This window comes from Leucoraja erinacea, chromosome 19, assembly GCF_028641065.1.
Source record: "Leucoraja erinacea ecotype New England chromosome 19, Leri_hhj_1, whole genome shotgun sequence".
NCBI lineage: Eukaryota > Metazoa > Chordata > Chondrichthyes > Rajiformes > Rajidae > Leucoraja > Leucoraja erinaceus.
The window spans coordinates 10,209,464-10,322,573 of NC_073395.1; the positions used below are offsets into that span (position 1 = coordinate 10,209,464).

The window sequence follows — 113,110 nt, forward strand, 5'->3', positions numbered from 1 at the left end:
TCTCAGACCCAAGCTGCAGTTGGTGTTTAGTTGTTAGATCTCATCCGCTCCACATGGGACCTGCAGCAACATGGCACACAAGCACTGAGGACACAGTCGTGTTTAATTACATATCTTGATCTTAGGCTCTACTGAGTGCCCGCACCTTTAAATGTATGAATTACAAGGAACTGCAGATGCTGGTTTACTAAAAAAAAAAACAGATGCTGGAGTAACTCAGTGGGTCAGGCAGCATCTCTGGAGAACGTGGATCGGTGACATTTCAGGTCAAGACCCTTCTCCGGACTGATTGTGATCGGGGGTGGGGGAGGGGGTTGGTGGGGGGAGAAAGCTAAGAGGTGAGGGCAGGACAACGTTTCCACTGCCCCCACCCTGCTCCACAATCTATACTTCTACTGAGTGCTTAAGGATTTGCATGTAGGGCTGGGACAATCATCGTCAGACAAAAATATGTTTGTTCCAAGTTATGTCATTATTACATGGATAGGACAGGTTTAGAGGGGTGTGGGCCAAACGCTGGCAGGTGGGACCAGTGCAGATGGAACATGTTGGCCAGTGTGGGCAAGTTGGGCCGAAGAGCCTGTTTCCACACTGTATGTCTCTATGTTATCAGGCAACTGAGCCATCCTACTACAACCAGAGCGGTCGTCAACCTGTACTGGACTATCTTTGATTGGACTTTATTGGCTTTACATAGAAAATAGGTGCAGGAGTAGGCCATTCGGCCCTTCGAGCCTGCACCGCCATTCAATATGATCATGGCTGATCATCCAACTCAGTATCCTGTACCTGCCTTCTCTGCATACCCCCTGATCTCTTTAGCCACAAGGGCCACATCGAACTCCCTCTTAAATATAGCCAATGAACTGGCCTCAACTACCTTCTGTGGCAGAGAATTCCAGAGATTCACCACTCTCTGTGTGAAAAATGTTTTTCTCATCTCGGTCCTAAAAGATTTCCCCCTTATCCTTAAACTGTGACCCCTTGTTCTGGATTTCCCCAACATCGGGAACAATCTTCCTGCATCTAGCCTGTCCAACCCCTTAAGAATTTTGTAAGTTTCTATAAGATCCCCTTGCACTAAACGTTATTCCCTCATGTATCTGTACGCTGTGAATGGCTTGATTGTAATCATGTATTGCATTTCTGCTGGCTGGTTAGCACGCAACAAAAGCTTTTCACGTGATAATAAACTAAACTGAACTAAAGACTCTGTGTCCACTGGGAGACACAGTAATCTAAGAATGTAGGCCTTGGGAACCAGTGCCTCATGATACGATTTCCTTCTCAACCACTGAGAATAAACATGGAGATTCAATTTATTGCAAGTGAATGTCGAGTTTTGAAGTGCATTTTAATGTAAACATTTCGCGTCCGGTTCCTTGTCCAAGCTGTCTACGATGCCCTACCAATCCCAGCAAGCCTCCACGTCTGGGGCAAGAGCGAGACACCTTCCTGCCCACTTTAGATCCTACTCTGGAAGAGGATCATTACAACATCTCCTCAGCAGCTGACCTTGGTCCCTTGGGGAAGGTCGCTATCGGTGGCACCATGACCAGGTGCCCAAGGTGGTTGCTGAGAGCATAGCCACTGCCATCGGTAACTGCAAACACCACCACGCCCCAAAGAAATCAATCACTTTTGTCAAAGCTGGAGAGAAGCTTCGACCACAACCAAATACAAGGACGGGCCTCCTCTGCACAGCCACTGACTGGCAGCTGCACGTCGATCTGGGCAAACAGCTGAAATTTCCACAGCACCATCACCCCGGCCAGACATGATCATCACCTCCGAAGTTACAAAACAGCTGATCATTCTGGAGCTGACAGTGCCCTGGGAAGAGCGTATTGAAGAGGCTAACGAGAGGAAACGCGCAGAGTAACAGGAACTGGTGGAGATGTGCCTGGACTATGAGCCCGTAGAGGTGGGCTGTAGAGGCTTTGCAGGACGCTCACTCTGCAAAGTCCTCAATCAGTTGGACATTACGGGGCTGGCAAAGAAGAGGGCCATTGAATCCGCAAGCGAAGCCGCGGAGAAAGCCACTAGGTGGCGCTGGATTAAGAGGGCTGATCCGTGGGCGGTTGCTGCTGGGACGTAAGTTGGGGCTTGACCAACCCTGTGCACGGCTGCCCAGCCAGCAGCTGTCTGTCTTTTCATCTTTTTTTTTATTTTAGTTAGTTAAGTGTTTTGTTTGGAGGTCTAGACTTTTTTATGTGGGGGGTGGGGGGAAGGGGGAAACTACCTTTCAGGGTCCCTACCTGGTCGGAGAGGCAGCTTTTCTCCGGGCTGCAGCTTCGACCCGTCCTCGCGGCCTACCAGCGGGCCTGGAGCGGCGTTTCCTGTCGGGGACCGCCCGGAACCTCGGCTTCGGCGGCGGCACAGTGCTGGAGCGCTATCGCGGAGCGGGCGATGCCTTGCCCGGGTCGCCGCGCTGGAGCTCCGGTGAGCTGAAGATCGCTGAGGAAAACATCACGGAGCTGCGGGACTGTGGAGCGACCAGCTGCGGGCGGCGGCGCTGAACTTTACACCGGGAGCCTGGGATCTCTAGATGAGATCGCCAGTTGTGGAGCTCCAACCGGCGCGGCCTTGTTGGCTTCGAAGCCGCGGCCTCCAGTACGGAAGCGGCCATTCCAGGTGTCCCAAGCCGCTGAGAGGACTCTCCCGACGCCGGAGTAACATCACCCGGCGAGAACAGCCTGGAACATCGGGCCTCAGTAGAAGCAACTGTGGAGGCCTCAATGGGCCCGACTATGGGTGAACTGGGGTTGGGGACTGGACTTTGTGCCTTCCCTCATAATGGGAACCATTGTGGGGGGATGTTCTTTATGTTTAAAACTCTTATTAATGTTATGTCTGTATTCCTTCTTTATGTGCTGCAAAATGGCAACAAGCATTTCACTTCACCACACCTAGGTGTATGTGAATGTGACCTTTGATACCCTTGAACCCCGGCTGGGTCGCCTGGGCGAGTGTGTCTGATGCTGTGAGACCCAAAACACCCGATTACCCCAGGTCACATCACTGACAATGCATGCATCCCAGCGCATCTAGAAGATGTAACTTTCACACCCCCCAGATTAGACTTTAAAATCCCAAGCCTTTTAGAAAATCTGAAATCCCACTAAAGTAGCTGATTTTACAACAAACATGCAGATTCCATTAAATTCCAGTTTGAATGATTTTATTTATTGTTATAATGTGGTTACCAATGCAATACTCAATTGCTATTCACCGTTATCCAGAGATTCTCTCGGCAATTTTCTTCTTCTGAACTTTCGGAGTGAGCAGCTAAATTATGTTCACGGAGAATATGATTGTTCATGTATAAAATCAGAGATGTTAATGGGTTTTTCTGATTGAACCGATACGTGACTATTCTAATGACTGCAACCACGCAGTTTCTTTCAGCGTCTTAAGTTTATCTTTGTTCCTACATTTCACTCCGGAAACAAAAGTCGTGTCTACATTCAGTTTACCTAAAGCAGCAAGTAGCATCCAGAACAACAGACATTTTCCTTCTGTATATACACATATCAACTTGTACGGAAGAATGGTTTAGTATTTTCTAAAGGAAAAAAATACATCGAAAATTGCACACAATGAGATTAAATGTCTCACTTCAGACAGACAATTGAATACTCCCATAGTTTTTTTTATAAACTTAACTTCTTTAACCCTCACCTCAACACCACCCAATTCGATTCTGCTGTTAGACACAAAAAGCTGGAGTAACTCAGCGGGACAGGCAGCATTTCTGAAGAGAAGGAATGGCCAACGTTTCGGGTCGAGACCCAAATCATCGATTCTGCTGTTTCTCCTTTTCTGTAGGGTTGAGGATAAACACATCGAGGAAGTATCCTTCTAAAGAACAGTGCTGAGAAATGATAACCATGAACCATGAGCAGAGGTTAGCTGTTCCAATAATGCAAACAACTGCATTCATTGCAACTGTTTGCTTTATCTCCCAAAGCATTTAACGCAAGCTCTTGAATAAAATGGTGTCAATTGTGTCTTGAAGTAGACATGACAACGATTCTCTACCTTGGAAAAGGATAAAGCAAAAGTTAAAGTTTAAATTACTAATTTCTTCATTAAGTGGTATCTTTTAATCACATATATGTGCGAGTTATACTTTGGCACTCTAGATACTAGCTTACAATAGTAGGATTACTCATATGTATTGGCCGTGAGTTTTATTGGAATAGCAGCAGAAGTGGTCTTAGCTTGGAACAGTGGGGGCGTCACAGAAAGGGATGTATTGAATCTGTGGTTCTTTGGACAGAACAAAGTTTATATAAATGAATCACTTTTTCCTAACTTTTGGAAGAACATAGAAATATTGAACATATATTCTTCGTTCTTTGATTTTTCTTTTGTTATAATTTCTGTCCACATTTCCCACATTGATCTTCACAAGTGAAGCAATGTGCATTTCCTCATTCTTACCATTATTCACATGTTGTTGTTTGGAAATACAATGTAGAAACAGGCCACTCGGCCCACTGAGTCCATGTCAGCAATTGATCACCCATTCACACGAGTTCTACATTATTCCACTTTCTCATCCACTCCTTTCGACATACTAGGGGCGATTTTTGCGGAGACCAATTAACGTACAAAGTCGCACATCGTTAGGATGTGGGAGGAAAGTGGAGCAGCTGGAGGAAACCAACACGGTCACAGGGAGAGCATGCAAACTCCACACGGGCAGCACCCGAGGTCAGGATCGAACCCGGGTCTCTGGTGCTGCGATGAGCAGCTCTTACAGCTGCGCCACAGTGCGCTGACATGAAATAGCAACAAACTCAGAGTGCGTTGAACTCGCACTGCTGTTCTTATCCTCAACCAAGTGTTCACAGTTTCAAAGGCACCACCATTTCTTTTCCACTCCATAATGCAAAGTACTGTACTTTCTCAATAATAGGCCCCAATAATGGGGTCAGGTAATTGAGCACTAAACAGGACACAATCCCCTCTGTATCTCAGCCACACACCTCTATTAATCAGCCAAAAGAAGATTTGCCAGTGGCTAATGTAACTCAGCAAAGGTGAAAGTAAAACAAAAGAGATAATCCCACAGAAATAACGAATTCATGTTAAAATGGTGTGCGCTACAATTTTTGTCTTAGTAATGAAAATGAACTTAAATCATCTATAAATAATACTCTTAACATATCTAATTGTTTACATTATGCCACAGGTAACGTGGTGAATCTGTGGAACTAATTGCCACAGAAGGCTGTGGAGGCCAAGTCAATGGATATTTTTAAGGTGAGGATTGATAGGTTCTTGATTAGTAAAGGTGTCAAGGGTTATGGGGAGAAGGCAGGAGAATGGGGTTGTCAGGGAAAGATATATCGGCCATGATTGAGTGGCGGAGTACACTTGATGTGCCGAGTGGCCTAATTCTGCTCCTAGAACTTATGAGGTAACTTTTTAGGATTCATTCACAGGTTCTAGGTATTACTGCCAAGGCCAATGTTCATTACCCACTGCAAATGTACCCTGAACTGCATGGTTTGCAAAGCAACTCCAGAGAGCAGTGAAGAACTAATCATTCAATCCAGGGCAGAGTTGGTGGTCAGATACAGGCCTGGCCAGGGTAGCTGATCTCCTTCACCCATGAGCTCATTCCATCTTGCCAACATGTACATATCAATTGTGAGATGGTCATTTGATGGAATGCTTAAAATAATAGGTGGACAACAACTGATTGCCAAAATACATTGGAAAGTAGTTTATATTGTATTGCACAGCAGTCTAGAATGGAGATGAGGGGGAATTTCTTTAGTCGGTGGGTGGTGAATCTGTGGAATTGATAGCCACGGATGGCGATAGAGGTCAAAGCATTGGGTATTTTTTTTTTGGAGTGGCGCAGCAGTTGAGCAGCAGAACTGCCACAGCGCCAGAGGCCCAGGATCGATCCTGACTACGGGTGCTGGTCTGTACGGAGTTTGTATGTTCTCTCCGTGACCTGCATGGGTTTCCTCCCACAGTATAAACACATACAGGTTTGTAGGTGGATTGGCTCGGTATCATTGTAAATGGCCCCTAGTGTGCGTAGGATAGCGTTAGTGTGCGGGGATTGCTGGCCGGTACTGACCCGGTGGGCCGAAGGGCCTGTTTCTGCGCTGTATCTCTAAACTAAACTGGAGATTAATACGTGATTGATTAGTACGGGTGTCAAAGGTTATGGGGAGACGGTAGGAGAATAAGGTTGAGAGGGAAAAATAAATCATCCATTGATTGATAGGGGCAGAATTAGGACATTCTGCCAATGTCAAACGAACTTGGCGATGGCATTCTCCTGCTTTCTAACGGCAAAGGACAAACTTATTCCTTCATTCTAAGCAAATATCCTGTGACATGAATTAAGTTAATGCTTTCCTTGTGGTGACAAGCAACACAGGTACATGCAATTTGCTTTCCTTTGCTGAGAGCAGAATTAGTGCACATAGTTTTAATTTCAGATTGGCGAATGTCCCTGTTCTGGGAATTCTGCCGTCAGATCCAATGGTTATTTTTAAGCTGTGCAAATGCTTTTGTGCTTCACTTCAGAAAGTACCTGTGTCAGCATTGCCACAACCCAGTGTAACCATATCATGAGTATTCAATTACTAAACTCATTTTAAAAATAAAAATTCTAAGTCTTAATACAAAATTGTCAAACCTTGTCCTCAATATTGACTATGAAAAATATAATACAGCATTAGCAGTCATTGCAAAACATACTAGAATCAGAAAGAAATAGTCACAGACAACAAACAAGTCAACATAAAATTCACCTGCTCAATTTACAGATGCATATATTTGGTGTGTGGAACATCCTGCCCACTTTTGTATCCTGGGCTTATATTCCATATGGACATTGAGGCTGTACCTTTAATACGTTGAACATTATAGTTTCTATTCAATTAATACATAAACTCACATGTCATTTTTTTAAATCCAGGGCAAATTTCATTGGTCAAGATTAGCAAGTGATCTCAACACAGTCTGGTCCAAGTTAATGTATAGCTCTGAAGGACACAAAGTGCTGGAGTAACTCAGCAGGTTAGGCACAATCTCTGCAGAATATGGATATGTGACGTTATCGGGTCAAGTCAAGTCAGACTCAAGTCTGAAGAAAGGTCCCGACCCGAAACGTCACCTATCACTGTCCTCCAAAGACGCTGCCTGACTCACTGAGTTACTACAGCACTTTGTGTACATCAGCATCTGTTTCTATCCAATGTTGGCTCTCTATCACTGAATCTGTGAAACACAAATACATGATAGTGGTTCTGATAATATTTTTTTTAAATGTTTTTTTTTAAAAACGAAGCACCTGGAAACTTTACACCAGATTTCGTCTCTGCCCCAGCTCACAAAATCAATTTGACTGACTTCACAAGCAAACCACTCTGTGCAGCTACCTCGATGGGAAGGCAAAACTGCTTCACAGCACACCTGTGTAGCTGGCTTGTGAGCAGACACCTGGGGACGTTTCAACCCTTTTATTGCAAATGTCTGACTGAAGCCAAGAGCAGCGCTTCAATTTACTAAATAATACAAAATGCAATAAAAGGGTGCAAAGTGCTGAAGTAACTCAGCGGGTCAGGCAGCATCTCTGGGGAACATGGATAGGTGACGTTTCAGGTCGGGACTCTTTTTCAGAATTGAAAATGCAATGGTTATTTCCCTTGCAGCATTCCGTAGCCTTCCCATAACAACTCTTTTGTTGTTAGTTCTGACAGTAGTTTTTGCAGAGATTAATAAACTAAAGACTTCCAGAACTAAGACTTAAAGATATTTATACAAGCTTCCGTCACGCTCCACAAAGTTTGCTGTATGTAGTACATTAGCAGAACTCCTTTGATTCACAGAATCCAGGCAGTTGTCTTGTCAAATTGCATGGAAAGAATTGCTGACAACAAAAGCCTCTGTTCTCATCAGTCAAACTGATCATCCTAAACACAAAAAAAAATGCCAGAAAACAGAATGGACTAAATTCAGGAGAAACCATTTGCTTTGTCTTGCAAAAAAAAGTGTCAATTACTATATTACAGGCAAACCATGGCTTTCTTGGTCATTGGAGTCAGCATCCTTGGAACCAATAGGCAACTTGTCAGGAAAACAATTAACTGGCCATTATAGCTGATTGCAAACGATTTGCAGCGGTAAAAGTTAACAAGATTTCATATGTTCCATCGTAGCATATAGTGTTTGACAAGTCTGCCTAATTCCTTTCACAAATTAACATCCATTTACAGTTTACGAGGATTGACCCAAGTTAAATTTCACTTCGGCTGAGCACACTGAACATTTAAATGCAATTCATTTGGTTACCTAAACTGAGTCCTCAGCTTAAATTGTAGGCAGAATGATCCGGGGGTGTTTAAAAGAATCTCTCATTTCATTTTTGTTTGGTGCAAATGACCATCAAGATATCAAGGTTGCAAGACAAACAATGTGCAATGCACATGACCAACTTTTCAAGAACTTTTCAATGTTCGTTTCTAGTCTCGGCTAATAAACATGGAGCAGTTGTGCATCTCGATACACCCTTATTGATTTGCAAATGTTTTAGATGTGACTCTCGCATGCAAAAGTGATATCAGAGAGAAAAGAAAATGATTTTCCAGTGGCCACTCTGTCCTCTGAGTGGCTGCAAGATGGAGCAGTAGTAACCATTTGCACTCTTAAAAGGAGAAAGAAGGCCTGAAAACAGTATGCTTGTGCAGAATACAGTATGAACTGCCTGATGTGCTGTTCTTTCCCAATCAAAGTAACGTTCATCGGACTTTGTATCATTCACCAGCAGTTCCTATATAAGACTCAGCATTCTGGGAGTTGACTAATATGGCATTGTGAATTTTAATAACATTGAAATAATTTGCATATGGTTTCTGTAGACTTGTAATATGATTTGCATACTGGAGTGAACAGGACGTTTCTGCTCAAGGTGTGGAAAGATATTTGGTATTCACGGCCAGTATGGTACTACATATTTCCTTCGGCTTGGCCGCACATAGCATGGCATCTCGTGCCACTTGTAAAAATAAAAAGAGTCCCGGAAAGTTATATGCTGTTATCATCTCGTTATCAATTGTCATTTTACGTAGAAGTGCTCTGAATTTCAGGTGCACGATAGTTTGGCTTCCTCTCACACGCAGCCTGGTCAACAACTTGGATCTTCACACTGCTGGGATTCTACAAAGTTAAATCGTTGGCACATCATCTGGAACCATCTGCAGAGAAAGGGAAGTCACAAAGCATAATGTGATGCCTGTCGAAAAACTAAGCAGCACGTATTACTTGACATTGGCTTTTATTAATCCTTTAAGCATTCATACTGAGAATATAAACAGGAATCTAACGCTGAGGCTTTATCAGGCACTGGTCAGACCACATTTCATAAATTCTTAAGTGATAGGGACAAAATTAGGCCATTCGGCCCATCGAGTCTACTCCGTCATTCAATCGTGGTTGATCTATCTTTCCCTCTTAGCCCCATTCTCCTGCCTTCTCCCCATAACCCCTGACCCTGTACTAATCAAGAATGTATCTATCTCTGTCTTAAACATATGCATTGCCTTGGTCTCCACAACCTTCTGTGGCCATTTGGAGTATTGTGGGCAGTTTTGGGCCCCATCTCTGAGGAAGGAGAGGGTTCAGTGGAGGTTTATGAGGATGATCCCAGGAACGATTGGGTGAACATATGACGAATGTTTGACGCGCTCATCATAACTCAAGTTGGGTGGTTTGTTGCAATATAACCCACAGTATCATTTTATTTTTAACCTTTGATGTGATACTAATTTGATTCTATGTGCAAATACTGGCACTGGGTCTGAACTCACTGGAGGTTAGAAGGATGAGGGGACACCTCATCGAAATTTACCGAATAGGTAAAATTAAAATTCACCACCCTCTGACTTTTTTGATAGATTCGTACTGGTGTCAGGGATTATTGGGGAAAACGCAAGAGAATGGAGTTGAGCGGGAAAGATAGATCAGCCATGATTGAACAGCAGAGTGGACTTAATGGGCCGAAAGGCCTAATTCTGCTTTAGAACTTATGAACAATATTTTAGGCACCCACGAAACAAGTAATCTATTCAAATATTGCATTAAAACAATGCAATATTTGCCACTCCATCATGCTGGCTGCATTTAAAGCTGAAATATTAATTTTCTGTAGGCTGTTTTACAGCCTTTTTTTAAAATCTTGGGTACGATACGAGTGATATCACCTTTAAGTTGACTCTCTGAGTTGCTGGAGATAGAAGTTGCTTCCTGACACTCCAGCCCTGAATTCTGCTGCATCTCTTATCTTCAGAATCTATTAAATGTATGTGCATTTGCACTCTGTACTTTTGCTGAAATATATCTCAGTAAACCCTCTGATGCTGTAAAACAGCAACTCTACCGCTGATTACATTGACGTTGATGAACTGAACCTTCAAACTGGTGGCAGAAATATAAGATAAACTCTCATTATAACTAAATCAGCGTCAGATCAGTAGAGTAACCATATGTTCTCGGACTCCTGCTTTTTAATCAAATGTGGCTATCTGACAAAATACAGGAGCCAAACCAAATCTCTTGAACTGGCAAATTAAATCTCATCCATAACCACGGCCCATCTTACATCCAATCAAAGCAATGAAGGAGATCGCCGAGATCATTGCTCCTCTCTAGTAAAACTATCCAATTAGTTTCACTACTTTGCTCTTTCCCTTTTGCGTTGCAATTTTATCCTCTTCAAATATATAATTTTGTATAGTTTAGGAATACAGAGCGAAAACAGGCCCTTCGGCCCACCGAGTCCACACTGACCAGCGATCCCCGCACATTCACACAAGCCTACACACACTAGGGACAATTTACACTTAAACCAAGTATACAAACCCAAGTCAATAAACCTTTGGAGTGTGGGTGGAAGCTGAAGATCTCGGAGAAAACCCACGGGGTCAAGGGGAGAATGTACAAACTCCGTACAGACAAAACCCATAGTCGGGATCGAACCCGGATCTCTGACGCTTCAAGCGCAGTAAGGCAGCAACTCTACCCGCTGCACCACCATGCCGCCCAAAGTTGTTTATCTAAAGTTAGCTGAAGTTATTTACAAAAGAATTACTGCATCTGTTTCTCACATCCCTTCATACAATACAAACTGGGTTCATCATAACTCACCGAGTACCAATGCTAATCTGCAGTTGGTCGGCACGGGCAAGTTGGGCCGAAGGGCCCATTAGCGCACTGCAGGACTCTATGAGGAGCCATTAAGAGTTAAAATGGGCCTGGAGTCACAGAGGAGGGTAGATGTCCTCCATTCAAGGACATTAGGGAACCAAATGGATTTTTATACCAATCCTATAATTTCATGGTTACTATTGCAGAAGCTAGTTGTAAATCCATCTTTATTTAATTACTAAAATTTAATTCCCTTTGATGATGTAGTGGGATTGTAATTAATATGTAAGGATTTTGGTTCCTATTCAAGTAACTGAGCAGCTCCAAGACTATACCCTATCTGACAGATTGCTGTACATTTGGATATAGAGAACTGGTTTGAATATCAATAAAGGACACAAAGTTCTGGGGTAACACAGCAGGTCAGGCAGTATGTTTTGATTCCGGACACTTCAGAAGGGTCACAACCTGAAACATCACCCATCCTTGTCCTCCAGGGATGCTTTAGACTTTGGACACACAGCACGGAAACAGGCCCACCGAGTCCGCACCAGCCAGCGATCACCCTGTACACTAACACTATCCCGCACACTAGGGTAATTTAACAACTTACCAAAGCCAATTAGCATACAAAGCTGCACATCTTTGTAATGTTGGAGGAAACCGGAACACACGTAGTCGACAGGATCAAACCCCGGTCTCTGGCGCTGTAAGACAGCAACTCTACCGCTACTCCACTGTGCCACCCTAATGCTGCCTGAGTTACTCCGGCATTTTGTGGTCTTTTTTAGTGAACCAGCATCTGCCGTTCCTCGTTTCTACTTCTAGGTTTAGAGGCATCTCTTACTCCTAAATGTTAACACGCAAACTAAGTGAAGGGTCAGGTCAGTGGTGTAGTGTGGGGGGGGGCCAGAGGGGCGGTTGCCCCGGGCGCTAAATTTTTAGGGGCGCAAAAAAATAGTTGGATACATTTTTTTAATAAAATGGCAAAGAAATTTGTTCTAAAGGCACGCTGCACCTCTTTAGCAGCCGACCCCTGAATTATTGTAATAAAATGTACATTTTTTTGCCATTTTATAATTCTTTTTATTTAACAATTTTTTTGCACCCCTAAAAATGTATTCAACAATTTTAACCAACCAGCGATCTCTGTGCCGAGGCCACTGCCACTGTCCCAGCCGCCGCCGTCGTCGTCCACTGGGCCCGTGGTCGGGTCGAGTCCGAGGCCAGGTCGCCGCTGTCAAAGCCGCCGTTGCCGCTGCCCCAGCCCCGAGTTCTGGTCGCCGCTGCCGCTGTCCCAGCCGCCGCTACCGCTGCCCCAGCTCCGAAGCCGCCATTAGGCCTCAGCGCAGGCGGAGACAGGGGATACGACAAAAGAAGTCGCATCCCCCGAAGGAAGAGACCAAAAACCGCTAATGAGGAGGCGCAATATTTTAAACTGCCCCGGGCGCGCAAAACCCACCCTACGCCACTGGGTCAGGTTGGGATACAATCTCAGTTCTTGATTCTTCAGGTGGCTCTGTGCACAGCAGTGGAGATTTGCAGCCTTGCAGCATCAGAGACCCTGGTTCGATCTTGACTCCGGATACTTATCTGTACGGAGTTTGTACATTCCTCCCGTGACCCATGTGGGTTTTCTCTGGGATCTCCGCGGTTTCCTCCCACACGTACAGGGTTTGCAGGTTAATTGGCTTCGGTAAAATTACAGAAATCCTCGTGTGTAAGATAATGCTAGTGCACGGGGTGATCCCTTGTTGGCGCAGACTCGGTGGGCCGAAGGGCCTGTTTCCATGCTGCTGTTCTAAAGTCAAAAGCAAAGAGTGACTTCTGAGACTGGCAGTTTTCAAGGGCTTAGCAATGGACCTGAATGAATATGCTACAGTTGTTACTGACTACATACTGTGAGGAAAAGAGTGGAGGAGTGTGTTCCTTGCAAGACCACCCATGTGTTCCCTAACCAGAAGCCTTGGATTAACCAGAAAGTCCGCATTCCTGTTTCCACGCTGTATCTCTGAACTAAACTACGTTTGTACATTCTCCCCGTGGGTTTTCTCCAAGATCGCTTTCCTCCCACACTCTGAAGGCATACAGGTTTGTAGGCTAATTGGCTTGGTATTAGTGTAAGTTGTCCCTAATATGTGTAGGATAGTGTTAGTGTACGGGGATCGCTGGTCAGTGCATATTCGAGGCTGCATCTCTAAAACTAAACTAAACGACAGGTGTAGGAAGGAACGATTTGGGTCGAGACCCTTCTTCAGGCTGGTTAGGTGGATGAGGGAAACAAGAGATAAATGACAATGATGTAGTGAGATAAAGAACAATAAATGAAAGATATGGGATAAAGTAACGATGATATATAGAAAATGATGTAGAGAAGGTAAAGGATAATGAATGAAAGATATGGGGAAAAGTAACAATGGTAAAATGAAACGGTTATACTGAATGACAAGCATTGTTCCCGTACCGGTCAAGAGGGCTTTGGACCGGGTGCTGCGGCCAATGTGTTTATTTTCCAACGCCAGGGCGGTGCTTCTGTGCGTCTTCTTGTGGTGCTCCAGGTAGGTCTTCTTGGCGAAGGCCTTCCCGCAGTGAGTGCACTTGTGAAGGGAGAAATGCTTGGTGAACTTCACCTCCGTGCCCAGCTCGGCCAGGCTCTCGCTCCTCCTGCCAGCCAGCGGGGACGAGACCGGGGAGGTGGAGGCGGAGGCGCCCTCGGTCTTGATGGTGGCGGCGGTGAGCGCCCTGCCCTCGTCCCTCTGTGGACCCCTCTTGGGCGCCCGGTTCAGGACGAACTCGATGGGCTTCTTGACCGCCCGGCTCTCCAGGTTGGCGATGATTTTGCCCAGGTAGCGGGTGGACTTCTTGTGCACCACCGTGACGTGGCGAACCACGTCCCTCTTGCGCCGGGTCTCGTAGTCGCACAGCGGGCACTTGTAGAACTTGACGTAGATGTTGTTGCCGTCCGTGTGCATCTTGATGTGCTTGGTCAGGTTCTGCTTGGAGGTGAACTGCCGCTTGCACAGCTTGCAGTAGAGCTGCTTGAAGTCGAAGCCCATGGAGAGCTTGGGCTTCTTGGCTTTGCTCTGGCCGGTGGCGGCGGCGACTGTGGCCGCGGCAGCGGCTGGGCTGGCGGCACGGGGGCCGTCGTTCTCCTGCTTCACCCCCTTGTGCTTGGGCAGCGGACCGCTGCTCTTGTCGGCTGTCTCTTGTCGGCCGGAACTCTTGGGGTCGCCCTGGGGAGCACTTGCCTTGGCCGTGGGTGAAGGGGTCGCCTCTGGCCCGCTGGGCGTGTCGGCACCCGCCACCGTGGCCGCGACGACCGCCTCCGTCCCCGGCACCTTCCCATCACCTCCTCCGGAGGGCGCTGCTGCCTCAGTCGCCCCTTTGATCGGGCGCTCGGCCAGAGTGATCTTGTGCAAGGCCACCATGTGGCGTCTCAGCACGATGGGCGAGCTGTACGTCCTCTTGCACAGCAGACACTTGCAGGCGGCCAGGCTGTACCCCAGCTTGGGGAAGGAGGTGGCGGTGGTGGTGGTAGCGGTAGGAGGAGGAGGAGGAGGGGGGCTTGCGTTTGCGAGGAGCCGGGGCTGCCGGCTGCTCTGGTGGTGACTCTTCCAGGCTGAGGGGCTGCCCCGGCTTGGTGGCCACCTCGTGGGTGATGCAGTCCCTCCGCAGGCCCCTGTGCACCTCGTCAAAGTGCCGGCGCACGTTGGCCTTGGAGGCAAAGAACTTGCTGCAAACGGGGCAGTTGGTGCTGGTGGTGGCAGCGCCCATGGTCCTAGACCAGACCCTGTTGTTGTTGCCGCCTCCGTTGCTGTTGCTGTTGCTGCTGGAGGAGGAGGAGGAGAGGCTCTGGCAGCTTCCCCTGCTGCTCTTGGTGCCGATGTACTTCTTCAGCTCTTCCATCTTCTTCTTGTGCACCTTCCTGATGTGGCGCCGGACGCTGCGCCGGGAGTTGAAGGACTTGCCGCAGATGCAACAGATCAAGTGGGGAGGGAGGCTGGAGGATTCGGGGGTGTCGGCCTTCGCATCGGCCGGCCCCGCGCTCTCCTCCACCGGCAGTGGTGGGGCCGCTCCCTTCTTCTTGGCGACCTCAGCGGGGATTGAACTCACGACTCTCGGCTCCTCCACTGGCACCACCTGCTCGACCTCCGGCTCCGGCACCAACACGGGGCTGGGGGTTTGAGCGCTGTAGGGCTCGGCGTTGAAGGCTGGGTCGTCCACCCTGGTTACATGCTGGAACACGGCGTTCTTGTTCGATTCAATAGGCTCCAGTTTGATGATAAAGTCCTGGTTATCTGCTCGAGGATAGATTGCTTCCAAAAGCTCCCGTATGGCCTGGTTCTGCTTGTTACTCGAATCTGGAAAATCTGAAGAGGGGAAAATAATGATTAAGATTCAGCAATCTAATATTATCATAAATTCAAAAGCTGGATTCAATCAATATAATTTCAAAGTCATCGCAGGATAGTTATTTTATTGCAACAGTGTAAATGTTTAAACTATTCAGTGTTTGTTTCAACACCTATTGAAAATCAATCAATAAACCTCTTTCTTTGTGTTGACCAACATGAAGGCAGTTAAATCATTTCTATTTTCCTTTAAAATTAATAACTTAGGAGGCAGTGAATTTTCCTTTCCTGGACATAATACATGAGGATTTTTATTTTTAAGGGTATTTGTTAAATAACATTTTAAAACACGGTGAAATATTAGAATCCTTGTTTAGAGAAACAACGCGGAAACAGGCCCTTCGGCCACTTACACCATCCTACACTCATGTTGGATCTACAAACCTGTACATCTCTTGGACCCACAATACCTCTACTCTGATCAAGAAGGCTCATCAGCGTCTCTTCTTCCTGAGGAGACTGAAGAAGGTCCATCTGTCTCCTCAGATCCTGGTGAACTTCTACCGCTGCACCATCGAGAGCATCCTTACCAACTGCATCACAGTATGGTATGGCAACTGCTCTGTCTCCGACCGGAAGGCATTGCAGAGGGTGGTGAAAATTGCCCAACGCATCACCGGTTCCACGCTCCCCTCCATTGAGTCTGTCCAAAGCAAGCGCTGTCTGCGGAGGGCGCTCAGCATCGCCAAGGACTGCTCTCACCCCAACCATGGACTGTTTACCCTCCTACCATCCGGGAGGCGCTACAGGTCTCTCCGTTGCCGAACCAGCAGGTCGAGGAACAGCTTCTTTCCGGCGGCTGTCACTCTACTCCTCTAACAACGTACTCCTCGGTGACTGCCCCCCCCCCCCCCCCCCCCCCCCCCCCCCCCCCCCCCCCCCCCCCCCCCCGGAAACTTATTAATTTTTTTTAATTCAAATCGTTTGCTATGTCGCTCTTCAAGGGAGATGCTAAATGCATTTCGTTGTCTCTGTACTGTACACTGACAATGACAATTAAATTGAATCTGAATCTGAATCTTTGGAGTGTGGAAGGCAACTGGAGAAAACCCACACGGTTCACAGGGAGAACGTGCAAACTCCATACAGACGGCACCCGCAGTCGGGATCGAACCTGGGTCTCTGGCGCTGTAAACTCCATACAGACAGCAGCTCTCCCCGCTGCACCACCGTGACCTGTGTTTGTATCGCCTTTCATATCCCCAACGATAACAAGTTCAGGTTCATCACCGATTTTCTGGTACACTAGGTTCCAGAGCCTTGTCGGATTATCCGTTTTTCTGGAGCAACAGGTCAGGGGACCATGTCCTCTGGTTCTTGATTCCCCTACAAGTGAAAGATTCTGTGCATCCATCCTATCTATTCCCATGATCTTATACACCTCTACAAGATCACCCCTCAGCCTCTTGCACGCTAAGGAATATAGTCCTAGCCTGCCCTGATAAGTCTCCCTATAGCTGAGGACCTCAAGTTCAAGCAATATCCTTATGACAGTCACCAGACTATTAAACACTACAACCTTAAATAACTTAAATGGACTATTATTATTATAATAATTATTGCACTACTATTGTTTGTTTTTTGAGTATGTGTGTGTATGTAAAGATATATATATGTGTGTGTGTGTATATAATGTATGTATATATATATGTATATATATGTATGTGTGTACTTGTGGGTATGTGTATACACACTGACCTTTTTTCCTCGCATTTATCATATTGTTTACAGTATAATATGTTTACATATTCTGTTGTGCTGCAGCAAGTATGAATTTCATTGTTCTATCTGGGACACATGACAATAAAACACTCTTGACATCAGGATGTCCCCAAGTTCTCTAAGGCAATAAAGTGCATTTGGCATGGACCATGTTAGAACACAGCAGATAGTTACCATAATAGTTACACAGAAGCCTGTAGTTTAGTTTAAGGATACAGCGTGGAAACAGGCCCTTCGGCCCAGCGGGTCCGCGCCGACCAGCGATCACCCAGACACTAGTTCTATCCTACACACTAGGAACAATTTACAGAAGCCAATTAACCTACAAACCTGGATGTCTTTGGAATGTGGGAGGAAACCGGGGAAAACCCACGCGGTCACGGGGCGAACGTACAAATTCTCGAGCAGACAACACCAGAGGTCGGGATTGAACCCGGGTCTCTAGCGCTGTGAGGCAGCAACTGTATCGCTGCACCACTGTGCCGCCCCTGCAGTACCGCGCTGGGGTGGCACATTCAATGTGATCATCAAACATACACCCCACAAGCTGGTATGGATAAAAAATATTATTGTACGTCTCTTTCATATTCCAATACATTTATTTATCTCAACAAAATTTCTGTCATACTGCAACAGCCATTGCAAAGTTATTAAAAACGATGAATTGCTTTCACTATAATTAAGCCACAGCACTAGATTAACAATGCTTCCAACAATATTTCCAATCAGTCTTTTAATTATTATTATTGTAAAAATGCAAGACATGATGGCAAAAATTGAACAAAATTACTGCTGTTGGTAGATGAAGCAATTACTCATCGAGTATACAATCAGAGGGAAATGCAGACACTTTCATTGTTATTCTATAATAGTTCCCACTACTTCAAACATAAATAAGTGTGGTCTAGGAAGGAGCTGCAGATGCTGGTTTAAACCGAAGATAGACATAAAAATCTAGAGTAACATAGCGGGTCAGACAGCGTCTCTGGAGAAAAGGAATAGGTGACATTTCGAGTCCAGACCCTTGTTCAGACTGAGAGTCAAGGGAAAGAGAAACGAGAGATTATACATAGAGAGATATAGAACAAAAGAATGAAAGGTATGCAAAAAAAGTACCGATGACAAAGGAAACGGGTCATTGTTAGCTGTGGGCTGGGTGAGAACGGGTGACAGACAAATGAGACTCAACGAGATGACTTTGAAGCTGGTACGATTTGTGTGGGGGAGGGAATGAAGAGAGAGGGGATGCAAGGGTCACTTGAACTTAGAGAAATCAATACTCATACCACTGGGTTGTCAACTGCCCAAACGAATTATGAGTGTGGTTTGAGGCTACTGCTTTAAACTGCTGCCAGTCTAACTCTGAAAGTAGAAGCAAGATGCTATTTCACAAGGTGTTTCTTGGCAGTAATCCAGAAATATATTCACGCTCAGGAGTTTTTGGAACCAATATTTGCTCTGAGATTTACAATAATCATATCCAGTTGACTACATTACATAAAACCTGAGACTCTTAATTTACTCACAAGAATAAATCCATTAAAAACCTTATGAATATTTCTATAGCTTATTTCAGCAAAGTTGTTTTTGTTGCCTTCAAATAAATACTGTACATGACTTGCATTGGACAAGAACTTATTAATATATCAACCACCGTTTTTGTTTCACTGTTATAGAGTCATAGACCGATACAACGTGAACACAGGCCCTTCGGCCCAACTTGCCCACACCGGCTGATATGTCCCAGCGACACCAGTCCCACCTGCCCATGTTTGGCCCATATCCCTCCAAAACTGTCCCATTCCATGTACCTATCTAATTGTTTCTTAAATATTGGGATAATCCCTGCCTCAACTACCTCCTCTGGCAGCTTGTTCCATACCCCTACCACACTTTGTGTGAAAAAGTTACCCCTCAGATTCTTATTTAATCTTAATTTCACCTTAAACATATGTCCTCTGGTCTTCAATTCTCCCCACTCTGGACAAGACATTCTGTGCACCTACCCAACCTATTCACCTCATGATGTTACACATCCTATAAGATCACCCCTCATCCTCCTGCGCTCCAAGGAATAGAGGCCCAGCCTGCTCAACCTCTCCCTGTAGCTCAGACCCTCTAATCCTCATAAGTCTTCTTTGTACCCGTTCCAGCTTGCAACATCTGGATGGAGCTAGTGGCTGAAAGAAGTGAATCTTTGGGTGACAATTACAACAATTGTGCATCAGATAAATGGTGTGGACTGTGACAATTCATAAGAAAGGGAACAATAACTCTGGTTGTTGTGTAGGCCTTTGCATTTATGATTGCAGACACAGTGATTCCCAAACTCCCATTGATTCAATAAACATTAGACAGCTGCTGCACTCCACTTGATTGGAATATCTGTATGTGCCTTTAAAATCCTAACTTTAGGGTGGTAAAGAAGACAGAGTATCTGTAGGAAGGAACTGCAGATGCTGGTATAAACCAAAGATAGACACAAAAAGCTGGAGTAACGCTGTGGGTCAGGCGGCATCTCTGGAGATAAAAGGAATAGGAGACGTTTTGGGTCGAGACCCTTCTTCAGTGAGAGTCAGGGGAGAGGGCAACTAGAGGTATTGACGGTGATATGGAGAGATATGGAACAAATGAATGAAAGATGTGCATAAAAAATTAAAAGTAGTGATGATCAAGGAAAAGTAGAGCCCACAATGGCCCATTGTTGGCTGTGAGCTAGGTGATAACGAGTTATACAGACATATGGTGTGCTTGTTTCATCAGCCAGAGCATTGAGTCAGGAAGTAATGTTGCAGCTCTGTAGGACTTTGGTTAGGCCGCTTTTGGAGTATTGCGTGCAGCTCTAATCACCCCATATACAAGAAGAATGTGGAGGCTTTGAAGGTGCAAAAGAGGTTTACCACAATGCTGCCTGAATAACAAGGTATTAGACAAACTTGGATTGTTTTCTCTGCAGTGTCAGAGGCTGGGATGAGATCTGATAGAAGTTTATAAAATTAAGAGGGGCATCGATAGGATAGACACAGGGTGAAAATGTCACAGACTAGAGGGCATTGTTTTAAGGTGAGTGGGGAAAAGTTTAAAGGAGATGTGTGGGCCAAGATTTTTTTTTTTTACACAGAAGGTGGTGATGGGTGCCTGGAACATACTTGGCAGAGGTGGTCACAGTGGAGGCGGGTAAGCCTAGTGGCATTTAAGAGGATTTTAGATAAGCACATGGATATGCAGGGAATGGAGGGATATGGATCATATGTAGGCAGAGGAGATTAGTTTAACTTGGCACCATGTTTGGCCTGGACATTGTGAGTCAAAAGACCTGTTTCTGTGCTGTTCTGTTCTATGTTCTACAAAACGTATCTTAGCTATCTGATCTTTGCTTTAACTCACATCGTACTGAACATATAGACATAAAATGCTGGAGTAACTCAATGGGACGGGCAGCATCTCTGGAAAGAGATTGAATGGGTGAAGAGGAAAAATTGTCACCACTTTCACCGAAAACTTTTCAACATGTTTAAAACTTTGCGGCAGTCGTCTGTAGTCGCCCAAACAATCGCCTAAGTGGGACAGGTGTCCATAATAATAAATTCTCCATCCTCATTTATCATTATATGACAATGTGAATATTTACACAACTGCAGCAGGAGCCATGAAGGTGCAACAAAGGGCAGCTGAAGAAGGGTTTCCAGCCAGAATACAAAACATTCTGCTCTGAAAACATTTTCACCCTCTGAGGGAAAAGGTTGCCCCTCAGGTTCCTAGTAAATCTTTCCCCACTCACCTAAAACCTATGTCAATTTATCTCAATAATGCCAGCCAAAGAGTCATACAGCATGGAAACAGGCCCTTCAGCCCAACTCACCCACACCAACCCACCTGTCTGCGTTTGCCCCATATCCCTCCGAAACAGTCCTATCCATGTACCTGTCTAAATGTTTCTTAAACATTGCCATAGTACCTGCCTCAACTACCTCCTCCGGCAGCTCATTCCATACACCCAACCACCCTTTGTGTGAAAAAGTTACCCCACAGGTTCCTATTAAATCTTTCCTCTGGCCACCTCTGGTTCTCGATTCCCCTACTCTGGGCAGGAAACAAGCCCACCCAATCTATTCCTGTCATGATTTTGTACACCTCTATAAGATCCCCTCATCCTCCTGTTCTCCAAGGAACAGTGTCCCTGCCTGCTCAATCTCTCCATATCGCCACACACAAAAGCCCAACCAAACAGATAATGTCTTAAGTAAATGTGTCATTTGGATAAGAACATGTCCCAACTGTGCAACAATTTCTCAGTACTACAAAGTATTAACATAGAACATAATACTGTACAGCATGAGGAGAGGCCCTTCAGCCCACAATGCCTGTGCTGAACCTGATGCCAAGTTAAACTAATCTAATTTGCAAAGAAGAGTTTGCAGTCAAATCTAGAGAACTAATTTGGAGAAGTGAGGCTTTGATCGAAGAACTCTTCCTCTCATTATTCGTGGGCTACATTTTCTCCTGGTATTGTCACCCCCTCAGTTTGAGTGTTCCCAGCTGATTCGAGTAATCATTCTTACAAGGCAGCTTCTACTTAAAATTCTCATTAAACCGTAAAATATTGGCTCTGCACATTCATGTTAATCGCGTATAAAATGAGGGAAAAGGGGATTTTCTTTGGATGTACTGCAGAAATGTACTGCACAAATCTCCCCATAGTGTTTAGAATTATCCCAGAAGACCAATGTATCCTGCATTCGATCCACCAAATGATTATAATCAGCAAGAAACATTGAGATGAAGTATTAACAGTCAAGTACAAATTAGGCCAATGCTTGCAGAATTATTCCAACAACATTTTAGTAATATTCCATTTCACAAGACGACATTAAGTTTCCCGTTTTTATAAAGTGGTTACTGCATAAGCTGTACTCAATGGGAATGTGGACATTTCCTCATCTAAATGGAGGTAATTGGCGAATGGAGAGCATCTGGAGAGGTTGGTCACCTATCCATGTTCTCCTGGGGGTCAGGAGGACAGGTCAGGATCCCAATCCTTGTCAGGATTGTGGTCAGAATCCCGACCTAAAAAGTCGCCTATCCAAGTTTTCCAGGGATGCAGCCTGACCTGCTGTTACTCCAGCATTTTGTATCTTACCTTGGTAAACCAGCATCTTCAGTTCTTCGTTTCTACACTGGAGAGGTCCCTATTCAGGAGACTGGAGCCCCATGATTCAATCCATTATCTCGTCCTTCACTGCCACTAAGCCTTCTTAGAGACACTCAGAAAGAAGACAAAAAAAGGGGGATGGGGAGAAAATATCTAGAACTGGAACCATGCACTGAATTCATTCATTCCCTCAAGGACGAATAGAAAGTGTTTAAAAATCTCAAGATGAACCCAACCTGTGTTGAACCACAGTTCTGAAGGATGTATTAGGAGATGTCATACAGCACGGAATCCAGCCCTTTGGCCCAACTTGCGCATGCCGATCAAGATGCCCCACCTGCACTAATCCCACCTGCCCGTGTTTGGCCCATCATCATCCAATACCTAATAAAAGTCTGATCGTGTACGTGTGGATTTGTGTGTGTATACGTGGTTGCCTTTACATCTTCGCAAAAACACTACGCAGTAACGATAACATTTTTACATGTTCCAATTGAAATATTTCCCCTCGAGGCTGAGATCACCTTCACTAAACATTTTATGCTTTATTTCATGCTTTATTTCTTGACATTACTGATTCAACTTTAAAAAAGTCAAAAGATTTTGAATTTAAAATGACCAGCTTCAACTGATGACGTCACAATGGCTCTGCTAGCAGTGATCACCTTCACTGAAGATTTCATCCTATATTCCACGTTATCCGTGATTAAAGCTTTAAAAATGCCAACTTTCACAAGATTTTCACATATTCCGATTCACATTTTTACCCTTTCGGCAGAGACTACCTTCACTGAACATTTTATGCTTTATTTCTCGACATTACTGATTAAAGTTTTAAAAAATCAACAGACTTTGAATTTAAAAAGACCAGCTTAGCTTCAAATGATGATGTCACAATGGCTCAGCTGATTGCTTCACTGAAGATTTCATCCTATATTTCAAGTTATTCGCGATTAAAGCTTTAAAAATGCCAACTTTCACAAGATTTTTACTGTTAAAATCATTCCTGACAGCTTCCAAAACACTTCGATGCAATGTTGCAACACAGGAACACTCTGAACTTTTCACCTCACAGGCGGGAGAGGGAAAATTACAATTGCAACATGCAGGACAAGTGCAATTAGAATTTTTATTAAAGCCCACTGCTGAGGGAGGCAGGGGAGTGCAGGAATCTTACATTTGGGAACGGCTTGAGTTGGAGCACCAAGCTTCCCGTGGGTGCTTTGGGTAGTGAACAGGTGCTTTGGGGACTTGGTCTAGCATCCCTCTGACCTTTCATATTCATGTGCGGTTCCAAACATCTTTAAATGTTATCGTACCAAGTAGTGAACTAAATTTTAGTTTAGTTTAATTTATTATTGTCGAGCGTACGAAGGTACAGTGACAAGCTATTTTGTTGCGTGCCATACGGTCAGTGTAGTTGATAGCAAGAACGTTGGTTGAGATTTCACAGAGTTGACCGTAGAGAGAGCAATCATTGCATGTGCATCTTTGCAATTCAGATGTCATTGTCGTGTGGTGCAGTGGTTCTGCTCCACTCAATTGTCCAGATACTGCTTGAGATGCACTATCCTCATCCGTTGTTGTTGGGATGCTGTCAGAATGCCAAGCAGTGCTCCCTGCGCTGAGCCTAAAGTCTCAGTTTATCCCACTGTGTGCTAAAAACAAGTTCAAAGCCTCTGGAACGACGCCAGACTCGCAAGGACTTCCCCAAACATCAAACTATTCCATTACACCGCACACAACTGTCACTGCCAGAGTGGCCACATGCATCATCTCATCTGCTGCCAAGGAAGGATATATTAAAGCTTCTCGCCACATGATACAGTTTGGCAGAAAATGTGAATTCCCAAGTCTAACACAAGGCAGTCGAACAGTCATTCAATTCCAGCTGATGTTTTAACATTGAGAGCTTCAGTTGGACACAGCTTTTTGCATGCTACTATTTGGCAGCCCTTCACAAAATCTCCACTGGCGTTAGGCCAGGAGGTCTTGCAAATTACCAAATCGACTTCACAACACGATTCTCTCTGCACTTTGTGAAAGACAATGTTGCTAGACGGGAGTCCGTGGTAGCAGAATCCAGCAAGATGTAAGGGCGGCACGGTGGCGCAGCAGTAGAGTTGCTGCCTTCCCGAGACCCGGGTTCGATCCTGACTGCCCCTGCTGTCTGCACGGAGTTTGCACGTTCTCCCTGTGACTGCATGGGTTTTCACCCGATGCTCCGGTTTCCTCCCACATTCCAAAGACGTGTGGGTTTGTAGGTTATTTGGCTTCTGTAAAATTGTAAATTGTCCCTAGCGTGTAGGATAGTGCTAGTGTGTGGGGTGATCGCTGGTCGGCGTGGACTCGGTGGGCTGATGGGCCTGTTTCCCCGCTGTATCTCCAGGGTCTAAAGTAAATCTACATGTTTATTTTCTTTGCACTTGGCCTGTGAATTCATTAAAGCTAGGATGTTCAATGCTACGATGCCACTAGGTGGATATTTTTTTGCACTGCAATTCTCCCTGTACAAATAAAGGAAAATAAACCTGGCAGAATTTTAATGCAAACCTCTAGGATGTTTTGTGGCTCTTCTTGCTTGTTTTTTTTCTCTGCCTCAAGTCCCATCTTTACTCTGCCTCCCCCGTTCCTTAACACCTCATCTTGGTAGTGTAGCTGCCTTACAGCACCAGGGACCCGGGTTCGATCCCGACTACGGGTGCTGGCTGTGTGGAGTTTGCACGTTCTCCCTGTGACCGCTTGGACTTCTTCTGGTTTCCTTCCACATCTCAAAGACATGCAGGGTTATAGGTTAATTGGCCTTTTTAAAATTAGCTCGCGTGTGTAGGGAGTCGATGAGAAAGTTGGATAACATAGAATTACTTTGGAAGTGTAATCAACGGTTGGTGTGGACTTCATGTTTCCATGCTGTATCTCTGAACTAAACTATATTGTGATCATATTTCAAAACTACTCATCGCTTGCAGCTTTGTTGTGACTTGCTAACTGAAATATCCCAAGATTATGTTTTCATTTTAGAGATACAGTGTGGAAACAGGCCCTTCGGCCCACCAAGTCCACACGGACCAGCAATCCCCCATACACTTGTTCTATCCTACACACGAGGGACATTATATTTTTACAGAAGTCAATTAACCTACAAACCTGCACGTCTTTGGAATGTGGGAAGAAACCGGAGCACCCGGAGAAATCCCACGTGGTCACGGGGAGAACGTACAAAATCCGTACAGACGGCAGCCGTAGTCAGGGTTGAACCCGGGTCTCTGGCGCCGTAAGGCAGCAACAACTCTACCCCTGCGCTACCGTGCCACCCCACGTTCTGTTACTCAGTCTTCAAAGTCACTGCAATGTATCTTCAAAAAGGGACAAGCCTTCTGACTGCAGCCAGATGACATTACCTGATTACAAGCCAATAATGGTCACTTCAGATGACTATTCATTCAGAGGCAGGAAGGTTTACACTTCCTCTCAGATAGTGAGAAATCTATAATTGTTCCAGGTTCAGAGTCATAGAATACAGCATGGAAATAGACCCTTCAGACCAACTTGCCCACACCGATCAACATATCCCATCTATACTAGTCCCACCTGCCTGCATTTGGCCCATTTCCCTCTAAACCTGTCCTACCCGTACCTATCTAAACGGCTCTTGAATGTTGTGATAATACCTGCCTCAACTACCTCCTCTGGCAGCTTGTTCCATACACCCACCACCCCTTGTATGAAAATGTTACCCTGCAGGTTCCTATTAAATCTCCCCCCCTCCCCTTAAACCTAAGGTGGTTTCTCTGGTCCCGATTCCCCAACTCCGTGAAAAGACTGGGTTCATTTTCGCTATCTATTCCTCTCTTGATTTCAAACACCTCTATAAGAAGAGTTTATTCTTTCTGCAAATTGGCACCCCAAACCTTTCTTCTGTAAAAACACACACCAGCCATTCACAATGTTCCATTGTTTTACGCTTCACCTCTGGTTTTAACAAAGCATTTTTTTATTTTTTCAGCTGCTCCTTCCAGCCACATTAATTCTGCAACTCTATTTGAGCTTTTCAACACTCGCCATTAGAAGACTTTTCCTTCCTGCAAAAAGACACCCAAATATTTAAACAGTCTGTCTGTTCTTAACTCACCATCCCTTCAGCCTGATAGTCCTGTTTTAAGCTTGACCTTTCTTTCTGACCCCAAAGCATTTTTTCTATTTTTCAATTCTGGTCTGTAAAAAACCACCAGGTTCCATTGTTTTACGCTTCACCTCTGGTTTTAACAAAGCATTTTTTTATTTTTTCAGCTGCTCCTTCCAGCCACATTAATTCTGCAACTCTATTTCTCCTCACCACAGGTGCCATTATTACACCTGCCTTTGGTGCTGACAAGTCAGTTTCATAAGTTAATCACGTCTCAATAGCCTGATAGCTGTCACAAACCCAAGAATCACGGTATTGCTAAGCGGAACCTTGTTTCTTTTGACGCCAACCTCACTGATTGTACCTGTCACTCCTGGTGAAAACTGTGTGGTCTTGTGGCTTTCCAAACACGATTACTTGGTGTGCAGGTAATTCCATGGACAACTTAATTGTAAGATGTCACTTTACATTACGGCACCAAATGATATAATTAGGGGGCTCCTTTGCTAGGGTTTAAATCTATTGGTACTGTTTCAGTATTTTGCTCATTCACAGTTCCAGGTGGCCCTGTGATCCCATTCCATCATGCCCAAAGAGATGCTCAACTGCACCTTCCAAGCAAACCCTGACCACATACCAGATGAAAGAGCTTCAGGAAATGTTCTAACGCTCACAGCCAAACATAGTCAGGGCAGCAGAGTAGCACAGAGGGTGGAGTTGCTGCCTCATAGAGCTAAAGACCCGGGCTCAGGTCACACAGACACGTTCACAAGTTGTATTAGTAGAATTAGGCCCATTGAGTCTACTCCGCCATTCAATCATTGTTGATCTCTGCCTCCTAATCCCACGTTCCTGCCTTCTCCCCAAAATCCTTAACACCCTTTCTAATCAAGAATTTGTCTAATCTCTGCCTTAAAAATATCCACTGACTTGGCTTCCACAGTCATTTGTGGCAATGAGTTCCACAAATTACTCTCCGACTAAAGAAACTCCTCCTCACCTTCTTTCAAAAAGAGCGCCCTTTAATTCTGAGGTCATGACCTCTGGTCCTAGACTCTCCCACCAGTGGAAACATCCTTTCCACATCCACTCTATCTATGCCTTTCATTATTCTGTAAGTTTCAATGAGGTCCTCCCTCAACCTTCTAAACTCCAGTGAGTAGAGGCCTAGTGCTGCCATGCGCTCGCTCATCATATGCTAACCCACTCATTCCTGGAATCATTCTTGTAAACCTCCTCTGGACCCTCTCATCCTTCATCAGATATGGGGCCCAATACAGACAGCAGCCGTAGTCAGGATCGAACCCGGGTCTCTGGCGCTGTAAGGCAGCAGCTCCACGGTTAGGTGCCACCTTGCTGCCCTGTTCTTTAACCTCAACACTATTTTCTAACACTATTCTTCTATTTCTTCATTCCTTTAATGTCTAGGAATTTATCCAACTCCATTATAAAATGAAAACAATGCTGAATGTTTTACCAGCCTCTAATAACCCATGTGTATCTATTTCTATGGAGCCATTGGGAGGGATTTGGCGACTAACTGAACTCAAACTGAATAAAATAGAATTTTACATTTTAATTATAATCCGGATTGGTGGCCAAATCCAAGTTTTGTTTCAGTTTCAAAGTTTGGCAAGCTGTTATTGTTGCAGATAACATGCCTCAGACACAATCAATGTTCCAGGGGAATAGAAAAAAACCCAGCTTGATAGAATGCTTGATCCCCCAAAAATTCCAGGCTCATTTAATTCATGTTCATAAGTTCTAGGAGCAGAATTAGGCCATTCGGCCCATGGAAATATTACTATATTATACGTGTCACAATTTTCTAAAAGTAGGCACATTTTACGATCTCGCTGGCTCTCTACTCCGCTCTGGACCACTTGGACAGCAAAAACTCATATGCCAGGCTGTTATTCATTGATTACAGCTCGGGATGGAGGCGGTGCTGGAGCAGCAGCTGCGGGAGACGATGAAGAACCCTGCCATTATCGGAGTGCTCTGTGCTGATGAACAGGGCCTTAACCTGGGTTGTCGTGGCTCGCTGGTTGATGAACATGTGGGTGTAGTCTCTGTTCTTGCGCAGCAAGCAGCAAAGCTCACCGCCGACCCGACTGATGTGCCTGTCATTTGCCTGGAGTCGCATAATGGGAACATCATCATGATAGGGAAACATGGAAGCATCACCATTGCTGTGCATAAGATGTCCATGTGAAGAGGTGGCTATTGATTGTTTGAAGCATGGAACTTTGTCGCATGGTCTCTGCTGTGGAGTGTACAGGCAGATCTTTATCACTGCTCCTGACCTAGATTGTGTACCAGCCCATTGGTACTCTGGAGAAGTGGGGGGTGAAAGGAAAACTGTTTCTGATCTTTGAGTTAGGAATTAAATTGAAACTCAGTGTAAACAAAAACATTTTTTTTAAATTGATTACAGCTCGGCATTTAATACAATCATCCCCTCCAAGCTGGTTACCAAACTCGCAGAACTGGGTCTCTGCGCATCCCTCTGCAATTGGATCCTCGATTCACAGACCACAGGCTGTTCGAATTGGTGGAAATGTGTCAGCCTCGATAACAATCAGCACGGGAGCACCTCAAGGTTGTACTCACTCACCCCATGCTGTACTCACTCTATACTCATGACTGCATAGCTGGTCATAATGCGAACACCATCATCCTACTGCACTCCAGGGAATAGAGTCCCGGCCAGTTCAACCTCTTCCTATAGCTCAGGCCCTTAAGTCCTGGCAGTGCATGCAGTACTATTGGAAAGTAATATTCTGCTTATTGTAAAGAGAGCTACTCTGCCTAAAATACCTTAACATATATAGTCAAATACAATCCCTATTAAATTAACCTACTTATTATCAGCAGTCACTGTATTTAATCATGAGCTACATATTTTCCACGGAAATTTTTACTAGCGGAATCAAAGGTTAGGGGAGAATAAATGTTCGGCACGGACTAGGAGGGCCGAGTTGGCCTGTTTCCGTGCTGTAATTGTTATATGGTTATATGGTTATGGGGAGAAGGCCGGCACGGGTTATTGATTGTGGATGATCAGCCATGATCACAATGAATGGCGTTGCTGGCTCCTTTCTATGTTTTTTATGTTAATAGCCAATTCTTTCACACAGACCAGACTCCCCACCACTGATTCCATCTACACTACCTGCTGCCTTGGGAAAGCAGCTAACATAATCAAAGACCTTTCCCAGCCCGATCATTCTTTCTCCCCACCAATATTTGGCCGAAGATATAGAAGCTTGAACGCGTGCACCACCAGACTCAGAAACGGCTTCTTCCCCTCTGTTATTAGATTTCTATATGGTCCTTCCATAAGCCAGGATACAGACCTGATTCTCCAACCTATCTAACTGTGGACAATAGACTCTTGCACTGTTACACTACAATGAAGAGAACCTATATTCTGTACTCCGTATCTTTCTTTTCACTCTACCTATTGTACTTGAGTTTGGCTTCATTCATGCTTGTTTTATCTAATTTGATAGGTCAAATGATTGCAAACAAATCTTCTCACTCCTGTTGAGTCACTGTTCAGTCACAGGCTCAAAGCTGAGTTGGTGAATTTTTGGTCCACAGGGTAATAATTACAGATACCATAGAGTTATACAGTACGGAAACAGGCTTTTTGGCCTAACTTGTCCATGCCGACCACGATGCCCCATCTACACTAGTCCCATTTCCCCTTGTTTGGTCCAGATCCTTTGAAACCTTTCCTATTCATGTACGTCTCCAAGTGTCTTTTAATTGCTGTGGAGTATTATCTGATTTCATGGGAGAGTATGCAAATAAAGCTTTTCACTGTACCTCAGTACACATGACAATAATGAATCTAAACCTTCCCCAAATCAAAGGCGGCACGGTGGCGCAGCGGTAGAGTTGCTGCCTTACAGAGACCGAGTTCGATCCTGACTACGGGCACTGTCTGAACAGAGCTTGTACGTTCTCCCTGTGACCGAGTGGGTTTTTTCCGGGTGCTTGGGATTCCTCCCACACTCCAAAGATGTACAGGTTTGTAGGTTAATTGGCTTCTGTAAAAAATCGTAAATTGTCCCCGGTGTGTAGTGTCCAAGGGGATCGTCGGTTAGCATGGACTCGGTGGGCCGAAGGGCTTGTTTCCGTGGTGTATCTCGAAAGTCTATCTCTAAAGTCAAAAATGTGCCTCTTTTTCCCCCCCCCAATCTGATGCCATCTCAATTTCCTATGTTAGTTACACATTGTTTTTCCAGGGAGGTTGTTTCGTACTGACTGACAACGCAAACAAAAGTTCAAGGTTAAAATTAAACTCAAATATAAAACGCAATTAAATCTTGGAAAGCGCTCAACTGCTAAATCCTTAAAATTCCCCACTTATCCAATCCCATGATTAGTGCTCTGTACAGTCTCTACCGCATGGAACTGGACTCCGTGCGACTAAGATCATAAGACATAGAAGCAGAGTCAGGCCATTCGGCCCATTGAGTCTGCTCCGTCATTCGGTCATGGCTGATCTATTTTTCCCACTCAATACCATTCTCCTGCCTTCTCCCCATAATCTTTCATGCCCTTACGAATCAAGAAACTGCACACCTCTGCTTTGCAAGACTCCAAAGATGTACAGATTTGGAGGTTAATTGGCTTAGATTAAATTGTAAATTGTCCCTCAGTGTGTAGGATAGTGTTAGTGTCTGTGGTGACCACTGGGTTGTGTGGACTCGGTGGGCCGAAGGGCCCGTTTCCATGCTGTATCACGAAAGTCTATAGTCTTAAAATACCCGACGGCTTGGCCTCCACAGACGTCTGCGGCAATGATTTCCACAGATCACCACCTTCCGGCTAAATTCCTCTTCATCACCTCTCTAAAGGTACATCCTTTTATTCTGAGGCAGTGCCCTCTGGTCCTGAACTCCCCCACTACTGGAAACATCCTTTCCACGTCCACTCTATCCAGGCCTTCCACGTGTTGGTGAAAGCCTCATGCATGTACACAGATGCCGTGTTTAGCTCTCCATGGAAGTAGTACACCACAGAGTTAGACTCCGCTACTTTGCACCGAATGGCAATGCACTGTAAATGATCTCCCGTGGATACGTGCCAGCTCTCATAATTACAGATATCATTAATTATATCTATCATTATAAGTGCGTACTCTCCCCCACTCCCTCTCTCACACACACACACACACACACACGCACACATATCATGCCAAGATGGGGCACGTGGTCTACAGTGCTTGCCAGAAGATATCTGGATCAGGCTTTGCCTTCGATATCAATGGCGGCACGGTGGCGCTGCGGTAGAGTTGCAGCCTTTCAGCGCCAGAGACCCGGGTTCGATCCTGTCTACGGGTGCTGTCTGTAGGTGTTTGCACGTTCCCCCCGCGACCACGTGGGTTTTCTCCAAGATCTCCGGTTTCCTCCCACACTCCAAAGACACACAGGATTGTTGGTTAATTGGCTTGGTATAATTGTAAATTGTCCCTAGTCTGTGCAGGGCAGTGTAAGTGTGCGGGGATCGCTGGTTGGCGCAGGCTCGGTGGATGTGGTCAGGATTGAACCCGGGTTTCTGGTGCCGTAAGGCAGCAACTCTGCTGCTGTTCCACCGGGCTGCCCTTTCTCTGCATCTGGATCGGAATATGATTCAAAAAGAGCAAATAATTTGCAGGGTGCCATTTATAAATTGATCAGGTCAAGTAGAAATCGATGCAAAATGACTGGCTTTCTTTGTGGCTCAAGAATATTTTGTTTCCCTGTTTGTTCCTTTATTGTTGTCACGTGTATCCGAACTCAAATGAAATGCTTTGGTCTGCGTGCTGTCAAATCTATACACTAATACAACTGAGCTGTCCATGGTACAAAGTAAAAGGATAAAGTGTACAGCATTTAGTGCAAAGATATAACATTGAAGTCCGATTAAAGACAGTTCAAAGGTCTCCAGTGAGGTAGATGGGAGGTCAGGACCACACTCTAGCTGGTGAGAGGTCGGATCGGTTGCCTGATAACAGCTGGGAAGAAACTGTACCTGAATCTGGAGGGGAATGTTTTCTAAATGTGTAGGGAGGCACTGCAGATGCTGGTTTAAACCGAAGATAGACACAGAAAGCTGGAGTAACCCAGCGGATCAGACAGCATCTCTGACATTTTGGGTCAAGTCTAAAGAAGGGTCTCGACCTGAAACATCACCTATTCCTTTTCTCCGGGGATTCTCCGGGGCTTTTTATTTTTATCTTTGGTATGTATTTTCAAACTCTAACTTCCAGGTAAAGGAACAGTTGCTCTGCAGCTTTTAACGCCACAAAACACATTTGAAGCAAAGAAAATATAGAGAGAATAAAAGAGACAGACAGAGAGAAAAATTGTTGATTCACAAAGTGCCCTGTATTAACAAAGGGCACAAAGTGCTGGAGTAACTCAGCGGGTCAGGTTGCATCTCTGAAGAACATAGATAGGTGACGTTTCAGGTCGGGACCCTTCATCAGACTCCATAGGTAATTAATGTAAAGTGTAGACTGTTTTTCACCCTCCATAGAGACCTGCTGAGTGTTTCAAACATTTTCTGTTTTTGATAAGGCATAGATATTTGGGGGGGGGGGGGGGGGGGGGGGGGGGGGGGGTAATTGGGTCATTAAAACATCAATGCATACGCATGTAAAGTTAAAAGTCATGGGCATAACTTAAAACCAAACTGGTTCAAATAGGATACCTGCTACACCTTACCAATGCATTACTGTGCAGTCTTAATTGAAGATCTGATTGACGCAGGAACAAAGTATGAAACATAATTTGGTCACAGAGAATAGATCAGAGGTACACAATGGCACTTTTCTCTTCATTTAATTAGATACTTCCTGAATGATGAAAAGCCTAAATAGAGTGGATGTGGAGGGGATGTTTCCACTAGTGTGTGAGTCTAGGACCAGAGGGCACAACCTCAGAATAAAAGGACCTACCTTTAGAATGGAGATGAGGAGGCAATTATTTTGCCAGAGGGTGGTGAATCTGTGAAATGCATTGCCACAGATGGTGGTGGAGGCCAAGTCATTGGGTATTTTTGAAAAGCAGTGGTTGATAGGTTCTTGATTAGTAAGGGCATTAAAGGTTATGGGGAAAAACCCATATGGATTTGTTCGGCAAAATATAGATCAGCCATGATTGAATGGCGGGGCTGACTCGATGGACTGCTCCTATGTCTTATACCTGATGTCGATTTTGTAAGGATGAGAAAGCAGTTGTCTCACAGCGAAAATTAATTTAGATGTCCTTTGTCACCAAGGACTCTTTATCTGATCAGCTGCCATTTCCAGGCCAACAGATGTAACAAGTTAATGCACCTTAAGTCCCTGCCGCAGAAAAGAATCCATCAAAATAGAGAATAACACTGGCTTTAAAAATAAAGCCAGAAACACAAATAATAAGTTACTTTGCGACCAAGCCCACTGGGACACGGTGAGCTATCGAACGTGAGAATTCAGTGGCTTGAACTGTTCGGAGTAATCCACAAATTTTGACCTCTTTTCAACAAGAAAATCTTCCATAAACTTACGTTCATTGATCTTCTGACTTTGGAAGCAGTAAAACTCCTTATGTGTAATCAGGTTGGGCAGACCTCTGAACAGGCTTCGACACAACTTGCATTCAAAGATAGTGTCCACCTCTTTCAGCAAAAGATGCTTCAATTGTGTGGTTCCTGTGGGCACAAAATCTCGAGTCAAGTACGTTTCATTGTCATTTGTACTGAATTGGAACAATGAAATTCTTACTTGAAGCAGCATAACACGCCTCTAAACACCATACTTAAGAGACAACATCCATAATAAATAATAGATAACAGATATTCTCAATAACCTATATCCTTAAAATACCACCTGCAGTCAATAAAACTTAAATAAAGATTTCCTCGAATTTTGCATTTAATTTTTGTTTATTATTTTCTGGTCTTTTTATAAAAAATCAGCAAGAATTTACTTTTAATTGGAGACTTGTTTAAACAAACACAAAGTGTACCTGGGGAAATTATCACAATGAACCAGCTAATTGTTCACTGCTGCATCAGCTTGCACCAATCTGAACATCTCCTTAAAATAGCCAGTTACATTATCAAGAGAGACAAAAGGAACTGCAGATGCTGGAATCTTGATCAAAACACAAAGTGCTGGAGTAACGCAGCAGGTCAGGCAGCATCTGTGGAGGGAAATACTAGAGGGCATAAGGTACGGTGAGAGGGGCAAAGATTAGAGGAGATGTGCAGTGTGGTGAGTGTTTAAAACTCACTGCCAGGGTTGGTGGTGGAGGCAGATGAGTAGTGGCATTTAAGCTGAAGAAGAGTAGAAGGGTTCCGACCAGGAACATAACCTGTTCCTTTTCTCCAGAGATGCTGCCTGACCCGCAGGTTTGCTCCAGCACTTTGTGTCTATCAGTGGTATTTAAGAGACTTTTGGATGGGCATATGGATACGCAGGGAGTGGAGGGATATGGATTACATGCAGGAAGATCAAATGTTGGTCTTGCATCATGTTCGGTGCAGACATTGTGGGCCGAAGGGCCTGTTCTTGTTCTATCTTCTATGGGGTGTTTCAGGTTGGGACCCTTCTTCAGACTATCATTATCAAAAGACTGTACTGGGACTATGGAAAGTAAGGACCGTGATAAAAGTTAAACTAAGCATTCCACATGTGACAGCAATTTAATTCTCTTTGAGTTGCAGATAATAATAGGGTTCTGACGCTGATTTGAATCCCTGACAATTCCACAGGTGTGCTTCAGTAATCTAACCAGAAACACAATCACTGGCACTTATGGCATGCTTAGTTTTATTTTTTATCATGGCTTAAGAAAAAAATCGTCTATGAAGGTCAGTTGTAGAGATCAGGTGCCATTATGTAGAGAAGGGGTGATGAACCCGTGGCCTCCGAGCCCAATGCGGCCCGCGATTTCCCCGATGCCAGAGCGGGCTGCAGCTGTCCGCGGTGCCCGATCGGACTGCGATCACGGCGCAATCCGGCACGCATGAAGTCGCATTTTGCCCGTGACCTAAAATGAGTTTGACACTCCCTGACGTAGAGGAACACTTTTTACACTGGAGTTTCGGCAAAACACAAGGGTCAAGACTGTTTTAATGTCATACATCCCAGATAGGACAATGACATTTTTACTTGCAGGAGCACAACAGAAAATAGGTAAACATAGTACACTGTAAACAATATAATAAACAAGGAGGAAAACGGTATGCATCAAAGACAGTTCTCAGTACGTCAACTTTTACCTGTTCGGAAGCACTCAATGATTTGCTGAATTCCTGATTTTGACGTCGGAAGCTGTTGTTGTAACAAGGGAGGATCACCTATTTCCTGAACATAGGCTGGAAAATGTACAAACAAACAAAAGCTTTAGAGATCAAGTTATCATGATCTCTTACACTTAATTTAGACCAAATCAGTATCACATCCAGGGTTAAAAATTAAATGATGCTGTGGGGTACATTGCAACAAACCTCCCAATTTATTTGTATAAAACTCCTTCATCTGCTGGTTCCACCAGGTATCCGCATTGCATTAAGTTGGCAGAAGTATTTTCCCACAGTGTCCTCGTATGCCTGCGGTTTATTGTTTAGTTTAGTTAAGAGACAGAGTGCAGAAACAGGCCCTTCAGCCCACCAAGTCCACACTCACCAGCGATCCCCGCACACTAACACTATCCTACACACACCACTAGGGACAATTTACAATATTACCAATCTAATTAGCCTACAAACCTGTACGCCTTTGGAGTGTGGGAGGAAACCGGAGCACCTGGAGAAAACCCACGCAGGTCACGGGGAGAACTAACTAACTCCATACAGACAACGCTGTAATCAGGATCGAACCTGGGTTCTCTGGGGCCGTAAGACAGCAACTCTACCACTGCGCCACTGTGCCGCCCTTGCTTAACGTTAAAATAAACTGGCCTCAAGCACCATTAATGAAACTATTACTGCTAATAGATTTCCCCATAGTTTTGCGTACAATATGTTAGATGTTTTATTGCTTCTTAATAATAGAAATGCAATGCTATGTAGTTACTGCTGAGATTAAATAGTTTTAGGCCAAACATCTCGTTTAAGGCCCTATAATCTTAGTGCAGGAGAAGAAACATGATATAAATGTTTAAGAAGGAATTGCAGATGCTGGAATTTCGAAGGTAGACAAAAATGCTGGAGAAACTCAGCGGGTGAGGCAGCATCTATGGAGCGAAGGAAATAGGCAACGTTTCGGGCCGAAACCCTTCTTCAGACTGAAATGTTATTTCCTTCATGAAGCTGCAAACTGGTAAGTAGCTGTAAATGTTTGTCCTCATATTTATAGAACAAAGTAGTTGGTTTAGTAGTCAGTTCAGAGATATACAACATGGAAACAGGCCCTTTGGCCCACCGAGTCCATGTCGGCCTGTGATCATCTGTTCACACTAGTTCTATGTTATCCCACTTTCCCATCCACGTCCTGCACACTAGGGGCAATTTAGAGGCCAATTAACCTGGTAACCTGCATGTCTTTGGGATGTGGGAGGAAACCGGAGCACCCAGAGGAAATCCACACAGTCACAGGTTGAATGTACAAACTTCATTCACCCTGACAGCACCCGAGGTCAGGATCAAACACGGGTCTCTGGTGCTGTGAGGCTGCGAGCGACACTGTGTCACCAAAATAAACCACATGGATCATTACTGCTAAATGTCTCATTATAAAACATCTCCCTGCAATAATACTGTCACTGGGGATACCAGTGGATTTAAGCCAATTATGCTTTGTTAGAGGGAATGGAGTTATATAGATATTGGATCGTGCTTTCCACACCTGCACTGCTTTTGTTATTAACAGCTAATAGGGCTGTTATCGCTGCCCCAGATCACCATCCAAGATAGCACAGCCTCCTAACTATTATTATGCAGTTGTTGTGCACATTTCAACAGTGTCCTGAGCAGCATTTAGCATCATTTAGGGCGGCACGGTGGCGCAGTGCTAGAGTTTCTGCCTTGCTGCACCAGGGACCCAGATTCGGTCCTGAATACGGGTCCTGTCTATACAGAGTTTGTACGATCTCCCTGTGACCACGTGGGTTTTCTCTGGGAGCTCCAGTTTCCCCCTGCACTCCAAAGACGTACAAGTTTGTAGGTTATTTGGCTTCGATAAAGACAATAGACAATAGGTGCAGGAGTAGGCCATTCGGCCCTTCATTCAAGTGATCATGGCTGATCATCCCCAATCAGTTCCTGCCTTCTCTCCATGTCCCCTGACTCCGCTATTTTTAAGAGCCCTATCTAGCTCTCTCTTGAAAGCATCCAGAGAACCTGCCTCCACCGCCCTCTGAGGCAGAGAATTCCACAGACTCACCACTCTCTGTGAGAAAAAGCGTTTCCTCGTCTCCGTTCTAAAATGGCTTACTCCTTATTCTTAAACTATGGCCCCTGGTTCTGGATAAGATTCTTGATTAGAACAGGTGTCAAGGGTTATGGGGAGAAGGCAGGAGAATGGGATTAGGAGGCGGAGATCAGCCATGATTGAATGGCGGAGTAGACTCGATGGGCCGAATGGCCTAAATCTAGTCCTGGTAAATTGTCCATAATGTGAAGGATAGTGCTAGCGTTCGGGGATTGCTGGTCGGTCCGGACTCGGTGGGCTGAAGGACTGGTTTCCATGCTGTATCTCTAAACTAAACTAATCCTACCAGGGTAAAGATCAGATGATTCTAATGATGGAGAACTTCCCCTGATTGCCAATTTAAGCAGGAAATGTATTAGCAAAGAGTTTGACAGTACCTGGTCCACAGCAGCCATAGTGGTGGATATCCGTCTGGCAACATTTGTCCTTCAATGGTGTTTTTTGAACCCGCAACTTATTCTCTTCGATGTCGGATTCAATCTGATTATTGTACTATCAAGAGCAAGGTGGGAGAGAAGTTACAAACCACAAAATCATTAATCACATGTACATATATTGAAATACATCGATGAAAGCACATATTTCTCAGTGCTTTTACTTTGGGTAGTAATATTTTCAGCAGAATACAAGGGCCAAGCACAGTGGCTCAGCGGTAGAGTTGCTGCCTTACAGAGCCAGACACCTGGGTTTGATCCTGACTACGTGGGCTCTCTGTACAGGGATAGTACGCTCTCCCTGTGACCACGTGGGTTTTACCCGGGTGCTCTGGTTTTCCACAAAGGCCTGCAGGTTTGTACGTTAATTGGCTTTTGTAAAAAAATGGTCTCTAGTGTGTAGGATAGACTTATACGGGTGATTGCTGTTCAGCTTGGTGGGCTGAAGGGCCTGGTTCTACGCAGAATTTCTAAATTAAACTAAACAAGCAAGTAAATGTGTGATTTATAGCCCTGTCCCATGGTACGAGTTCATTCCAAGAGCTCTCCCGAGTTAAAAAAAAATCAAACTCGTGGTAAGCACGGGGAATGAATGTAGCGGGTACGTCGGAGCTCGGGGACGTCTCTTAGCGGCTCGTAACGCTAAGGGCAGGTACTCGTGAAGACTCGCTAACGGCAGGTAAGCACGGGAAGGCTCGTGAAGATTTTTCAACATGTTGATAAATGTCCACGAGAGCCCCGAGTACCGACGAGTGGCCATTACCGTAAATCTCCGAGTTCGAATCAGGGAAAACTCGGGAGAACTCTTGGAATGAACTCATACTGTGGGATGGGGCTTCAAAACAGCAGCATTAAAGGATTAATTCATAATGTGATAGGAGCTGAATTAGTGCCATTCGGCCCATCAAATCCATACCTCCTCCGTTCAATCATGACTGATCTATCTTTCCCTCTCAACCCCATTCTCCTGCCTTCTGGCGGGAGGCTGGCTGGACTATGGTGCCTTCCTCACCTGAGTGCCATTTATGTTATGTTGTGTTGTGGACTTTCTGTGTTTGTGCTTTTTTTAAATTTTTAATTCAATTTCAATTTTATTTTTAATATGTTTTATTATTTATTTATTATTTATTTTTATTATTTTTCTTGTGATTTTTTTAACGATGCTGCCTGTACGGGAAATTCATTTCGTTGTCTCAAATTGAGACAATGACAATGAATTTGAATACAATACAATACAATACAATTCTCCCCATAACCCCTGACACCCGTACTAATCAAGAATCTATCTATCTCTGCCTTAAAAAATATCCATTGACTTGGCCTCCAATGAATTCCACAGATTCACCAACACTAGGTCCACTGGCTAACTATGGTTTTGATTTCTTGTGCTCCATTGACAAATAGTACTGCTGAAATATAGTCAACGTTTACACAGTAACCTGGTCCTGTCACAAAATTGATAAGAAAAAGCGAAATTTTAATTTAATTAAAAAGAAATTCAATGGAGGAACCGGTTTTAAATGTGGATGTAAAGTATTCTCTCTCTGTTTAATGATCCCCTTGTATCTGGGATAGAAGCCTCCTCGATTAAAGACAGGGAAGATTCAATCTCAGCCACGAGGGACATTTGAGCTTACAATGGGTAGATTTATCTTGCCTGCGGTGTTATAAATAGACTTCCAAGTTAATTATCCGAGGAAGTTTTCCCATGATCCGTATAACGTGGAACTCCATGCATGAGTTTATTTTAGTTTAGAGATACAGCATTGGAACAGGCCCTTCAGCCCACGGGGTCCATGCCGACCAGCGATCACCCAAACACCAGTTCAATCCTATACACCAGGGATAATTTACAGAAGCCAATTCACCTACAAACCTGCTAGTTTTGGGAGTGTGGGAGGAAACCGGAGCACTCGGTGAAAACCCGCCCAGCCACAGGGAGTGCGTACAAACTCCGTACACACAGCACCTATACTATAGTCAGAATCGAACCCAGGTCTCTGGTGCGGTGAGGCAGCAACTCTAACGCTGTGCCACTGTGTGAGTGTTGAGCACTAAGCGACTTCACAGCACGATATTTGAACCCAGAGCACCTTATTCTCATCTTTCAACGACTCAGTTTCTAACAGGGCGGCACACTTGCCACAACTGGTAGAGCAGAAACCTGGCCTCGGGTGCTGTCTGTGTGGAGTTTGCACATTCTCCCTGTGGGTATTCCCCTGGGCGCTCTGGTTTCCACCCACATCCCAACGACCTGAGTGTTGGGGGGTTTATTTGGCTGTAAAATCCCCCCAAGTGCTCAAGTGAGTGGTAGAATCTGGGATAGTTGTCTGGAATGTAGAGAGAATGAGGACACGTACATGGATAGGACGGGTTTGGAGGGATTTGGGCCAACTGCAGGCAGGTGGGACTAGAATAGCTGGGACATGTTGGCGGGTGTGGGCAAGTTGGACTGAGGGGCATGTTTCCATGCTGTATGACTCTAAGACTCTAATAGAAAGTAAGATGAATGTATGATTAGTGCAAAGGGGGATCATGGACTTGTTGGGCCGAAGGGTCTGGGTGAGTGGGCAAATGTTTGGCAGATGCAGTATAATGTGGATAAATGTGAGGTTATCCATTTTGGTGGCAAAAACGGGAAAGCAGACTATTATCTAAATGGTGGCCGATTGGGAAAGGGGGAGATGCAGCGAGACCTGGGTGTCATGGTACACCAGTCATTGAAGGTAGGCATGCAGGTGCAGCAGGCAGTAAAGAAAGCGAATGGTATGTTAGCTTTCATTGCAAAAGGATTTGAGTATAGGAGCAGGGAGGTTCTACTGCAGTTGTACAGGGTCTTGGTGAGACCACACCTGGAGTATTGTAAAGAAGTCTCAACAACACATTGTCTTTGCCTTTGCGGTAAACGATGGTAAAAGTAAACCGTTGCAGCTGCAACATCATACGCTGCAGCCTGGAGGAAGCAGCGTGGATCGGCTTGTTAAGAATGGTTACTAGCGGCTGGTGATCGGTCTCAATCGTGAAGGTGTTGCCCAGAATGTAGTCCTTGAACCTCGAGCAAGCAAACACCACAGCAAGGAGTTCCTTTTCAATTTGAGCGTAGCGCTGCTCGGCAGAGGTCATGGTGCGGGACGCATAGGACACAGGCAGCTGCTGACCGTCGTGGAGCTGCATGCAAGCGGCGCCGAGGCCAAACTTGGAAGCGTCACAGGTGAGAACAATGGGGTGCTGTAGGTCAAAAAACTTGAGTGTGGGGGTACTGACCAGTCGGGACTTCAGGACGTCAAAGGCGCGTTGGTGCTGCGGGAACCAAGCCCAGGCAGTGTCCTTTTTGATGAGCTCCCTCAGGGGCGTGCTCAGTTCGCTGAGGTCAGGGATAAATTTCCCCAGGTAGTTCACCATGCCCAGGAAACGCTGCAGAGCGGGCACATCGGTAGGAGGGGCCATTCCAGAGACTGCAGCAGTTTTCTCCGGGTCGGGCTTCAGCCCCGAGGCGGTAAAGACGTGGCCCACGTAAGTGACTTCTTTAACGCGGAATCGACATTTCTTCGGGTTAAGTTTCAGATTAATGTCCCGGGCCCGATCTAGGACTTTACGGAGGTTCAGGTCGTGTTCAGCCACGTCCTTGCCATAGACCAGGATGTCGTCAACTATGATGGCACACGGCAGACCGGCGAACAGCTGCTCCATGGTCCGCTGGAACACCTCACTGGCAGAGTTGATGCCGAATGGCATGCGCAGAAATCGAAACCTTCCGAAAGGCGTGCTGAAAGTCGTCAGGTAGGAAGAACGTTCATCTAACGGTATCTGCCAGAAAGAGCTTTTGGCATCGAGGACTGAAAAGACAGTGGCCGGGCCAACCTGTGCGGCGACGTCCTCTACTGTGCGCATCGGGTAGTGCGGGCGCTTGATGGCCAGGTTCAGGTCCTTAGGGTTGATACAAATGCGAATCTCAGATTTGTCCTTCTTCGCCGCCACCACCATGGTGGAGACCCACCGGGTGGGCTCGCTCACCTCTTTCAGGATGCCCTTGGAGACCATGTTCAGTAACGCAGACTTCACCTTGTCCTTCATGGCGAAGGAGACGCGGTGTGGCGGGCGGACCACAGGATCTATGCTGGAGTCGACAGCAATCTTGTAGCAGCTGGGCAGCTTGCCCAGCCTGTCATCGAAGCGGTCGGGGTACTCACGTAGGGGGTCCATGAGGGTCTGCACCTGATGGATGTCGTGATGAAAGGAGACCAAACCGAGGTCCTGGCACGCTCGGGCGCCCAGCAGGGTCACGTTGTCGGAATCTAGCAGGTAGAAAGTGAGGGGCCGAGAGGCCTCCAGGACCTTGCAGTACAGAGTTGTCTTTCCCACAGGAACAAGTACGGCTCCCCCATATGCATGCAGGCGGGAGTGGGCAGCAGACACTTTCTCACCAGACCTTATCTTACGAAACAGGCTTGTTGACATAACATTCGTAAAAGCGCCTGTGTCTAACTTAGCTGAGAAGGTCGTACCATTGACGGTCACACGGACAGAAGGGTTTGCAACCAAAGCATGAGAGTCTAGAAGCGAAAACACGCTGGCCTCCCCTTCGGAGGAACTGATATCAGAGAGGGTGAGATCATCAGGCAGGTGCTCGGAGCCAGGCACACTATCAGCTTGAGCAAGGTTGACCGGCACTCTCCGAAAAGGGGGGGCTTGATTCCCGCGGGCTCGGCAGGCTGCAGAAAAATGATTTAGCTTTCTGCAGAAATTGCAGGTCTTCCCCAGGGCAGGGCACACGTTGAATTGATGGGTAGCAAAGTTGCAGTTGGGGCAGCGGCGGGCGACGCCGGACTTGGGTGGGGGTGGACCCTGTTGCCGCCGCGGGGCAACGTCCCGGCGCCGGCCGGTGGCAGAGGCGAAGTCGACAGGAGTGTCCTCGGGTGGCAGGGTAGAGGCGACAGCCTCAGCCATGAGTGCGGCGTGTAGAGCCTCATCCAGAGAAAGTTCGGGCTTTCTGAGAAGTTCTGCTCTCAGTTTAGCATCGCGGAGGCCGTATACAAGGATATCACGAGTCACCTGTTCGGGGGTCAGGGCATCAAGGCGGCAGCGCCGAGCCAGGTGCCTCAACGCGGCGATGTAGTTAGTGACGGACTCGTCAGCGCTCTGCCGACGGCTAAACATTTTGAAACGCTCCAAAATACAGTTGGTGGGAACATCACACAGGGCAGTGAACTTAGCAATGAGACATACCGGGTCGAGGGCATCCTCACCAGCAGCATACACAAACGACTCGGACCGTTCCAGGGCGTCGGGACCGGCCAAGTTGAGGAGCAGAGATGCACGCGTCTCAGCAGTGGCAGCAGGGTGGGCTATGGTCACATAATGCTGAAAATCACGTCAGAAGACATCCCATCGATGGGCAATGTCCCCATCAAATACAAGCGGGTCGGGCTTGCGGCACGAGTTGGCCATGGCACGAGGGAAGGAAACAGGATAAGGGTACTGGGGTATAAAATAAAAGAAAACCGGCAAACAGGAGGCGCAGGGTCTCACAGCTGAGACACCATGTAAAGAAGTCTCAACAACACATTGTCTTAACTGTAGCTTTTATTGACTGTTCACATAAGTGCTATACTAGCTGTACCTGGTCTGTCACCGGAGCTAGAGAGAGAGACACCAGGGAGGGAGCATGCAGTTATACACCTAATAAGGGGAGTGGTTAAGGGTGGTAAGGTCACTATGTTAAAGGCACATGCACTAGCCATCTACAAGTATTGCATACAGTTTTGGTCTCCTAATCTGAGGAAAGACATTCTTGCCATAGAGAGAGTACAGAGAAGGTTCACCAGACTGATTCCTGGGATGTCAGGACTTTCATATGAAGAAAGACTGGATAGACTCGGTTTGTACTCGCTAGAATTTAGAAGAATGAGGGGGGATCTTATAGAAACATACAAAATTCTTAAGGGGTTGGACAGGCTAGAAGCAGGAAGATTGTTCCCGATGTTGGGGAAGTCCAGAACAAGGGGTCACAGTTTAAGGATAAGGGGGACATTTTTAGGACCGAGATAAGGAAAATTTTTTCACACAGAGTGGTGAATCTCTGGAATTCTCTGCCACAGAAGATAGAAGAGGGCCATTCAATCCGCAAGCGAAGCCGCGGAGAAAGCCACTAAGTCCTTTCCCGTCCATATAGCTATCCAATTTATTTTTAAATGATAAAATCGAACCTGCCTCCACCACTTCCACTGCAAGCCCATTCCACACAGAGTGTTTACTCTCTGAGTAAAGAGGTTCCCCCTCATGTTACCCCTAAACTTCTGTTCCTTAATTCTCAAATCATGTCCTCTTGGAAAGGAGGAAATCTTTTAGGACCGAGATGAGGAAAACTTTTTTCACACAGAGAGTGGTGAATCTGTGTAATTCTCTCCCGCAGAAGGTAGTTGAGGCCAGTTCATTGGCTATATTTAAGAGGGAGTTGGATGTGGCCCTTGTGGCTAAAGGGATCAGGGGGTATGGAGAGAAGGCAGGTACAGGATACTGAGTTGGATGATCAGCCATGATCATATTGAATGGCGGTGCAGGCTCGAAGGGCCGAATGGCCTACTCCTGCACCTATTGTCTATGTTTCTATGTTTCTGTCCAGAGATGCTGCGTGAGTTATTCCAGCCTTTTGTGTCTACCAGTGGATAGACTATACAGGATTACAATCGAGCCGTCCACAGTGCATAGATACATGATAAAGGGAATAATGTTTAGTACAAGATAAAGTCCGAATCAAGATAGTCCGAGGGTCTCCAATGGGGTAGATAGTTGCTCAGGGCTGCTCTCTAGCGGGTGAGAGGATGGTTCAGTCGCCTGATAACAGCTAGGAAGAAACTGTCCCTGAATCTGGAGGTGTGTGTTTTCACACTTCTGTACCTCTTGCCCCATGGGAGAGGGGAGAGGGGAGAGGGGAGAAGAGGGAGTGACCGGTTTGAGAATGCTCCTTGATTATGCTGCTGGCCTTGCCGAGACAGTGTGCAGGGTAGAGGGAGTCCATGGAAGGGAGGTTGGTTGGCGTGATGGTCTGGGCTACGTCCACAACTTGTGCTTACCTGACTTCGCTTCCGCAGTGCGGCATTTGCTCTCTCCATCGTCACAAGGCAGCAGATTTCTTTCACAGATCTGCGGACAAACGGTCAAATAAAAAGTCAATAAGTCGTTTCGGTGACGGCTTTAGGGCAGATCATAAGAGATAGGAGTAGATTTAGGCCATTCAGCCCATCAAGTCTACTCTGCCATTCAATCATGGCTGATCCATCTCACCCCATTCTCCTGCCTTCTCCCCATAGCCTCTGACACCCGGACTGATCAAGTTTGATTAAACGCTGTTCAAAGGCTTAAGGGCCTGTCCCACTGTGCGAGGTAATTCAAGGTTTCTCCCGAGTTTCCCCTGATTCGAACTCGGAGAATTATGGTAATAGCCACCCGTAGGTACTCGGGGCTCTCGTGGACATTTTTCAACGTTGAAAAAACTTCACAAGCTTACCGCGTTTCCCCAAGTACCTGCCGTTAACGTTACGAGCCGCCAAGAGATGTCCCGAGCTCCGACGTACCCGCTACGTACATTCTACGTACTTACCACGAGTTTGATTTTTTTTTAAACTCGGGAAAGCTCTTGAGTAAACTCGTATAGTGGGACAGGCCCTTTACACAAAAGACATTACAACATTACAAAACAACAATCATATTTTGAGAAGCACAAGTCTTAAACCAACTCTCAAAAATATTAGTTTACTAGTTTAGTTTATTGGCGTGTGTGCTGAAATACAGGGAAAATAAACATCACAGTCAAGGCCTGAGCTATAGGGAGAAGTCGAGCAGGCTGGGACTATTCCTTGGAGCACACAAGGATAAAGGGTGATCTTATGGAGGTGTATAAAATCATGTGAGCAATAGATTGGATAGACACACAGAGTATCTTGCCCAGAGTAGAGAACCAGAGCACATTGGCTGAAGGTGAAGGGGGGGAAATGTAATAAGTACCTGAGGGGTCACTTTTTTCCACACAAAGGGTAGTGGGCGTATGGAACAGGCTACCAGAGGAGGTAGTTAAGGCAGGGACTACTGCAATATTTAATAAACAAATCAAAAGGTACATGGATAGGACAAATGTAGAAGGATATGTGTTGACTAGTGTAGATGGGACATGTTGGTCTGTGAGGGCAAGTTGGGCCAAAGGGCCTGTTTCCACACTATACGACTCTATAACTTAGAAAAAGAGAGAAATGTACAGCACATGAGCAGGCCCTTCAGCCCACAATGTCTATTCTAAACATAATGCCACGATAAACTAACCTCATCTGCCTGCGTGTGATCCATATCTCTCCATTCCCCGCAGATCAATGTGACCATCTAAAAGCCTCTTAAACGCCACTGTCGTGGCTGACTCCACCGTCACCTCCAGCTGCACATTTCAGGCACTCACCACTCCCTGCCCTTCAGCGCACAATGTCTTTACTTCCTTAGAAGGCTTAGCATGTTCAGCATGTGCCCAACAGCTCTCACTAACTTCTACAGATGCATTGTAGATAGCATTTTATCGCGATGCAACACAGCACAGTTTGGGAACAGCTCCATCCATGACCTCAATTGTGGAAGGAGCCCAAATCATCGCACGAACCAGCCTCCCTTCCAGTGACAGGTGAGCCATGGTGGAACAGTCAAGCTTTCAACAGCCTCAAACTGTTCAAGTACTTGGTTGGAAACGCATGCGTTAAAAGATTAAAATACATCATCTTTCAAGAACCTAAAATCACACATTAAGTGGTGAGGTCAGAAATAAGCCGCATCTCTGGAGAACGTGGTTAGGTGACGTTTCGGGTCGGGACCCTGCTTCAGACTTGAACTCAGCCCCCACTGGAAGCGTCGCCTATCCTTGTTCTCCAGAGATGCTGCTTGATCCGCTGAGTTACTCAAGCACTTTTATGTCCTTTTGTATTGTAAACCGGTATCTGGAGTTCCTTGTTTCTACTCTCTAGGTCTGAACATGCCCACAGTCTCTGAGCTAAAGCGACTGACTTCCTGCACACACTCTGTGCGGATGAGTCCTCCCATCAGTGGTCAATGCAGAACCATACACAGTGTCAGTAATATCTCCTCGACAGTGCAGCACTGAGAAGTACCTGCATGATTTAAAGTGGCCACACGAGGGAGCCACTTACTGCAAATGTCACAGCTCACAAAACAGCAACAATTACCTCCAAACCTCACAAATAAACCAGTCTGTTTGTTTTTTTCATCGTTTTTGTTATTTTTAGCGTTTGTTTAAAGTTTGTTTTAATGTTCTTCTGTTTGTTTTATGTGGGGGTCGGGTGACTTTTTTTTCAAGTTCTTACCTTCCCGGAGATGTGATCAATTTTCGGATCGCACTCTCCGGGCTCAGCGGCCAACCATCTCTGGAGCTGAAAGCCGCCTCGGACTGTCGTGAGCCCCACCGCGAGGCGTGGACATAACATCGGAGCGGATCCCTTGCCTGGGATCGCTCCCACCACAGCCTGCGGAATTGCCATCAAGGGTTCGCAGTCTCAGGAGAGGCCAGTCAGGAGCTCCAACGCCACAGAAGGTTCGTCCAGCCCCGACGCAAAGTTTGACCGCCCGGCGTGCGGGAGCTGACATCCCCCCCGATGCAGGGCCCGAACGCCACCGTCAACGGGGGGCCTCGAGGCCCCCGACCAAGGAAGAACAACAAGGGAACGCCCTGAACTTTATTTTTGCCTTCCATCACAGTGAGGAATGTGTAGGAGTCACTGTGATGGATGTGTATGTTAAAATGTGTTCCCTGTGTCTGTTGCTTTTTTAAATTGTATGACTGACCTGGCCAGTGAATTGCACTGCACCAATTTGTGTATGTGACAATAAATGAACTTATGGACTCATCGTGTTACAGGGTCAGTATGCTGCAGTACTTAAGAATTTAATTGTTCCGTTATGGTACATATGACAATTAAACATGACATGGATAGGACAGGTTTAGAGGGATATGGGCCAAATATAGGCAAGTGGTGTAGAGGGAATTGGGTAGATGGGACATGTTGGCCAGTTTGGACAAGTTGGGCCGAAGGTAGACACAAAATGCAGGAGCAACTCAGCGGGGGACCAGCAGCATTTCTAGAGAGAAGGAATGGATGAGGTTTCGGATCGAGACCCTTCTTCAGACAGAGAGTCAGGGGAGAGAGAGTCCAGAGATATGGAAGGATAAGGTGTGAAAACTACAGATCAAAGCAGATGTTGATCAGGAAATGTAGAGTGGTTCATTGTTGCCTGAGGGGAAGTTGACAACGAGGCATACAAACAGTAAAATTAATCAGAAGGACAGTAGTCGGACAACTAGGGTGGGGGAGAGACGGAGAGAGAGGGAAAGTAAGGAAGCTGGAGAAATCAATATTCATCCCGCTGCCCAAGCAAAATATGAGGTGCTGTCTTGGCCGAAGGGCCTGTTTCCACATTGCAAGACTCTATGACTCCATGGGATACTGAGTTGGATGATCAGCCATGATCATATTGAATGGCGGTGCAGGCTCGAAGGGCCGAATGACCTACTCCAGCACCTATTTTCTATGTTTCTATGTTTCCATGTTGACCAATCAGATACTGTACCCCTGAGAGAACTTAGATCAAGTTGAACTTCCTGCAACAACAGGCTTCTAAGCATAATAAAAACCTGTTGAAGAATAAGTTTCATGGAAACATTGAAAATAGGTGCAGGAGGAGGCCATTTGGCCCTTCGAGCCTGCACCGCCGTTCATTGTGATCATGGCTGATCATCCACAATCAGTACCCCGTGCCTGCATTCTCGCCATATCCCTTGACTCCACTAGCCCCTAGAGCTCTATCCAATTCCCTTTTAAATTCATCCAGTGAATTGGCCTCTACTGCCTTCTGTGGCGGAGAGTCACAATTCTCTGGGTGAAAACGTTTTTTCTCATCTCAGTTTGAAATGGCCTCCCCTTTATTCTTAGACTGTGGCCCCTGGTTCTGGACATCCCCCAACATTGGGAGCATTTTTTTCCTGCATCTTGCTTGTCCAGTCCTTTTAGTTCACATTTAGTGGTTGTCTACGAAAAAAAATACATGTGTTCAAGAAGGAACTGCAGATGCTGGAAAATCAAAGGTACACAAAAATGCTGGAGAAACTCAGCGGGTGCAGCAGCATCTATGGAGCGAAGGAAATAGGCAACGTTTCGGGCCAAAGCCCGAAACGTTGCCTATTTCCTTCGCTCCATAGATGCTGCTGCACCCGCTGAGTTTCACCAGCATTTTTGTGTACCACCAAAAAAAAATACACCCTTATAAACTAATTGTAGATTTCATGTATTACTGTGCACCTATTAATTGAAACGGCGTGTGTCCCAATAAAACCTTACACTTGCCCCATTCATCAGCAAAGGAATGTTTAATTGAGAAGATTACCAAATCACAACAGCACTGAGAAACCAACACTACCAATGTCAGCTTTAATTTACTGGCACTGTAAACTAACGATGTATGGTTCAAATCCCACAGGCAGAATTATCTGTCTGCAATGGAAATTCATTCAGACTACTGATTTCACCAAATCTCGGCACTCAGCCCTCGGTTTCATCCTTCCTCCCACCAAATGATCAATGGGCCGAATGGCCTTATCCTGCTCCCATCACTTACGAACTGATGAACCACTGCATGCTTCACTCACTCATTGCTTCTTGCTTTGTCCCGTTGTGCAGGTCACCGCATTCAGCCTGGCTGGTACCAGGTAACACTGGAGTTACCTCCTCACCAAGACTTCTAACAACATAGAGGCATTGATTGCAGGTGACCAAAGTGACAATTTAAAGCATGGCAACATATCGCAGTTTAATACATGTTTGCGAATGTTTTTAAGTATTGATCATGGATGCCGTAGTTCAGCGGATTTTGGACAGGACTCTTACGCCAGTGGACATGAGACCAAAACTCCCAACACAAGCACGTGTGAATAAGATCACAAACTGCTGTCAAAATCCTGTATAGGAAGGAACTGCAGTTGCTGGTTTATACCGAAGATCGACACAAAATGCTAAAGTAACTCAGCGAGACAGGCAGCATCTCTGGAGAGAAAGAATGTTTCGGCTGATGTTTCGGGTCAGGACCCTTCTTTGTTCCCAATGTTGTCCAGAAACAGGGGCCACAATTTAAGAATAAAGGGGTAAGCCGGAGATGAGGAAAAACCATTTCACCCAGAGAGTTGTGAATCTGTGGAATTCTCTGCCTCAGAAGGCAGTGGACGCCAATTCACTGGAGGCTTTCAAGAGAGTTAGATAGAGCTCTTAAAGTTAAGAGGAGTGAAGGGATATGCGGAGAAGGCAGGAACGGGGTACTGATTGTGGATGATCAGCCATGATCACAGTGAATGGCAGTGCTGGCTCGAAGGGCCAAATGGCCTACTCCTGCACCTATTGTCTATTCAGACTAGGTTTAGGTTAGTTAGTTTAAAGATACAGCGCGGAAATAGGCCCTTGAGCCCACCGAGCCCGTGCCGACCGGCGATCCCCACGCACTAACACCGCAGACTTCACCGCAGACTAACACCGCAGACTTCACCGCAGACTTCACCGCAGACCGTCTCTTCACCTTAGACTTGGTAAGGGTCCAACTTGCTAAAAAACAAGAATAACAAGAAACACTTAACTGCAGTTTTTTAAAACTTACCGCTGGAAGGATGCAACGCGCCTGCCAATCAGTCGTTGGCGCATACGGACTGACGACTCTTCTTCACATAGTCACTCATGTGACTCCGAAGTAAAATTCACAATTTTACCAAAGCCAATTAACCTACAAACCTTTTAGTCTTTGGAGTGTGGGAGGAAACCGGAGGACCCGGAGTAAGCCCACGCAGGTCACGGAGAGAACGTACAAACTCTGTACAGACAGCACTCGTAGTCAGGATCTCTGGTGTTGTGAGACAGCAACTCTACCGCTGCGCCACCACGCAGGTTATGCGACATTCTTCTGGAAACAAAACCTACCACTCGTTCTCCCTCTACACTGTGTGTGGACGCAGTCCCTGCACTGTCTTGACACCTATATCACTTACGCTTGCTTTTACAAATGGGCGCAAAGTGGGAACAACAGGCTTGCAGAACGATGGGAAAACTAGTAGCCCTGGACAGTTCAGTATAGATAGCAGTGGTACTGGCCCAGGCAGTAGCTGATCTCAGTGTGTGATATTTTCCCTGCTACAAGACGTCATCCTACAACTTTCAACTAGTAACTTAAAAAAAAAATTTAAAAAGCTTGTGGACTCATTTTTGTTCTCTTCGGCACATCACGAGTCAATACTGATAGCTTCACTCACTGTCCGCAGAACCTCAGCAAGATCCACGGAGACTGTGAATGTGACATTGAATGTTGTAAAAACACAAGCCAACTGCTTCAAGTGGCCAGCTTGGGAAGGGTGTAATGCAAACATGAATGTTATTGGTGATTCGTCACTCACCCATGACACAGGTATTTGCCTCATCTTTCAGGCTTCCTGTACAGAAAGGGGGTCATTTTCGTGTGATGATTCGGCTATTTAATTAAGTTATTAAATAGTTACTAAATGACAGATGAGGCACATGTTACTCTCGAACGAGGAATTACATTCCAAATCAACTGTTTCCTCTAATGATTCCCAAAACAACGATCCTGTCCAATAATCCCAGGTCAACAGTCCAAGTGATGATCTAAATCAACGGCCCCTTGCAATCACTTGAAATCAACGATTCTGTGTAATGATTCCAAATCAACGGCCCTATGTAATAATTCCAAATCAAGTGTCCTGTTTAATCATTTCAAATCAAAGGTCCATTTAATGATTTTAAATATTTTTGGGAGGATTCACCAGACCTTCCCCTTTGCTGAAGATGCAGAAGTTCCCTGGTTTGCTCAGTGGAGAAGGATCAACAAGGTGGGAAGGAGATCAGATGATCAGGCATGGTGATAAATGCTGCCGTTGGCTTTGCCCTTTTCCCTTTGGTTAATAGATACAGGTTTGTGGAAAAGGCAAAACAGAAAACAAAGCAGCTGCAGAAACCTGTACAGACACTCCCCGACTTATGCAAAAGGCGATTACGAAAACACACACACACACGTAGACAATTCTGTACTCAGTCGCTAGTGCACTCAAGGATGTTTGCGATTTCCACAACACTGTACGATCGCTTTAGTTCACATCACAAACAAGTCGCCAATGGCGGCCGTGCTTACCCAGATGGCCATGCGCCACAGAAAGTGCCCTGGACGCTGCTGAGACGTTAATATTCTCAGTAAGTTATTTCAGGCATGGGATAGGGACGGAGATTCCCACGTGCATAAAATCTGACTTGCATTAGACCCCGACCTGGGTCTCTGGCACTGTAAGACAGCAAGCCTAGCGGGTTTTCCTTGGGTGCTCCGGTTCCCTCCCACACTCCAAAGACATAAATCTGGAGTAACTCAGCCGGGCAGGCAGCATCTCTGGAGAGAAGGAATGGGTGACGTTTCAGGTCGAGACCCTTCTTCAAGAACACACGTATTTTTGGTTAATACCTGTGTCATGGGTAACTGAAGATTTTCCTTTAAAATTCATGTTTTCTCGAAGAAGGGCCTCGACCCGAAACGTCACCCATTCCTTCTCTCCAGTGATGCCGCCTGGCTCGCTGAGTTACTCCAGCCTTTTGGGTCTGTCTTCAGGTTAAACCAGCATCTGCAGTTCCTTCCTACACGTACAGGTTTGTAGGTTAATTGGCTTCAGTGAAATTGTAAATTGTCGCTAGAATGGGATAGTGCTAGTGTGCAGGGATCGCTGGTCAGCTCGGCGATGAAAGAATGGGTCGACTGGGCTTGTACTCACTGGAATTTAGAAGGATGAGAGGGGATCTTATAGAAACATATAAAATTCTTAAAGGATTGGACAAAATACTCCTCATCTTCTTCCTAAAAGAACGTCCTAAGGCTATAACCTATGGTCCAAGACTCTCCCACTAGTGGAAACATTCTCTTCACATCCACTCTATCAAAGCCTTTCTGTATGTTTCAATAAGGTTCCCCCTCATCCATCTAAACTGCAGCAAGTACAGGCCCAATGTCAACAAATGCTCATCATAGATTAACCTACTCATTCTTGGTATCATTCTTGTAACCTTCTCCAGAGCCAGCACATCCTTCCTCAAATATGGCACCCAAAATTGCTCACAATATTACAAATGCGATCTTACCAGCGCCTTGTAGAGCCTCAACATTACATCCCCGTTTTTGTAGACAAGCCCTTTTGAAATAAATGCCAGCATTGAGTTTGCTTTCTTTACTACCGATTCGACTTGCAGATTAACTTTTTGGGAATCCTGCACCAACACTCCCAAGTCCCTTTGTACCTCCGATTTCGGGATTCTCTCTCCATTTAGAAAATAGTCTACGCCCTTATTCCTACTACCAAAATGCATGACTCCACACTTTGCTGCACTATATTCCATCTGCCAATTATCTGCCCACTCTCCCAACCTGTCCAAGTCCTTCTGCAGAGTCCTTGCTTTCTCTACACTACCTGATCTTCCACCTATTTCCATATCATCTGCAAATTTGGCCAGAAAGCATTCAATCCCCTCGTCCAAAGTGTAGAGTAGCGGCCCCAGAACAGACCGCTGCGGAACTCCGCTAGTCACTGGCAGCCCCCTTTATCGCCACTCTTTGTCTTCTGCCATCCAGCCAACCTGCCATCCATGCTAGTATCTGCCCTTTGATTCCATGGGCCCTCATCTTCCTAAGCAGCCTAACGTGTGGCAGCGTGTGAGGTGGGAAAGTGGGATTACAGAACTATTGTGAACGGGGTGATCAATGGTCGGTGTGGACTCAGTGGGCTGAAGGGCCTGTTTCCATGCTGTGTCTTTCAATCAATCACATCCCAAAGACATGCTGGCAGGTTAACTTGACTATGTAACCTCCTCCTGGTGTCAGTTAGTGGCAAAATAAAAGAAAGGGATTATTGAGCAAGTGGGTGAGAATAAGATTCAGGGATAGAGGTGGGGTGGGAGATTGCAACCTTCACGTGGTCCACCCCCGTTTCGACTAATGCAATCAACCCAACGTGCACACACATAGAACAAGTTGACCTACAATGTTGGGCTGTGCACGTCGTACAGAAGGAGAAGAAGAAGGGATAGAGGTAAATAGGATTGAGAAATGGAGCTGGTGGAATTTCTTCCCTGAGAGCTGCCATTGACCCGAGGGGCCAAATGGCCTTTATCTACACCACAATGAGATGATGTAGCAGCTACTGCCAGAGTGGCACAGTGATCTCCTTCGAGAGTCGCCACCTTGTGGTGGTGGAGAAGCTTGCATGCGCCTAGAAACGTGAGCATTGAATCGATTCTGTCAACTATCGTTCCCATCAGCTCCATTAAACCTTGAGATTCATGGACAAAATTGCTTCGAATTCCATCAACATACAAAACTCTGCAATACACACGTGGCGTACTTAGTTTGAATTCAATGCAATCTCACAAAAATATTAAACAGGATTCCTTCAAAACGTTACCTGTGTGTCTGCAGTTTGCTATATCATTCATTCATTAAGATCAGGGCTGTGTGGTTTAGTTTAGTTTAGAGATACAGCAGGGAAACAGGACCTTCGGCCCAACGAGTCAGCGCCGACCAGCAATCGATCACCCCCCACACACTAGCACTATCCCACACGCCAGGGACAATTTTTTACAGAAGCCAATTAACCTACAAACCTGTACACCTTTGAAGTGTGGGAGGAAACCGGAGCACCCGGAGAAAACCCACGAGATCATGGGGGAGAAGATACAAACTCCGTACAGATAGCACCCGTAGTCAGGATTGAACCCGGGTCTCTGGCCCTGTGAGGCAGCAACTCTACCGCTGTACCACCGCTGCCCATTCTGATGAAATGCCTGGGCACTTTTTGAGTTGCAGCCATTTCTTAATTGATATCCTGAAGTTTTCAAGATGACTTCCAAATGAAACGGGAAACTTCATTTAAGCAGCGATAGATAACTTTATTTTCTGGCTGAAGGGTCGGAGGTGTCTACAGCAATTGCTTGCATGACAAAATCGGGCCACGTGACGTTTAATCCTGCACTTGCTTTGCAATGAGCAACTACACCGTGCATAACCTCTGTAGATTAAAAGTAATAGTTTCCTTTTTGCAAATATTCTCGATTTTATCCCATTTCATCCTCACTGTTAGACCCGTCCTTTTTCTCCAGAGATACTGCCTGACCCCACTGAGTTACACCAGCACTATGTGACTAGTCTTGATTTTAAACCTGTACACCGTTAGCTTTTCACTATTTTCACTATCCAGGTTGAGTGGACTGTTAACATGTAGAAACAAAGAAGGGTTTGAAGAAAGCCCGTGACCTGAAACGTCGCCTATCCATGATCTCCAGAGATGCTGCCTGACCTGCTGAGTCACTCCAGCACTCTGTGTCCTTACAGGTTTGCAGGTTAATTGGCTTTGGTAAAAATTGTAAATTGTCCCTCATGTGTAGGATAGTGTTAGTGTACGGGGATCGCTGGTCGGCACGGACCTGGTCGGCCAAAGAACCTGTTTCCGCGCTAACTATCTCGAAACTAAACTAAGCCGAACTATAGATAGACACAAAATGTTGGAGTAACTCAGCAGGACAGGCAGCATCTCTGGATAGAAGGAACGGGTGAAGCTTCTGGTCAAGGCCTCTCTGAAGAAGGGTCTCAACCCGAAACGCCACGCATTCCTTCTCTCCAGAGATGCTGCATGTCCCGCTGAGTTAATCCAGCATTTTGTGTCCATCTTCGGTTTAAACCAGCATGTGCAGTTAAAAACATAGAAACATAGAAAATAGGAGCAGGAGGAGGCCATTCGCCCCTTCAAGCGAGCACCGCCATTCATTGTGATCATGGCTGATCGACCCCAATCAATAACCCATGCCTGCCTTCTCTCCATATCCCTTGATTCCACGAACCCCGAGAGCTCTATCTAACTCTCTCGCTTAAATATAGAGAGATATTATGTTCATAAATATCATGTTCCTTCCTACAACATGAAACTGAACTATATATTTATTTAATCTGTTTCAAATACTGCAGGTCCTGATCAAGGATTTACTGAAGGATATCAATGCAGGTTTCAATTCAATAATCTGGCCGCGTGCCAAATGGATCGGTGCAACGGGATCCCGCCAACCCCAAGTGCAGCCCACGCAGGGTGTCACACTGGGACCCCTCCAGAGCGACACAAGGCTGTCTGTGCTGCCAAGGCACAAATCGACTATGCAATTGCAGGATGAATACAAAGTTTTTGCTGAGTGAAGTTATAATGCAAGAGGCAAGACACAGAGGTAATCACTTAGCACCGAGCTACATCCCCACCGTTACCTTTGGCCTCAGTGCGATGCAGCTGTAGGACCTTCGACAAAAATCACACGTACAGCTGCAGAATAAACAGAGCTTAACTCTTGCACTTAGATCTGGATTTCACTGAATAAGCAAATGTATTCTCTGGAACTGCAGGAAACAGGTGGGAAACTGATGGATTTTTTCGGCGCTTTTCTCCACTGTTATAATTTATTATCTGCATTTGTCGCCCAAACCCCCGCAACAATGCAAACTGCCCGCCAAATGTTTCAGTATTATTCAATCATGTTCCAGTTGCCCATTAATATTGACAAGAACACAAGGGATGCAAATAAAGACGGCAGAGAACACTGGTGACACTCGCTTTTGTAGAGTGCCGCACCCCGGAAAAAGAAAAAAAAAAGCTCTGCTCGCATTTTTGTGGAGAAAGAAGGGAGGGAGGAGAAAAAAAACAACTCGGGTTACCTTATTCATAAAACTGCAAAGAAAGACGGGCAGGCGATGCAGTGTGGGTGTGGGTTGGGGAAAGAAAAGGGAAAAATCATCAGCGTCTAACTTTTATTCATCTCGTGACTGCACGGTGCTGGTTCATTCTGATCAGTTGATCAGTGCTGTCATTAAAACTTGAAGCTCAGACTTTTTGAGACACAAACAACACCATTTGCTTCAGTGTCTTAACAATACAATATATGAAAGTGCGTTAAATTCCACTTAGAATTTCAGCTCAGTGTCCCAAATCTACTACCTACCTCATCGGGGGGGGGGCCTCGGGCTGTCTTTGATCAGACTTTACCTTGCACTAAAAGTTATCCCCTTTATCATGTACTACACTGCGAATGGCTCGATCGTAATCACATATTGTCTTTCTGCTGGCTGGTTAGCCCGCAACAAAAGCTTTTCACTGTACCTCGGCACACGTGACAATAAACTGAACTAAATAAACTAAACTAAATGGCAACTCAAATGTGGAAATGTTAACCGTTTCAGTTTTAGTTTATTGTCACGAGTACCGAGGTACAGCGAAACGCGCTGTAAAACCGTTAACTAATGTTAGCATATTTACAGTTCAAAAGATGCCCCGGTCCCAGTTATGCATGGGATACATGGAAACATGGGTAAGCAGTACTACAGTTCATTACATCTCCAAAATTAAGCCAGCTTTGCAGTAACGATGCACACAAAATCTCATCTGATAACCTTTATGACTAAAGATGAAATACAAATGATATTATGGCTGATTGCCGATTTTTTATGAAAACAATGAACCTGACAAAAGATCTGAGCTGTTGTGCCAGTTTAGTAGGTGTGCCTGCTAGATGCTATTACAGAACCATTGTGCACTATGGTTGCCAAAACTATTCTATGGAAGGGAAGTACAAACTTTAAACTCCACTGAACTAAAAGCATAATTAACTGTACCCCAGAGGATCAATCTGTAGCATTGGCCCTGCTTTTAAAAAAAATGTTCATTTAATAAATACATATTTTAAAATGTATTAATATGCATTTGTTGAACTCTGCTTCAATGTTTAACAAGCTCCACTCAAAAAGAGTAATCATATTCTAAAATTAAATTTAAAAATCATACAGAGACCTCATCGTACATTCATTTAACTGCAAATTAATTCTGGTCAATAAAACTCAAAATTGCACGGTTGGAAGTACAAAGTCTCCAAGAGCATGCAGGCCAAAACATCATTGCCAAATTTCAATTGATTACACCGCTGTTAAATGTGTAAATTGTCCAACAACTTGTCGTTGGCAGAACACTGCACATTTGGTTCAGTAATTTGTTTTGATTTGCCGTTACCCTTATTAAAAAAAAAAAAGAACACCCCACCTCTCCTTCTACCTTCCTCCGAGTGTCAGAATTAGTATTTGAACAATAATGGTACATTACTCAATTTAGTACAGAAAGTTAGTGTCAGTATCTGACACCATTCATCCCTTTTTTAATACGACAATTGTGTATTTCTGCAATATTAATCTACTTGCTCCAGGGGGGGCAATTTAAAGTTTGGCTGCACATTGCCCCAGGTAGTATTAGATAAAACCAGCACAAAGTGCTGAAGTAACTCGGCAGGTCAGGCAGCATCCCTGGAGAACATGGAGAGGTGACATTATTGGGTCAGAACCTCTCTATAGACTGTAGAGTCTGAGAAGCATCCCAACCCGACCCGTCACCAGTCTGAAGAAGGGTCCCGACCCAAAACGTCACCCGTCCATGTTCCCCAGAGATGCTGCCTGACCCGTTGAGTTACTCCAGCATTTTGTGGTGCTTTTTGTAAACCAGTACCTGCAGTTCCTTATTACTATGATGTATTCAAGTGAGAGTTAGATATTGCTCTTATGGAATCAAGGGATATGGGGAAAAAGCAGGAACGGGGTACTGATTTTGGATGATTTGGATGATCAGCCATGATTATATTGAATCGTTGAATATTTGGCTCGAAGGCCCAAATGGTTTACACCCACACATATTTCTATGTTTCTATGTCTATGTTATACGTTAAAACTTATTACATTTGTTTTTGCATTTTTCTCTTATTATTTCTTTCTGACCTTCTTTGTTCTCAAAAATCAATTATTTTTTCCCTCAGTTTCTGCTCCTGACTTTACTTAAATTCACCCTCCATTTCCACTTATCCTGTTACAACCATTAATTATCATTGGTGAAAGCCAATTTGCCAACCCCAGCACAGATAGCCCCAGTGCCTCTGTTGTGCGATTATCAGCTTAGCCATCAAGTAGTTACAAGGCAAAATATTGTTGAAGAATAAAATAATCCAACTGACTTAGCATGTGGCTCTATCTCTGCTCCAGAAAACACTAAGCCCGCAATACAAAGGTTCATCACTAAACTCTAAGCGGCACAGTGGCGCAGCGGTAGAGTTGCTGCCTTACAGTGCCAGTGACCTGGGTTGGATCCTGACTACGGGTGCTGTCTGTACAGAGTTTGTACGTTCTCCCTGTGACCTGCATGAGTTTTCACCAGGTGCCCCAGTTTCCTTCCACACTCCAAACACGTGCAGGTTTGTCGGTTAATTGGCTTCGGTAAAATTGTAAATTGTCCCTAGTGTGTGTAGGATAGCGGGAGTGGACGGGGATTGCTGGTCTGGCAGACCTTGGATGCTTTCAAGAGCTAGATAGGGCTTTTAAAAATAGCGGAGTCAAGGGACATGGGGAGAAGGCAGAAACGGGGTACTGATTGGGGATGATAGGCCATGATCACATTGAATGGCGGTGCTGGCTCGAAGGGCCAAATGGCCTGCTCCTGCACCTATTGTCTATTGTCTATTGACCCAGTGGACCAAAGAGCCTGTTCCTGCGCTTTTTCTTTAAACTAAACTAAGAGAAGAAAAATCAAACTAACTTTGCACGTGACACTATTGCTGCTCCAGAAAACATTTAGCCCACAAGTCAAAGTTTTGCCTCCAAAATCAGCCCTTAATATATACAGTTACAAAATAATCTGGTAATTGCAAGAAATTTTGGACAATAATATAACCTTTATTGCAATGCCAGGTTTATTATTGACTACCTTCAATGCTTAATGGCTGATAGAAAACTTTGACCAGGCCACACGTTCTCACAGTGGATTCTTATTAATATTCATGCACGGAATAGGTCACCATTGTGCAAATGTAATCCCACACAGAAATGTATCACTGGCTGAAGCAAATCATAAAAGTTCAGAGGGGGAAACCGGAGAAGTGGAGATTGAATGTCTGGAAACTACTGGCAGGGAGGCTGAACACCTTGAACATTGTCAGCTGATCAGAGGGAGGCGGCGAGGACCAGCAAAGGGCAGATCATGGCTTTGGACTGTTTTTAAAAGGAAGCGGACAGAAAGAGCATCTCTAGACGCTATTTATACAGATTTCATAGAACACAGTGGATAAGGGCTCTCTTACAGTAAATACTGTAAGTTGAAGCGCGGTGCATTGAAAGCAAGTTACTGACCCGGTTAGGATACTGACAGAGGAGCAAGGCTCGGTAGGGATAAATAGCAAGTGTTGTAACTACCAGAATTGTAGTCTATTTTAGTTTTGTTTGGAGATACAGCGTGGAAACAGGCCTTTCGGCCCACTGTGTCCGCACCGACCACTGATCCCTGTACACAAACACTATTCTACACACACACACACTAGGGACAATTTTCAATTATACCAAACCAATTAGCCTGCAAACCTGTATGTCTTTGGAGTGTGGGAGGAATGCGGAGTTCCCGGAAAAAAACCCACGCAGATCACGGGGAAAATGTACAAATTCTGTAGGGACAGTGCCCGCAGTCAGGATTGAACCTGGGTCTCTGACGCTGCAAGGCAGCAACACTACGGCTAAGCCACCGTGCCGCCCGATGTCCCATAAGGATCCAAGCTGGCAACCCCCACTGTTTATTATCTTTACAAACGTTGACTGTAGGATCAAAAAGCCTTGCATGCAAGGTTTCTTATTGCACAAAGGTACAGTTGGTAGTGTTGTAACGAGTGCTAATGCAAGCTAATGAAAGCACAGATATTAATATATTCAACAAAACTGTAAAGTTTAATGCAGGCAAAATAAACTAATGGGTGGCACAATGGCGCCACGCTAGAGACCTGACTACAGGAGCTGTTCGATCCTGACTACAGGAGCTGTTTGTACGGCGTTTGCATGTTCTCCCTGTGACCACGTGGGTTTTCCACGGGCACTCCGCTTTCCTCCCACATTCCAAAGACGCACAGGTTCATAAGTCAATTGGTTTTGGTGAATGTTTTTATTGCCCCTAGTGTGTATGATAGCGTTAGTGTACGGGGTAGCACGGACTGGGTGGGCCGAAGGGCCTGTTTCCAAGCTGTGTTTCTAACGTCTGAGGAATATGGAGGAAAGGTTGGTAAATGGAGTTACACTGACCAAACCATGACATCACTGAATAACAAAGCACATTCCATCTTTTATGGCCCTAAAAATTGGTAGCGTCATCATTTGAACATGAATTAAACAGGACTGTATGAACATGAGACTCAAAAATCAAAAACATTCCAGGAATTCATTCAGTTTGAGTTTGAGAATTAATTAGTAACTTATATACACTTCCCAATATATACTTTTATCGGAGTCAGTAAAATACAATGACTCATTAAAACACAAATTCTTTGTATCACTCAATAAAAAGACAAGTTGTGAGGGAATTTTCTGCAGGGAAACCCCCCTCAAATTGGAATAACTACCCGATAAAAAGCCATGGATTTGCGTTTTGAACTGTTAGGGGGGGTATTTAAGGAGGGAACAGAGAGTAACATCTTGAGTCGACTTCCTATGGAGAGTTAGTTCATTGGAAGATAATAAATTGAGTCAAGACGTCATTCACTGCTCACCCCCCCCCCCCCCTCCCCCCTTAGGAATTGCAGCAGAACAAAATCACATGCTTATGTTTCATCAGTCAGAGTATTGAGTATAGAAGTTGAGAGGTCATGTTACAGTTATATACAACATTAGTGAGGCCACATTTCAAGTACTGTGTTCAGTTTTGGTCACCATGTTGTAGGAAAGATGTTGTCAAACTGCAATGGGTGCAGAGAAGATCTACCAGATGTTGCCAGGATCTGAGGAAGGACATTATTGCCATAGAGGGAGTGCAGAGAAGGTTCACCAGACTGATTCCTGGGATGTCAGGACTGTCTTATGAAGAAAGACTGGATAGACTTGGTTTATACTCTCTAGAATTTAGGATTGAGGGATCTTATAGAAACTTACAAAATTCTTAAGGGGTTGGACAGGCTAGATGCAGGAAGATTGTTCCCGATGTTGGGGAAGTCCAGGACAAGGGGTCACAGCTTAAGGATAAGGGGGAAATCCTTTAAAACCGAGATGAGGAGAACTTTTTCCACACAGAGAGTGGTGAATCTCTGGAACTCTCTGCCACAGAGGGTAGTTGAGGCCAGTTCATTGGCTATATTTAAGAGGGAGTTAGATGTGGCCCTTGTGGCCAAGGGGATCAGAGGGTATGGTGAGAAGGCAGGTACGGGATACTGAGTTGGATGATCAGCCATGATCATATTGAATGGCGGTGCAGGCTCGAAGGGCCGAATGGCCTACTCCTGCACCTAATTTCTATGTTTCGAGGACATGAGCTATAGGGAGAGGTTGAGCAGGTGGAGCTTTATTCCTTGGAGCACACGAGCATGAGGGGTGGTCTTATTGAGCTGCACAATATCATGAGAGGAATAGATGGGATAAACCCCTCTTCCTATTCCTATTAAATCTTTCCCCTTCACCTTATCCCTTATTTTATTCCTTTATCTTATGATTTTATCCATAAAGGAATCTACATCTATATATAGCAGAAGAATATCGTTGTCACCTGGGTGTCAAAAATGTACTGACTCTGCAAACCTAAAGTCATTACACTTTGATGTTTATCAATTAAAAAATGCCTTAAGAAACAAAAACAACGGTTCTTCTACCTGAAGTGTGAATGGTTTCTCTTACCACAGATGCTGACTGACCTGCTGAGTGTTTGTAATATTTTCTGTTCTTATTTCAATAGAAAAACAATTGGCTATTCCAGAACATTCCATTAGGTTTCTGTCCGTGCTGTATTACCGTGCTTCCAGATTGAAAACCAACCTGTTAGTTTCGAGGGATAGAATGCATGGAAACAGGTCCTTCGGCCCATCAAGTCCACGCCGACCATCACACGAGTTCTATGTTATCCCACATTCCCATCCCCAACACCGACACACTAGCGGCAATTTACAGAGGTACATTAACCCACAAACCAGTACGTCTTGGGGAAATGGGAGGAGACCGAAGCACCCGGAGGAACCCCACGCGGGACACAGGGAGAACGTGCAAACTCCACACGGAGAGCACCCGAGGTCAAGATCGAACTCGGGGTATCTGGCGCCGTGAGGAAAGCAGCGCTATCAGCTGCACCACCGTGTCGGCCTAAAACAAAACAGCTTTTTAATTAACTTTAGAAAAAAAAAAAAAAAAAATAGGCTTTGACATTAACTGCCATTATCTGTTGGTACATCAAAGGTCAACTGTGGGGAAGGTGCTTTCGTGCCATCTACTTGTTCGAAGAACTAAAGGTGGAAATATAAAAGCAGCTGTGTGTGTTACTGGTGTCCGCGGTGGCAACTGGTGCACTGCTCAGCAACTAAAACCACATCAGTCTCAAAGCCAGTACAACGTCTGCAGGAACTCCTTATAGTTTGGACAGATCTGGGTCATGAAAATACTTGCTCTCGATACAGAGCGGAATCATTTAAATTGGATTTAAATGTGCAAACTGCACAATAAATTTAAGGATGAAATGCTTCTCTGCAAAGCCCACTAAATCAATATATTTTTCAATTTTCTTTCCCCCCCCCAACCGATTGAATTATTTTAAGCTGTATCCTCAGTGTGAATACCAAGCTGCAAAATCATCAATCAAGTTCACCACCTTCACACACATGAATGAAGTCTACTTTATACTGCCAATAGCAACAGATACCCAAAGGTTGCCTGCCCTCGCTCCACAAAATGACTTGTTTTATCGAGATACAGCGCGGAAACAGACCCTTCAGCCCACCGTGTCGGCACCGACCACTGATTCCCGTACACTTTCACTATCCCACACACTAGGGAGAATTTACAATTTTTATCAAAGCCAAATTAACCTACAAACCTGTACGTCTTTGGAGCGTGGAAGGAAACCGGAGCACCCGGGGAAAGCCCATGCGATCACGGGGAGAACGTACAGACTACGTACAGACAGCACCTGTAGTCAGGATCGAACCCGGGTCACTTGCGCTGTAAGGCAGCAACTCTACCACTGCGCCACCGTGCCATCCAGACTTTACTTAAACTCTGCTTAGTCTACAACTCAAATTAGTCCAAAATTAAGGGCCCTTTCCAAAACTGACTCATTACTATTCAGTAGAAACAAAGAACTGCAGATGCTGGTTAATACACAAAAGGATACAAAGTGCAGGAGTAACTCAGTGGGCAGGCAGCCTCTCTGGTGAACATGGATACGTGACATTTCAGGTCGAGATCCTTCATCAAAGTCTTCTCCCTTTCCCCCCATTCCCATCACAATCAGTCTGAGGAAGTGCTTGATCCGAAACATGTTCTCCAGAGATACTGCCTGACCAGCTGAGTTATTGCAGCACTTTGTGTCCTATTGTACGAGACAATTCAGCTTCATTGTAGCTTGGGTTATGGTGACTCCAAATGATTTTTTTTTGGACATACTAAAATTCTGAGCTATATTTGAATTTAATTCATGACGTAACTGACATTTATTGTGAAATGAGATGATATATTCTCAGCAAAGTTGTCTCCATTTATAATTTACACCAACAAGGACTAGATAACTTTCCGTTTTTAAAACACTACTGCACGTCAGGCATCTGTTAAAACATTCCCAGCCAGGCAAATGATCTTAATATCATGGCTATTCAAGGAAGAGGCTCAACAGGTTAACAACCTATAGAGACAAGAAACTTCAGATGCTGGTATTTTGAGCTAAATGAGAGGGACTCAGCAGGTCAGGCAGCATCTGGGGAGGGAATGGACAGACAACGTTTTGGGTCGGGACCCTCCTTCAGTGTGATGGAGTAGGGGGGGGGGGGGGGGAGAAAGCTGGAAGAGAGGTGTTATAAAGACATTTGTAATAATTTAATCACTTTGGCCTTCTTGTGTAAATCTAAGCTGGGGCGGCACGGTGGCACAGCGGTAGAGTTGCTGCCTTACAGTGCCAGAGAGCCCGGTTCGATCCTGACTACGGGTGCTGACTGTACGGAGTCTGTAAATTGCCCCTAGGATGTTGGATAGAACAAGTGTGCGGGTGATCATGGTCGGACTTGGTGGGCCGAAGGGCCTGTTTCCACGCTGTATCTCTAAACTAAAACGGAAAACTAAAACAGAGTTTAGTCTCACTGCATTTACTACATAACCAATGCAAGAGGAAAGGAAAGGATACAAGGGACACAAAAATGCTGGAGAAACTCAGTGGGTGCAGCAGCATCTATGGAGCGAAGGAAATAGGCAACGTTTTCGGCCCGAAACGTTGCCTTTTTCCTTCGTTCCATATATGCTGCTGCGCCCGCTGAGTTTCTCCAGCATTTTTGTGTACCTTCGATTTTCCAGCATCTGCAGTTCCTTCTTAAACAAGGAAAGGATACAACCTCATTGCAGACATAAAATATAACCTGCTCCGAAGGACGAGGAAATGCCAACTTTAAGTAACCAACACACTATCACTGGACTTCTACTATTCAAACAATAAACTAACTTCTTTCAGTTTACTTTAGTTTATTGTAACATGTACCGAGGTACAGTGAAAAGCTTTTGTCGTGTGTTAACCTGTCAGTCAAGGATAGTTTGCGGGTCACCGATGATGTAGGTAGTAGTTCAGCACTGCTCTCTAGTTGTGGTGGGATGATTCAGTTTCCTGATAGCAGCTGGGAACTCACTTGCTACCCACAGCAGCAGACAAAAATGCAAGTGAGTCAAAGATAGCAAAATCTTTCGCTTCGGTGAGAAGGGAACTATCTCCACTTCCTACTGAAACGTCAGTTAATATAGATGATCAGTATCTGAAGAGAAAAGTTGACGTTCTTGCAGTCAAAACTTTGCTTCTTCAGTTGCAGTCTTTGCTGACAGGATGCAGATGCTCTTTTGAAAGTGGCCTTTCCCAGTGCCAAAGGTGCACAATGGTAGCCATGGCCTAGTGGGACCACTGCAGGTGAAAATACAGGCAAGTAATACTCACATAATTAGGTCCTTTTGTACGGACTTTCAAATGTTCTTGAGTCGGTGGGCAACACAATGAAATTAAATTGGATCGCAAGAAATCTATTAATTCAGCTGTTGGCTAAAGTTGCCACGCTGAGGACTTGAAACTTTTAAGATTTGGGTGGGGTTTTTTTTCCTCCCCGAGAGAGACGAACAAGCAAGGAGGAGAAATAAAAATCTGCATGTGCACAATGAATTGGGTGGCTTCTCCTTCAATATGTTAGTTGTCGAGCCTCAGACCTTCCCGCCAGTCAACGCACACAAACTAAATCCTGCCCTCCGCACCCTCCCACCATCTCAATGCCGAGGAGATTAAAGGCAGGGTCGTTTTGCCAAAGAGTCATCATTTTAAACTGATGGGGGAGTAATGACAAAATGTAAGTTTCCAGCATCAGCTTGGACAAAAGCATCACCATTTATCACCCAGTTACTGTGTTCAGTGCTCAGATGGCACAGCGGTAGACTTCCTGCCTTACAGTGCCGGAGACCCAGGTTCGATCCCGACTGCGGGTGCTGTCTGTACGGAATTTACACATTCTCCCTGTGACCAGGTGGGTTTTCTCCGGTGCTCCAGTTTCCCCCCACACTCCGAAGACGTACAGATTTGTAGGTTAATCAGCTTCTGTCAATTGTCCCTAGTACATGAGATGTGAAATTGGGATAACACCGAACGTTGGTCTCGGCGGGCCAATGGGCCGGTTTCAGCATTGTATCTCTAGACTAAGCTAAACTGATACTAAAAGCTAGTAGTAACAAATTCAAGAACTGTGGGATTTGCTAGGTCCTGTTTAAAGTGCAGTAAGCTAAACATTATGTGTAGGTTGGAACTGCAGATGCTGGTTTAAAGCAAAGATAGATGCAAAAAGCTGGAGTAACTCAGCATCCCTGGAGAGAAGGAACGGGTGATGCTTCAGGTCGAGACCACTCCCCAGATCAGAGGGGAGCTAAACATTATCCCCATTATCCTGTATCTGGACACTGTGGATGGCTCGATGGTAATCACGTATAGTCTTTCCGCTGACTGGTTAGCACGCAACAAAGGCTTTGTACTGTACCTCGGTACACATGACAATAAACTACAGTAAACTAAACGAAAGTAAAACAGAACCAAAGCAAACTAAACTATTGTGCTTATCCTCAAGGCACAAGCTGCAAGCAGACTTATGGGCTTGGGACAATGCATATTTCGCCACAGACGCGCAGTCACATGCATCTTCTGCGATTCCAAGTCACTGAGACCATCAGAGAATGAGGTTGCCAAGTCTCCTGCTGATCCACAATCCCTACCATCTGAATGCCGCCAAATACTCATTATCTAATGAAAGCAATTAACATTTATCTCTGCCCCGTACATACTTTTGTCCAATTGTGAAGCAGAAAAGGGCTGCCTTTTGCATATCATCAAGTGATGGGGTTCTGAATGGCGTTTAGGTTCCGCAGAACCACCCCTCGTCCCCACAAAGGAAACTCCGAAAAAAAAGGAATGTGTTGGAATTTCACATGAAGAAAATCTAATAAACCTCTGATGTACAGTATGTGGTGACTTGTATTGAATAGTAAAGGCTAGCTTCTGCCCATAATATTACCACAGAATAAAGCAACATTGTTCACAGATATTTTAGGCGTTAATTAATCAATACTTTCGGGTCTTGTGAAACCAAGCAATTTTCCATTGATTCAATCACTTCATGGCAACAAGATTGTTCGATTGAATCTAAACAATGGCCTACCATTAAAGGAGCAATTGTGGTGAACAGCATAACAGTGTGGATAGATAGATAGATAAGGTGCTTTAACATTTTTACTGACGTGGTCCATTGGACTTTTCAAAAGAATCAAAGGGATAAAACCTTCAACTGAGCACCGAGGTTAAAAAAAAAACCATTCAATCTAGTTTTCTGGGGGTAATGATGGGGTTAAGCTGCTGCAATACATGTTTTAACTTCTATGCGATGAAAAAAAGGGCACATATTCTACTCATCCTGCCACCGTTAAATGAAATTCATTGGATCAGAATCGGTTATGCAAAGGGTCTGAGAAAATGGCAAACAGACTCGGTGAAAAAATAAACATAAAGTAATGGGTTGGGGAATAAATGCAGTGAAGGTCAGTCCATAAATAAGGATGAAAAGTGAGCAACTGGGAATTGGTTCTAAAAATTTGTCGGAAGCGTTCAACTACAAAATCGCAACACTGAAAAACGAAACTTCTGCCAGCATTTAAATCTGGATTTGTTTATCACCGTTTTGGGCATTGCTTTGCCCACTCCAATAATGGAATGCAAATTCCAACCACTGTGACATAACAGTACAATCACGCTGTTTATTTCCCAAGCAATTGAGAGATCTCCTAATGGTGCCAAACTTCAGACAACCGAAGCTGTGGATTTATGCCGATCACCAATGTACACAAGCCCGAGGCCTCCCGACCACACCACTGTGTATAATTCCTGAATGCAGCTCCAAGATCTGTTTTCTCGCCTGGACAAGAAAGTACACATTTGATCACAATGGATTTTAAAACAACACGCAAAGCGCAAATAATCCACATCAACTGGATTTCGGAAACGTAAACTATTGTCAATTGTCTATTCAAGAGAGAGCTAGATAGGGCTCTTAAAAATAGCGGAGTCAGGGGATATGGGGAGAAGGCAGGAACGGGGTACTGATTGGGGATGATCAGCCATGATCACATTGAATGGCGGTGCTGGCTTGAAGGGCCTAATGGCCTACTCCTGCACCTATTGTCTATTGTCTGTAAACTTCAATTGGAGGAAAACTGATGTTTTAGACATTTTGCAGCATCATCAAAGATTGAACCAGTTTTGGCAATCGGGTTAAGTTACTGCCAATGCAGTGTGGCGGGAACGATTGAAAGGTGATGTACGTTGATGCAAAAAGCACATATTGCCGAATATTGCAAGTGTGAAATGAGAGTTTGAACCCAAGCAGTCAATTGCAACAACCCTAACATAATGTAATCAGGTATTGGGTGGACCTTTGGCAGATTTTGTTAAAATGAATCAAACTACTAGTCACATCATTCCATTACAGGAATGACTCAAGAACATAAGGAACAGTTATGGCTAATCTTCTCGTCTTGACGCAAGGTTATGGGGTTAGAAGGCAGGAAAATGGGGTTAGGAGCGAGAGATAGACCAGCCATCATTGAATGGCAGAGTAGACTTGATGGGCCAAATGGCCTAATTCAACTCCTATTCCTTATGACCTGAACAGCCCAGACTTCCCAGTGAGCGACCAGCGACCACCGTTATCCATGTTTATCCAGAGAAACCTTCCCACAACAGGTTCCTGAACACTGGCCAGCTTAAAGCAGTTAGCCGAGATTATGCAACAGTAAACCCTGCTGACAGAAATTCTTCGAAAGTCGGCTAAACCCACATATTAACTTTGCGACTTGCAGCATCCGAGCTGATCACCTGATCATCTGTCAACTTTGATGGAGCTCGGATGTTGGAAGTCGTAAAGTTAAAAGGCACCAGCAATTTCCTCAGGCCACTTCCAACTTAATTAATTCAAGGACATGTAAATTACCTGTAATTTATGCCAATTTATCTCTCTGCCTCTCCTCGCCATTGAATGAATGGATTTGCTGAATCCATGCCAAGTTCAGAGAGAGCGCACTTCCCAACATAACTGCTGGGAAGCTGCGGGAAGTTGACACCCTGCCACTGAACCCATGGAGTCCAGTCACCGCTCAGCTGGAATAACATCCAGGGTGGCTTGGTAGCGCGGAGGTAGGGTTGCTGCCTTACAGCGTCGGAGTCCCGGGTTCGATCCCCACTACGGTGCTGTTTGTATGGAGTTTGCACGTTCTCCCCGTGACCACCTGGGTTTTCACCGAAATCTTCAGTTTCCTCCCACACTCCAAAGACGTGCAGGTTTGTTAGTTGATTTGCTTCGTATAAATGTAAAACTGTCCCTAGTGTGTGTGTGGAGGTAAGATAGTGTGCGGGGATCGCTGGCCAAAGGACCTGTTTCCGCACTGTATCTCTAAACTAAACTCAACTTCTCCAGGAGTTCAGCCTTTCTGACAGTTAAATGGGGAAGTGCAGGCAGCTCGACGTGGAGTGACTGGCACTTCTTAGGGAAACACAAAGTACTGGAGTAACTCAGCGGGTCAGGCAGCACCTGTGGAGAGAATGGACAGGTGGCATTCCCTGCAGACCCCCTGAGTTGCTCCAGCACTTTGTGTTTTAGCTCTTTGTAGTTTACAGTTCTGGGTGTCTCCATTTCTCAGGAAAATGCAGACCAATGGAACTCTCTGACCAATCAGACTGATACATATTGGATCTAAACTGGAAAGTACACGGTGAAGTGAAAGAAAGCGGAAGATTGGAGTAGGTGTACAAACAAACTCCGTACAGACAGCACCAGTAGTCAGGATCAAACCCAGGTCTCAGGCGCTGTGAGGCAGCACCTGTACCGCTGCCCCACCGTGCCACCCGAAGGTGGCAATGCAAGAAACTGACATTTGGCTTAAAGCTTAACCATACACGGCCCATAGAAAATTCTCGCAAGAGTTAGTCCTCCAATGTAACAGCAAGGGGTCTTTTTGCTGTTATTTGCACAAATCCACCGTGTGCCCTGATCTTTAGTATCATGAGGAGTCCTGTGTTATCCATCTCCCAGAAACTTTACCTGCAACAGTGTTGAATCATGTGCTCCCAGAATACTGACCAGTGTGCCATGCTGATGATCATACTGATCACTGAAGCACAGGCACAGGCTCAGGCTCACATTTCTATTCATACTGTCACTTGTGCTGCCTATACAATTGGAATAGAAACTTACGTAAGCGTGCACTGTGGGAAATAAAGACAGTTACATTTAGACTTTATACTTCAGAAATACAGCGTGGAAACATAGAAAATAGATGCAGGAGTAGGCCATTCGGCCCTTCGAGCTGGCACCGCCATTCAATATGATCATGGCTGATCATCCAACTCAGTATCCTGTACCTGCCTACTCTCCATACCCCCTGATCCCCCTGAAACAGGCCCTTCGGCCCACCGAGTCCACGATGACCAGTGGTCACCTCACAGTGACACTACCCTACACACACTAGGTACGTTTTACAATTTTTTACCGAAGCCAATTACGTCTTGGCTGTAAGTCTTTGGATCCAAATTTAGCTTTCGTTTAGTTTAGAGATTCAATGTGGAAACAGGCCCTTTAGTCCACCAAGTCCACGTCGAGCAGCAATCCCCGTACACTAACACTGTCCTACACCCACTAAGGACAATGTACAATTTTACCAAGAAAGTTGCACGTATTTTGGAGTGTGGGATGAAACTGAAGCTCCCAGAGAAAATCCATGCAGGTCACAGGGAGAACGTACAAACTCCGTAAAGACAGCACCCGCAGTCAGGATCGAACCCAGGTCTCTGGCGCTGTGAGGCAGCAACTCTCCCACTGCGCCACCGTGCCGCCCGATCTTTAGAAATCCACCATGGTACATTTTCATGCTTTTGTGGTCTAAATCTTTCCTCTAAATCGATTATGGTTAATCCGTAAATTTACTTCACGGATTAAAAATCACACTTCCTCCTTAATCAACATTAAACAGAAGAGCACCACAAGGATGTGTGCTCCCTCGCCCACTATACCCCCCCCCACTACCCAGTACTGTGTAGCCCAATGCCATCTTTAACTTCCCCGGTGATGCCATCAATGTTGGCTGAATAGCAGGTGACAATGCAAGGGTAATTTAATTAAAACTGTGCCAGAACAACAATTTCTTTTCTCGGAAAATAGTACAAAGTGCTGGAGTAACTCAGCGGGTCAGGCAGCATCTCTGGAGAACATGGAGAGGTGACGTTTCGGGTCGGGACCCTTCTTCAGGCTGTGGGAAAAATCTAGGAAAAGAGGTGGGGGCAGGACAAAGCTTGGCGAATGATAGGTGGATACAGGTGAGGGGGTGGGGTGCGGGGGGGTGGGGGGGGGGGGTATCATTGGCAGATGGTTGCACAAAGGCCAGAGGTAAAAAGACGAAAAGTGTGAGATAAGGAGATACGGGCAGAAGAGGTTTTATCTAAAAAGGAGGTCCCCCTGTCGTCACAGAATGAGGTTCCCACCCTTCAGCAAGAGTACAGCTTCATACATCATATAGCAGTTACATTTTTAATGTGGAAACAAAAACCTGATATTCTGCTTTGCCAAACCAGCCTATCCTTTTCGGGAGTAAGACAGCTATAAAAAAAAATCTTTGCCGCATCATCTCTGGTCTCCAGAGAATAAACTTGAAGATATGGTGGAGGAATAATTGCCCTGAGCAACATGTATTGTGAAATTGAAAACGTATTTAACACACAAGCACGTATTAATTGTGTCAGCTCTAAGCTTATCTCCACAAATTTGCTACCGCCCTTTCGCCATCATTCTCCTCCAAACGCCATGGTATTGATTTCCCAAAAGCAACCCCATGGGAGAATGACTAACTTACAGCAGATAATATGAGAGAGCATCTAATATACTCAACAAAGCAGAGGGGAATACAAATGAGATGGGGTAGAGTCGTGTTGAAGGGGCGAACATGAAGGCTATTGAAAGAAGGGGAAGAATTAAAAAAAAAAGCTTTTGAGGTGTACACTGTTAGTGAATCAATGAAAAGACACAGAGATTAATGCAGGACTTCACCTGGACCAGGCAGGGCTTCATTCCTATGTAAAACCAGTCTTACTGTCTCCGACAACATTTTATTCCTGTATCGCTCACTCCCCTGACGTCAGTCTGAAGAAGCATCTCGACCCGAAACATTACCCATTCCTTCTTTCCAGAGATGCTGCCTGTCCCGCTGAGTTACTCCAGCAGTTCGTGTCCATCTTCATTCCGATGAACTGTTCTGAACTCGCAGGGGACGACTAGAATTGCTGAAGATAGGCGGCGCGGCTCTGGCCAGCAGCGGCCTCTGCAGTCTGTCCGCGTTTTATTATTTTTTGTCTGTGTTTTAAGGTAGTTTTTGTTATTTTATGTTGGGGTGTGTGTGGGGGGGGGGATGGGGGTGGGGGGGGAGGAAACTTTTTGAATCTCTCCCTGCACTGGAGACCCGACCTTTTCTCGTCGGGTCTCAGGTGTCGTTGAGGCCGCAACGAGGAGCGGCCTCCAACGGGAAGAAGCCGGGGACTCAGGTGCCGACTCACCGTCGCCGTCGCGGAGCTGGCCGAGACCGGAGCGGGTGGAGGAGCGTTGCCGCCGCTGCTGCTACTGGAGAGTCGGAGGCTGCTGCTGCGGGTCTGCGGACGGCGGCACCGGGAGCCCGCGGGTCCCTGGAGGGAGACTGCTTTTCGGGGCTCCTGCAACGGCGAATTCTCCCGCCCGAGTTGCGGGGTCGAAGAGCTCCTGGAGCAGGGCCTGACATCACTGCCCCGCACGGCTGGAACGGCCGCGGGACTTTGCGAGCGCACACCGGGGGCTCCAACATCTAGACCCGGTGTGCGACCTCGCACCACCCGGCGTGGCTTTAATGGCCGCGGGACAATCGCCATCGCCAGCCAGGGGCTTTGACTTTGACTCTGACATCGGGGGGGGGAGAGTGCAGTGGAGAGATAAGTTTATTTGGCCTTCCATCACAGCTATGTGATGGATGTTTATGTAAAAATGTAATTATGTTGTGTCTGGGGTCTATTTGTGTGTATTGTATGGCCGCAGAAACGGCATTTCGTTTGGACCTCTAGGGGTCCAAATGACAATTAAATTGACTCTGACTCTGATCTTGCCACGCGACGAGCGGTAGAGTTGCTGCCGTACAGCGCCAGAGACCCAGGGTTCAATCCCGACTACAGGTGCTGTCTGTATGGGGTTTGTACTCTCTCCCTGTGGGTTTTCTCTGGGTGCTCCGGTTTCCTCACACACTCCAAAGACGTACAGGTCTGCAGGTTAATTGTACCTAGTGGACAGTGCTAGTGTCTGGCATGATCGCTGGTTGGGATGGACTTGATGGGCCGAACGGCCTGTTTCCGAACTGTATCTCAAAAGTCTAAGGTAAAGTTGAGATGTTCATAGTGATCGGAGCAGAATTAGGTCATTCAGCCCATCATCCACTCCACCATTCAATCATGGCTGATCTATCTCTCCCTCTTTAGCCCACTTCTCCCCATAACCCCTGACACCCGTACTAATCAATAATCTATTTAACTCTGCTTTAAAAATATTCATTGAAGGCCTCCACAGCCTTCTGGTGGCAATTAATTCCACAGATTCACCACCCTCTGACTAAAGAAATTCCTTCTCATCTTCCTGAAGGGATGTCCCTTAATGCTGAGGCTCTGACCTCAGGTCCTAGACTCTCCCACGAGTGGAAATATCCTCTCCATATCCACTCTTTCCAGACCTTTCACTATTTAACCCCACCCATCTGCCAAGCGTTTAATTGTATGTACAAGCTACACATATATCGGGCATTCATAAGTTGAGAAATGACTTTGGTTGGAAAGAAAAGTAAAAAGTAATTGAACAATACCTTTAAGAAACCCCCCAAAAATGTCACAAAGTAATTCAGGAGGGCATGACCCAACAGAAGTTAAGACCATGCTAAATGAGGAAGTATTATGCCATGCAAAGAGTGAATCTAAACGTACAACGGCACTGGATTTTAGAAATGTTAAAAAATAAACAAAAGGTTTTATGATGGCAAAGTATGCCATGAACAAAATGGAAAGAATTGATGTCAATGACCTTTCAACCCCCTCCCCCCAGCAAAAATGCTCTCTTGCAACTTTTCATGGCTAGGGAAGTGGTTGAATCCCAATTAATATTTATGAAACAGTTCGAAAGTTACTTACTCCTGAATGCACCACCCAATGTGGTGTAGAACAAGTAGGGAAAGTGGCAAGTCTGGTTCTTGACGTCAATTGGCAAAGACTGCTGCAGAGCACTCTGTGGAAAGGCTGGGTATTTCTGCAAGCCACCTTTGAACTTCTGCTTTCACATTGCATGGGCTTATTCCAGGCTGTTGTCAGATTTCCTTTGAACCGTAACTGCAGAAAGCATCTTTGCCACGACCATCACTTATTCCAGGTCAAGCAACCTTGATCCACTGCACCTACCGCCACAACAGGTCCACAGTTAATGGCATCTCCCCAGCCCTACACTCATCCCTGGAACACCTGGAGAAGGACACCTATGTCACACCTTCATAGACTGCAGCTCTGCTTTCAGTACCATTATCTCAATTGAGTACATCACCTGTCCCCTATCCATGTACCTGGCCACGGTGGAGCAGCGGTAGAGTTGCTGCCTTATCGCGCGTGCAGCAGCGGAGTCACAGGTTCAATCCTGACTATGGGTGCTGTCTATATGGAGTTTGTACGTTCTCCCCGTGACCACATGGGTTTTATCCGAGATCTTCGATTTCCTCCCACAAACCAAAGACGTACAGGTATATAGGTTAATTGGCTTGGTGTATGTGTAAATTGTCCCTAGTGTGTGTAGGATAGTGTTAATGTGCGTGGATCACTGGTCGGTGGGGATTCGGTGGGTCAAAGGGCCTGTTTCCGTGCTGTATCTCTAAACTAAACCCGTCAGAAACAAAATTAACGTTTCAAGTTGATGACCTTTTATTGAGAAAGTCAGCGACCTGTTACCCTCTCCACAGATGTTGCGGTGCCTTCCCAGTTATTTATTCTTTATTTCAGGATTGCAGCATCTGCACGTTGCCAGTTGTAATTGCCATCTGCACCTTAATCTCATTTGCTCACCTCTTCATTATGTTTTAATGCGCCACTCTCCTGCAAGGCTTCCAAGTGTCCAGGGTAACATGGATTGTTGTCACTACCCTGCCTACCCCTGGAGGCAATCCATGCCATTGATAGGGAAGGAGCTGGAAAATAGGAGCTACAAGCCACACTGTGGGGAAATGTTCAGATAGAAAGGCAGTGGCAAGAAGTGGCCAAGATTTTCAGCACCTGTTAATGATTTGACTGCAATAAGGGAAAGGAATAACTCCACCTACTGGGAAGCATTCAGTATTTTATGACAAGCAAAATTGAAAATTTATACAGATCAATTCGACAAGAGGATGGAAATTAGTTTAGAGATAGACCGCAGAAACAGGCCCTTCGGCCCACCGAGTCCACGCCGAACAGCAGTGTCTGCACATTAGCACTACCCTGCACACTGGGGACAATGTACAATTTTACCAAGGCCATTTAACCCACAAACCTTCACGTCTCTGGAGTGTGGGAGGAAACCGAAGCACCTGGAGAAAACCCACAGAGTCACGGGGAGAACATACAAACTCCATATGGACGGCACCCATAGTCAGGACTGAACCCGGGTCTCTGTTGTGCCACCGTGCCGTTTTGATTGGGTAAAATGGTTTGATAATATAATTATTTGCCAATCCAATTTTTTCCATTGTGCATCTGTTTCTTAAACCAATAGCCAAGTCTCACTCGCCTTTCTGAAATTCATCTGTAACTTAGAGAGCGTTAGCAGATCGCAGGTGGGGCAACCCCAAATAATAAAGCACTGGGGAGGCCGATGAACAAAGACAATTAAGGATCGAGAGAATAACGATGATTAGAAGCAAACTCACAGGTGGAATGATGTTGCATTCCACGTGAATAGGTGGATGGAAGCAAAGGAATATTGCCGCAGTTGAACAGAACAATGATCAGACTACATTTAAAATACATTGCTCAGGTACCAGTGCAGGCTCTTAGAAAGATTATCCAGCCGTTAGGTCTGAATAAAACAGCAATCACTGTGATGATTCCAGAGGTAAAGAGAAGAAACCAAAACAAATAAAATCACAAGGAAATGCAGAGAATTGTGGACGCAGCCCTGAACATCACACAAGCCAACCCTTCTTCAGGTCTCCTTCCGAAACGTCAACCATTCCTTCTCTCCAGAGATGCTGCCAGTCCTGCTGAGTTACTCCACCAGTTTGTGCCTATCTTCGGTTTAAACCAGCATCTGCAGTTCCTTCCACAACACAAACCAACCACCGTTCCATTGACTGCGTTTACACCTCACGTTGCCACGGCAAGGCCAGCCGCAAAATCAAGGACGAGTCTCATCCCAGTCACTCCCTCGTCTCCCCTCTCCCATCTGGCAAGACTTATAGAAGTATGTGAACACACACCTCCAGATTCAGGGGCAGCTTCTTCCCAGCTGTTATCAGGCAACGGCACCGTCCCCTCTCCAGCTGACCTCCTTCTGCCTTTGACCATTTTGTTGCTTTTGCACCTGGTCTCCAGGGTCATGAACCACATGTCCTTGTGGTGCTTCACAGCTGCCTGGAGGCCCTTTCTCCACCTCCCCAGGTCCTCTGCATCCCACTTCCCAGTTGTCAGTAACAATGTTAAAATTTATCATCATCTATTTTAATCGTTTACTTGTAGTGAAGCTTTGATCTTCCTCTTGCCCTCCTTGAATTGATGACCTCCCCTTATAGCACTCTATATGAAAATGAATGTATGCTGCTTTGATATGGGATAATTGGCAACTAAATGACTCAATGTTTAAATCAAAGGCAAGAACTCTTTCAATCTGGCCAAGCTGGAACATCCAAGACCCTGGATGCATGGAAGCCTTGCAGAAGAGTGGCGCATTAAAACATGATTAAGAGGTAACCAAAGTTAATAATGAACATGTGGCCAAATGAGATTAATGTTGACAGGAAAAACGATTGGCATGGACATGATGGGCCAAAGGGCCCATTTCGGTGCTGTACAACTCTGTTACTCAATAAGATGCTCAGCAAGATGAACTGGTCTAAACATCTAGACAAACAAGCGTCATGTTCAAGGCTAAGCAGACGACAACAAAAAATCATCTTATTGGTTCTCTTGCATCCTCCCCAGCATAAAGTCATGAAGTTAATATTATTAGGGTTAGCTGGGGGTATCAGGTCTGTCAGTGAGGCTTACTCTAAGAATACTGGTAGGTTTCTGATGCCACCTCTGGTTATAAACCAGAAATGATTGCCGAGCCTGCGCTTGGTCTCGCTGTCATCTCTACATCGACGAGACTAAGCGTAGGCTCGGCGATCGTTTTGCTGAACAACTCCGCTTAGTCCACCTTAACCTACCCGATCTCTCGGTTGCTCAGCACTTTAAGTCCTCCTCCCATTCCGACCTTTCTGTCCATGGCCTCCTCCATTGTCAGAGTGAGGCCTGGCGCAAATTGGAAGAACAGCACCTCAAAATTTGCTTGGGTAGTTTACACCCTAGTGATATGAAGATTGACTTCTCAAACTTCAAATAGCCCTTGCTTTCCCTCTCTCTCCATCCCATCCCCATTCCCAGTTCTCCCATCAGTCTTACTGTCTCCGACTACATTCTATCTCTGTCCCGCCCACTCCCCTGACATCAGTCTGAAGAAGGGACTCGACCTGAAACATCACCCATTCCTGCTCTCCATAGATGCTGCCTGTCCCGCTGAGTTACTCCAGCATTTCTTGTCTATCTTCGATTTAAACCAGCATCTGCAGTTCTTTCCTACACAGGAACTGCAGAGGCTGTTTTTTTTTTAAAGAGACACAAAGTGCTGGAGTAACTCAACAGGTCAGGCAGCCACTCTGGAGAGCATGGATAGGTGACATTTTGGGTTGGAACCCTTCTTCTGAATCAGTCCGAAGAAGGGTCCCATCCTGAAACATCACCTATTCATGTTCTCCAAAGATGCTGCCTGACCCCCTGAGTTACTCTAGCACTTTGCGTCTTTCTTTATATGAAATTATGCTCACATAGTAAGGTTCATACATTCAGCACGCATGTTTGAAGATCAAGACCCTACGCTTCTTAAATGTAATTTCATGTGATAAAATAAAGTCGCAAATAACCTTAAAGAGCTCATTTTCTATTTCCGTTGTTCTGGTGCAATTTTAAAATGATTTCTTAAATGCAAATATAATCAGGAGACTTAATTTCAAGTATGTGTTTAAAATGTTCTTTCACTTTCCCAGCTTCACAAACTGAATTAATAACTTTATGAATATTGAAACTTTATGAATTTTCTCATATTTTATATTTTCTGATATTGGCTTTGATCATAGGAGGGACACTTTGTCCTGTCAAGAAAATGCCAGCCCTTTGTTACTCCCATCAGCACTATTCAGCCACGCATTTCCCTTTAAGGATTAAGCCTTGAACTCCAAACTTATATTGCTCCCTCTAAATGAAAAACCTGAAAACCGCAGATTATAGATTTCTCCTTCGGTAGACAAAAGTACCGGAGAAACTCAGCGGGTGCGGCAGCATCTATGGAACGAAGGAAATAGGCAACGTTTCGGGCCGAAACCCTTCTGTCTGAAGAAGGGTTTCGACCCGAAACGTTGCCCCATTTCCTTCGCTCAATAGATGCTGTCGCACCCGCTGAGTTTCTCCAGCATTTTTGTCTACCTTCGATTTTCCAGCATCTGCAGTTCCTTCTTAAACAAATAGATTTTATCTTTACACTATATTCAAAAACTCCAAAGAGCAGCTATATTGACTCTAAAGCTGGAAAGAATGCAAGGAAAATTTACGAAGATGATGCCAGGATTTACCAGGTAAGATATTTTACGTTCAAATGTTTTGAATCCATTGTCTGTGGACCGGGAAGGAAAGAAATCATTTACTCGGCATGTGGTTCCCTTGCCTCTTTTGACTTACAAAAGGCCGCCTATCATGCTGGTACAGATGGAACATGAGTCTGGACTTCCTCGAGGAGGTTCCAACTTCACTCTTCTCCGCCACTCCCAGCCTCTTTACAAACATCGGCAAGTTTGGCATTACTGTACATTTGAGTTTAGTTTATTGTCACGTGTACCGAGGTACAGTGAAAAGCTTTTGTTGCGTGCTTACCCGTCAGCAGAAGAACAAAACGTGATTACAATCGAGCCATCCACAGTGTGCAGATACCTGATATAGGGAATAATCTTTAGTGCAAGATATAGCCAGTAAAGTCTGATCAAAGTTAGGCCGAGGGTCTCCAATGAGGTACATAGCAGCTCAGGACTGCTCTCTAGTTGGTTGGATGGTTCGGTTGCCTAACAAAATGTGCCTGATGTCACAATTCCTGACCATCCAGAATGTTGCCATTCCAACTCAGTTTGGTAAGAGAATGCAAGATTCCTTCAATTCCACAGCACTGAAGTCATGAAATCCACTGGCAGATTTTTTTTACCAGGTTGGACCTAGAAAGGCATCTTCATTGATTGTAATGATCAAGATCAGAATGAGGGACTAAGTGCTAGATAAATTTGAATTATTTTGTTAAATACTCTTATTATTATGTATTCTGTTTTGTATTTTTCAAACAGGGCATTGCTTTAAGATGTGAGGGGCAAAGTTAAAAAAGAAAAGTGCAGGGCAAGTTATTTTTTGTTTTTAAGTTTAGTTTTAGATTTAGAGATACAGCCTGGAAACAGGCCCTTCGGCCGAGCGAGTCCGCGCTGACCATCGATCACCCGCATACCAGTTCTACAGCCTGAACACTAAAGACAGTTTACAGAAAACAATCTGCACGTCTTGGAGGTGTGGGAGGAAACCAGAGCACCTGGAGAAAACCCATGTGGTCACAGGGAGAACGTACTAACTGCGTACAGACAGCACCCATAGTCAGGATTGAACCAGGGTCTCTGGCCTTGTATGGTAGCAATTCTACCGCTGCGCCACTGTGCCGCTTTTTACACGGAGCGGTGGGTGTACAGAAGACACTGCCAGAGGTGGCAGTGGAGGCAGATACAATAGTGGCATTTAAGAGGCTTTTAAATAAGCATATGATTCTGCAGGGAATGGAGGGACGTGGATCACATGCACACAGAGGAGGTTATTTATCTTGGCATCATGTTCAGCACAGTCATTGTAGGTCAACGAGCCTGTTCCCGTGCTGTAATGTTCTTTATTAACTTTTTAAATTCAAGTGTTTAAATAATTTGTACATTTTTGAACGCTTCTCAATGCCAGAAACATGCACATTATTTGGCGACCAGTTAAGACTGAAGGTATGGTCTCACAAGTGACCGCAGATTCTGAAATCTTGAGCAAAAGACAATCTGCTGGAGGAATGCAGCAGATCAAGCAGCAACAGCAGAGGAAAATGGACAGAATGTTTCAGACCGAGACCCTTTCTATGGACCTTTCCTCTGTTATGGGGTCAGTGGTTATGGGGAGAAGGCAGGAAAATGGGGTTAGGAGGGAGATAGATCAGCCATGATTGAATGGCGGAGTGGTTGATGGGCCGAATGGCCTAATTCTATTCCTTTTCCTTTTGACCTTATTATCTCGACCTAAAACGTTGTCCATCTATTTCCCTCCTCAGATGCTGCCAGACATGACAAAATCATTCAGCAGGTTGTTCCTTTTCCCTTTGAATGAATGGGTTAGTTGTTTCTTGGCTCCTTATAGCAGGCCTTGTAACTGCAATGCCAACTCTCACCCATAGCTAGGCTTACACTCTAGATCTCACAGCACCAGAGCCTGTTTCCGTTCTCTTCTGCTCTGTTTTATATTAAGTTAAAAAAGTTTGATCCTGACCTCAGGTGACTGTCTGGGTGGAGTTTGCACGTTCTACCTATGATTGATTGGGTTTCCTCCAGGTGCTCCGGTTTCCTTCCACATCCCAAAGGCTGCAGGTTTGTAGGTTAGTTGACCTCCGTAGGTTTCCCCTCGTGTGCGGGGAATGGGTGAGAATGTAGGGTGTATAGAGCAAGTGTGAACAGGCGATTGATGGTCAGTTCGGACCCGGTGGGCCGAATGGCTGCTTCCATGCTGTATCTGTTAATTAGGCCCAGTTATCAAGTAACTGAACCATCTTCAAGTGTGACAAGGGGTCACAGTTTAAGGATAAGGGGGAAGTCTTTTAGGACTGAGATGAGAAAAACATTTTTCATGTTTTCATGTGAATCTGAGAAATTCTCTGCCACAGAAGGTAGTTGAGGCCAGTTCATTGGCTATATTTAAGAGGGAGTTAGATGTGGCCCTTGTGGCTAAATGGATCAGGGGGTATGGAGAGAAGGCAGGTACAGGATACTGAGTTGGATGATCAGCCATGATCATATTGAATGGCGGTGCAGGCTCGAAGGGCCGAATGGCCTACACCTGCACCTGCACCTATTTTCTATGTTTCTATCTTACCAACAATTCGAGAGTAGTCCTGCGTTTCTATCTCGCTCATTTGAGACCTTCGGACTATTTTTGATCAAACTTTACTGGACTTTATCTTGTACTAAACATTATTCACGATATTCCCTTTATCATATATCTGTACACCGTGGATGGCTCGATTATAATCATGTATTGTCTAACCGCTGACTGGTTAGCGTGCAACAAAAGCTTTTCACTGTACCTCGATACATGTGACAATAAATTAAACTAACAAGCCACAGCAGAGGACTTAATTAACAAGGTTGGAGCTAATGTCATGTAAAAAGTTGCTGTCAGTTCGATCAGTTCAAATTAGGAGAGCTTAGGGGCAGGAGAGTGGCGCAGCCTTGCTGCCTTACAGTGCCTGAGACTCGGTTTCGATCCTGACTGCGGGTGCTGTCTGTGTGCAGTTTTTGTTCAGTCTCCCTGTGACAACGTGGGTTCTCCACAGCTGCTCCAGTTTCCTCCCACACTCCAAAGACTTACAGGATTGTAGATTAATTAGTTTCAGTAATATATAGTAAATTTCCTATCCTAGTGTGTAGGATAGTGCTTGTGTACCGTGTGAGCGTTAGTCAGCACGGATCCAGCGGGCCGAAGGGCCTGTATCCCCACTGTATCTCTAAAGTCTAAAGACAGATGAGATGAGTAGACCAGGGGCTCACACGTGACAGAAAATTCTGTGCCTTCAAATTTCATACTTGTAGCCAGGACGAGAATGGAACTATTGAAACTCTTTTAATAACATGAAGCAGATCTTCTTCTAACATTTTCATAATTTTATCCTGATCTTTTGGACATTTCCACATATCCTAAGTGACATAAAAAGAACCAGTCTGCCGTGAATGTATTTATGTAAATAATGCAGCACCTGGAAGCGATGTAAAGTTTCTGCAACCTTTATGTAGCAATTAATTTTCTTAAAGAGCAAAAACAATTTGAATTATTTTTTGCATATTGAAGCATTTTGACTGTTTCATCTCTAACTGTATCTTGGTTCGAAAAATCCACAACAAATTGACAACATGGTGCCTTACAGAGACCCTGGTTCAATCCTGACTATGGGTGCTGTCTGCACGGAGTTTGTACGTTCTCCTTGTGACCGCGTGACTTTTATCCGGGATCGCCAGTCTCCTCCCACACTACAAAGAAGTGCAGGTTTGTAGGTTAATTGGCTTCGTATAATTGTAAATTGTCCCTAGCGTGTAGGAGAGTGTAAATGTGCAGAGATCGCTGGTTGGCAAGGACTCAGTGGGCTGAAGGACTTAATTCTGCGCTCTATCTCAAAACTAAACTAAACTTAAACTAAGTCTCAAGAATCTCCTTCATCGCATCCTGGATAAGGCATGTACGAAGGAACTGCAGATGTTGGTTTACACCAATGATAGACACAAAATGCTGGAGTAACTCAGTGGGTCAAACAGCATCTCTGGAGAGAAGGAATAGATGACGTTTGAATAAGGTGCTATCGTAATGGCTCTTACCACTCAGATTTATTTACCATTCGCCTCAATGCACATGAAACAATTATCAATAAAACATTAACACAACAACAAGCAGCATCACCTGTAGCCCATTAGTTCGAAGCAGCGTTTTCTGATGCAGAATTATGTTTTTTGTATTTAACTCAATCGTAATCCGAATATGTTTCATTTATTTATTGTTGAAAAAGCAAAATTGAATTGGCCGGACCTACAGGTGAAATTATCGCTATTTCCTATCATTCTTCCATGAAACTGAGAGTAACTTTGGGACATCCACACACGCACATTTAACATGGAAAACCTGAAGTTGTAGAGGGTAATGCAGTCCTCTTTCACAGCTTTGCTGTGGCCTGATCTCCTCCACAATCACCGGAGATCAATTGTATTGATGAAAAAAAGTTTTTTTCCCCCAAAACTAATCGCAACTTATAAATTCCCATACTAATGTCATGCTACTAAACACACTTCTTTGAAGATGTGTTTTTCCATCCTGGTCTGCAGTTTGATAGTCATTTTTACCGCGATAGACTGCTCAGCCAGTCGGACATTAGACTTTAAACTTAAGAGATGCACCTTAGAAACAGGCCCTTCGGCCCACCGAGTCCGTGCCGACCAGCAATCCCCCCACACTAACACTATCCTACTAGCTAGCGACAATTTACAATTTTACCAAAGCCAATTAACCTACAAACCTGTACGTCTTTGCAATGTGGGAGGAAACGGGAGCACCCAGAGAAATCCCACGCTTTCACGGGGAGAACGTACAAACTCCATACATACAGCAAACATAGTCAGGATCGAACCCAGGTCACGGGCGTTGTGAGGTGGCAACTGCACTGCTGTGCCACCGTGGCGCCCCAATTAGGACATACCACAGAGCCAGACGTCCAAGGAAGGTGACGCTGGAGGCCCCCCAGCAGCCTGGGGCTCGCCTGGATCGGGCACTGCTCCACAAGACCCAGTGGACTGGACTTGTAGAGGGCGTTAAAACCTGGAACCTCCAGCATGTGGTCTCAATACACTATTTCTCTACACTTTGGTAGTCAGGCATTGTGCTCAGGTATCAAAGATTGAGCAGTCATGAACTACTATCAACCTCATTGGTGACCCTTGGATTATCTTTGATTGGACTTACCTTATACTAAACGTTATTCCCTTATCATGTATCCATACATTGAAAACGGCTCGATTACAATCTTGTACTGCCGTTCCGCTTACTGGTTAGCACGCAGCAAAAGCTTTTCACTGTACCTCGGTACACGTAACAATAAACTAAACTGGTTTGGCAATACTTTACTGAACTGTTTGTAAGAAAATAAATTTCACTGTGCATTTTCACGTGAAAATAAAGCTCTGTTGTGCACCGTTTGTGTGTATATAGAGTAAACTGCAGGAAAATTAGTTCTGTGTGTGTGTGTGTGTGTGTGTGTGTGTGTGTGTGTGTGTGTGTGTGTGTGTGTGTGTGTGTGTGTGTGTGTACACACACCAAACATTTTTTTCTTGTTCATTATATTGTTTACACTGTACTATGTTTACATATTCTGTTGTGCTGCAGCAAGCAAGAATTTATGTAAAAATTTACATACGCATATATATACACACACGCACGTGTTACACACGTATATATATATATATATGTGTGTGTAATGTACGTGTGTGTATGTGTATATTTACACACATACATATATGTATATACATACACACACTTAATAATACAAACTATATATATACACATATATACACGTGTTTGTGTTTGTGTGTATGTGTGCGCGTGTGGGAAGGAACTACAGATACTGGTTTAAACCGAAGATAGACACAAAAAACTGGAGTAACTCAGCGGGTCAGGTAGTATCTCTGGAGAAAAGGAGTGGATGACGTTGTGGGTCAAGACCCTTCTTCAGACTGAAAAGTCACAGGAAAGGGAAACAAGAGATATAGACAATGATGTGGCGAGATATAGAGCAATTGAATGAAAGACATGCAAAAAAGTAACAACAATAAAGGAAACAGGTCATTGTTAGCTGTAAGGTACACAAAATTGCTGGAGAAACTCAGCGGGTACAGCAGCATCTATGGAGCGAAGGAAATATGCGACGTTTCGGGGCGAAACCTTTCTTCAGACTGATGGGGGGTGGGGGGGAGAAGGAAGGAAAAAGGGAGGGGGAGGAGCCCGAGGGCAGGGGGATGGGAGGAGACAGCTCGAGGGTTAGGGGAGGAGACAGCAAGGGCTAGCAAAATTGGGAGAATTCAACGTTCAAATTGTTCAACATTATTAGCTGTAACTCGTTGAGAATGAAAAGCTGTGTGTGTGTGTGTGTGTGTGTGTGTGTGTGTGTGTGTGTGGGTGTGTGTGTGTGTGTGTGTGTGTGTGTGTGTGTGTGTGTGTGTGTGTGTGTGTGTGTGTGTGTGTGTGTGTGCGCACACACACACACACACACACACACACACATCAGCTTAATATCCTCTGGTACACAGATCATAGCAAATAATATTGTGTTAATTACAAATGTGTAAAGTTCTTTCCCCAAGCAAAGATGTTAATATATCCACAAACACAATCAACTTTTTCTTTATTGTGTCTCAAACTTTAAAATTATTCATTTACCTTCAGCAAGTATTTAATGACAAACTCTCAGGCAAAGATTGCTGGAGTAACAGATCGAATATTCCATGAGCACAGTTATAGGATGTACGTTAAAGCCAGACACATGTCACGTGTGCACAATCTAGATTTAGTTCTCAAATCTCTTGGGCAAAGATCGTAGAGGGACAAGATAGACCACTCCTTCGAAATTCAATGGGCTGACGTGTAGTACGCAACGGAACGTCACGGCCGCCATTTGTTACAGCGACACTCGACTTCCGGTATTCCACCCGCTGTGATTCAAAGCAAAGATTATAGAGCTCCGCTATAATCTTTGATCCAAAGCAAAGATCCTCAAGTATCTTGTAGCGGGAACAGCCCCTTCCTTTGTGTAGTTTCCCTTGCATTGTATTGCTTTAACACACACTGCAAAAAATTAAATTTAACGTATATATATTTAATATATTTATATGAATGTGTGTCTGTGTGTGAGAGGCAAGTTAGAGATAATAGTTTATTCTCATGTATCAGAAGCTACTTTGATTTAAATAATCGCTATTAATTTATTTGTCTTGTAAGATGATATACATAAACCATAAAGGCAATTATATATATAATTATATAGTAATAATATATATATGCATATATATATTTACACACACATATATATACACATACATATATACACACACATATATGCACATACATACATACATATACACATACATACACATATATATATACACACATACATATATATATATATACATATATATATATATATAAACACATATATACATACATATATATACACACATATACATATACATGCATATATATACACATACATATATATTTATACATATGATTAACATGTAGAGGAACCAACGAGAGAGCAGGCTATTTTAGACTGGGTATTGAGTAATGAGGAAGGGTTAGTTAGCAATCTTGTTGTACTGCCCCCTTGGGCAAGAGTGACCATAATATGGTTGAGTTCTTCATTAGGCAGGCAGTGACTAGTGGGGTACCGCAAGGCTCAGTGCTGGGACCCCAGCTATTTACAATATATATTAATGATCTGGATGAGGGAATTGAAGGCAATATCTCCAAGTTTGCGGATGACACTAAGCTGGGGGACAGTGTTAGCTGTGAGGAGGATGCTAGGAGACTGCAAGGTGACTTGGATAGGCTGGGTGAGTGGTCAAATGTTTGGCAGATGCAGTATAATGTGGATAAATGTGAGGTTATCCATTTTGGTGGCAAAAACAGGAAAGCAGACTATTATCTAAATGGCGGCTGACTAGGAAAAGGGGAGATGCAGCGAGACCTGGGTGTCATGGTACACCAGTCATTGAAAGTAGGCATGCAGGTGCAGCAGGCAGTGAAGAAAGCGAATGGTATGTTAGCTTTCATAGCGAAAGGATTTGAGTATAGGAGCAGGGAGTTTCTACTGCAGTTGTACAGGGTCTTGGTGAGACCACACCTGGAGTATTGCGTACAGTTTTGGTCTCAAAATCTGAGGAAGGACATTATTGCCATAGAGGGAGTGCAGAGAAGGTTCACCAGACTGATTGATTCCTGGGATGTCAGGACTGTCTTATGAAGAAAGACTGGATACACTTGGTTTATACTCTCTAGAATTTAGGAGATTGAGAGGGGATCTTATAGAAACTTACAAAATTCTTAAGGGGTTGGACAGACTAGATGCAGGAAGATTGCTCCCGATGTTGGGGAAGTCCAGGACAAGGGGTCACAGCTTAAGGATAAGGGGGGAATCCTTTAAAACCGAGATGAGAAGAACCTTTTTCACACAGAGAGTGGTGAATCTCTGGAACTCTCTGCCGCAGAGGGTAGTCGAGGCCAGTTCATTGGCTATATTTAAGAGGGAGTTAGATGCGGCCCTTGCGGCTAAAGGGGTATGGAGAGAAGGCAGGTACGGGATACTGAGTTGGATGATCAGCCATGATCATATTGAATGGCGGTGCAGGCTCGAAGGCCCGAATGGCCTACTCCTGCACCTAATTTCTATGTTTCTATGTTTCTATTATTTTCCAACGATCAATAGATTTACGATCAGTTCCTGTGGATTGGAGGATAGCTAATGCTATCCCACTTTTCAAGAAAGGAGCGAGAGAGAAAATGGGGAATTACAGACCAGTTAGCCTGACTTTGGTGGTGTGAAAGATGCTGGAGTCAATTATTAAAGATGTAATAATGGGGCATTTGGATAGCAGTAAAAGCATTAGTCCAAGTCAACATGGATTTATGATTTTACAATGCATTTAAGCCTCTCCCATTTTTATGAGATGAATTCCTGGAATATGCAGGAAGTTTATTGTAACCTAGTGCTACTTGCCTGAACAATGGATGATATATCACTTAAATGCAATTGTTTTCAGTTGTGTGGAGAGACCTGTATATTGAAAATGTGTTTTGCCTCTAATATGTCAATTTACCTTAAATGTAGAAGAGCTTATTAAAATCTTCTTACAAAGACAATTAAGTATTTTCTATCTATCCTCTTTTGGACCCAAGGCATAGCAGAGCTGCCAACTCTCACGAAGAGGTAAGGGAGGGAGAGATGGAAGGGTGGGAGAGAGGGAAGGGAAGGAGATCGCGAAGAGAGGGGGGAGAGAGAGAGAGAGAGAGAGAGATCGAGAGAAGAGAGGGGAGCGAGAGATCGAGAGGAGGGGAGAGAGAGATCGAGAGAAGAGAGGGAGAAGGGGGGAGAGGGAGGGGAGAGAGAGATCGAGAGAAGAGAGGGAGAAGGGGGAGAGGGAGAGTGGAACGATAGCACATTATAACGCGCAGCCGTCCCATTCCGACCAAAGATTATAGAGCAGAGCTCCACTAGTATCTTTGATTGCGGCCGCCGCCACCGAACCCCCCGACCCACCATTGCACCCAAAGATGATAGAGCAGAGTTACATAATATTTGATTGCACCCTTCTTCACGGTGGGCTTGTGATGTCTTGTATGTATGTGAGTGTTGTTTGCTATGTCCCTATGTTCGAGGAATATAATGGGTAACAGCCGCCCATTCTCGGACTCGAAAAATCTCCTGTTCACTGGACCCAATGTGTCCGCGGGCCATATTGTGCAGACTAATCCCTTACAAAACAAAACCAAAAACGTACAGAAGTGTTAAAATTGTCTTTATTATTGTGGTGAGTAAAGAACTATTAAAAATAAGTCTAATAACTTTCTAATGTACCGACTAATGTTTCCCAATGGCCGTTGATGGGAGAACAGAAAATACCATTTTCACGACAGAATATCGACTGAAAATAATAATAATATTTTCTCACCTTTCTTTTTTATTGGGGAACCTAAAGAATGACAGGTTGGGTCGTTTAGATTTACGATTAGAATACTTGATAGCAGAGCAGTGAGATGGAATTTAGACCAGGACGCCATGACAGTGTGGGGGAAGCCAATAAAATGCTTAACAATATGGCGTCGACGGTCACACACGTCATACTACGCGTTTTTCGAGGAGTGGTCTATCTTGTTCCTCTACGATCTTTGCTCTTGGGGGGGAAATATCAGGTTCATGCCTGGGCCTTAGGGAAATGTTGAAACCTTCAATTAAAAAACTTTAATGACAGCATTAAAGGATACAAACACCAAAAGACTGCATTTAATAGTGTTATTACGAAATACATAATTCTGAGATTTTGTGACACTGATTCAGGTTTAATTTTGGACTGCTTTAGTTGCATTAACAAATCTCACAGTGAGTAATTTGTGGGAACTCAATATCCAAATGCACATGTATACGGCAATACTTTTCTTAGATACAAACGCAGCCATGTGTGACATAGCATAACTCCCTTAACAATCAGAAACTGTATCACAGCACCATCTATAGGAATAATATACACTTAAGTGTTTTAATGAAATAAAAGCACCACCTACAGAATCTAAGAGAACTGCAGCATTAATATGATAGTGCACATTGATAACTCCCTGCCTGTAGCATTTAGGATTTGCATTCCAGAACTGACCACGCCTGTAAACTGATCCAATGTAGTTACAGCACTAGTGCCTACCCAACAATGTGGACAATTACCCTGGCATGTGCAATACACAAAAAGCAAACAAATTAAATAGTCAACAGTATAATGGAAGTTGTCAATAACAACTCTTACTCACCAATAAACCTGCTGTTTGATGCCGAATTTGGATTTCAGCAAGACACTGTGTACAGAATCATGAGGGGAATAGATAGGGTAAATGCACAGAGTATTTCACCCATGGTAGGGATAACAAGAACCAGAGGACATAGCTTTAAGCTCAGAGGGGCAAGATTTAATAGGAACCTTTTCCACAGAGGGTGTTGTATATGGAACGAGAGCTGCTAGAGGACGTAGTGAGGCAGGTACCAACGGCATTTAGACATTTGGACAGATACATGGATAGGAGAGATTAAGAGCAATACGGTCCAAACGTGGGCAAGTTTAGATGAGGGTATCTGGGTCTGTATGGACGAGTTGGCTGCAGGGCCTGTTTCCGTGTTGTATGATGCCGAGACTTGGCTCCAGACCCCAACACAACCTTTGTCACAACATGGACCAAAATGCTAGATTCCACAGCTGAGGCGAGGGTGTGATGGCGTCAAGGCAATATTTGACCAGGTGTGGCATCAAGGAGTGCCAGTGAATGACTGAGCATCAAGGAGAGAATCACCCCGCCAACTGGAGTCAACCTTGGCCACAGGAAGAGGTTTATGGTTATTGGAGGTCAAATCACTCCAGCTCCATGACATTGTTGCCAGAGATCCTTGGTCAAAGCATCCTCATCAATGGCCTTTCTTCATCATGTCACAATTCCATTCTCAATAGATGAACACTCCCTGTCAGTAAGACCTAGATACCATTAACTGAAAATTGGCAAGCAACGTATATTTCTTAAACAAGAGAGAGTTTCTCCATTCACCCATGACATTTAATGATATTACCATAACATTACGACAAACTAACCATCAATATCCTTGGGTCAGCAGTGACCTGCCACATAAATGCCACATTTGCAACATCAATAGCACCCCAAAGGTCTTTATTTAGACTTTGGACATTAGAGATACAGCAGGGAAACAGGCCCTTTGGCCCAACGAGTCCACGTCAACCAGTGATCATCCATACACTAGTTCTATCCTACACACTAGGGACAATTTCCAATTTACAGAAGCTAGTTAACCTACAAACCTGTACATCATCGGAGTGTGGGAGCATCAGGAGAAAACCCACGCGGTCACTGGGAGAAGGGACAAACTCCATACTGACAGCAGCCGTAGTCAGGATCGAACCTGGTTCTCGGGCGCTGTGTGGCAGCAACTCTCCCGGAGCGCAACTGTGTCACTCCTTCCTCCACGTGCCATCAAGAAACAGCTAGAGCCAGTGGATGCAACTAAGGCCATGGGCCCTGACACAGTGGTGCAGCGGTAGAGTTGCTGCCTTAGAGCACCAGAGACACAGGTTCGATCCTGACCACGGATGCTGTCTGTACATAGTTTGTACGTTCTCCATCCGACTGTGTGGGTTTTCTCCAGGTGCTCCAGTTTCCTCCCACACTCCAGACATACAGGAAATGCAGGGTGATTGCCCCAATGCATTTCACCAGTTCTATACCAGCATCAGAGGCATCTTTCACTCCATCCCTCACCAGAACCTTGGAAAATAAGTTCATGAGTAATAGGAGCAGAATTAGGCCTTTCGGTCAACTCTGCCATTCAATCATATCTTTCCCTCTAATCTCCATTCTCCTGCCTTCTCCCCATAAACCCTGACAACCGTACTAACCAAAAATCTATCTATCTGCCTTAAAATATCCAATAACCTGGCCTCCACAGCCTTCTGTGGTTAGGAATTCCAGATTCAACCCCCTCTGACTAAAGAAATTCTGCCTCATTTCCTTCCGAAAGAAACCTCCTTTAATTCTCAGGCTACGACCTCTGGTCCTAGATTCTCCCACTAGTGGAAACATCCTCACCGCATCCACTCTATCCAGGCCTTTCACTATTTAGTGTGTTTTGGTAAATCTGACTACCTCCCTGTGCTTCTTCTTCCTGCCTACGGGCAGGAACTGAAGAGCGCGCAATGATGAAGAGAACCATGAGATGCTGGTCAGGCAGAGGAACAGTTACAGGACTGCTTCGAATCAGTGGGCCCAGACAGACCACGCTCAAAGATGCACCAGCGGACCTGTATTGATGTGCCACAGTCATCGGCAACTTTATATAGAGGTGGGTTGACGAGTGCGTCAACCCTCAAAAAACATTCCACGTCTTCCCCAAGCAGAAGCAATGGAAGAACCAGGAGATCCAGGAAACATATAAAATTATAAAAGGACTGGACAAGCTAGATGCAGGAAAAATGTTCCCAATGTTGGGCGAGTCCAGAACCAGGGGCCACAGTCTTAGAATAAAGGGGAGATCATTTAAGACTGAGGTGAGAAAAAACGTTTTCACCCAGAGAGTTGTGAATTTATGGAATTCCCTGCCACAGAGGGCAGTGGAGTCCAAGTCACTGGATGGATTTAAGAGAGAGTTAGATAGAGCTCTAGGGGCTAATTGAGTCAAGGGATATGGGGAGAAGGCAGGCACGGGTTATTGATAGGGGACGATCAGCCATGATCACAATGAATGATGGTACTGGCTCGAAGGGCCGAATGGCCTCCTCCTGCACCTATTTTCTATGTTTCTAGATGGGTACCCCATTGAGCATCTAGGATTGGCAATCCAGAGTCATACAAGAAGTCCAGGTACAACCACATGAAGGCCACACAGTGAGCACAGAGAGATAACTCTGGACTGAGCTGGAGTCACGGGTGGATGCTCGACAGCTGTGGCAGAGCTTGCACAGTATCACCTCCGCCAAGGCACAACTGGGGAGTCGCTTCCAGGTGAGCTCAACGCCTTTTATGCGTAGGAAAGAACTGCAGATGCTGGTTTAAATCGAAGGTAGTCTCGTCCCGACACGTCGCCCATTCCTTCTCTCCAGAGATGCTGCCTGTCCCACTGAGTTACTCCAGCATTGTGTGTCTACCTTCAAGGCCTTTCATGTTCACTTTGTGAGGGGGAACAATGAGACACGAGAGTATCTCAGCGGGTCAGCCAGTATCTCCGGAGGAAAGGAACAGGTGACATTTCTGGTTGGAACCCTTCGGTCTGACAGGGTCTGAAGAAGGGTTCCGAGCCAAAACATCACCAATTCCTTTTCTCCAGAGATGCTGCCCGATCTGCTGAGTTACTCCAGCATTTTGTATCTACCTCATGCTGACCAACTGGCTGGATTATACAAGGATATTCTCAACCTCTCACTTTTGCGGTCTGCTTCAAAGGGCATGTATTGTACTGAGTCCAAGAGGAAGGGTATTGGCGATGAGAGAAGGGGGTCATCACTGGGCAATGAGGACTCCTTCCCATAGAAGAAGGCACGGAGGCAGAGGCGAAGGAAGAAAAGCTCTACGTCATGGCAAATGCAGAGCTTGTTGAGGTGGGGCGGAGGGGTACAAAGGTAAGGCCTCTATTATACACAAAGAGCATGGTGACCTGCTTCAATGACCACCATCTTCCATTGTAATGAAGTGCTTCAAGTGGTTTGTGGCCAGGCCATTTTTGAAACCGGATCCACTTCAAATGGCATCCTGCCCCGACATGTCAGGAATGGATGCTATCTCACTGCCTCCCCACTGGATCATCTGGATAATAGGAACACATAATGCCATGCTGCTGCTCATCGAATACAACCCGGCGTTAAACACTATCATCATCTCCAAACTCAACCGTGTCAACACCTCACCTCTCACTTCCAGCGAGGGCCCTCAACAACCCTTCCAGGTGAGATCGACACACAAAGTGCTGGAGTCAGCCAGAGGGTCAGGCAGCACGCTCTCTGGAGAACGTGGGCAGGGTCCTGGCTGGAAATGTCATCTATCCATGTTCTCCAGAGATGCTGCCTGACCTGCTGAGTTACACTAAGATCTGGGCCTCTGTACCTCTCCTTGCAACTGGATCCTTGACTTCCTCATCAGCAGAGCATCTCCTCCTCACTGACACCATGAACAGCTACACCTCAGGGCGGCACAACTGTAGAGTTGCTGCCTTACGTTGCCAGAGGTCCGGGTTCGACCCTGATTGTGAGTTTGTACGTTCTCCCTGCGACCGTGTGGGTTTTCTCTGGGTGCTCTGGTTTGCTCCCACACTCCAAAGACATACAGGTTTGTAGGTTAATTGGTAGTGTGTAAGATAGTGGGGATAATGCGATATTCACTGGTTCACTGATATTCACTTAAAACAGACGGTGTGGGCTGAAGGGCCTGTTTCTGCACCGTCTCTAAACTAGACTAAACTAAAGAAGCTGCCTGACCCACTGAGTTACTCCAGCATTTGGTGTCCATAGTCCATTTTTTTTTTGTTGAATCGATGATGGAGAGAGTTAGCAGTTTCAAATTCCTCGGCAATAACATCATGAATAACCTGTCCTGGGCCCAGCATATAGATGTCATCATGAAAAAGACGAGAGGGGGGTGACTCAATATTCCTAGAATTTTTAAGTCATTTGGCATGCCCCCAAAACTCTAACAAACTTGTGGAGAGGCACAGCAGAAAATATCCCCAGTGGTTGCATCATGGTCAGATATAGCAATTCCAACACATGAGGTTGCAGAGAATGGTGGACTCAGCCCGGTCCATCATGGGCACAGCCCGCCCCATCAGCAAAAGCACCTACAAGAGGTGCCACCTCAAGGCAACATGTCCCCACCATCTGGGGCCATTCCCTCTTCCCACTCCTTCCGTCAGACAGGAGATACAGATGCCTGAAGTCACATGGCAACAGTCTCAGGAACAGATACTTTCCGACAACGATCAGATCCTTAAAGCAACCGACACAAACCACACCTTCCCTCAGCAATGGAACACTACAAACCACTTTAATTCCTTTAGTTAGAGGGAGGTGAATCTGTGAGATTCATTGCCACTGAAGGCTTTGGAGACCAAGCTGGAGATTCATAGGCTCTTGATTTGTATGGGTGTCAGGGGTTATGGGGAGAAGGCAGGAGAATGGGGTTGAGAGGGAAAGATAGATCAACCATGATTGGAATGAACTATCGATGGGCTGAATGGCCTAATTCTGCTCCTGTAACTGTGAACTTGTGAACTTCATGGACTTGTTTTCCATTTTGCACAAATATCTTGTTTTTGGCAATGTTTTCTTTTGCAATGTTATCTTTTTTCTTTTCCCCGTCCAGTAGAATTTATAACTAATTTCCGTTTTTGTATATTGTCTGAGACTATGCCTGTGATGCTTGCTGCAGGCAAGATGCTTTTATTGTACTTGTATAAGAAAGAATTGCAGATGCTGGAGAAATCGAATGTAGATAAAAATGCTGGAGAAACGCAGCGAGTGAGGCAGCATCTATGGAGCAAAGGAATAGGTGACGTTTCTGTTCTTCAGTCTGAAGAAGGGTCTTGCCCCGAAACATCACCTATTCCTTCGCTCCATAGATGCTGCTTCACCCATTGAGTTTCTCCCACATTTTTGTCTACTTTTTTTTGTACTGTATATGGTAATAAACTCAATGTGTTTTTTCAAAAATCTCTTTAGATGAATTGTTATGGCAGCAATTAGACTTGAATTCCCAGATAGTCATTGGATATGATTATTTTATATTTTGCTTCACAAAACTAGGAGGTCCTTTTCTACAACAAACAATCAGGACCAGATGGGGGCAGAGCAGTAGAGCTACTGTCTTACGGCACCAGGGACCCAGGGTTACGATTCAGACTACGGGTGCTTGTCGATAGGGATTTTTGTAGGTTCTCCCCGTGACCTGCGTGGGTTTCTCAGAGAGCTTTGGCTTCCTCCCACACTCCAAAGACGTACAGGTTTGTAAGTTAATTCGCTTGGTAAAAATGTAAAAACAATTCCCTAGTGTGTAGTAGAGTAGGGCTAATGTGTGGGGATCGTTGGTCGTTGTGGACTCTGTGTTTAAGATGAGAGAAAGCTAATGGAGAGACAGGACATTTAGTCCCACTTTATTTTAGTTTTTAGTTTAGAGATTCAGTGCGGAAATAGGCCGTTCGGCCCACCGAGTCCGTACCGACCGACCATCCCACCATATTAACACTGTCCTATAGTAGGGACATTTTCCACATTTATACCAAACCAATCAACCTACAAACCTGTACGTCTTTGGAGTGTAGGCAGAAACCAAAGTTATCGGAGAAAACTCACACGGTCACGGGGAGAGCGTTCAAACTTCGTACAACATGCAGGCACTCGTAGCCAGGATCGAAACTGGTTCTCTGGTGCTGTAGGGCCGCAAACTCTACCGCTGTGCCAACTTTCAAATGCCCACTTACCACAATGTTTAGCCAGGTTTTCCAATGGAGTCAAGAGATATGGGGAGAAGGCAGGCACGGGTTATTGATAGGGGACGATCAGCCATGATCTCAATGAATGGCGGTGCTGGCACGAAGGGCCGAATGGCCTCCTCCTGCACCTATTTTCTATGTTTCTAATCAGTCTCTGGTAAGTGATGATTCCCCACATTGATCATGATGGTGGATCGCCAAGGTGACTTCATTGAATGCCAAGAAGAGATAGTCTCTTGCTGGAGATGCTCACTGCAGGTCATTTAACTAATTGCACGTGATACTTCCCAATTATTACTCCAGGTCTGAATGTTCTCAAGATTTTTTTGGGTGTGGGGAAAGACGCACAGAAAGATTGCAGGAGGTATCCAGGCCAGAGGTTAGTTGGATCACTCGCTGAAATATTGTGGCCCAGGGGCGGCATGGTAGCCTTGCGGTAGAGCTGCCGCCATACAGCGCCAGAGACCAGGGTTCGATCCTGACTATGGATGCTTGTATGTTCCCCCCATGACCTGCGCGGGATTACTCCGAGATCTTTGGTTTCCTTTCACACTGCAAAGGCTTACAGGTTTGTAGGTTAATTGGCTTGGACTGAATGTAAAATGGTCCCTAGTGTGTGCAGGGTAGTGTTAATGTGCGGGGATCGCTGACCGGTGCGGACTCAGTGGGCCGAAGGGCCTGTTTCCGTGCTGTAATCTCGAAACTAAATTATACTAATAGTCCAGAGGATGGGTACCATGCAAAGCGGTACATGCCTCAATCCCACAGATCGTTTTGCACACAGAGTGATACAGAGGAATATGGTAAGTAATAGAGGGGTGGAACCTGCCTGCTGTGTAAACAATGCACTGAAGGAACAGCCTGGGGCTCGACTGAACCGGGCACCACTCAAACAGGTCTAGCACGTGGACTGGATTTGGCCTGCAATGGCACAGTGCAGTGGAGGCTACCAACAGCTACTCTTGGCCAGGGTGAGTCTACAACACCTCCAGGACAATGGGCCTTCATGGTCTGGTTAAGAACTCTACACTAACAACGGGGACTTGAAAATGGCTCCAGATATGGCAACTCTGTTTCCAGTCTCAGTGTACTAATATTATACACTTGTACTGTATCTGAGATGCTTATCTAGGATGTACCTACAGTAAGTGTTAGGCATAGTGATACTAGTACTGAACAATATACAAACATTTGTGCATTTCACTATACCTCGGTACATGTGACAAAATACCATTCTGTGACTGCTTGGGTTTTTCCCGAGAGCTCCGGTTTCCTTTCACATTACTTAGATGGAGGTTAGGCTTAATTGGTTTTGGTAAAATTGTAAATTGGCCCTAGCGTGTAGGATGGAATTGGTGTACGGGATGATCGCTGGTTTGCATGGTCTTGCTGGGCCGAAGGGCCCATTTCTACGCTGTATCTCTAAAATCTAAAGTAGTGACATGTGACTTTGGAGACTGGGCAATTTTCAAGGCTTATCAATTAACCTGGATGAATATGCCACAGTCGTTACTGACTACATAAAGGAGAGTGTGGAGGAGTGCGTTCCTTCCAAGATCATCTGAGTATTCCCTAACCAGAAGCCTTGGATTAAACAGGAGGTCCTCAATCTACTGAGGGCCAGATCTGCAGTGTCATAAGGTCATAAGGAATAGGAGTAGAATTAGGCCATTCGGCCCATCAAGTCTACTCTGCCATTCAATCATGGCTGATCGACCCATCCTGCTGCCTCCTCCCCATAACCTCAGACACCTGTTCAAGTCAGGTGTTCCAGAGTCATACAACTAGTCCAGGTACGACCTTCAGAATGCCATCTCAAACGTAAAGAGATTCTTACGGACTAATCTGTAGACTCAGATGCATGCCGGGCAACGTTAGCAGGGCCTGCACGCCATCACTTCCTCCAAGTGTCAACGATGCATCACTCCCAGATGAACTCAATTATTTTTGTGCTCACCTCGAAAGGGAGAACAGCTATGTATCTCAACGATCCCCCACTTCCCCTGACAAAATGATGAAAAATCCCACTCTCCAAAGTCGACATTACAAGATCCCTCATGACGGTGAACCTTTGGAAAACATCCGGCCTAGGTGGTGTCATAAGGTTAGAAGGGATAGGAGCAGAATTAGGCCATTTGGCCCATCATGTCTGCTCTGCCATTCAATCATGGCTGATCTATCTCTCCCTCCTAACCCCATTCTCCAGACTTCTCCCCATAACAGGAGGTGCACCAGGCTGTGTTCTTAAAACCTGCATGTACCAACTGGCTGGAGTTTTTGCAGACATCTTATGACTGTGGTCCAACATTCCAACCTGCTCTAAAAGGATATCCATAACACCAGTGCAAAACAACAAGGTATTCTGCCTCAATGGTGACCGACCAATGACATTCATGTCCATGGTGATGAAGTGCTTTGAGAGGTTGGTTACAATGCAAATCAACTCCTGCCTCAGTAATGGTCTGGATCCATCTCAATTTGCCTCCCACCACAAGAGTGCCACGTTGGCGGATCAGTAGAGTTGCCGCCTTACAGCGTCAGAGACCTGGCTTAGATCCTGACTACGGGTACTGTCTGGACGGAGTTTGTGCGTTCTCCCCGTGACCACGTGGGTTTTCCCCGGGTGCTCTGGTTTCCTCCCACATTCCAAAGACGTACAGGTTTGTGGGATAATACGGCTTTGGTAAAAATTGTAAATTACTGAGGCAGGAGTTGATTGGTAAAAATTGTAAATTGTTTGTAGGATAGTGCTAGTACATGGGCTGACTCAGTGGGCTGTATCTCGAGACACAAACTCTCTGGATCTCCGCTCAGCACTGGTTCACTTGGACAATAGAAACAGCTACATCAACCTGTTGTTCACTGACTGCAGCTCGGAGTTCAACACCACCGTACCTTCAAACCTCATCGTCAAACCCGGAGTCCTGGGTCTCCGCACCACCGTATACAACTGGTTGCTCAACTTGTTCAAGAAGGAACTGCAGATGCTGGAAGATCGAAGGTACACAAAAATGCTGGAGAAACTCAGCGGGTGCAGCAGCATCTATGGAGTGAAGGAAATAGGCGACGTTTCGAGCCGAAACCCTTCTTCAGACTGAAAAATGGTTTCGGCCCGAAACGTCGCCTATTTCCTTCGCTCCATAGATGCTGCTGCACCCACTGAGTTTCTCCAGCATTTTTGTGTACCTTGGTTGCTCAACTTCCTCATTGACTAACAGCAATCAGTGTGCATTAACAACAACACTTCCTTCTCGCTGACCATGAGCACAGTGGCACCTCAAGTCTCTGTGCATATACTGTAGACCCCTCTCTCTTTACCCGTGACTACACAACCACACACAGGTCCAGCGCTATCTTTACAGTTGCTGATGAAACCATGGTCATTGGGCCCGTAATGGGTTATGATGAGTCAGCGTACAGAAGGCAGATCAGTGATCTGGTTGAGTGTTACCAGAACAACAGTCCTGGTCTCAAAGTCAGCAGGATCAAGGAGCTGATTGCTGACTACATGGAAACTGTGGAACCATGCACCTGTCTTATTTGGTGGAGAGAGTCAAAAGCTCCAAATTTCTGGGCGCACTGGTTTCTGATGATCCATCCTGGGCCTAGCGTATTGAAGCAGTTATAATGAAAGCACGCCAACGCCTTCACATCCTTGGAGGTTTGAGGAGATGCGGCAGGGCAGCAAATGCTCTACCGATCTTCTACAGGGGTACAGTGGAGAGTATACTGACTGGTTATACCACGGCCTGGTCCGATAATCAGAAGGCCGAAGAATGAAGAAGACTGCAGAAGATTGCGGATATTGGCCGGTGCATCATGCGTACGGACCTCCCCATCATCGAATGGGATCTACAGGAAGCAAAATCTCAAGAAGGCGGCTAATATCATCAAAGGGCTAACACCATCTTGACCACACCACACCACCACCACAACCTTACCTCAGCACCAAATACTATGGACTGTGCACTACTACAGTATGTACTTGCACCATCCTGATCTGCTTTACATAGAACAACTGGTAACTTACTGTATATTTTATGTGTTGCATTGTTTCATTTAATGGGTCTGTACATCCACAGCAAAGAAGAATTCCATTGTTCAAGTCAAGATGCAGAGGATAATTAACACTCTTGACTTGAACCTCGATCCTGCTGCAATCAAGTCCTGGGGATGTGGTGACAGGACTTCACCCACAACAATCCACATTTTTTTACCCCAGCGACAAAGAGTTTACAAGATCCTTCTTGAGTCCGAAGGGTCTCGACCTGAAATGTCGCCTATTTCCTTCGCTCCATAGATGCTGCCTCACCCGCTGGGTTTCTCCAGCATTTTTGTCCACTTATTACAAGAGCTTTTTAATGCTACTTTAACCTCAAGGGTTAGTGTTTTGGCACCCACAGAAGTCATCTTACAAGCCTATATTTGGGCCAAAACTGTGATAGTATCTGAAAACCAAATGGTCCAGGTGAAACTCAAGCTAAAGTTCTGTTAGCAGATAAGCACTACCTGAGATCAATGTCAATAACATCTTTTAAAAAATTGCTAATGATTCAGGGGAGAAAGATTGGGGAGCTATTCATGGAAGGGATTTGTGATAAATTACTGAAGATGCTGGAAACACTTAATGAAGGCTGTGGTGAGGGAAATAGGATGAATGGTTCAGATCATGGACTTGATTGACAAAGTGCAGGTTAGAGCACAAGCGTAGGCGAGGAGAGGAGAGGAGGGGCAACTGTGCACAGTTGGACCACGAGGAGGCATGGAGAGGTAAAGGTAGGTTTGAGGGAGAGGGTGATGGAGGGAGGTGTGGAGGTAGGGGGCAGAGCAAGAGGGAGGCCCGGGGTTGGTATGAGGCAGGGGCCGAGATGGAGGTGGAGGAAACTATGAGAGGGGTAGGGGGGGTGAGGGAGTGATTTGAGTGTGGTACAGTGTGTTGGGATGGAGGGGGGAGGAAAGGGTGGCATCTGGTGTGGGGGAGGGGTATAGGGTTGGGGTGATGTGGTAGGGGTGTGGGTGGGGGGAGTTGGGGGAAAGAGGGAAACAAGGAGGGAGGGAGGGTGGGAATGAGGTGAGAGATTGCGGCAATGTGGGTGTGGGAAGGAGGGTGTCGTGGCGACAGTGGGGGAGGAAGGGGGAGGGAGGAGGGGGATGGGGCGGGAGGAGGGAGGAATAGGGAGAAAGAGGGAGGTTGGGAGAGAGGGAGGGAGGTTTTTGGACGTAAAGTTGGAGGGGGGGAGGGAGGGGGGGGGGGGGTTGGTTTAAGATTGTCTCGGGATGGCCGTGCCAGAGTTGTCCGCGGCCGGGGCACCTCCAGCGGCCGGCGGGGCGCAACCCAGAACGGGCGGGAGGCGGGACCTGGCCCGAGAGAAGGGAACCCGGGCCGGGCGCCGCTCTCTCTTTCTCCGCCGCCGCCGTGGAAGTGTTTCGCTTTCTTTTTAAAACAAGCGGGGTCGGCGGTGGGGCAGTGGTGGGGGGGGGTGGGTGGAGGGGGGGGGAGAGAGAGAGAGAGAGAAAAGCCGGGCGCCGCTTTATCGGCAGCTCCGCCAAACATCGCCCGCCGTGGAAAAGTTTGGAGCGGCCGGGGGTGTGGACCGCCTTCCCCGGGCGCGCAGGCAGCAGCGGCGGCGGCAGCGGGTGTGGGTGCCCGGCCCCGGGGCGGGGAGAACTGGGCTGGCCAAAGGGCCGGGCCGGGCAAGGTGCCGGGGCCAGAGGTAGCGGAGCGGCCGGTCTCCGGACTCTCTCAGGCAGCCGCTCCACAGAGCAGCTCCGAGGGTGCGTAAGGCCACGGGCCGGTCGGTGGCGCAGCTTCCCGCTTGTGGACGCAAACCCCTCGCCACAGCCGCCCCCTTCTCCTTCTCCCTCACCCCCGCCACCATCCTGCATCGCCCTCTTGTTAGCCAAAGGGGGACACGGGCGGCGGTGGGAAGAGACAGAGAGAGACACAGAGAAAAACGGTCTCTAGGAGAGACTTGGCCAACAATAAAAATAGAGAGAGGGAGAGGAGGAGGGGGAAAAAGAAGGAAGGACTCGATGTTGGACCATTAAAAAGAGCAGATGAACTTGATGAAAGGCACAATTGAAGACAACAAAAAAAACTGTAAAGGGTTGTGTTTTTTTCAGTGTGCCCCGCAAGTCTGCAGTCCCCTCGCCAGAGAGAGTGTGTGTATGTGTGTCTGTGGCGCAAAGGCAGGCAGTGAGCAAGAGTGGGCACTGATGCACAGACAGACACACACACACGCGCACACACTCACAGTAATAATGCAAGCAGCCCAAACATCCAAAATGGGCCAGTAGGAAAAAATATGCAAGCCGCTTTCGTTTTGTTATTTTGTTATTATTTTAGCAGGTTTTTGTTTTTGATAGGTGGGTTGGTGGTGGTATGTGGGGAGGGGAGGTTCCTCTTGAGGGTAGGATAGAGAGAGAGAGAGCCGGGGGGGGGGGGGTGGTGTGTATTAGTGGCGCGGCTGGGAGTGAGTGAGACGGGCTGCGGCGGCCGGAGCGCTGTCCAATGCCCCGGTAAAGGGGCGGCGAGAGCGGCGGCTTGGCGCACCACACCGGGACCACCCTTCCTTCCGCCTTTACGCGCCTTTCACAGCCCCGGGGCTTGGGAAGCCCTAACGCCGGAGCTGAAACGGCTGCGTGCGCCGTGTCCTTTGTGTTTTAAATATAAATCCAAACCCCCTGCTTCTTTTTTTTTCCACCCTCGCCCTTACATCGCGAAAAAAAGAGAGATCACATGTTTCCCCCCCTGTTTGTTTTAAAATAAATATTATTATATATATATGTGTGTTAATAAACAGCCACCTTCCCCGCTTGCAGATGCACTTTTTTTGTAACGCGTAAAATATACATTGCAAACACGGTCTGGCGTAGATGCCTTGAGATTTTAATTCGTAAAAGCGGGCCGCGCACCGCGCCGCGCCCAGGATAGTGGCGGCGGCGGCGGCGGCCTCTGCCTCTGCCCCCTGTCCCTCTCTCTCTCCCCGGCCCCCGTCTCCGTCCCCTGTCCCGGGGCAGAAGCCCAGCTCCGGGGGCGCCATTTTCTGCCAGCACGGAAATACACGGCTCCACAACTTCCAGGCATCGCGGCGCGCAAATAAAGAGAGCCCCCCCGCCCGTCTCCACGCAGCTAGCCAGTCTCACCTGGAGGTTGTGTGGCCCAGCAGCGCTGCCTCCTCTCCGACTCGCCTTTCTCTCTTCCCCCACCGCCGCCGCCGCCGCCGCGCTGCCCGGAGAGAGAGGCTGGTGCTGCCGGCGCGCTGTTGGGCGGGGTGCCGCCGAACCCAGCCACCGGCCGGGGCTTTTGTCCACCTCTTCTTCTCAGTCGGCCGTGGCGAGCGATTAAGACGGAGGGACAGAGCGAAAGAGACACACAGACAGAGAGAGTGGGAGGGAGTGCGTGTGTGTGAGACCGACTCTTCCACGGGCACACACGCTTGAGTCTAAAGTGTGCTGCGCTCCTCTGGAGGGATTAGGTTAACACACACGCTACCGAGCGAGTACGTGAGTGTGCAGCTACCCCAGTCCCGTCTGTCAGAAGACCCGGAGAGTCGGCAACTCACTGGCTGGAGGCTGAGCCACCGTTCCTGAGGGCTGCCTCCAAACCTTTTGTCAGACGCACAGACGCTGCCTCTGTAACCTTGCCTTGCGCAAAAAAAAAATCCAGGGACGTGAGATCAAAGATCAACAGCAGCGGGGCAGAATTATAGTGCACAAGAGGTTAGCTTTCATATGACCCCCAAGTTCCAACGCACTATTTTCATTTCCTTTTTTTTAATTTACAGTTTATTTCACGAGTTTCTTTTTTTTTAAATGTCCATCAGATCCCAAAGGTGCGGCTTAAGTTTTGCTTTATTTTTTTAATTAATCGCATTTATTTTTTATCCAAAATTACTGTTGGATTAATTTTGGCTATTCTTGTTCAGATTTCATCACCGTTCATTCTTTGGAGATTTTGCCAAACTTAACGTTTGAGACTTTGGAATTTGATACATTTTCTGTCTGATCCGTTATTTTAAAAATTGGAGGTACACAAAAAATCTGGAGAAACTCAGCGGGTGCAGCAGCATCTTAAGATTTCAACTATCACTGAAATCTTAAGATGCTGCTGCACCCGCTGAGTTTCTCCAGCATTTTTGTGTACCTTCGATTTTCCAGCATCTGCAGTTCCTTCTTAAACATTTAAAAAATGGAATTCGTCCACGCAAAAAGTCTCTCATTTCAAAACTCCAGATGTTTCATAAATTTGCACCTGTCAAGCCCTATGCCCGGCTCGCTGAGTTACTCGGCACATTGTCTTTTTTTTTTTGGTAAACCAGCATCTGCAGTTCCTTGTGTCTCTATCTCATGCATTGTAAGGTTTTTTTTTGTTTGCCTTTTTTGGCCACCTCGCTACGCCCAATGGGATAAAAGGCAGGTGGAAGAAGACTGATTGAAATCGGGATAAAGAACTCCATCTTTGCATTGACTGGTAGAGTTACTGGATTGTCCCGAAGACTTCTGCCATTGCCACGCTGCTCTTGGTTTCACTTTATATTATACTAATAATGGCCCGTTGCCTATTAAGCAAGGAAGTGTGAATCTAAAGTCTCACTGGATCGTGAGACTAGGGGATAATCCTTCAACAATGGGTAGTTTCAGGATCAATTGATAAAGCCTCATGAAAAAAGTATGCCATTATGCCGAGGTTCATAAGTTTTAGCCATTTTTAATCATGTTATATCGGCAAGAATGCTTAATTGTCGTGTGTTCCGACAATGAAATTCTTACTGGCAGCAGCACCACAGGCCTGTAAACGCAATACACACACAGGTAACATATAATGAACAAAGAAAGAAAAAACAATAAATTAATACACACAATATTAGTGTAAACAAAATCCCATCGTCTTAGTGCAACCAAAAACAGTCCATAGAAGTTCATAGCTGAGGTTAGTGTTGTGGAACATCTATCAGAATCTGATTTTCATGCAAAGGACATTGACTTTAAAGCATCTTTTTTTAATTACTGCAAGTGATATAGAAATGGTGAAGAGCTGAAGACTTGACTTGGTACAGAAGCACTGATGCAAAACTATCACTGAAATCATATACTAATTAGGCAAATGGAAAAGGGGCTTCAGCTAAAGTAAAATTAATGATGTGATGTACTAATTCTCCCCTTACATAGTTTTATTTTATATATTAATATATTGCATGGCTCAGAATTGAGTGAGAATGCTATGTGGAGCCAGTGAAAGAAGTGTATAAAATGTATCCACTTACAGTAAGGATTTGGACTCATAGGTCTTAATAAAGTGATTAAGAAGGAACTGCAGATGCTGGAAAATCGAAGGTACACAAAAATGCTGGAGAAGCTCAGCGGGTGCAGCAGCATCTATGGAACGAAGGAGCTAGGCAATGTTGGAACTATTCCTGAAGCAACATTCTCAGGTGTGATTGTAAGTGTGACCATTCGTTCTTTGTGTGTGCACAACAGCAAATACTGTTAATAAAATGAATAAAAACTAAACTTTTAATTCCAATGTTTGACCATTATTAAAAATGTCATTTGCTCTCAATAACGTTTTCTTTCAGATTCAGATTCAATTTTAATTGTCATTGTCAGTGTACAGTACAGAGACAACGAAATGCATTTAGCATCTCCCTTGAAGAGCGACATAGCAAACGATTTGAATTTTTAAAATAAATAAATAAATAAAAATAATAATAATAATAATAGGGGGGGGGGGGGGGGGGGGTGATTGGCAGTCACCGAGGTACGTTGTTTAGTAGAGTGACAGCCGCCGGAAAGAAGCTGTTCCTCGACCTGTGTGTTTCTATGTGTTAAACGGTCCTGGGAAGATTTTCAAGTATTTAAAAGTAATATTGAACTGCAATTCTATATGAATGTTTTGTGATCAGTGGAAAATAACGTACATCAACCAAAATGTACTTCCCATATGAGTGTGGCTTCATCACCTACCCTTCATGTAAGGTTATCACAATGCTTAGATGGACTGGATTGGTGCACCTGATATTATCAAACTTAGATTAAATGAGTAAGAAGAAACTGCAGATGCTGGTTTACACCGAAGATAGATACAAAATGCTGGAGTAACTCAGCAGGTCAGGTAGCATCTGTTGAGAAAAAGAATAGGTGATGTTTCAGGTAGAGACCCTTCATCAGACCCTTCATCGGATTAATTTTTGTGCATTTTGGATGGTGAAGATAGGTATAAATTCAGTTCATTGGCAACTACTCTGAAAAGCTTCTATATTCCCTGGTCCTTCTAAGGTCATTTGTGGCCGGCCTTGAGTGATCCTGATCTCTTCTCGCCTCCAGCCCTTTGCCCCCCCCCCCCCCCCCCCCACTCTCCCTCCACCACCTACTTTTAGTCTGAAGAAGGGCCCCGACACAAAACATCACCCATCCATTTTCTCCAGAGATGCAGACAAATCAGCTAAATTACTCCAGCATTTTGTTTCTATCTTTGGAATAAACAAGTATATACAGTTCCTTGTTTAGTTTTAGTTTAGTTCAGTTAAGTTTATTGTCACGCGTACCAAGGAACAGTGAAAAGCTTTTGTTGCGTGCCAACCAACCGGCAGAAAGACAATACATGATTACAATCGAGTCACCCACAGTGTCCATATACATGATAAAGTGAATAACGTTTAATGCACGATAAAGTCCAGTGAGGTTCGCTTAGAGATAGTCCGAGTGCCTTCAATGAGGTAGATAGTAGCTCAGGACTGCTCTCTAATTGTTGATAGGATGGTTCAGTTCCTTGATAATGGCTGGGAAGAAACTGTCCCTGAACCTAGGTGGTTGAGGCCAGTTCATTGGCTATATTTAAGAGGGAGTTAGATGTGGCCCTTGTGGCTAAAGGGATCAGGGGGTATGGAGAGAAGGCAGGGATGGGATACTGAGTTGGATGATCAGCCATGATCATATCGAATGGCAGTGCAGGCTCGAAGGGCCGAATGGCCTACTCCTGCACCTATTTTCTATGTTTCTATGTAACCCGGAGGTGTGCATTTTCACACTTCTGTACCTCTTGCCTGATGGGAAATGAGAGAAAAGGGAGTGACCTGGGCAAGAGTCCTCTTTGATTATGCAAAGTGTGAAATGTAAATGGAGCCAATGAACTGATCATTGTTCACAGTCTCAATAGTTCCAGAAGCCTACAATTTATTAAAATGCATTCATTTATTTTTCATTAAAACATTGTTTGTTTCAGGGTATCTCTTTATCCCTCATTATGTTTAAATAGATTTACCACCCATTAACTCTTTACGGTTATAACTCCTGTTGTTAATATTTGTCATCACAAAGAGAGGCTCCTGAGGTCATCCCAACTGTGCAAGCAAATCGCTTTTACCACAATCGCTAACTCTGCAGATCCATTTCCAAACTTGAATTGAGTTTCTAAATAGAAGCTGCTCAAACTGTAATTAACTGTTGCAGATCACAGTTTTCAGGAGAATCAACCATTGAAGGTTAAAAAAAAGCCCCACTTCTCACTGGCCCCACTTCCGCAAAGTTATCAACATTGAATTACAAAATTCAAGGTCGCTCACATCCTGTCTCCCTTTCCCACTCCCACCATTTTCTCAGTCCCTTTGTTCACCTTTTCTGTCACTCCTCCCCCTCTCCCACCTGGTCACACCTGCCCACCATTCACCCCACCCCACCTTTCCGCACATCAGTTTCACCTACCATCTGCCAGCTCATCTATCATCCCACTCCTCCTCAAAGCGCCTATATGCAGGCCATCTTTCCTCTCTCCCACCACCAAGTCCTGATGTAGGGTCTCGCCCGCGAAACATCAAAGCATCTCTTTAATCTCCACAGATGCTGCTTGACCTGCTGAGTTAATCCAGCAGTTTACTTTATGTTACGGATTATATCATGTGTAGTCCCTTGCTTCTCTCATTTCTCGCTGTCCCAATATTAGATTCAGCACCCAAAATAAATCTAGAGGCTGCAGACAGACAGTGATCTGAATCACTGTATGTCTCTTGGCCTGCACATAATGACACATGCTGCCTTCGACAACATGGTAAGCAGCTCACGAATTAGAGTTATTGGAGTGTAAAGCCTGGCTTGACAAACCTAACATCTGTCAAAGCTACACATGATTCAGATTGCCGTACCACAAAAACAGAGTACCGAGTACACGCTGTATATTACCTCACCAGAAAAGAGATGCACCAAAATACCAGCCTTGTAGGATCTGGAGATCTATCTGACAGTGAAGATGATGCTATCAATATTGTGGCATGCTCAAATTTGTGGATCCCTATCTATTCTGGCTTTATCCAAACTGAAATGTTACGTACTTGGTTTTTTGCAATGAGACATCATAATAAAGCATGAAATGCAGAGTTTTTGACCAGCCTTGCAAACAGGCCACATGTTTGGCCAAGTACTGTTTACCAAGCAACCAAGAGTTCAACTCAAAGGGCTGGAGTAACAATACGATACGATATGATGGAACTTTATTTAACCCAGAAGGTAACTCAACAGGTGAGGCAGCATCCTTGAAGGGAATGGGAAGGCAGCATTTCAGGTCGGGACCCTCCTTCAGACTTTGCCTATCTTTCCCCTCCATGGATGCTGTCTGACCATCAGAGTTCCTCTCGCACTTTGTATATTCCTTAAGATTCCAATATCTGCAGTTCCTTGTGCCTCTCTCAAGGATTACGCTCATCAGACCAACTATGAAACACCAACTAAATTTGATAATATCAAAATTGCATCAAGTATGAATGCATCCTATTACATACCAGCAAGATCCCAGCTCTAATTGATATCCCCCTGTGTCAAGTCATGAAGTCCTGAAGGACTGAGGCAACACAGAAGACAGGTTTAACTTGCCCATCCTATAAAAGGAAAATTACATGACTGTATGCATCCATAGTTTTCACCAATAAGATAATAGTTAATGCATAGCATTCTTCAGACTTGGTTCCTTGACAATCAGAAAGCATGCAAAATTGAGAGCAATTATCTATATATCAGGGTTATATTCCTTCTTCAATTTTGTGCATATCTTAGTAACATGGTGTCATCCATCATGGAAAATGTCCTTCAGGCCAACTTGTATATACCAATCAAGATGCCCCATCTAAGGCAGTCCCATTTGCCAGCATTTGGCCCATATCTCGCTAAATTTTTCCTATCCATCTACATGTCCAAATTTTTTTTTAATGTTGTTTTTGTACCTGCCTCAACTACCGCCTCTGGCAGCTCGATCCATATATCCGCTTCCCTCTGAGGGAAAAAAGTTGCCCCTCAGGATCCTTTTAAATCTTTCCTTTCTCATCTTAAACCTATGTTGTCTACACTGGGTAAATGACACTGTGCATTTACCCCATCAATTATTTACCCCACTCACCTCCATAAGATCACCCTCGCTTTCTGTGCTCCAAGGAATAAAATCATACCTTGCCCAATCTCTCCCTATAGCTCAGGCCCTTGAGTCCTGGCAACATCCTTGTAAATCTTCTCTGCACTCTTTCCAGTTTAATTTCCAGTGCCCAAAATGGAGTACTATACTCCAAATGCAGCCTCACCAACATCTTGTACAACTGCAACATAACATCCAAACTTCTATACTCAGGAACCCTGACTGAAAACGACCAATGTACCAAAGGCCCTCTTTACCTCCCGATCAAGCTGATGCCAGTTTCAGGAAACTATGTACATGTACCCCGAGATCCTTCTGCTCTCCAATACTCCCCAGGGCCCTGCCATGTTTCACCTTCTTCTTTCATTTATATAGCAACTTTACCTTGGTAAAAACATCCCAAGGCATTTCATAAAAACCTGAAGTGCCAAAATTTAACACTGAGTCAAATGAAAAGAAAGTAGGTCAGTTAGGCATCTGAGAAACAACATGGGGAGAGAAACAGGTTTTGTGCGATTTCAGCATAAAATGTATCGAAAGTTTTTTTTAAATTTTGGAGCAATATGGATGATAATTATAATTTCCTAAATTGCCTGGATGTAGAGGCCTGATAATTGGCAAGTTAATTGGTCTCCATGGTTAGAGCATTTTACCTCTTCTCATAAAGATCGGCAGTGAAGTGCTAAATGGCAATTTTACAAGGCACTCTTTATTTTATGGGCCTTCTCTTAATGGTCAAAAGAGGACAACCATCATATGATGAAGTGGATCCTTGGCATGACAAATGTCACAGAGAATGCATTGATCCAGCTACATCCATGCTTGAAAGGATTCCCAGGGTTAGGTAGAGAATCATCACCATTGCTGGCTTTCAGTCAACCCCACAGGATTTGATTTGCCTGAAAAATTCAGTTCATGGGTAATTAGCAAATTGAAGGAATCATGTGTAAGATCAAACTAATTGGCATTAAATTACATTTTTGACCCAGTTGGATATTCACACTGAAATCTTTTTAATTTGGGTTTGCCATTGGAGAGAAGATATGTGTCTAATTCTTTCTGGAGTCATTTGAACTCACCATCTTTGGTGGACCAGCATAAATTGATTAAGAAGTTGCAATCATTATTTTTGCATTCTGCTGAAGTAAGTGTATCCTCTCGAGCAAGTCATCTGTGACCTGCTGCATACAATGTTTCGTCATTGATTAAGTCCTCTTCCAACAGGGATGAATGACGGAGCTTCTGGAAGTGTGTCTGAAGTTACTCGGAGTCTAAGTTACTCTCAAACATCCCTGAATAATCACACAGTATGTTTGGCTGAGGCTTGTCCACCAAAATCTAGATCGCCAGTCACGAACTATTAAAGTCTCTCCTTCATTCAGATTATTCTGCACCTATAGCTGTTATCTGTTTCATTGTGTTTCTCCAGGAGTTTTACCTTGTTCTGACTCTAACCCATGTAACCATTATTACCGGAGAATAACAATAGCAACAATATCGAATTCTGGAGGCACTGGATTTAATGACACTCCTCTTAAAAATGAACCCAACAATCAAATCTATTCAAGCACCATTAATACAAATTTAAGCAACTAACATTTTAATAAAGGAATCCTTTTAGCGCATTAACTCAGTAAAATTATTTCCACTGAAAATATAATAGCAGGGAATTAATGTATGTTATGTCAACAAAGAATAGGAGGCAAATAGGTTGAATTTAAAAGAGAAATGATATGCTTTATTTGAGACTAAATTTAACCCGTCTTCCTCTTCTGAACAAAAACATCACCTATTTATGTCCTCCAGACCCGCTGCCTGACCCGCTGAGTTACTCCAGCACTTTGGGTTCTATGCACGATTCCAGCACCTGCAGTTCCTTGTGTCTTCCTTTTCCATGTATTGACAACTTGCAATGTCCCACCATTCTTTATTTTAATAAATAATTTCTTGATTTTCCATTTATATTTTATTTTCATTCTGATTATAAGTTCATAGAGGATAAGACTGTACTAAGAACCTTTGAAACTTTGTCGGTGCCAGGAACGTGATGATTCTTTGTGTACTGCCTAGGTGAAGTCTGCTGTATGATATTACTGGATTGGATGCAGAAACAATGAATTTCACTACAACTAGGTGCATGCAGCAATAAAGTATAATTGAATCATATTCATTTCTCACTTCATGTTGCTTCCTATTTAATGCAATGGTTGCATTCCACTAATTTTAAAAAACAATCTGGAAGTTAAACATGGGTTAGTAATCCTTAAAAGAAGATAACAGTGAAAGTTAACAACAATTATATTTTGTGAGTAACTTAAAGTCATAGAATCATAAAGTCATAGAGTGATACAGCATGGAAACAGGTCTTGGCCCAACTTGCCCACACCGGCCAACATGTCCCATCTACACTAGTCCCACTTCCCTGCGTTTGGCCAATATCCCTCTAGACCTGTCCTATCCATGTACCTGTCTAATTGTTTAAGAAGGAACCGCACAGGGGTTTCGGCCCGAAAAGTTGCCTATTTCCTTCGCTCCATAGATGCTGCTGTGGTGGGAGATTGCAACCTTCACGTGGCCCGCCCTGTTTCGACGAATGCAATCAAC

At 45.2% G+C, this 113,110-nt stretch overlaps 2 protein-coding genes across 2 annotated transcripts; one reads left to right on the plus strand and one right to left on the minus strand.

Annotated features, from left to right (window-relative positions):
* Positions 1–3,164: 3,164 nt before the first annotated feature.
* LOC129706197 (zinc finger protein 800-like) lies at positions 3,165–104,717 on the minus strand. The gene is given in 8 exon segments (XM_055650258.1): positions 3,165–9,230; positions 13,643–14,720; positions 14,722–15,548; positions 34,139–34,282; positions 35,858–35,953; positions 38,387–38,501; positions 45,517–45,586; positions 104,257–104,717. Coding segments are annotated over 7 exon segments (2,313 nt in total). The 5' UTR covers positions 45,556–45,586; positions 104,257–104,717; the 3' UTR covers positions 3,165–9,216.
* Positions 28,469–29,017, plus strand: LOC129706198 (ragulator complex protein LAMTOR5-like). Its single transcript, XM_055650259.1, has one exon. The coding sequence runs from the start codon at positions 28,527–28,529 to the stop codon at positions 28,803–28,805; it is 279 nt and encodes a 92-aa protein (XP_055506234.1). The 5' UTR covers positions 28,469–28,526; the 3' UTR covers positions 28,806–29,017.
* Positions 104,718–113,110: the final 8,393 nt, after the last annotated feature.

What these genes read in the sequence shown, in the direction of transcription:
- LOC129706198 (XM_055650259.1), top strand. Translation starts at nt 28,527, where the DNA reads ATGGAGGCGGTGCTGGAGCAGCAGCTGCGGGAGACGATGAAGAACCCT.